The sequence below is a fragment of the Oreochromis aureus genome, linkage group 20, assembly GCF_013358895.1.
Source record: "Oreochromis aureus strain Israel breed Guangdong linkage group 20, ZZ_aureus, whole genome shotgun sequence".
NCBI lineage: Eukaryota > Metazoa > Chordata > Actinopteri > Cichliformes > Cichlidae > Oreochromis > Oreochromis aureus.
In genome coordinates, this window is record NC_052961.1 from 24,760,533 (window position 1) to 24,901,721 (window position 141,189).

Sequence of the window (141,189 nt, forward strand, 5' to 3'; positions counted from 1 at the left end):
TTCAGAGGGTGGGATTCCGTTTTCATGGAGGTTGACCTGGGGCACAGGGCGTAGCAATTTCCTGCAGAGCCTCAGTATGAACAACGTGGAGACCAAGAGGCCCACGTCTGGGAGCAGGAGACGCACAATATTCCCAGGATCAACTGAGCTAAATCTGAAAATACACACACATTAACGTTTGATCTTCACTGATCTCCAATAGATGATACATCAAAATACATATATATATATTTCCAAAAAAGTTGGGACACTAAACAAATTGTGAATAAAAACTGAATGCAATGATGTGGAGATGGCAAATGTCAACATTTTATTCAGAATACAACATAAATCACAGAACAAAAGTTGAAACTGAGAAAATTTATCATCTGAAGAGAAAAATATGGTGATTCAAAATGTCATGGTGTCAACAAATTCCCAAAAATTGGGACAAGGCCATTTTCACCACTGTGTGGCATCTCCCCTTCTTCTTACAACACTCAACAGACGTCTGGGGACCGAGGAGACCAGTTTCTCAAGTTTAGCAATAGGAATGCTCTCCCATTCGTGTATAATACAGGCCTCTAACTGTTCAATTGTCTTGGGCCTTCTTTGTCGCACCTTCCTCTTTATGATGCGCCAAATGTTCTCTATAGGTGAAAGATCTGGACTGCAGACTGGCCATTTCAGTACCTGGATCCTTCTTCTACGCAGCCATGATGTTGTGATTGATGCAGAATGTGGTCTGGCATTATCTTGTTGAAAAATGCAGGGTCTTCCCTGAAAGAGATGACGTCTGGATGGGAGCATATGTTGTTCTAGAACCTGAATATATTTTTCTGCATTGATGGTGACTTTCCAGACATGCAAGCTGCCCATGCCACACGCACTCATGCAAACCCATACCATCAGAGACGCTTCTGAACTGAGCATTGATAACAACTTGGGTTGTCCTTGTCCTCTTTAGTCCGGATGACATGGCGTCCCACATTTCCAAAATGAACTTCGAATCGTGACTCGTCTGACCACAGAACAGTCTTCCATTTTGCCACACTCCATTTTACATGATCCCTGGCCCAGTGAAAACGCCTGAGCTTGTGGATCTTGCTTAGAAATGGCTTCTTCTTTGCACTGTAGAGTTTCAGCTGGCAATGGCGGATGGCACGGTGGATTGTGTTCACTGACAATGGTTTCTGGAAGTATTCCTGAGCCCATTCTGTGATTTCCTTTACAGTAGCATTCCTGTTTGTGGTGCAGTGTCGTTTAAGGGCCCGGAGATCACGGGCGTCCAATACGCACAGAGATTGTTCCAGATTCTCTGAATCTTCGGATGATGTTATGCAGAGTTGATGATGATAACTGCAAAGTCTTTGCAATTTTTCGCTGGGTAACACCTTTCTGATATTGCTCCACTATCTTTCTGCGCAACATTGTGGGAATTGGTGATCCTCTACCAATCTTGGCTTCTGAGAGACACTGCCACTCTGAGAAGCTCTTTTTATACCCAATCATGTTGCCAATTAACCTAATTAGTGTTAATTGGTTTTCCAGCTCTTCGTTATGCTCAAATTTACTTTTTCCAGCCTCTTATTGCTACTTGTGCCAACTTTTTTGGGATTTGTTGACACCGTGAAATTTTGAATCAACATATTTTTCCTTTAAATAATATTGACATTTGCCATCTCCACATCATTGCATTCAGTTTTTATTCACAATTTGCTTAGTGTCCCAACTTTTTGGGATCCGGTTTTGTATGTATGTATATATATATATATATATATATATATATATATATATATATATATATATATATATATATATATATATATATATATATATATATATATATATATATATATATATATATATATATATATATATATATATATATATATATACATATATATATATATATATATATATAAAATCAATCAGTATTTTTATAAGAACGTTTAAAAAAAAAACACAACACAGGCTGCCTACCTTACAATTCCCAAATGGTAGAGAAATCCATCCCAGAAGCCACTAACTGTTAGAAAAAGGGAAAACCAAACAGCCATCAAGTTAAAAAGTATTATTCCTGCTTTACTTGGGTATTTCTTTGCACTGTTTTATAGTCAAACTATTTTTGGGCTGTCTTTGAGGTCTGCTCGGAGGATTGGTTACATTTTATTATAAAAATCGCTCATTTATTGTGACAAAAGTTTTGTTTTCACCTTGTGGAGGAATGTATGCGAAGGGGATCTGCATGAAGCACTGCAGGGTCAGGAACATCAAACTCGTGTAGATAATCAGCCGCAGGAACTGCCCAGTTTGACCTAAGACCAGCAGCAAGCAGGAAGCAAAAGTGAGCGCAGTTACAGAATTCAGAACAAAGTCTTTTGTTCTGTGTAATGAGCTAGAATTGGTTTATGGTACCCATAATTTATTGGACCATCACATAGTTTGTAGTTTAACACCTGTGTACACCACCACAGTGGATTTTAAATTGAACAATCACAATGTGATTAAAGTGCAGATTATCAGCTTTCCTTGATAGCTTCTGTAACAAATTTTGTAAAAACTGTTTAGGAATTACAGCATTTTTATACATAGTCCGACATTTTCAAAGACTCAAAATTAATTGGACAAACCAACATTACTTTGAATGTAAGGATTGTTTTCAATACTTGGATTAAAACCCTTTTCAGTCAATTACTGCCTGAAGTCTGGAACCCATCGACCCCACCCAGTGCTGCATTTCTTCCCATCAGATGCTCTGCTAGGCCTTCACTGCAGCCAGTTTCAGTTGCTTCTTGCTTGTGGGTTTTTCTGCCCTCAGTTTTGTCTCTTAGTAACTATAAAACTGATCTGTTGTGTTGAGATAAGGGTCTGTCTTGGTCATTGAAGAATATTCAATGGTTATGACCCACTTCCACTGGCAACCATACACGGCCACACCATAACACTACCACCACCATGTTTGACAGATAATGTGGTAAGCTTCGGATCATGGAGCAGTTTCTCCTCTGCTCCACATTTTACTCTCCCCATCATTCTGGTGCAAGTTAATCTTGGCTTCATCTGTCCAAGAAGTTTTTTTTTTTCCCCAGGGCTGTTCAGGCTGTTTCCCTCTTGATTTTCATGGTAACCTGTGGTTTGCATCTTGTTGTAAATTCTTTGTATTCCCATTTATGAAGTTCTTCAATCTTCAATCGCATCGTGATTGTTTGATTTAAAATCCATTGTGGTGAATTACAGAGGAGAAAATACAAAATTTGTCTCTCAGGGGAAACAAATGCTGTATTTCACTATATATGTTGATAGAAAAGGTCCCGAGGTGTGACTTTGATGTTTTAATATTTAATATTTAGCAATTTCTCTCCCTCTAAATGTTACCAAGAAAACTTTCTGAAATTAGGACAAAATCTATTATTTTTATCGATTATGAAATCACAAATAATTAACACAATTACTCATAGACTGAAAATACTGAGTCAATTCAACTTTCTTTAAACTTTAACCTTAATTCATATATAAAAGATAAATATGTAAATGAAATGTGAGCAGGACTAAATCTGTGACACCCTGGTAAAAAATTTATAGAGAAACAAAAGTCAAAGAAAGAGATGTCCTGAAAGGCAAAGCAAGCAAACTGTTGCAAAACAAAATGTTATGCAATAGTCTTTTTTTTATCTCAGTTATATTCTTTTATAATTGTAGGAAGTCAGAATTATGTCTGAAATTAAGTAGGATTAATTCCACAGCTGTAGTTGCAGAGAAAAGTTGGTTTGAATAAAAATAGAAGTTGCTTTTATCTTTGCTGTACACCACGTGTTTTGTTGTCTCCTGTTCAGCTCAATAATCATTTTTATTCCCCTTAAATAAAGCCGGCATGTTACTCTCTGAGTTCTGGGACACAGATACACAAAAACACACAGTAATGGATGCATCCTGTGGTTCTCTTCAGACATTGTTCAGCAGAATATTGTCTCCCAGACACTTGGCAGTAAATTGGACTGGTTCTGTCCATACTCCAGTTTCTTATCAAAGAAAGACAGGCGTTTCTTTGAGACGCTCAAGTCTCAAAGAAACGCCTGTCTCTGTCACGACTGGTCTAGTACAACTATTTATCCAATGAAATCTCTTCGTGGCACTAGTTCCCAATTTATTATCTTTAAGACTGTCATTAAAGATATTAATGACAGTTTTAAAGTGAGTTGCTTTGTTGCGATTTTGGCTGTATATTCAAATAAATAAAACAGTTCATAGTCTCAGGGCTAGAGTTCTTGTAATCAAAAGGTTGGAGATACAAAGCACTAATAGCTGACGTGGCTTAGCATTAGCTGAGCCAGCAAATGTGTTGTCGATGTTCACGCTTTTTACTAAAAGCATTGTTTCATAAAACACACACGTACACACTCTCTCCAGCATAGGTGGGTGGACAGAAACGCATGAGCCGCACACACACAATGTACACAGGCTTCACCACTTAGTCCAAGCGCAGTAAGATTATAGCAGGGGGATTTATGAAGCTGAAGGGCAAACAGTTTTTATATGGAGGCATAGAAAAAGAGCGAAAGAAGAAATGCTGTCAAAATGCTGACATCACATCTTTTAATTCCTTGCTGTAATTACCAGGCTATGTATAATTGATTTGACCATTCAAACCACTTCCCCTTTACAAAGTACTTTGAGGGAGGGATACATATACTTTAATTCATCAGAATGGAGTGATCAATACAGAGAAGGCACACACACACATGCTGTAGACATATACACATCGCACACATTTTGATTTACCTGTGCTTGTCTTTAAATTTGTTTTACTTTACATCAGATTAACTGATTTCTCCTATTTTTGCACGTACCTCATGTGAAACTGTTTCCGCTCTTTAAACTAAGTTTAAAAAAAAGGAAAGGCAACCAGCAAAAACACAAAATACAAGTTTGAAATGATAAGTAGGTAAGTAACATGATCACAAAACTGTACACAAATTAGTGTAAAATAAATAAAAAAAATTAAATGGCATAAAAAAAATACAAAAACCAGTTAAGACAGAGACTAAATTAAAATAAGCAAATATATAAATTCATAGTTATATGAACTTATATATAATGATCAAGTAATACCAACCTGACCTTGCGAAAACGAAAATGTATTTGCCCAAAACACTACCTCAAAGCATTGATAATTGTTTGGAGTATGATTTGTCACACAGAGACTTTATAACTCAGAAGCATGAATTGGCTAAACGGTCTCAATATTAGCGCAACATGCCAAAATCAAAAGAAGACATAAGAAAGAGGGTGAGTGAATGACGTCAGGGTCATGAAGCTAATTCTACATTTCTAAAAATTATCTTAACTTTTATCAGTTTTAACCATAGATTTTAATTGTTAAACTAAGATGCCAGATCAATATTAGGTTTGCATGCCACAGAGCATTTGGTGTACAAATATGTGGAACCGCAAATTTTATACAAAACATCACAAGAAATGTTTCACAGAGTGAAAGCATTTTCTCTAACCCACAAGGTAGGAAATTAACATTGTTTCTCTGCAATTACCTGCTACATGCTGGAATAATCTTATAAGCTTAAAGTTCAGGCAAAAAAGACTGAATCACTGACGTTGTTTAGATTTGAATCAAGTTTGCACCGAGACCTTTACATTTTGAATCAGAGCAACAACATGCCAGATGATGTCATTAGCTTCTGGAGCCCCTCTCACCTCTCATGGTGACCAGACTCGGGTTCGGCAGCAGCGGTAAGATGAGCAAAAACAGGAAATATACCAGTGACAGACCATTATAGCGGAAAGATGAAGCTGAGAAGCAGAGGGGAAAAAACACAATGGGTCTGAGAGAAATTCAAAGAAAAGGAGTATTTTTATAAGGTACAGCATGCTTCTTTTTAATGTTTATTATCTTATAACCTCTAAAATACTCGTAATGTTTCATCTAAAGTAGCAAGTATACATCACAATCACAATAATAAAACATACATAATAATAAAATAAAGGGCAAAAGAATAAACTGTGTCTACTATACCTTTGATTTTTTTTTTATAGTATAATAATTTATAACACCTGGCTCAAAGAGGGTTTTTCTGGGTTGCCTAACCACATCAGTATGATTACTCTGCTTGTAGTAACAGCAGTGAGTGTATACTACTTAACAGAAGCCCTATCGTTTTCCTGTTATTCCTGCCCATTTGATAAGCAAAGGTGCACTTTATGCATAATTGAATTAACCCCAACCTAAAGTTGTTTTTTTTTAAAAAAAGGTTACACACTTCCGGGGGGATTTCTTATGTGTAGGAAAAATCCCTGATAAGCTGTTACTGCCATTAATATAAGCCATTATATTAGTTTTAGCAAGAAAACCTTAGTTAACAAAGCTGGTTACAGATGCTGATGGTTTTTGATGGTTTCCTCTATGCTGGAAAACACCTGAGTTCAACAAGTAGACCTAAAATATTTTGGAACAGGAATAAATATTAATTTAGTTAACTAATTTAAAAAAGCCCTACAATTCAGCTAATATTTTGGTACTTCTGAAATCTAAGGATGATTTGTTAGAATCTTAAAGAAAATTGTTTAATACTGAAAATATGTCTGACTACCTCATACCTAACCTCAAATATGATACATTCATTTTAAACAACATTATAACAGCAAAATGAGAACTTTTATGGCAGCACAAATACCAACAAATGATCATCAAAATGCTCCTAAGCAGCAAGCAGAGGTTAAGTGTTAACCTTACCCTGCAGCACATAGGGACGTTATGTGCAGGTTTCACTTAAACAGTTTACTTAATGGTGGGTACAGAAATGCCGCTCAGATAGGTGTAACTGTTTTACATCAGCACGGTCTACCTCCAGTTTAATCTGGCAGTACATTGCTTCTCACAAAATGAGTGTGAATTATTGTTTTTGTGTCTCGATAATATGCTGCAACAGGGGTTCACCAGTAGCCTTTACCCAGCTTATGTTGTGTTAACGATATGCAACCTTTAGTAATCACCTGAAGATTCTTGTCATGTAAACTTTTACACCCAAAAATCTGAAACCGTGTCTATAACATGTCCCTACAAACCCCACTATCTCTGGACAAAACCACCAACAACAGCAGTACAAATAAATAAAAATGAAATAATTATACAGGCATCAACTCACCAGTGAGCAGGAGCAGGGGTAGTAACAAGTTATAGAGCATCCCAACCACGAGGTCCCCCGCCATGTCCTCCTCTGTGTGTCAGAGACACCCAAACAGCTCCTTCAGATGCTCTCACCCGCTGGATGTCCGCATAAATAAGTAAGTGACTTAGTTATGTGGAGGGAAATTTCAGCCCGCTCACATATTTGTCAGAAGAGAATTCATGTTGCCTCAATCAAAGCATCTTATAGTACAGCAAAGAAAAAAATAACACGAGGACGAGAAGCAGTGCGATTAAAAAACACAGCAGATGCAAATATTGTGTGCGGATAATGACTCCCTTTGCTCTTCGCTTGTGTTTCTGTCACACCCTCCTTTCCTCCTCCTCCTCACCTCTCTCTTCTTTCCCTTTCTCTCTCTCTGTCTATCTCTCTCCCAGACATAATGGGTTGTAACCCAGCATCTCTGTTACTATCCTCATATTGTAGCTAATCTCACTCAGGAGAATATCCACTATCGTTGCTTCACTGTAAAACACGCTTGCAGAATTACACAAAAGCAGACAAACAGCAAAGTGCAGCAGTGATTTTTTTGTGACTCTGCTGAAAGGTGTCATTGGGGAGTATTATAAGTTTCTGCATGTGCAAGTTGCATCCATGCCTTCATTCTTGCATTATGTTCGAACTAGTGTATCCCAGAACCTTCTCTATCTGATATATGTGAAAGCCATACAGATACTCTCGTATCTCGTTGTTTGTTTCCTTAAAGCCGCGTCAGGCTGGCTCATCATATTTGCACTGAGGGGTGAAGGGAAGTGTATCTAATATTCATGGCTGTAAGGCCATTAAAGAGCTGGTGTGACTACAGTGGGATGATCAATGCAAGGACTTACAATGCAATAACATTAACTTTGTTCTAAATATAAGAGGAAGGTTGGGGGGAGAAAAATCCAGTATGATCTTTTTGTGTTTCAAATGACAGTTTTGGCAACATAAATAATGTAAATGTGCTTAAATAGCGTCTTCCAGGACTATTAGTAGAGTCAGACTGGAAAAGCACTTTATTAGTATTTAATTAACTTTGGCACAGATTTGAGGAAGCAACAGAGTTTATGCATTAGGTAGTGTAAAATTTTCTTCAGTTAATTTAAATTGCAGTATTGTAAAGTTTAAGGATTGGCAGGAATGCAGGAATTTGCTGTGTATAAGAACAGGAAAAAAATAAATACCAGCTTCTTAAATAAAAAAAGATAACTTAAAACATTAAAAGTAGTAGTGGTTGTCCTAAAATGTCACAGTTTTCTTCTTGTTTATATATTGCAAGGAATCAGCACTTTGTATAGCAGATTAATCTATGTGTGATCTTTTAATCAAATTCATACCGTATCCTATGAGTTTTAGCGGGGTACTGAGTGTGAATCTTATTTTCCCCGTCTAAACCACAGCAGCAGAAATGACACTTGTGAATAGAAGTCACATTTTGGTCTTTAATTAATTTAAAGACTTTAAACTTTCCTTTTCTTTATTTTACATGGTAAAGATTCAAATAAGGACACTTGAGTGTTCAGACAAAAGAGATGCCACCAATTGTATTGGACCTTTTTTTTAAATGTTTTTTATGGACTAAGCAATAACCAATAATGAAAATATCAGCTGCATAAAATAAAGTGTTTTGTTAACAATGTGGCAGTGGAATCTCTTGCAGCCAGACAAGAGAATGGAGGAGGGATTTTAGACCATGCTTACCGTTAATGCTTAACATCTAACTTTTAAATTGTTGTTACATTACAACGCCACAAAAAGTCAAGCTGTAGTTTCCCAAGCTATACTAATAAATCCCTTTTGTGTATGTTTATAGATATTTAGATGACGTTTCTCTGCGTGCAGATAAGCACCCCGAGTGTAAAAAAAAGAAAGAAAAAAAGGCTGAATTACTCCTCAGCAGTAAATCTAAATTGATCATGATGACAATGAGTGCTGAGTGTGCAGCTAACATTTCATGACAGTGCAGTTAGAAAGAGATGCCATCGGACATGCCCTAGAAGGTTCCTGGGTGGGGATGTGAGCGCATGTGAGTGTGCATGTGTCTTTAGCTATTTAAGAGATAGGAAAATATATTTGAGATGTTGTCACCTTTCTTAGGTTTTAGTTTTAAGATCAGAATAATAATTCATGCTCAGCATGTGCGCAAGAGGACGTGCACAGAAATCGGTAGAAATGGCACTCTGACTCAATGTGAGTTTTACTCTCTGAGTTTAGCACCCTGGTTTCGATGGGTGTTGAGCCAATATTGATCTGTTGCCGGGAACAGTCTCACTTCAGTTCCTCTAACATTTACAGATCATTTGCCAGCATACATCACTGATGCACTTCACTCTACCGCCTTAAAAATACAAATAAACCCACACCTGCCTTGATATTAAGGCTGCATTATGCAGAGACAGTTAGGTTTTTGGACAGTGAAGCAGTGTTTGTACTTTTGCTTCTGTACAGTATGACTGTAGATTTTAAATAAAAAAATCAGGATCTGATTGAAATGTGGACTTTCAGCTTTAATTCAAGGGGATTTAAAAAATATGATGTATTAACTGGTTAGCAGGTATTGTCATTTTTATACATAGTCTCATATTATCAGAGGGTCAAAATTAAGTAAACAAGCTACATTAATTTTAAATATAAGAATTTGGATGAAAATCTATTCCAGTCAATGACTGCCTGAAGTTTTGAAACTATGGACATCACCAAATGCTGATTTTGACAGACTAGGCCTTTGTTTGTAGGTCTGTCTGCTTCAGTTTTGTCTTTTTGCTTGAAATCAGGTGACTGACTTGGCCATTAAAGACCAGCCCATTTTTGTGTTATTTGTTTGTTTTGAGAGACTCTTGTGTTGCTTGTACAGTATGCTTTTGGATCATTATCCATTTCCATTGTGAAGCGCTCTCTGGCCAGTTTTGTGGCTGAATCTGAGTAGAAAGTGTAACCCTGTACACTAACCCATATGGAAAAGAAATAGTAAAAACTTATAAAAGACTTACATAAGATGCGGCCTACTTCATATAGTGAATCATATAAGGCTTATATGATTTACTCATGAAAGTGGCCACTTTCTCATTACTTTCATATATTGTTTTAGGAAGTATCCAAAACATACAAGTTTCATTTATATAATTTTTCAAGGGATCTTATATCTGTTTTCACTCTTGTATGCTTTTCATACAAGTTTCACACAAGACAGATTCAAACTTTATAAGATTTACATATATATCGTTTCCATATGGGAAATTACATAATTTATCTTGCTACCTCTATCTGCGGTCACACCATCAATAAATACTAGTGACCTGGTTCCATTCAACATTGCCTCCACCATGTTTAGTCAGATGCTTAGCATCATAGTCTATTTCTTTCCTTCTCTATACTTTTCTTGGTTTCATCTGGTTTCAGCCTTTCTTCTTTTAAATAATTTACTAGATTATGATTTGGTTATTCCTGAAGGTTTTTGCTGTCTCTCTGATAGGTTTACTTGTTTCAGCCCACACGAGGATGGGCACTTGAATTCCAGTGAACAGCTAACAAATACAAGTTTGACACTCTGAATCATCTCCAGATGTTATTGTGAATAGTATTGAGCCTCTGAAAATTGGTGACTATGTATAAAAATACTTTAGTTCCTTAACAGTTAACTCAATGCTTTTGTTCAACCTCTTGAATTAAAACTGAAACTCTGCAGTTTGATCACATCCTGATTGTTTGATCTAAAATCAAGGTGGTGGTGCAGGGAGAAAAAAATACAAGAAACTATGCATTTGTCCAAGGACTAATGGATCTATAGGAACATGCAGATCCTGCCTTTATTCTAGTTTATATTACCCACATGATATGGTGTGAAAAACTGGACAGAGAAAAGGTGGAGGAGTCTAGTTCTCTTTTGGACTATTTGTATTACAATATGACAAAAGTTACTGTGAGTTCCTTCTCCAGTGACATGCAAAGCAATATGCATACCCCAGTTTTAACACTAAACGCTAACAATATGCGGTATATATACTATTAGTTTGCAGTTAGTGAGTCAAATGAATGGGGACACAGTTAACAGGAGATTGTGATTGATTTCATGTTTGAAGTCACAACTTGATTTCACGTGTTTTATACTTTTAGCATATTCAAAGAGATGGTTGTCAAAACAAAAAGGTGTGGCACGGCTTTTTTATTTTTTTTATTTACTTGAACAGATGGTAGGCTTCTCCTCAGGGATTTTGTCAAATTATTTTTAAAGAGCTCCCAGTCTGCAACGGACTCACTACCAAAACCTACCACATAGGGTAGTCCTCAGTCCTGCTTTTTGCATTGGTCACGGAGTACATCTTGGTAAAATTTCATGGTTCTAGTTTTAAATCAGTAGAAAGAAGAAAGTCAGTGAAAACAGCTTAGATATTTTTCAGAATGTACCATATGATTCACTTACTCAAAAAATAGCATTTTTTTTAAATGTGTACAATAAAATGGTGATTTTTACGTTTAAACATAAATGTAGATCTAAAACTTAATATGTTTATTTAATTTTTGTCAAGAAAGTGCAGATTATGGACCCAAATGCAGACTTCTGAGACCAACAGGGAGACATCAGGGAGACTGGAAACACCAGGGTAACAAGGCGCAGCTGTAACTAATTAAGGGATTAACGAAAGGAATTAAAACTACTAGCAATGCAAAAGACACAGAGGATTAATAAAATAAAACAGGAAGTAGATGTAAGGGAACAGAATAATGACAAAGACTTAAAAAGGTTCAAGATGTATCTAGGGAGCCTAGACTGCACTAGAATAAAGTAACAAAAATAAATAATGCAAAGTAACAGAGCTAAACAAAACTCAAGGAACAAAAGCAAACAGAAAACAAAATCAACAGCAATTAACAATCCAAAACTCAAAAATGTTGTAAATACTGTTACTTGATTTGGCGTGGTGTGCTCTACAGTCAAATATGTATTAATGTCATGAGGATAACTCAGAAGCAAAGAACTTAAAATCAAACCTGCCTCGCTGATTTAGAAAAATGCTGCCACCCAGTGTCTAAAAGTCCAAACTGCAGTATGGATTCCTGATTCTTAGGCATTTGTTTTGAAGCATGTACATTAACTTTTCAAAGGTCAACAGGACATAAAAGTTCAAAGCCATGCTTTAACCAAGTCATTTAGCCTTTAGATTAGCTGGTTGTGACTTGTGATATTTTAGTATTGTGTTTAATATTGGTAAAGGAGAGCTGTGTTGCTCCAGTGGCAGTGAACTGATAGATTACATCCACTATCACAGGCTATAGCACATTTTATTTGATATCTCTAGATCTAGATGGAGAAGGGATAAAGACTCCACCCAGGACTCGATCGGGATATTATATGAAGTCAATACGTGTGTAGGTTTGGTTATAATAAATAATGGATAACTAGAGGAAGCTGAACACTTTGGTATGTATCAGTCAGAGCTTTTAGGAGTAGAGAGTGCTAATGTCAGCACAGCTGGCTCTACTCACTTGTGTTTGAAAATACAGCTTCTGCCACAGGTCACTTTTATCTGTGGCTTTAATATCTTTGATTTATAAATTTAAAAATGTGGATTTTATTTTTTGTCTGGAGGACACTATGGGACTCCTCAACCCTCACTAAAGATTTGCATGGTATGCCACTTGATAATTATATTTCACAGTATTTTATAGGAAAAAATATTGCACACTGCTGTTTTATTTTTTCTCATGAATTTATGGAGTCACACTAAGTAGTCAAAAACAGTTCCACCACCTGTGTTATTAAAGGAGACCCTTATTTTCTCTTATGTGTAGTACTATTACAACAATAAATACTCAGTTTCAAAAATTTAGGTCAGTGTGTGTGCAAAGTCAAAAGCTAAGGCTCAGTCTCAGTTTTCTTCTGCTTGTGGCTCTATATCAGGGGTCCCCAATCCCTGTCCATGACGGCCGGTGTCCCTGCAGGTTTTAGATCTCACCCTGAGTCAACACACCTGAATCGCATGATTAGTTCATCACCAGGCCTCTGGAGAACTTCAAGACATGTTGAGAAGGTAATTTATCCATTTAAATCAGCTGTGATGGATCAACGACACATCTAAAACCTGCAGGGACACCGGCCCTCGTGGACTGGGATTGGGGACCCCTGCTCTATATGATGTCAGAAAGAACATACTATATACTTTAATATAGTCACCTCAGGCAGACAGCTGGGGCTGTGAGCCCACCTGGCTCATTCAGGGGCAACGCCAATGGGGAGCCAGGGGGCGGCACTGGCCACCCCCCAAAATTTGTTGCCCCCCCCGGGTCCTATGTTGGTAATAATTTTAATAAATGTGAGCGCAAGAGAGAGGAAGACACCCTACAATGAGCTGAAGCATTATTTTTGTCATTTGTGTCACTATGTATGTCCCTCACGATTTCACCCCTTCCCCTCCACTACGCCCGGCACTCTTCTGTTTTTGTTGTGCCACCCCAATATTTTTAGTGGCCCCCATATGGCCACTACTATGAAAAAAATGCTGGATGCGCCTGTTGCACTCACCTGCTTTACAAGAGAAAGCCTGTCAGAATTAGCTTAAAGTGAGGGCAGCTTATTTCACAAGATAAAGAATGATTATTTTAATTGTGAGTTATGGAAAAATATTTTAGCAGATTTAAAGAAATGGGCATAATAGTGTTAAGTCCATTTCTTGAAAGTAACTTAATGCACCAGTCTTCCTAATAATATAACTCAGTATAATCCGCTGCTGATGTGATTGTACTTTTCCCTGAATAAATGTCTGTAACAGAACATATCTAGTGGTCTTCTAAGATTTGAAGAGCCCTGCTCAGAGGGGTCTTGTGCTGCTATTCCTGCATACAAACCACCTCAGGTCTTTTTTCCTTGAAGAGGGCGCCTTTTTTTCCCCTCCGCACAGCCACGCTGCTGACGTAGCTCCGCACCCGGGTCACGTGACCAGGCGAAGCGGCCTCTCCTCCTCCTCCTCCTCTCTCGGTCCTTCCTTCCCAGGGTTCAATGAGCGTTGTGTGGCCCCACCCCGTCTCTCTAAAAGCGCTGTCTATCTGTTCAATGTAGGCTACTATTCTCGGAGAGAGAAAGCAAGAGAGAACGGGAGAAAATAATAACCTCCAAGAATCGGGTATTCCCGTCTTTCACCTTCCTCGACCAGCGACCAGGAGGGGAGCGGCCTTCACGGTGGGAATGTGCTGCTACAACAGCCCCGCGTCCTACTTTTTGTGAATGTAAATGCACATGTAGTGTCAAGTCTGTAGCCTGTTTACCCACCTAGGATTCAGGAGGAATCTACATATGTGTATATAAATGTATGTTCGTATGACAGCGTGTGTGCGTGTGCACATGTATAGGCCGTGTGTAGGTTATAAAAGCCGAGCCTGACAGCGGGGGTTGCTTTTTCACCTGCAAGAAACGTGGATACATTTCGAGGGATTTTCACGTCTTTGGTCACGTTTTCTTTTTCTGTTATTTTGTCCCCCTCCTATTTTTGTAATGATTTCCCCCCCTCTCTCTCTTGAAGGGATTCACCGGAGTCGAGCCAGAAATTAAGAAAAAAAAAAGTCTATCGGTGCGCAGTTTTGGAGGCTTGGTGGTGATGTGAGGGGCTGATAACACATTTCAGCAACAAAAGCGAGGGGCAGAGAGAGAGAAGGCCCTTTGGAGGAGAAAACAGCAAGGAACAGCCATCACATATAAGGAGGACAAATCGGAGGGGGGATACTAGATCGTTTCGGATTTGGAGGTGGCGAGGGATCAAGACGAAAAGACAACCGCAGTGAGTTTGGGGCTGATTTGATGCAGAGAATGAAAAAGAGCCGGATGACGACGGAAGAAGCGAGAATGCCACACATGTAGCTCGTTTGGGTGTAAATATTATTTTCCTTACAGCTGTCCTGCTGGGTCCCCGATGAAGACAGCCGTCGGGGAGACAGAAAAATAGATATAGAGTCTAAGTATAAACCCATGGAAATGTTTGTCATGAAAAGCGACGTGGAAACGAGCGGCGCTACAGCACTGGCGAGCTTTGCGGACACGCCGAGTTCGGCTCCTTGTCACGGGCAGCTGTGAGACGCAAGACCCGGGCTTTTGGAGATGCAAATTAGGCTGTTTTTTCTGCCTCCGTTTGAGGTGAACCGCCGTTTTTGTGTCTTATAGCGGACATTGTGGATTACAAGTCTTTATCTTACACGGCTGAAGGGGGGGAAGAGTTTGGAAAAACGAAACACAAACTGCTGCATATAAAAGGGAAAAGCCCGAGCCGGATTCAGCAAACTGAGAAGGCGGCCTCCGTGTCGTCAGCAACAGTATCCTGCCCTTTCTCTGACAGCAAAATACGCGTTACGGACTCTTAAATCTCTACAGAGGGGCGCCACGGACCTTAAACGGTGTAAATGTGGGTAACGTTGCTGCCAAATCCGCGGGTCAAACGAGGCATCTAGTTTATCTGATTTATTTTTCTTTCTACATTACCCCCCCACCTTCCCTTCCCCTCCACCACCACCTCCTCCTCCTCTGCTTCTTCTACCACCACCTCTTCCTCCTCCCCGGACCCCCTTTTTTCTTTTTTCTTGCGGGAAGATGGGTTGTTTGGGCAACAGTAAGACCGAAGACCAGAGAAATGAGGAGAAGGCTCAAAGAGAAGCAAACAAAAAGATAGAGAAGCAGCTCCAAAAGGACAAACAGATCTACAGAGCAACACACAGACTACTACTTCTAGGTGAGTTTGACACATTTTTAGATATCTTCTGTGCTTGCTGCTTTACAGACAAGGCCTCTCAGTTTGGACAGTTGAGACCCTGCTTCCTCCCTGCATAACTTTCTGGGATGTTGTTTTGGGAAACATTGTCAACAGTGTGACTTTGCTCTTGCATAAGGCCAAAAAGGCAATACTGTGCCGGGTTTTCGGCATGTTGCTGTCAGACTGTCATTCTGCAATGCTAACTCCCCAAACCTGCTGTAGCACAACCCATTGGCTGGTTTTAGAGTATGCAGTGAGGCAAACCTGTAAGGTGGGGTAAACTGCTGGCAGTGGTTAAAGGATTAACGAGCGCCAACATCAATCAGAACCAGCCTGTCCTAATTGATTGTTAAGTTATGTATGTTTGTTCTTTAACACCTTTTCTTTTTCAGTTGTATTAAACTGGGACTTTGCAGCATGCTGAACAGTGCTCATGTTAGCGCTATCATGCATGCAGGCCTCAAATTTGCCAAACTAACAGAAGCTTTACATCACATGCCAGTTTGTGGGTGTGTAGCCCAAACATAAGATAATGTGACTCAAAGAAAAGCACACCAAAACTTGGTTAATGAAGAAATGAATATATGTAAGACTCAACATGTGGTTGTGTGAGTGAAATTTAGTTGGGCTGGGTCTCTTTCATTATATAAGAGTGTTTTTTGTTTTCCTGCAGAGCTCTCATCTGTACCCTCCTCGTATATCCATTCACAGGGTTTTGACTTCTAAGAATTTGCAGCGGACCCTTGGGGGAGGGGATCAATTTGTTTTGAACATATCACTATTGAGGGTGGATATTGTATGACATGTCACTACTTGCATTAGGGAGGAAGTTGTGATGACTTTTGGAAAGGAGAAGGACAAGACTCACATGAAAGACAAAACAAGTATACCTTCTGTAATTTTTAGCTCTCTTTCAGATCTAAAATATCAGCTTGATTTAAATGCGACCGTTGTTAAAAAAAAAAATAGTTTCCTTTTTTTTTTCTTTTTTTTTTTTTTTTAAGGGTGAGCAAAGGTAAGTAAGCATAAAAAAGGGACACTCAGTTCACACCTGCTACTAGACCTTGTTAGCTTTGTTGGTAATAAGATGATCTCTGCAGCTTGACAGGCAGTAAATTGACCAAGAGTCTAAGAGTTCAAGCTGGACACAAAACCTAACAGATTCTTCAGCATTCGTGGTGTCAGTTTGTGTTGTAGCCTAGCCTAGCTAAAACACAAATGTTGACAATCTATTGGCAGAGCAAAATTTTGAGCATGCATGCCCACAAAGTTTAAATTTGCAGATCATTGATGTGTTTTGCTCAGTATGCTTTTGATTAACCATCCAGTCTAATTAAAGCCTTAATAGGTCCATGTTAACGAGACCTGTTAAATATGACACAATGGGTGAAGAGTAGCAGTACCATCTCTACAGACTATAGCATCTTTAGCAAAGGGAATTCCTTCAGGGACGGTTCGCATCACCATGAAGCTGCATTAGTCTTAGTGCATAAATATAAGGTTTTTGTTGGTGGGTTGTTTATTTAAAAAAAAAAAATAAAACTTAAACCTACATAAGCTCCACAGATAAGTGCTGTGAGTGATAAGTTGTGAATTGCGTGACCTTCTTATGCCAGGTTCAGACCACATGGTACTTTTGTCTATTATGATGGGAACTGTCATGATAAAATGGTGCCTTTTCATGACTGTGTGTATGCTGGTGGATATTTTGTTTCAAATTGCAGATCCAGCTACAGTATTACAGCATTCCTTTTCAGCTTTTCTGTCTGTCTGTGCAAAGTTGAGCAGTAGGTGAGGGGAGGGGGGGACGGGGGGACAAAAAGACTGCTGGATTGCTGTGCTTGTACTGGTCAACCCCACAAAAGTAGCCATTATGGAATAGCCGCCCCCCCCAAAAAAAAACAACAACAAATAAACAAAAAAAAAAAAATTAAGCAGAACACTGCAGGGTGCCCAAGATCCAAGATGCAGTTCAGCTCTTGTCCATCATGATACTACACCAGATGAACAGTCATGCTTCCTTATGCGGAACCCACCACATTTTGTTGCCCACCATTAATTCTTGGTTGTTTTTTTTTTTTTTTTTAAATGCTATGTTAGCGTACCACTATATTAGGAGCTAATCTGATGTTTTAGTTTAAGCAATGGTGCAGGAGTTTGTCAGTGCTGATGACTTCTCTGTGGCTGTGAAGGGCCTAATGGCAGATTGAATGTTTCTGCAGGTTCTCTGTCATCCAGATCATGGTTGTCTTGGGTTGTCTCTTTGGAGGTGGTCCTTGACCCAACATTGATCATGTGGCGTCTCGCATGATCAGTAGTGTAAAAAAAGGGCATGGGTCATTCTGTCACTGGGGCCATGGTATGAAATTTCTTATATCATATCTCCCACCCTACCATCATGTGAGCTATTGAGGTCACCTGAGGGAAAGTGAGTGGGGGTTGAAATGCCTGGGAAGGACTGTTGAGACTGCGTTGTAGCTGGTGTTCAACAATGAACACGTCAAAGTGGACCTAGATGGCCTCTTTCACTCCCCTTTCAAACCATCTGTCTTGGATGAAAATGTGAACACAGGTGTCCTTCTCCTTAAGGTACAAGTGTACAGCTGAGTCCTGAGGTGGCTCTCCTATGTTGTGTTATACATTTGTAAAGTGGTTGTTTGGTTTGTCCTGTTTAAAGGTCCAGGTACTTCTGACTGCACTGCATACACTATGCTGTTTAGCTTGTGTTTGTGTGTGTTGTCCTTGGGATGAACCAGTTTTTGTCTGAGGGTGTTGCTCAGCCTGAAGTGCACTGGGATGTTATGTTTGGAGAAAAATCTTGATTTTCTTCAACAATCCTGCCACATAAGGGACCAAAGTATTGTTGTATCATTCTGTGTCTGGCTGGTTGATGTCTGACATTCTGGTGTATCTTCTCTGATTTTAATTTGATAGAACTGCCACAGTAAATCTGCCAGTAATGTTAAAGGGTCTACTAGCAGCTATGCTGATAGTGGACATGCCAAATGAGTTTTTAATTATTAATAATAATATTATTATTATTAATAATATTATTATTATTATTATTATTATTATTATTATTATTATTATTATTTTAGTTTTCAGTTATTCAGAAGTCCTATTGAGGAACCTGGTAGATTATATTATCACGTCCAACAATCCTTTCCTTTCTGACAAGTTCCATATTGGAGGCCATTGTTAAGGTGTTAAAGTCAGTCGGTATTTTAATTTTGGATAATACTCATTTGGAGATATGACCTACTTTTTAAAATCATTTGTGTGGTTAACATTCTCCAAACTAAAGTTTACTTTAGTATTTAATGTCCTTATTTTATTGCTTAACAATGTAGTCTGGTAAAAGATGGGTAATGGGCACAGAAAGAGGGGAGCACTGTGACATAAGGTTATCATGGAGTTCATGATGTTACGAGTTCATGACATGCATTGTAGCAAGCTGAACTATCAAAATGCACAAGTCCCAGATTTGTGTGGCTTCTCTGATGTGCCTGACTAACAGTTGCACCTCAGTGCTGGGAATCGCTGCCTAAACTGGCGCAAACTGTCAGATGATGCTAATGTAAAGCTGACTAAGTTTTTACTTTAGCCTTTGTCTTTTTACTTTGGAAAGGTATTTAGTTTTTTCTTTTCTTTTTTCATTTGTCCAAAGCAGGACCGAAAGGGAGAAAAGAGCCCTAAGATAAACGACATCTGTACAAACATGCCACTAATTACGTCTTTAACTTTAAGTGAAATATTCAGTATTGCTGTAATACTGTAGAATGCCGAAATAAGTTTTACATGTAATTATGTATTTATACATTTACTTTAACAGTCGCTCATATCATGTCAAGCAATAGTAAAAAATCACCTAATAAATAGTTAATCTTATTCTTGATATTAAATAATCAAACAAATTGAAGTACTTGTGGCTTTGTGCTTAATTAAGTCTATGTTTAAGCTTTACCTTAAGTACACTAGTTTTTACTTCACATACATATTTATATCTTTATTTAATTCAGGGTAAATTAAATTTTACCTTAAAAATGTAAGTGAACACCAGAAATAACTAACATGACAAAGAAGACGGCTGTTTCAGGCCTTTTATTTTATTTTTATTATTTTTTTTAAATTTATATAAATAGGCCTGAAAACAGGAAAAGCATACATCTTGGTGTACATTGCATCTTGTAACATAATTTGCTCATTCCTCATGTAGCCTTGCATGCTGTAGGTTTGACATTACAGGGCAAAAACTGTGAGTTTCATTCTTACAGCAGTTCCAAGCAATTCATCTGGCAACCTGCAGCTTACCGCTAACAGCCTCGTAGTGCTGCATGCTATCAATTTCAGTCTGTTGAAATAGAAATAAGAAACGGAAATAAATAACACACAGACCATATACAATATTACACAGCAAGGTTCAGGCTCAGATAAAGTGAGGACAAGGGTATTGTGGACATCTAAAAACAAACACAAATCCCTAATTGGATTTAATTTATCTATTTATTTTTTGACAATTCAAAATTTTTCATGCAGTATCTTAGGAGAATTGTGACACGTTATACTTTTAGCTAGTCTTAGTCTAACTGAGAGCATGGGGTTGAGATCAGGGATCTGTGGGGGTTACAACATCTGTTGATGGACTCCTTGTTCCTGTCAGATGGTTCTTGGTGCTGGCTTTTTTTTTAGGGGGGCAGGGGGGAGTCATTGTGATGCTGCAGAATGAAGTCTCCCATCCCGGGTGATATTGAATGCTGAATGATCAGAATATTGCTCTTGTGTGCACACCTCAACATGTTTTCTCCCAGGACACACAAATATGTAATCAGCTTTCAAATTGTTTTGGGTGTTTTTTGTTGTTGTCGTAGTTGCTTAAAGATAAGAGATTGTAGGGGCAGACGCAACAAAATTAAACCATTATTTGAAGTAGTTTAAAAACGAATCTCAAGGTCTTCTCGTTCTCTGGCCCCTTGGATAATATTAATAGTGTTGTGCTTTATTGGTGGCCTTATTTGCACTTGTTCTCACACCTCTGTGACCTCATAGTAATGTCACCGGTGCGAACATGCCTGTAACAGCGGGCGCTGCACTAATTGTCAGTTTGCAGGCAACTGTACGCTAATTGTGGTCATCAAAACAAAGAGAATGAGCCTCTGTAACAAAAGCAAAAATGTAACATCATGGTAGAAAAGTTGCTGCCCATTTCTCTGTATTTGTTATATTTAAAACTTTAGCACCAGCTTTGTACTGATAGTTTGTTTTTCTTAATCAAAGTGTAAGTTTAGCGATTTACTCAAACTCTTATGATCGATCAGTCAATGTCATAGATTAATCCGCCTATACTCTAATCTTCTTCCAAAAAAAGTTGTGCATGATTTTTGTTTTTTTTCTTTAGAGCTTATTCAGTCAAACCCATAACAGTTTGGAACCTTTATAACCTTGTAGTGAGCTACAGTGCTTGTGTCCACATACAGGAAGTGGTACTTTACTTGCACTGTAAACTGGTATTTCAGATAAAGTGCATGTGAGTGTATCAGTAAGATACATAATCCATTTTCACTTTTTCTCTCTCAGGAGCTGGAGAGTCGGGAAAGAGCACCATAGTGAAACAGATGAGGATCCTACATGTCAACGGCTTCAATGCAGAGTGAGTACTAGAGTGAGGCTGAGAATGAGCAGCATCCTGCTGAGTGCTCTTTTAAGACTGAGGCTCGTGTTGGCTTACGGGTTTGAAAACTTTTATCCCAGGCTGAATCTACATCTCCTCCTCTCAGCACCACGGAGACCCCTGTAAGAGTTTCTGTCAGTGGTCATAAGTTTCTAAAGAAATTGATGTGGGCATCTGACTGAAGCTGTAAAGTCATTTCTGATTCTGGGGTGTAGTTTGATACTTGAGCTGATGGCTAGACTTGTGACATGTTACTTCAGCACTTAAAGGTATCTTGATAAAAGAGCTGGTCTAGTCTCGTTAATCATATCTGCAAGTCCTATTACATTAAAAAAAAAAAATCTAGGCTGCATGGTTAACACTTTCTGATCAGTGTCACTTCATGTTGACACGAATTCATTTTTGTGCAATCTTATGCTTCTGCTTTACAAGCTGTTTGCAGACAATTTGGCATCTGCTATGTGAACTACTGGTGACCCCATAAATACATGAGCAATCAAAGCAATTGCAACTGTGTTTTAATGAACCAAAGTATACCTCTTTGCAACTACTTTGGCCTAGCAACAGCCAGCAACCACTTGCCAACCAATTGTCAAATTTACGCTTTTCGCTAGCAACTGGAGGTTTCCAAGGGGTCGCTGACCAGCCTGTAGGCTTCTGACTGTGAAGAGAACTGACTATATAGTGGGATACTTTGTCAACATTTAGTAGACCTAACTTATATTGATTCAATAGAATCCTAAAGGTAGTTTCATCTTCTGCTATATAGCCCTGGAGCATTGAAGTAATTTATTTACTGATATGCTAGTATTAGCAGAAATTATGGGCATTTATTGATTTGGCTAAAAGTGACTATTTAGTGAGCTAATCCTCTGTAAAAACAATGATGCCACTTAGCTCACTCATTGTTGACCAGCTCTGGTCAAAGCTGAATTGACTGCAATGACTGGGCCTAGTTTTAGTTTAGAGATCTTCATAAGTGGACACATGCATGTTGGTGCATGCAAGGGTAAGGTGCTCCCAAGCCGCCTTAAAGAACTGACAGTCAATACCCTAAAAACTGCTCACCTACAAGTAAAGTTAAGCCAGCTTTGTGACAAATGATTCCAATAATTTGCTGTTCTCCAGTGCGTCAACGGCTAGCTCCACCATGTTGAAGAGTAGTTAGCAATGTTCCAAGTTTTAAGATCAGGATAGTGGCACTCTTGCAAGAGATCTCCAGGGCAGAAGTCCATCTGAACACCAGACAAAATAGAGAGAAGGCTGAATGATATGAAAGACCACTAGTCCAGTGTCCTGGTCAGCTTTCCGATAGGAGAACATGACATGAGAGTTGGAGCTAGCTAGCTAGCAGCTGAACTTTTGTAGTACTTGCACAAGTTTCTGTCAGGGTCTCCTAAGGTCACTCCAAAGGTGACCAACAATATAACTGATAGTTGTTCCCTCTGATGGATTGGAGTGGAGGAGGGATGCTAAACTGAATCACCAAGCATACTTGGTTGAGGGTTAATCTGGCTGAGTGGTCTAACAAATTAAAGCCTCTGTGTGGGGAAACACTAAAGATTACACTTGTGTTGCATTTCTTCCCCCCTCCTCAGTGGTTTTGGGAGCACATCTTTAACTTTTGCTTAACCAGTTTCAGTAGTAAAATGAGAGGTTTGTATGTGTCTGGGTGTGTATTGGTCTGGTGGTGGTCATGTATTGATAGGATGGAAGTATCTTTGCAAGGTTAGACTAGATTTTCAGCACTTAAGGCAAACTTGAGCATATGACCCAGTGTGTGACTCCACAACAGAACAGTGTGTGTCAATGTGTCTGTCTCTGCTTGCATGGGTGGGATGGCTGTCTTCATTAAGAAACAAACCCGTAGAGTGCCATTGGAGTCATAAATGTGACTCTTGTTTATTGAGACCTGTATGGCTCATTCCTGTCCTCAGATGCAGTAAACTGGAGGCTTTTCATGTTAAGTTTATTGTCCGTGTATGTCTGATCAGACATCACCTTTGGAATTAATCACCTTCATCAATGAAGATCTCTTTAAACCAAAACGGTGTTCCAGAACAGTTGCATGTGGGGCTTCACATGACAAGAATAATAATGTGCTTTAATTTGCCTGCATCCTCAGGCAGGACATAAATATACTGATTTGGGCCTTAAAGGGTTCAATAAGGCCTGTGATAAAAAATTGGGGGGCTGAATGGATTGAGTGTTGTGGCATCATGGTAATGTCAGAGTAATTGTCTCGTGACCGGAAGACTGGCAGTTCCAATTGCCGACGTGATTTGGGAAATGAATGAATGGATGACTCATCTCTCCATATTCTTTGAACAAACGTGACTTAGCTGCCCTTGGGCAAGGCATTTGGAACTGGAAAGTAGGCAAAAAATGAGGACTGGGGTATATGGGACATTTTTATAGGGGGGGAGGGGCAGATGACGGGCCATGAAACCAACACAGCAAGCTTAAAAATGGGCTTAAATGAGACTTCTATACAGTCTTCGTGTTAACTTAATATTGCTTCTCGCAACTTACTGAATTTCAGTTTCATACAAGTCGTTTGTTTGTTTGTGGAGGTTTTTTTTTTTTTTTTTTGTTTTTTTTTTTTTTTTTTTGGTTGTTGTTGGGTTTTTTTGGCGGGGGGGACTTAGCTGGGCCTGTTCAGGCCACCGCCCCTTATGTTTGACACCCCTGGTATAGATGGCCAGTTGATTATTAATTAATCCATATTATGCAACACACTAGAGTACAGAATGTTATTGTGATATTGATTTCAAACCCTCTTTAAAAGGGCTATCATCCACCTTAATGCTTTTCCTTTTTTTTGTTGAACACATGTTTTTTGGACACAATCACTGTAGCACATATGTTGCATCTTTAAGTCCATCTCTCTCCCTCTAACCAAACAGAGGGTAGTCTCTCTGGAGAGATCACACAACCATGTGACAGGCTTCATTGACTGTAGTTTAAAAATGTAAATGGTGCCTTCTCAGTTCCCCTCGTAACCTGACGACATTCCTCTTACCCCCATTTTTTTTTTTTTTTTTTTTTTTTTTTCTCTTTCCAGTTACCTCACACGTGGTTTATAAAATGTTTTTTCACCACAAAGACTGAGTGCCAGAAATGCCAAGTTACTAAAGCTAGTGAGAAGTTAGCTTGTGGTGTCATGGCTTTGGCTGTATACATTTGTGGCTGTTAAGTGTAGATGAGTTTGTAAATTGCATTGATTTTATATATATCTTCTACATTTTTGCTTGTTTGGCTTAGTGCAGCTGCATCTCTTGCATACAAGTAAAATCCATGGCCGAACAAAGGGGACCGTTTCACCCTTGTCACTGGCATGGAACTATTGTAAACACAATGCACTGTTGTCCTGGCAGGCTCAAGGTGAAAGATAGACTTACTGGCTCTCTGGTTGCCTTTTATTAGAAACATTTTTTGTCAGAGTCCAAATGTCTCAAACACACAGCTATCATTTACAGCAGACAGACATAATTTCGCTAGCATGCGTGTCAATGAAGGTCTGTTTACCCATACAGACCAAAAACAAACCTAATGCAGTGGACTGTAATACACCCTGTCAGGGTAAGAGGGACCTCTAAGACTTTTTTTTTTTTTCTAAGCGTCATTAAAACGATACTTTATAGCAAAACTAAACATGTTTTTGATGTAAATAAATATAGTGGTTGAAGAGAGGCAGAGTTGCAGTGCAAGCTGTGGGAATGGCTGTTTTCTTTCAGTGGCTGTGAAGTTGCTTTTGTATCATGCAGTTTTGTCCAGATTTTTACATTGTTTGACAAAATGTCACTGATTACATTTGGTTTTTGAACCATTCTGTCACCATAAGCCTTAAATTATTTTTTTTAATGCTAAATTATTTCTTTTTATTTACTGTATTTTGCTCCCTTTGAACACAGTTTCAGATTATTGCTGTTTTATGGTTAATTTGTGGTCTCAATCTATTGCAGGTTAAATGCTAAACATTAATATCCAAAATCTTTAGGATATTAACCTTTTCTGTATATAACAAATCACCTGCAGACAAGTTCATCTCAAACAGTTTTTGTATGCATGCACTTTTTTTCTTTTTTTTTTTTTTTTTTTTTTTTCCCTGTTCTGAAGACATTTGCAGTATCTCAGTAATTTACCGCTTCTCATTGAACCTTTTGTCTGTTTCAGAGAGAAGAAGCAGAAAATTCAGGACATTAAGAATAATATTAAAGAGGCTATCGAGGTAAGTGTGCTGTTGGTGGTTTAGTAGCAGCTCAGACAAATGCGGACGTAACCTGTCATGTTGTCTTAACGTTTTTCTTTGGGTTTGTCTTTTCTATAGACCATAGTAACAGCTATGAGTACCCTAACCCCACCTGTCCAGTTGGCATGTCCAGAAAACCAGTGCCGGATTGAATACATCCTCAACTTTGTCAATCAGAAGGACTTTGATTTTCCATCTGTGAGTAGCAATATATCGCCAAATGCATATCAACCCACACTTTGACATTTAGCAGATTTTCTAGTTTGCCTTGCTTTGATCTTCAGACCTGTTTTGTAATGACAGCAATTTTCCAGCTTTAGTCTTTCAAATGTATAATTGAACTCACGGCTGACGTTTTCGTAGTTCATTGCCCCAATTTAATTATGTTTTACTAAGAATTGTAGAGTTGACCTAATATACTTGGAGGTTGTTGGATTGCTTCAGAAATTGGGATAGATGTGTAAGGTACATTTTAGGATTTTTATATTTTGGTCTGTATAATGGATCTGTAGCAGGGCCATGCCCTTTTCAGCTGTGTTTGTGCTTCAGTAGATGATGGTAGGAATTACTCCCAGTGTCACAGGTGATAATCTCTTGACACAGGTAAAGACTGTATCCAGAGACCGTTATAGACACTGGTGTTTTCTAATGATTCCACGGGTAATGTCTGTGTGGGTTTGGTATTCTCAGTGGGATATTTCCATTAACTAATTGTCTATCCCAAGAGATTGAGGTTTGCACAATACCTACACTTATATGACTATAGCAGTTTAAGGTGAAACAGTGGTATTTGGGAATCTTTGCCCATCTTGAAAATGTGTATGTTAAGACAACTGACACTTGGCATGCCGCCATGCACTGGTGGTGTAGTGGTTAGCACTGTTACCTCAAAAACGTTGCGGTCTGGATTATGTTCTGGTTGACTGTGATGTTTCTTTGTGGCTTTGCTTCGTTAGTAAGACCAGAAATGCACTGTGTAAATGCCGTCAATCTGTGTCAACATGCATGTTGAATTAACCAACAGTTTTCCAAGGTGATGGCATTGTTTTCCGGTGAACTATCGTGTCATACTGTAATAAATCAGAAGGCACGTGGTGACTTACAAGGCCCAATCAGGATGTGTCTGCATCATTGTTTCTGCAGTGCTGGAGCTCAGCAGCATTTGCAAAAGTCTGTTTGTGGGCTAGTGCAATGCATGGGAAGTAAGTTATGCATTCAACACTAAAATGTTAGTGTGGACATTAGAGAGTCAGTGTTTATCCACAGCCACCTGTTGGGCTTGAGGTTTCAGGTCACTCAGTCTTGTATGACCTTTTCAAGAAGAAGCTTTTGTTACTTCTGTTTATTTTGTTTTATCAGCTGCTAATATGTCCATGTCACGCTGAGTCACAAAAATACAATTAAATAAAAATAAGATGAGGATTTGTCTTGCTAGTAAGGCATTGAATTATGGTTGGGGGGGGTATTAGGCAACTAAACTGCCTCTTATTTCTGTCCATATAGTAATGCATCATGGCCTATAATAAACTAGTGTAGTCTGAATGATCTGAGTCCCATATAGTTTTAATTTGAAAGTAAAGTTTGAAAGTTTTGTTCCGAACAGTGCTTGCAATGAAGTTTTGCTACCAAAACAATTCATTCAAAAAAAGTGCTTCTAAATTACAAATAGGCAATATGTAGACTGATATATCAATTAACCGTTTTATTAAACAAGAAACTTGTTTCACATTAGCTGGTCTCGGCTGCTCAAAGTTGAAAATGTGTTACTTTAATACGGGATCATAAACTTGAGGTTTTGAGTGTACCACAGCATAACCAGAAGTGCTTAATAAAAGAGGTAGAAGTAAGGTTTGTGGTGCCGTGGTTGGCAATGGGAACGCTTTTGCATTGGGAAGGTTATCTCTGTGTATGCCTGTTTGTGTGACATCATAGGAATAAAGAAGATGTAATGTGAAAAAAGTTCGTAAATGATAAGTGGGGGTGGGAAATATTGAAGCTAAAGGGGCAGCTGTGTTTCAGTCAAGTAACTCTCCTCACCAGACACCCATTTATTTACATGGTGGCACTGAGCTCACTCTTACCCTGAGTGATTTGTAGTTTGTAAGCAGACAGCAAATCTAACTCTGCAACAATTCATTAAGACAAATCAACTGTCGGAGGACTCAAATCTGAGGGATTTAACCTACGAGCCACTCTCGTCAACCACTAAAATCACCCCACTGCCCAATGAATTCCACACATACTGAGCTGTTGGGAAGCAATTATTTGTTTATGGTCGTTTTACTTGTTTGGTTGGATGACTTGTTTATGACAAGCATGGCATAGTTTCCAAGTTATAAAACATGATGGTGAAAAAAAGTGTGTGTGTGTGTGTAAAGAGAGGTGAGCGTCATGGGCACATCACTTCCAGTCAGGACTGTGACATTATTAATTTATCTGGAAATGAAGACTAATGGTAAATCAGGATGAAACTAGAATCGGTTAGCAGGAAGTTGGTTGCTTTTAAACTGGTTTTAACAGTGCCTTCGTGCGCCTGCCACTATAAATGTTTAGGTTGGATTTCATTTTTAATTTAAAGGAGGGAGTATTACAGTTAATTCAGCAAGCAGAGTGCTAGTAAAGTTGTAAAGAGCTACGATGACGTGCCCACACATGACACATGCAGGTTTGTGAACAGGTGAATTCCAACATTAATAGTTTAAAGCCGTTTACCGCGGTCAAACCGGTTTAGGACTTTAATGGAGATGAGGAATTGAATCCAGTCCAGATTGAAAATGATTGGAGGTCCTTATTTTGTCAGGTACATTATTGTAGACTGCCTGCTGGATGATTGGGATAAGACAAGTCCAGGCCCATTTACTTTTCCATTACATGATGACTTGAGGGCTGCACTAATTGTTACCAAGTCAGATTTCTTAACTTTAACTGAGTTTATGGAATGAGAGCGTTTCATTTGTAAAACATGAAGAGCAAATTTTGTTTGCAATTTGAATCACAAATTTGTTAATGTCTCATCTCTGCAGCCCATAGTGTAAATTAATAGCTACAGGAATGTGCCCTTGACTTACTGTCTTAGTAAATACTGGATTACTTCCTACATATGACTGCACACAGCAAATTCCAGTGTTTGTGCAACAGACAGCCATTTGTCTATTGCCCACTCTAGCACACTATGTAGATTTTGGTAAACACTGTAATTTTCAAATTCAGATGTGTAACTCAAGCACCTAGCCATGCAGTCTGACTTTATAAACACTGCTGAAAGAGCCAGTCTAAAGAGTTTGCTGTATTAGGGATAGTACTGTTGCAGCAAATCAGTTCATGAAATCTCTTCCCTCCTAGATATTCCACCATGAACTCCTAAGTAGTATTATTGCAAAGTCAAAGTGTTTAGGAACCACAACTACTCTGCTTCAAAGTGGCAGAGCAGGGTCGCCGAGTCCTGAGGCTCTAACACTCCGCTGACTCAGTAACAGCCAAACTTCCTCTGGCATTAACATCAGCACACAAACTGTGCACCAGGAGCTACATGGCATGGGTTTCCAAGGCTGAACAGCTCCTGTAGGTGTAAAGTGTAGGAACAATACCTTTGTTCCTGTAGTGTAGGAGAAACCAGATATATTTGACCTGCATTTGTTTAGTTTATAGAGGAGCTAAAAATGGCTCTGCACATACAAAATACCTTTTGAGTCACTGCAGTTGGTCTGCTCTTTATTTGCACACTTTTTTTCTTTTTTCTTTTTTTTAAATGAGCTTATCCAATTTGATTTTTTTTTCTTAGTTTAGCAACTAACTGCAGTTATTGATCAGTCACATATTTCATATCGCAACCTAGAAATCTGCAGTAAGAAAGGCAGCATCTCTCATATTAAAGGTCAATATCACAGCACAGATGCTGGTATTAAAAAATGTAAATGAGCAATATAATGAATTTGGCTGTAATGAAGGAGAATATACTGTATGTGTATAGAGTGGGCATCTAAATGGGCAAAAAAAATAGTTGTGCTGTTTGTGTTAAGAAATTATTTTTGGGTGATCTGTCAGCAATATCTTGATCTGGGTGATCTTACAGCCACAAGTAAATTTCAGTTGCTTCAGTGCGTATAGCTGCACACACGCGGGGAACACACTGTTGTACACGAGGTAAGCCTCCCTGATCAGGAATGTGGAGACGCAGGGTTTTGTCAAAATGCTCAACAGTGTGCTCATAGGGATTGGAAGACTCTAAGGAAATCAAACTTGTTCCTTTTTAAATCTAGGAGCAGAGTCACCTGACTAATGGCAATGTTTCTGTGACATTGATATGAGAGGTTCACAAAAAATTGTAGTTAATTCATTGCTCTGTAGTCCTCTCACAGGAGCAGCAGACCGAATGATCCATTTTTAAAAACTATGCGCTAAGTATGTATCGCGTAATTTTTTAAGGATGAAGGGTTTGGATGCTGCAGTTATAAAACGGTCCTTTTTATAGCAATGATTCTCATGGTGTTGCCACTTCATTTGGTAAAATCTACTGTAAGCCTGAGCAACAGTTCAAACATCAACTCCACCTTCACAAAGCTTGCACACTTTCAGTTTTTGATGGTCAGTGAGTGCATGTGACACACAGTGGTGGTGGTGTTGCTGTTTGCAACTTTTTACTTAAAATGAAATCGGCAAAGGTGTTGAGTGCAAAAAAGCTAAATGCTTCATTGATTTAATGTCTGCATGTCACAAAGTCTGTCTACTGTGAGGCATCTGCACCCTTATTTACCTTTTTAAAGATGTGCACACAGACATCGCCCAGGCACAACGTACACTGCATATGGTGTCAACAGAAACGCTGAGCAGGAGGTGCCCTCACATACACATCATGGACAACAGACAGCCCTGTAGTCTTTTTTTTTTTTTTTTTTTTTTTTTTTTTTTTTTCCCCCCTCTGTTTCATGTCATGTTCAGTGTAACATGCACAGGGAATACACACAATCTCCTACTTTGAAACATGTTTAAGCGCACGAGCTGTTGCTCAATCCTGTTTAATCATGCAGTGGTTTTCATGTTGTCTTGCATTTCCACTGCAGTGACACAGAACTTGATTTTTGTAATTTCATCATAAACATGATTACCAACAATGTTCAACTTTTGCTGATGCTTCAATTCTCCTGTTCTGCCTGTATGATTACATATTTTTTTTCCTTTATTTTTTATTTTTCCCCCCTGTCTTCTTGTTCTCAGGAGTTTTACGATCATGCAAAGACACTGTGGCAAGACGAAGGCGTCCGGGCTTGCTATGAGAGATCCAATGAGTACCAGCTAATCGACTGTGCACAGTAGTAAGTAACTTATAAGTTCAACTTCATGGTGACATGATTTATAAATGTAAGTATTCTGTGAGGGATAACTTTTAGTTTTTATTGATACTGTGCATGTGGTGGCATTTTGTGTGGTTATCTTGTAGTTGGTGTAGTTTGCATACAATGGGATTTTGCATTGAGGTTGTCATATTTTATTGTTTTTTTTGTTTTTTTTTTTTTTTTTTGCTTTGAGTTACAGAAGCTTATTACTAGTAATCTGAGGCAAATGTTGTGTACTTGGGGCATCCTAGAAGCTGCATGGCATTATAGTATTTCGATGCCAAGAAGCAGAGCAGCGCCTTTCAGTTTGAGATGGTGTCAGGTCCTGCTGGAAGCCGGTTACAAGCAGGATGAACAGTTGCATTATTGACAAAGAAGTAGAGACTGAAGTATGTTTTCATATTTGTTCTAATACTTCCAGTCTTATGACTAAAGCATCATAAGTAGGGTGAAATCTGGGGTAGACATGCTCATCCTGATCCCAGCGTGTGCGCTAGTAAGCGGTTTCATGTCAGGTAAGGCATACTAGTTGGGTTTTTTCAATTCATGACTCTTATGACAGTGAGACATTGTATTATAGAAAAGTGCATCTTACCTTAATTTCCCCAAATCTGGTTAAATTATCCCCTTAGATTAAATGACAACTAAGGACTCAAAACTAGATGATAGCGATGTAAGCCCTACCGTCTGATCGCAGCCATGGATGGTGGACGTTTGGTTAACTTGAGCCTCCTCAATCCGGTTAAGTGATGTATGAATCCTGCTTCCAGGTCCAAACTACTCTGCGTTTATTAAGGCTGTTTTTGTGTTTTGTTTTGTTTGTTTTAATGCTTTGTATCTTGTTCTATTTCATCTGAACAAGGCCGCCCAAAACAAAATTCAGTGATCACTGTTGACCTCTGTCGATTTTTATTACCACTATTCATTTTAAACCTCAGCTTTTAAAACCTTATGATGTAACTAAAGCCCCATGGAGCAGTATATTAATGACTAACCTCATATTTTGAATGGATTATCTCAGTTGTTTTCCTGACTAAAGATTAGTCCGTTTACAGCTTCCTGCCATGCAATTGCATTTGTCCCTAACCATCGGGAACCTTCACATGAACTTTGAGTGGAAAAAAGTTAGCGTATATCTTCCAACTTTAGTGTGCTAATGTGTTTATATTATGCTAACCATAGCTGTGTAGCTAGCAGCGACATAGCACAACATTATATGCCTGCTAGCCCAACTTTAGTAACCCTACAAACATCATTGTTTAGTTTTCTGTCTTCATTTATTGGAAGTGATAGCAGAGCTGTACGTTTTAATTTTTTCAGAAATCTCTCAGTCAGAACATGGTTTCCCGTGTTTAGATGGAAACTAGTGAGCTAACTCCCTGCTGACTACGAACTCTGTTAAACTTCATCAGTTCTGTTATGGTGAATTCCTGGATGTTAAACTTAATTGTTACACCTGATAGAGCAGCCACACTGATCATTTTATTAAAGAGGAAAGAATTTAGGCGGTTTGTAACTCTGTGATGCTATGTTCGTTAGACTGAAGTGTATCTTGGACCCAGAAACGGCTAATGACATCAGACTTAAAGACTGGATAGTCTGGATGTTCTAGCCCCCTGAGAGATTACCAATAAATCTACTCGTTAGGGAAGCACTATGCACCCTACATAATATTTACTGTGCTTTAAAAAAGATTCAAAAACAAAGACTCAATTCTGTTTGTTTTCTGAATCCTTCTCCATACCCTCACCACACACTGCATGTTTTCAACAACACACACTGACTCAAAGTTGAGGAAAAGAGATAAAGTAGCTCATCTATAAACAAAGTTGCATGAAGCTCTAGTTTAAAATCAACCCAGCAGATAGAAACGCCCTGCTTCTGTTTCCTCTCATTTTCCCAATGTGCGGGCAACAACGCACCCTTACACATGTAAATCACAAGTGTGGTCATATGTAAAAATACTGGCATGCAGTTGTGTTGTGGAGAAGATTAGATTTGATGATGCTGATTCAGTGCATTAATGAGGAAAAACAAGCTAGAAATCATCTCGATTGGCAGTAAATCCAACGGTTCTCAAAGCTCCTCAGCATAAAGGGAAATGAGTCTCTTGCTAAATTAAGACTGATACCAGTGCATCACTATTATTAAAACAGCTTAGTCTTCGAGTGGTGTTTCTAAACATGCGGTTTTCATGTCCTGGTAAACACTGAAATAAAACTTAATCTTTCCCAAAAAGTATGACCCTTTAAATACCTGCAGACTTCTAAAAATCACTGATGAGACTTGAAGCACTCTATTTTTATTTGTAGCAGATGCAAAGTTATCATGAGCTGTCAGGAGTATGGAGTCATCCTAACAAAGGTGGATGACTTTTAAAAGAGAGCTGAGACAGGACTCACTGGTTGAAATCTTAAAATCTGGATGTGCATGCGTTAAGTGATTAAGTGGGTCCTAAATGTATTTTTCATGGGTAAGAGTTGTGTCCAGTTTATATTTTTCCAAACAAAAGCAGGTAAAACCACAAAGAATGTATAGTGAAGGAGTCGTGTAACAGCTGCAGTTTGCAGGGTTTGGGAGCAAACATGGCGGAGGCTGAGTCATCTACAGATCAGAGGATGTTTAAAGGAGGAGGGGGGGGGATGATGTTTGAGGAGGATACCTTCGCTGCTCAGCTCTGGACTATGAGCCTGTAGTCTCGACTGTGTTTTTTTGCTAATAAATCCATCCTGGTGAATAATGCATTCGGTCATTGAGAACTTAAGATCGGTTTGATCTTTAAAAAGTTGATTTCCTCACTCAAGTGGTACAGTCCAGTCTGTGATCCCTCCTCCTCCCTCCTTGCACACAACACAAACTCATCCTGCTTTCTTTCCTTCTCTCCTCCTTTTTTCCCCTTTCTCCATCCGTCTGTCTGTCTTCTTTCTGGAGCTACTCCAGCTGCACGAGATTGGGTGCTGATAGACTATTAATAGTGCCTGTGGTTGGGTCTCCATGGTAACCGTGCTGCAGGCCAGGGCGCTGGGGAGCTATTTTTGAAATCTGCTCTGTAATGTCAGACAGACGCCACTATGCTTTCATTCTGTCTCTCTCCTTCTGTTTCTTTACCTCTTCCATTCTCGTGTGTGCTCTCATCTTTCCTTCTGGAGACTTTGTTTTCCTTTTTTTCTTTCTTCCCTCTCCGGATGGGGCTGGTGATTGCTCGGACGGGCAAAGAATCCCAAAGATTCTCCCACTGTCCACTTCCTCTTCCTGTTTCCTAGTTCATCCATGTCTTCCATGATATATTGATGACCCCTTGTCATTGGCAAGATGTTAGAATGCTGCGTGCAGCTTATTCTGATCTTTAACATAGCAATTTTTGGTCCTCTTTTTACTCAAATGTGAAATAATTGCAGATGTTGCAGGAAGCCCTCCTTCTCTTGCAAGTGAGGAAAAAGCTGCATTAAATACTATACATATTAAAACTACCGAATGCACTGCACTCTCTTCCCCATAAGATCTTAGTTTCCTCAAGCTGAGTGTAACCTGAATCTATCATCTTCTGCCCTTTGAGTTCTCATGATCACTTGTAGCTACGCTCACTCCCTGCTTTCACATTGATTGACGCATTTTGGCATACTGGACAAGAGCTTTAGTGTTTTCCCTGCATATTGAGTGAGCAGTGAGGATGCCTCTGCCTTCAAGGTCACCTGCTGTGGAAAAATACAATTAAATTCAAAAGTTGGTTTTATTGGAGACTTTAAGTCTCAGTCAGTATGTCGGGCTCAAAGAAACCACACGGACAGCCTCTCGGGGAAACTGGTTTTGTATTTCATATAATACCACAGCTGTGGCGATGTACATGAGAGATGATACTTAAGTGTTGCTGGAGAAAAAGTGCACAGTCATGCCTGGTGTTATACCCCTTTTGTATTTTATTTTCTCTCATTTGACTCCTTGAGCACGCCTGTACAGGTCTTCACCAATATGAAACCACTGTGTGGTCTATAGTATTACCTCGGTAACTGTTCTCTTGGCTTTGTCTCTCCCGTCTTTCAGCTTTCTAGACAAGATCGACATTGTGAAACAGAGTGACTACACTCCAACAGATCAGGTGGGTGAACTTCTTCCACTACAAAGTTAATAATATCCTACATTTCACTATACAACTATTTCCCCTGGGTAGTATTTCATGAGGAAGGGACTTTGACATTTTGGTCCCTGTCACATATTAAAATTAAGCTTTTGCTGCTTTGGTCCTAAACTAAAATGTGTTATATCCTGTTATTTTTCACTTTGAAATTCAGTATATTGTCCACATATTCCATATGTTGGAATTGTATCTTGTGAGTGTTTCTTCAGGTTTGTCACTCTAATCTGGCACATAAAAGCCTTGTTGTTACATTTGTCACTCCTGTTCACCAGGATTTGCTGAGGTGCAGAGTACTGACTTCAGGGATCTTTGAGACGAGATTCCAAGTGGACAAAGTTAATTTCCAGTAAGTAAAAAGGGTGGAGGGTAACAGTTTCTTACAAAGATAATCTACAGCCGAGGATATAAACACAAATCAGCTGTACATATACATTTTCTCCACATGATGGCAGCATTTTCCATGTTTACATTTATATCTGTACAGTATGTTTGATGTCGGCGGTCAAAGGGACGAGCGCAGGAAATGGATTCAGTGCTTTAATGGTAAGTGATGTTTATTTCCTCTCACTTCCCTTGACTCGTGTCCTTTTCTCTCACGGTGTCTGATTTATCTCCGTTCCTCCCTCATCCTCAGACGTAACAGCCATCATCTTTGTGGTGGCCAGTAGCAGTTACAACATGGTGATCCGAGAGGACAATCAGACCAACCGTTTACAGGAGGCCCTCAACCTCTTCAAGAATATCTGGAACAACAGGTGAGGAAAGACGCCAAACCTGTCATCCTGTGGACTTGTGGTTTGTTTTGTATTGAATCCTGAGATTAAGTTGACAGCATAGGAAATCAGAAAGCCTTCACAGAACTTCAGCTTCTCAAGGGTAGACAAGTTATTTATCAAACATGGTTTTGAAGCTAGAATGCTTTGAGCAAGTCCTAAGGAAACTGTTATCTGCTGACCCCTGTTATGGCTTATTTTGGCTGACTGAACTTTGCCTTTTCACACTTGGAAACAATTTTATATTTCAGTGTGATCTTATTTCAGTCTCTTGTCTTCCTCCTCAGGTGGCTGCGGACCATTTCTGTCATCTTGTTCCTAAATAAACAGGACCTGCTTGCAGAGAAGGTGTTGGCAGGGAAGTCCAAAATCGAAGAATACTTCCCAGAATTTGCTCGCTACACCACACCTGATGATGGTGAGCTGCCTTATTACAGCATCTGCTTTTGAGCACTGGAACACAGGAACATTTTCCCCCCCTTTGTTTTGTTTGTTTGTTTTGGGGGGGGGTTGTTAAGATTAAGTAAAACAAATTTATACCGACGTGAAAACGCATTTTTATTTTCATCAATGAAATTTATCATTTAAAAAAAAATCTGTGAAAAATTCGATGCAACAACTCATCCAGAAATTTGAAAGGGTGCCTTTAATATCATTCACCACAAGGGGTCATCCTCGATACACCTGGAAGATTTTTGTAGTGAAGCACACTTGCTCTGTGAGGTGGAAAGCTTCTTTTTACATCTTACACATTCTGCTATAGAGATGTAGTGTCTCCTTAATGGTTGTTGCATTGTCGTGTTTAAATTATCTACCTGTGAAATTGCATGTTGTGATAAGTTAGTCACTGGCCTCGGTCTCCTCTTACAGCGACGCCAGAACCTGGAGAAGATCCGCGTGTTACAAGGGCAAAGTACTTCATCAGAGATGAGTTCCTGGTAAGTTGTTATGCCCTAATAAAATTTGGAGAGTTTTCTGCTGCACAAAAGTTGTTTAGCAGCTTTGTAACTTTTCCTTTCTTCTACAGAGGATCAGCACAGCAAGTGGAGATGGAAGGCACTACTGTTACCCCCATTTCACCTGCGCCGTTGACACGGAGAACATCCGCCGCGTATTTAACGACTGTCGAGACATCATCCAGCGGATGCACCTGCGGCAGTACGAGCTGTTGTGATGGGAGAGGAAAGGTGTTAGGCCAAAAAGATCGGACTATGGAAAACGAAAAGCAAATCCCTGAACCTGCGTCTCTGAACTCTTCTGCAAAAGTATGAGAGCTCTTGTGACACAACAGGGGCCACAACACACACGCACTTATAGTAAACACGCCGTGAACCCAGAACTTCCCCTGATGCAAACTCTCTACCTGATGCAGAATTTTTTGATGGATGGGTTTGAGGGGCTTACATGTAAAACAGACTTCAATCTTGACTTTCAGCCATACTCCCAGCCCTTTCGACATTATGTTATCGTCACGTTACCTTCACCTTCCTAAAAACAAAAAAACAAAAAAAGAGTGGCCCAGTCCGGACTGAGTTTCCTGCAGCGAGGGTTGGAGCTGCAGTTCGAGTTTTGTTCCTTTTTTTTTTTTTTTCCCTGATTGGGCTGAAAACTAAGAGCTACTACTTCAGTGCAATTGGGAAAGAGATGAATTACTGCAAATGGAGAATAAATATATCACAGCAGATCAACTGAACACTGTATTTAAGAGAGACGGGGGGGGGGGGGGAAACAAGCACTGTGCTCAGGACTTTGACTCAAACCATGTACACCAAACCTTCCTTTCACTTAGAGACATCTTTAAATCCAGCGGCTCTGCTTGCACACACACAACATATCTCACCTGCTTTTTACTGGACTGCACAACGGGGTCAATCTGGCGACGCACGTACCTTCCGACGTTTCGTTGAGATGCCGGCTAATTTATCTGGGTCGGTGCTTTTTGAGATTAAATGGGCGGAGCTCGGCTCAGTCGAGCCCAGAGGAGCAGCGTTACCACAGACTTAACCGGACCACGGGTGTGTTGGTGAGACTTCACTTGAGCAGGTGTTCACTAAAACGAGACGGGAGCCGACTGCGATTTGAATTTCTCTGATGGGAGGTGTCGGCCGTGATTGACCGGGGCGCCAGCGGCTTCTCTACAGAACTGTTTTGCCACCTGACTTTGCCTTGTTGGTATCGGAGCATCACGTGAGGAGGATATATTGAGTTTAAAACAATAAGAACCAGAAATGCCAACTTCTATGGAACTTTCAATGGAGGGCGACGGGCATCCTTCAACAGTACAGTACCATATAAGTTAAAGAGAACTCTCATCCTGTTGTACTGTCTCCACAGCTGTTTTTGTCTGTGTAGACTTTTGTGCCATTGTGCCCTGTGCGCTCTTTCTTTATCTCAACTCTTTCTGTCATTCTTTTGTCACCCATTCTCTACACGTTCTCCATCTTTCGCCCACCCTCTTCACCGCCACCTTTTCCATTTGCACTTTTACCTTCCTGGGAGTGCTCTTTTGTTTTAAAGAGAAAATATATTAATCTTGGAATATTAAAAACACAACAAATGGGACTCTATTTTTTTCCGCCCCCACCTGTGTGCTCGCACCTCCCTGCCATTCCTCCCTCCACCATTCCTCCTCTCCTCTCTTGCTCCTTTGTATGTCTGTCTTTACTTTACTGCTGAACTATTATTCTTGTACAGACTGTAAAATGTATTATTTTGTACAACTTTATTGAGGAAAAAATAACTTTTAGAAGATCCCTGTGCCTTGATCACGACTGTACGTGTGTAATGAGCTAAAGTGGGTGTCATACTGCGCTGTATAGCTTGGCCAATCCTCTCCCAACTCCCCGCCTCCCTCGCTCTTACCTTCTCTCCCCTTCTTTATCCCCACCCCTCTCTTTCTTAGTTTCTTAGTCTAATTCTTTCTCCTCTGTTCTCCTCTCCTTTCCTTGGAGATGGTGGATGACCATTTGTAGCTTTAGTAGTGTTTTGGGTTGTTGGGGGGTTTTTGTTTTGGGGGTTTTTTTTCGGGGTTTTTTTTTTTTTTTTTCCTTCCCTTTCCTTCCAGCCTATCTTTATGATTTAAATGTCTATTATTATTAATTTTTTTTTTTTTTGGGGGGATCCATATACCCCAAAAAGATAAATATGAAATGTATATGGGTTCTAAAGTATTTTATTAGAATCAAATGAACCTTGACAAATTGTACACTTGATAGTGTGCATATTGCTATAACTTAATCCTTTCAACTGAAGTTGTTTTGGGGTTTTGTTTTTTTTTTTTTTTTTTTTTTTTTCTTCACACACTGAAGGGTTATAAGTGGGAGGTGACAGATGCAAAACATTGCTTGTTTCTACACAAATTGTTATTGTTTTTGCAAAAAAAGAAAAAATGGCAAAAAAAAAAGACCAATTTGTTTTTCTTTTCTGCTGAGGGGGGAGGGGGTCCTCCTGCCTAGCCTTGCACAGCAGAGGCAGCCTGTACAGTATTAGCATCTCTCATTTCAGTGCCCTAGTCTCATTTAATGTGTACATCAAATATGGGTCTACTTTCTGAAAAGGAGCTCTATGAAATAAAGATTTTTTTTTTTTTTTTTTTTTTTTTTTTTTTTTTTTTTTTTTTTTTTTTTGGTGCAAACAGCAACAGCTTTGTCATGTTTCTATCATTACACTCTATGCACCTCAGGGGATGGGAATCGACAACTCTGTTAGACAAAAGTGCATCCAAGCTTATCGATTATTTTTGATTGTTGTGCTCTGCAAAATAACAATCCTCATGGCAGTGAACATTTTGCACATCTACCTGTGTCTCTAGCTCCCAACCAAAAAACTGATCTCTCCACTCGTTGTGAAAATCAATAACGTATCGGACCTAATTGCTCAATATTTAATGGTGCTGGTATTTTTAAAAAAAGGCAAAAAAAAAAAAAACCCTTAGTGTTCCCTAGGGATGACACGGATATCCTCTCCCTCCCCCCAACCGCAAAAAAAAACAGACCTGCCTTGTCTTGCAGCTTTTACAATCAGAAGTATGATCTGAATACTGTATCAAACATATTTGCTATTTCAGGTCTAGCTCTATAAATTCTTTAGGCTCCTCTTGTTTATGTTTTTTCTCTTTATTCATTTATTTCTACTGCTACTCAAAGTACATGTGTAATATAACGATCTCAAAGAGTGACTGGCAGGAAGAACAGAATATGAAAGGATGTAGCACAAGTAGAAAAGCACAATGGGTTGCCAACTGTTCGCCCACTTTGATCTTAAAAGGGCTGTACTGGAGAAAATCTTTCAGCCCGTATAAAATCATTTAAATGCATATTTACTGCTTGAGATATCTTAATACGCACGTGCTATATACGATAAAGAAATGTGTTAGCATGACTCTTCGGGCTCAAATGTGTAAAATTACAAAGTTCTGGTAGCTGTTTGCCTAGACGGTCCTGTAATTATGAAATGGAAAGTTTTTAACTGAATTTCCTATTTTTATTACTTGACTGTGGACACATTGTTTTTTAAAAAAAAAAAAAAAATCAGACAACCTCTTAACTTTGGCACTTATCTATTACTTAGCGTTTGGCTGAGGGGGAGGTCTTCGGTAGGAAAAAAAACTTCTGAAAATACATTTAAGTGCAGGATTTATGCCCTCCTGCACAATTTCCAAAGACTTCCAGCAGGCCAGCTTGGAGTCTTTGCCGAGCAGATTCTGGTCCCCGGGCCTTATGTTTGACACTGCTGGTGTAAATGATTTTCCTGCATGTAACACCGAAGTGAGTATCTAATGGTAAAATTACTTTATCCAGAATAAAACTAGGTAACTTCCAAGCCTACTCAGCTGAGTTTCCATGGTCTCAGTCAAAAAGGAAATATTGCAGCCTCGGAAGTGCCCTGATACTTAATAAAAAAAATATATTTTTATCATTAAGCACCTAAACTTAAAAACTTGACATGTTGATTCCATATTTTCAAAACTTACCAGATGTGTTTTGAAGCAGTGTGTATGAAAGCGATGCACAAGACTTTTCTAGTACATGTTCATGTTGTTTTTTTGTTTGTACTCTTTAAACAAAAAAAACAAAGTTTATTTTCCAGCTCTCCGTATCTAAAAACTCAACATTTTCCTTGGATAAAAAGAAATTTTCACTATTTTAAGCTTTGACGTTAGCAGAGTTTACTTTTGTTTTCTATTATTATTTTTCTGCTGGTCTCACCAACCTAAGCAAAGTTTAAGCTGATGCCAAAGTCACCGTTGGGACAAGGATGGAGTGAAAGCAGCATCCAAAACCATACGCCGGTCATTTTCTTCAAGGAAGGTGTTGATGAGCATGTAATGAGGATGGATTGTGATATGGTGGTAGAAAATCACAGCAAGCAAGAACTCATATCTGATGGATCTGAATTTGAGCTAAATTAAACTAAAGCCCCCCATTCCATTCAGATACAGATATAAAATAGGAGGCGAGGGAATAAGTCTAACTGGAGCACTCAGCAAGAACTTGATTTAGAAAAACACAAGACACAAATGTGAAAAAAAAAAAAAACACAGCCAAGAAAAACACAGACCAGCCTCTCCGTATTTTTTTCTGTGGGGTGTCAAATCTGGCTGAGTTAATTGGTGTTACCTAATTCAAAGTCTACCTATGGTGAGGGGTTATGCAGACCTATTAGAGGAATTTTGGTTGGCATATTTTCAAAGGTAAGGTTTGCAAGGTGGCTGTGAGGCTTGTTATACTGCATGGTTTGGAGATATGACACTAACAAGACAGGCAAGTTGAGATGGTTTAGACATGTGCAGAGGTATAATAAATATGTATTAATGCAAAGGATGCTGAATATGGAGCTGCCAGACAGGAGGAAAAGAGGAAGACCTCAGAGAAGATTCATGGATGTAGTGATGGAGGAAATGCAGACGGCTGGTGTGAGAAAGAATTCAAGGGAGACGGCGAGATGAAGACCGATGATCTGCTGTGGTGACCCCTACTGGGAGCAACCAGAAGACTTTAAAAGTCTATGGCCAAAAGGATCTGAAATTTCTTCCATATACCTGTATGGTTTGTATTTTTCATTATTAAAACTATATAAGATTAAAACATAATATTTTAGGGAATGTTTAGCATGTGTAGCAGTGCTTTAGACCTTAATGTAAAATCTTTATTGTGGCTCAAGTGTTCATAGTGCTATCTTATCTCAGTCCTGAGCTGTTCAATGTTGGACTTTTCTTTGACAGCACTTACAAAAAGCACTTACAAAAACCAGCCTACGTCACCTGCTAGTCCCGCCCACAGCGTGACGTAGCCTTTTCCTTCCTCGTCTCCGCTGCTAGTAAAGTTAGCAGTAGCACCTTTTAGCCTCCAGCAGCTGTCGGTGGCAGTCAGTCAGCCAGCCTGTCAGTTCGAGTGGCGGTGTTTGTTTGTGCGTGTAGAAATCCCCCCTCTTTATTTACCCTCCCGTAGAAAAACCGAGGGCGGCCGGGTTGTTTCTTCGGGAGCCAACTTGCCTCACCTCTGCGGGCCACCTGCGACAAAAAAATATTGTCCTCGCCGTCACGACAGGAAGAAGCCCTGGGACATGGCCAGACCAGAACAAGTCCTGTTGCTGGAGCCACAACACGAACTGAAATTCAGAGGTAACCGAAGAAGCGGAGGGCAGGGCCGAGCTTAGGTAGCTAACACAGGAGGCGTTGTAAATGAGAGCCAGTATTTCGATTTCTGCATTACCGAGTAGTTGAATGTGCCATTAGCTGTATATGTTGTGGTAAAACGAGAGGGATATAGCTGTTAGCTGTAGTCTACATTGCGTGTACGACAGTTGTGCGGTGACAGGTGAAACGACACTGTGCGAAGGTGCTAACTAGCTCGCTGGAGTAGCATCCAGCTAATCTCACTAGCAACAAGGCAAACTGCTAGCTGTCATTGCAGCGTCAGGGCAGGCCGCCCGTACCGTTTCTCTATTTCTCTCATTTGCTTGTCATACTTTCTCTTTTATACTCTGACAGCATTGGAAACACCTCGATGTGATCTAACGGTTCAGTTAAGCTTCCCCTTCGGTGTCGTTTCTACCGCCCGACTGCAAAGAATTCCCTATTCCAGCATTTTCTACGATCAGGGTGTCATTGCTTATCCTTATTACCATGCTATTTCACAATATTTTAAGCTAGCCGGTAGGAGATTTGGCGTTTTCTCCCACTGTGCAGCCCGAATTCCTTTACAGCTTTTCTGTATCCAAGCACAATGATTATGAAATTACGGACTGAGCTGCAGTGCCAGTGGTAATGATTATTTTCTTGAATAATTACCTTGGTGTGTCATTTTTGCTGCAGAAATGGGTCAAGTGAGGGCCTAGGGTGGTGGTATCAGTTTGAAGTGGGCTGTTCACTGATTGATTATTGCAGGGCTTTGGAGAAGATCCATACACCCACTCTGTTACTGATTTTACTTGCATCAGCATCAGTTTCCAAAACCACGATTAAGCTGTCAAGAAAAGTGTGAGAGACCTAATTGCTACAGAGACAAAAGGAAAACATTAGCACTTAAGACAACAATCTAGTAATTTTTCTATAGCATCCAACGTTTGGCTGAGGGCGTGGCATGAATTATAAACACGTGCACACTTTGCTGCTCTCACCACTGTTTTAATGTTTAATTTGCTCTTTGTGGCAGGCTCTGTAAAAACCCTCAAAAAAATCTGCTCTCATATTCATATTTGCAGACATGGCTTTTTACATTGTGTATATTTGCACTTTTACCAACATGTCCTGGGACAATCTTTGTGCACCCACTCTGTTTTCTTAACGAGGAGTCTAAGTGACAAACAAATGCTGCATCTGTGCCCAAACTAGGAGGCATGTGTAAATTCACCCACATGCTCGCACGCACAGTCAAGTCACTGCATTTCTTTCTTTCTCATCCTCAGGCCCATTTACAGATGTTGTCACCGCCACCCTGAAGCTGACCAACCCCACAGATAGAAATGTGTGTTTCAAAGTCAAGACGACCGCACCTCGCAGATACTGTGTGCGCCCAAACAGTGGCATAATTGATGCTGGAACCTCCATAAATGTTTCTGGTAAGGGTTTTTGCATCTTCTTGCCATCCAGAAAAGTTGGTAAAGCCAACTAATGTAGAAGTTCAAAGGCTTATACTGATCCATTTTTGCCTAACTCTGTAATTAACATTAGCTTATTGGACTTAATGGAAGTCAAACTATATTGAGTTGTCATAATTTAAGTGCTAGATAAAGTGTAATATACTTACATTTAACAGCGTCAGATATGGAACCGTAGTGTTGAACTAGCAGCCACCATGTATTGTGTTGCAGCTAGGGCTGCCACAAATGATTATTTTGATAGTGGACTAGTCATCGATTATTTCTGCGATTAGTTGACTAATCAGATCATGCATCCATTGGACGTAAAACGTACAGTTTATTGCACCAGCATGCATCTGCTCTTATATAACTATCATTAGCTTAGTGCTTGAAGTGTTTAAGGTATGAGCTAACTAAAAATAAAGACAAGATGATAGTTTATTAAATTTTAATGACATTTGCAGATTGTTTCGGTGGAGTTTAATAAACTCAGCCGTCTGCTCCTTGCTATCTAAAATTTAACAGGACACCGGAGTATATTCTCGAGCATCTCACACTTCTGATAATCAGTTGTCTGCTTGACGTTTATTCAGCTGTGTAAAAACTATAACTTTTCTCAGCCAAACCGATTTACTCAGGAACAAATAAAATACGAAAAAAAGCCAAACAATAACATTTTTAAGTTATCTAAGTGACTTATATTACATGTTTAACCTGAGTAGCGAAAGACAGCGGTGGGTTTGAAAACGATTTGCTGGGAGTCCGGTGTTCTCACAGGCTCTAGTGAGCCTTGAACCCTGGCTAACTATCGAGCTGATGGGTAACAGACGTCTCCGAAAACGTCGGCGTGCTTTTGAAAATATGTGGTGTCTTGATAAACTGAGCAGATATTTGAGGTTAAACAGCTACATTCTGGCCTGAAAATATGTTAAACTTTATTTTGTGACCCCCCAAAAATAATAAGAGTAATATTAAAACTAACTAGCTGTCGCCATTGTTGACAACTGCGCTGGGCCGCGCTATGAATTCTGGGACACTGCTTCTTCTTCTTCGGGGTTTAACGGCAGCTGGCATCCTTGTACATGCAGTGCTGCCATCTTCTGTTTCAGTCCGTTATTACACTCTTAAATCCTACTACTTATTCCTGCGTCTTTGGGATCTTACAAAGCTTCAAACGACGCATCGACTATTAAATTAGTCGTCGACGATTTTAATAGTCGACCTAATCGTGGCAGCCCTAGATGCAGCACGCAAATAAAGCGTCTCGCCTGCACTACATGTAATGGATACTGCAGTCACTACCTGAGTTTATAATTACATCATGCTTGGAGACATTTTACACACATGCCTCCTCATGACTTTCCCAATAATCTGTCTAATCTGCACAGAACTATTATATTTAAGTTAAAATTTTAAAAAAAAGACTGACAACTAAAGTGGTTTCTGTCTCCTGCAGTTATCATTTTCTTTTTTATTCTTCTATTTTTATTCCTTATTTTTTTGGAGGGCGGTATAATTTACTCAAAGTTTACATTTTTGAAAACATTTTGTTCACAGCATAAGATGGAAAAGTGTCAAATGTTTAGACGTGAGACATTTTACTACCTCATGAATAAGATGAGTTCAGTTCGAATTTCATGGCAGCAACACATAAAAGATTTTTTAAAAGACATCACGTCCTCTGAACTAAAGCAAAAAGTGCTTATGTATGGCTCTAATGGTATTCGGGGTGCATTTGTCCCTATGAAATTGGAAGCTTGTACTACTTGAAAGACACAATAAGTGCTGAAAGGTACATACAAGCTTTAGAGCAATATATTCATCTAGAAGTCGTCTTTTTCAAGGAAGGCCTTGCATATTTCAGCGAGACAATAAAACACAGCATACTGCAGCTATCATAACAGTATAACTTTCTAGGTAAAGAGTCCAAGTGCTGAACTAGCCTGTCTGCAGTCCAGACCTTTTACCAGCCAAAAACAGCAAGAAGCTTATAACAGACAAGAGTGGGACACTATTCCTCCCCTGAAAGTCCAGCAACTGGTCCCATTTCCTCTGTTTTTATGGGCTGTTGTTAAAACAAGAGGGAATGGTAAACCACAGTAAACATGGCTCTGTCCCAACTTTTTTGAGACATGTTGCTACAAATTCTTCAAATTCAAAATGGCTAGTATTTTTCTTGACATTTTTTAAAAAAAAAATTCATTTTAAACCTGTGATGTGTTCTGTGTTCTGTTGGTTTATGAGACATGCAAATGCTGGTTTCTTCATTCTGCCTTTGTTTTTGTCCACAGTTATGCTACAGCCTTTTGACTATGACCCCAATGAAAAGAGTAAACACAAATTCATGGTGCAGTCCATGCTGGCTCCATATGACATGACTGACATGGAAGGAGTTGTGAGTACCTGAGCATAATATTTATTTATTTTTATTTTTTTGGGGGGGGGGATATTTTATTACTGGAGAATCTGAAGGGTTTAAATTTCTTACATTACCTCTCGCCCCTGAGTTTTGTTTTGTTTATTTGCGTTAGCGGCATCTGTGTCTTCCAGAAGTCAATCTTCAGCTGAACTGTTGAATAATGTAGCTTGCTCAATGTATCTGTCTCATTGCGCAAAAGCTATTTCAAAACAGTTTGACAAATGTATACATTTTTATGCACCTCCCATTTCTGCTGAGAATTTCCTTTGAAGTATGAACATTTGTGAAAAATGAACGTATGTGATATGAAAAAAGAGAAATCTAAAGATTCCCTTTTTCATTTTCTTGTCAACAGTGGAAGGAGGCAAAGCCTGAAGAGCTGATGGATTCAAAGTTGAGATGTGCATTTGAGATGCCTCTAGAAAATGACAAAACTGTAAGTGTTTCTCTTCACTTCAGCATTTGCCACATCACTTTAAACATTCACAATCACAGTCACATTTTATCACACCCCCAATGAGCTCCACAAACGGTTGTTCCACTGTGTACTTCATTGATTTAAGTACATGATAATAGCTGTCTGTAGTAACAGATTATATGCTGACTGAGTATTTAGTGGGACCTGTTGTGACAGAAAAGCAGGAAAAGTTGTAAGCAGTAATCTGGCTGAAATCACGGGCACCCCACCAAGCTGCTGCCCAAACCTTCTGTTTGAGAGGAGAGGCAGCCAATCAAAAGAAGGTTGGCTAAAACAGAAGGCAGAATTAAAAGGTGAGGAAAAGTTCTCGTTTCAGACAATGGATCAACTGTTTGGCTGTGCCAAGGCCAAGTATAAGATGAATAAGGAATATTTTGATTTGTAAGTCATGTCGAGCTCTAGCAGCGACATTGAATAAAAGTGTGGAACTGAAAACGAGCACAATAGGTCCCCTTCAAAGAATAAAACCAGATGAAACCATCTAATTTATGTTTCAATGAAAGAGTAGTGGAGTAGTAGTAGTAGTTTTTAGTTGTGTTTTTTTTTTAGTTTTTCCTTCTTTCAGCATTTTTTTTTAGTCTTGTGTCCATCAGCTACACATCACTGTATCACCCATCTCGTGATTTATTTTGTTTCGTGATTTGTTTCCACTTTAATCTCCATGCTTTGTCTTTGCATGTCCCCTCGGTTTTTTTTTTTCTTCCACTCTCATCCCACCGACCACTCCCCATCTTCACTCTCTCCACAGCATGACAGTGAAATCATCAAAACTGTGTCTTCCTCTGCCTCTGTTAAGACTGAGCACTCTGTCCTGCCCAAGTCAGCCAGCGCCTCGCTGGATGATGGAGAGGTGAAGAAGATCATGGAGGAGTGCAAGCGACTGCAGATGGAAGTGCAGAGGCTACGGGAAGAAAACAAACAGATCAGGGTGAGACGCGCTAAAACAAATAAGAGCCTGTGTGTCTGTCTCATATTCCAGTCAGACTTGTATTTTCTGCTCTAGCTCGTCTTCTCTTGTGCTAACAGACGAAGCGTTGCTGTGGAGTTTACTCTTAAATATAAGAGGAACAAGACCAAGTCTGAAATTTAAAAGAAAGATTCATTAGGACTGTGAAACAGAATGAAAAGAAAAGGCCGAATAGCAGTGACCCCATCCTGTATGTGGTGTGGCTCATATCATTGTCAGCTCTTTACGCTGATTCTTATGAACGTCTTTTCTGTTATGTGTAAATGTTGATCAGCCTATAAATCATAAACCTGAATAGGTTAATTACTACATAATTATGAGTAAATGTGATTTTGAGTAATGTTTAAAACTACACTTCTACACGATCACTGTAGCAAAATTTTGCTAGCAGTTACACTTTAACCCTCTCTTTAATATAAATAATAGGGGCTTTTAATTGGAAACATAGAAATTAAGATGGAAATGACTGAGGAGGCAAGTCAGTACTTTACCTTAAAGGAATGAACAACCACACCTGCCATTCCCAGCGATGCAAATATCCAGGAAGATTTCCCTCTCTCTCAAATAATGCTGTCCAATCGTATAGACACACCAGATAGCAAGTAAAGTCCTGCCAGTTCTTACAACTTAGACCCTCTGGTGACCATTAAAGTGTACTTGTAACATGGATATAAACCTAAACATTGTTTTATTTAGATGCATAAAAACGACATACATTTCCAAACTGGCCTCGATCACGCAGTTTCTAAATACAAATACACTGAAAAAGAAAAAAGTATTTTTTATTTGATGTTGTAGTTTTAATCACTTGACATACTACAAACCATAGGTAGTTTCAGGAAAATTAAACCAGTCATCTAGGAGTGTGGGAACAAACATACAATCATACATGATATACAATCATCATACTGGGTGTATCATAGCAACAGCAGTGGCTGCAGTGACTCGAGACACGCTTGCAAAAGTATGGGACAAGTTTGGATATGGTGTGGACAAATGCCATGCATGGAGAGGGGGGGACACTGAGCATTTGTGAAAATTGTATGTTTTGTATATAAAGCTTTATAGTCAGGCATAAAATTTCCCGTAAGCTTCCTTGTCCTTTTGATATCCGTATTGTTATTATCTGTGATTTTTTTTTTTCATTTGTTTGTTTGTTTTCTGTAGTTTGATAATAATTTAAAAATTCTGACAGCACTTGAAGGCAGCACTGTTATAGCTACTTGCAACAGAAAAGCAAAACTGTTCACAATGCTGGCTCTTTGTTAAATGATGGGAAAAGATCCTGGTGTAAACATTATTTAAAAATCCAGTAATGAGATATATTTATTTTTATATCAGATTTTTGATAAGTTAGATGCGGAGTGACAAATTCTACCAAATTAAAAGTCAACTTAGGGCGCGTATTTGTATTTCTGACTCCTCGTCTTCATCACAGGAGGATGACGGTCTGCGGAAGAGAAAGGTGACACCAGTGGCCACCGCTCACTCCTCCTCCACCATGGCCACCACAGCCGTGAGGGACGAAGGCCTAAGCACCCGCGTGCTGGCGTTCTGCGTGCTCTTCTTTGTGATTGGAGTCATCATTGGCAAGCTGGCCCTGTAGGGACACAGACGGACAGAGCACAGTGACAGACGGACGGATAGACAGCGTGCTTGGGAGGACGCGTGTCAGCAACGGCGACGGGGATGTCTTCTGGGTTTATGTTGATCTGTTATTTTCTTTTTTTTAACATTTAAGGCAATATCATGATGGTTTGGTGTAAAAAGAAAACGAAAGAAGGCTATCCCAAGTTAAACCATGAGTGCAAGCATTTTTGTCACAGGTCCTTTTTTCTTTTTTTGATCTGTTCTTTCCGTCCATCTCTCTTCCTTAAATGATCTTCCCTAACTTGCACAGGTAACAGTTAGTCGTGTGTTTAAGTGGCTTCACGCTGGCTGAATGTCTAAAGTCTTTCATTGATTCGCAAGTTTTCATAAGTTGCTTACACACGTTGTCCGTAAAAAAAGCTCTAACCCTCTTCTGATAATCTCTTCCATTTATTAATCTCCAAGGAGAGGTGAACACAGTTTGTCAGTGAAAGACTGTTTTATTTTTTTTTTTTTTCCTTGCTCTCTAGACTCAAGCTTCATGTATTGTCCTCTAAAGAGTTTGGGGTTTTAAAAAGAAAAGAAAAAGCCAGTGTTGTGTGTGTGTGTTTTGCCTCCTGCAGGAGCAGTGATGTGTCGGACTGTGTGAATGTTTTTATGCGAGGAGACCACAGACGGTGAGGCTCACAAGCTGTTTTAGGACAAAGGAATAGGGCTGGTTTAAAAATGAATAAATAATCCAAACAGATTTCTTCTATTCAGCAAAAATGGGGTTGTTGAAAATCTAATTGAATATTTGGATGATTTAGTGTAATCCAGAAATCTGTAGAAATTAAGTAAAATCATCACTCGGTAAATTCACAATTACGACTTCAAAAAGAACGTGTTCTGTATGGTGATTTTTTTTTTTTTTTTTTTTTTTTTTTTTTTTTTGGTTTCATTGTTTCAAAAACAAAGCTGTAATTTACATCTTCATGCTTGTTTTTTGGTTTTTGGTTTGTTTTGTTAATTACTTCCTCAGGTTCGCACACAGAGTGACGCTGAACAGAAAAAAATAAAAGGCCTAATTTCCGACTACAAAGCTGTGGACAGATCATGCAAAACCGACTCTTATTTATTCATACACATCAGAGTATGTAACACGAGTTCTGACCACTCTATTGAATTTTGCCCATGGTGCATTGACTTTGCGCCCTCTGGTGTATTACAGCAGTTGTTTGCCTTTTTTTTTTTTTCTTTTTTTTTTTTCTCTTCTTCCTCTCTTGTGTTGTCATGTAGACACTTTGCTTCTGTTGTTGAAAATATTCAAATGCACTATTCTCACGTGTGCACTCTGTAGTCTGCATGGAATGACCTTTATTATGATTATTTTATTTTATTTTTTGAGTGTTGAAAAATCCATGTTAGCAAAACCAACAAACAAAACAAAAAAAAAAATACTGTCTTTTCCAAAAGGGACCATCTTGAGTCTGGTTATCAGTTTGTGTGTGTTTTTGTTTTCTTTGCCGTCACCTTTTCCGTTTGTGTCCTGTTGAGTTCTGGTGGTTGTGAGATAACACAGCTGTATTATCTTGGCCATCACATGACCATCTCGGCTGATTCATTTCTTCAAAATTTAAAAAAAAAAAAAATGAATATCTGCTTATTTGCATGGGGCTAGGCAGGGAGGGGGTCAGATATGTCTGGATGCGGGCAGCTGTGAGAGGACTGACCTGTGAATACACACTACGTTAAAGGATTTAAAAACGACAAAGGCATCAGCGCTTCAGACCACACCTGCAGATACAGTCACAACAATGTAATCACGCAGTAATTGGATACTCTTTTTGTATGTAAATAAAAATAAAAAGACTCAAAAGATAACTGGCAAAGTTATTAACATACTGTACTAAAGGAAGAAAATAAACAGCCACCATGGATGATGTAGCATCATAATGAATTAAAATACATAAACCCCCAACTGTCTGGTTCTGTGAAAGGTTTCTTTTATCCCCCTTTCAGTTATGAATGCAATCAGGGAAGCAGGGTGTGAATATCCCTGTAACTGCTAATACTTTGGTACTTGAATAGCAGGACAAAAAATCTATACAGTGGCAAAAATACTGCCTTTACTTGCTGTTTGGGGACGGTTCATTAAGCACGAAAGCACAACAGCTGCTAAACTCAAAAGAGGAGAAACTATTGTCATTATTATTAATATATTCCTTGTTAAAGAAGAGTGATTGAAGAATTAAAGAGGATTAAAAGCAGTTGTCAGGCAGATGGCGACAGAGAACTTACAGACGACGCCCCTCATTCGCCGGGCAGAATGACGTCAGTGGGCCTAATCCAGGAAGTGGAAAAACATCAACAACCCTTCCAGGGTCCAGGTTAAGGCGAAGTGTCCGAGTAGCTTAGCAGAGACGTAGCTTTAGCTTTATTTTCTAAGGTATCTCGCATTTGTTTTTTGTCTTTATAGTAAGCGCTGTGTAATATCCCAGACATGTCGGTGTTTGGCAAGATATTTGGAGGAGGAGGAAAATCGGGAAAGGGACCGAGTCCACAGGAGGCGATCCAGAAACTCCGGGAGACGGAGGAGATGCTAACCAAGAAACAGGAATTTTTAGAGAAGAAGATCGAACAGGAGCTGCAGACCGCAAAGAAAAACGGCACGAAGAACAAAAGAGGTGAGAGACCGCGGTTTTTTTTTTCGTAGTTTCTTCTCTTGCTTTTGTTAGATTTTCTTGTCAGCAACCTCAAGCTAACCGTTAGCTAGCCCGTTAGCTGAGTTGGCTAACTTTCCCGAGGTGTCATCCAGCGTCTTTACCACGGCCATGGCTGCCAGCCTGGATGGGCGGCTATCTAGCTCCCTGTGTGACTGACTTCATCATGTGATCACCGTTAACTTATGGCCCCGCGGGGACGCTAGCCTTGGCCTTTGCCGATATTCGAGTTTTCTTTTGACTCATAGGTGGCCGTTTAAAAATCAGGAGACCTGGTTGAAGGTGTGGTGTATATAGACTGTTAGGTATCATGTTGCAAATATAGCGACAATAAAGATATCGACCCAGTTAGCCAGGACAAGGGTTGAGCACGTGTTATAAGTGTCAGAGAGGTGGGCGTGTTTGCACCTTGATCAGATGTCCGTATAGAAACCCGTAGACCTCCAGCAGGTCCCACAGTCTCCTTACAGATGATTACGTGAGCCGATCATAGCTTGGGGCTCATAACTTAACTGTAATACAAGTTGACCATGTTCTACCACAACGTGGAACCAACCATATAGATTAGTACCTGTATATTATTCTTGTTGACATCAAGCACATTTCTGGGGATCAGAGTAAATTTAATTTAGATCAGAATAGTTAGCGGTGTCGCCTCCCAAGAGAAGATCGCAGGTTCAAATCCAGCCAGTGTGGAGTTTCCATGTTCTCTCCGGGTTCTCCAGCTCTTCCCACAGTCCAAAGACATGCATGATATTAGGTCAATTGATGATTTATGGTTGTCTGTGTTAGCTTGGTAATAGACTGGCGACCTGTCCACCAGATGTATTAAGTTAAAATAAAAAAGACTTAGTGCCAATTTTTAGTCAGAATACTGCAGTGTATGGTACATTAGCTAATCACTTCCTTCTTGTGATTCACAAAGTTCACACAGAATGACTCAGCGTAGCACAACCTTCTCTGACAGGATCAGTATAGCCTATCAGGTTTCAGGGGTTGTTGTCATCTGACCTCTTTGGCTGATTAATTACTCTCCAGGTTTTCCATTAGTCTTCACGTAGGCTGTATTTGACTGTCTTTCGTATTGCTAAAACTGTCACTAACGTGGTCGAATAATCAGCAGTAAATCAGCTATGTTCACAGAGTAGAGCTGACGAACAGGAATGACAGCCTGATTGGGTAGTAACACAAATATTTGCTGTGTTAAAGTACCATTATTCACTGTTTCTCTCCATTGTCACTAAATGGTGTTTCAAGGCCAATCTGTTCATTCTGACTCCCCCCACCCCACTCCCTGTCTTTGGATCCTCAGCGGCACTTCAGGCCTTGAAAAGAAAGAAGCGGTACGAGAAGCAGCTCGAGCAGATCGATGGGACGCTGTCCACCATCGAATTCCAGCGGGAGGCTCTGGAGAACGCTAACACCAACACTGAAGTGCTCAAAAACATGGGCTTCGCTGCCAAGGCCATGAAGTCTGCTCATGAAAACATGTAAGAGCGAGCACCAAGGCCTGATCGATTGGACTGGGACAAAACCTCTCTGCACAGATTATATTTGCAACTTCCTTTTTGTTACTGAGACTAAAGCAAGCGTAAAGAAGATTCAGTCAGTTCTTAAATGATCAAAAATATTACAAGGAAGCTTTGCTGATAATGAAATGCATATAATTTCACCAACATGCAGTAATCCTTTCTTTTATGCATTTATTTCAGTCAGTATCTGTAAAATGTAACCATAAAAAAGTGTATGTGGGTTTCACTGCCATGTATATTAAAAGCCTGACATCCTCCTTAGTTTTTACCGTAGAACTACTCACACATCTAATCGTCATATTTAGATTAAATAGCCTCTTTTATAAAACTTATATGAGTGAATTCTCTTTGCTCACACTCTTTCCTTCTTATTTCAGGGACATTGACAAAGTGGATGAACTGATGCAGGACATTACAGAGCAGCAGGAACTGGCCCAGGAAATCTCTGACGCCATCTCCAAACCTGTGGGCTTTGGAGAGGAGTTTGATGAGGTAGGTGAAGCTCTTCAGGTGTTTTCTGTTTACATTTATGTGGTATATCTGTCATCTGTTAGTATTAAATATTTGTGATTCTAAACGTGCAAGTGCCTCATTTTATTCACAGATTTTATTACCAAAAATAAATTGAGAGCATAGCAAAATAAAACAGGTAATGATGATTAAAGAAAAAAGACTCCATTCTGAGCTTAAATCAAAAAAACCAAATGGTACAGGAGGGTTCATTTGTACTTGCATCCACAGCAACGTATTGATAACTGCAGATACACACTGTTACGACCCTGGCTTGTAGGCACGTTAAAGTGTGCTTTAACCAAGATGGAGAAGGTGGAGTTGCACCTAAAAGGTTTTAATAGATTCTTTTAAAATGTTTTTTGATGTCTTTTTTCACAAAAGGAGACAAAAAACAACTACACCCACATTTAAAAGAAAAAAACCTCAACCTTTGGTACCACCTCGAGATCTGTTGTCTGTACACAGAGTAGTCTATGCATGGTGCATATATATAAAGATGAAACTGGCAGCCCCTTTTAAGCCAGCTTCTGTAATAATCTGGAGCTTGTTTGGAGCACAGGACTGGGGCAGCAGTCCATCAGCAAATGTAGAAGGTAGAGTAATGAAGAACCAGGGACCAATCAGGAGAAGGGCTCTGCACACTAATGTGTGCAAAGCAGTTGAACCACACAACGGAGAGAGTGTAGAGAGACACTGGGCTTTAACACACAGCCTCACACAACCACATACACGTACAGTTATTTAAATGTGCATTTATGCATATGCTCCATACTTAGTTTATGCTATGTCTATGCCCTACATCTGTCTAGTTGTTACTGGTTTCCAGTGTCTATTCTAATCCTTTCTCATTCACATTAAACACATTTCTAAATTCTGCTGTGTTCCACCGTGAATCCTCTTGGCCACAGTGAAATCGTTCTGTCTTTTGTATCTTTGCTTATCTAAGCAAAGATGCAAAAGACGATGATGATGGGATTTTACTGCACATGACATAAGCATCTTTTTATACGCCTGACTCAGAAATATCATTAGTCATCTCTTAGAGAGTTGCTTTTATCCCGTGTTTGGAGTGTGAATGTTGCACTGATAATGATATTGGGTTAACCCAGTATAGCTGAGTCTGGTTATTAGTTTTTATATCTTTTTGCTTTTGCTGGTATGAATACATTGGTGCTGGTCTTCATCCTTGGGGTCAATTTCTTTGCTTCTCAGGATGAGCTGCTTGCCGAGCTGGACGAGCTGGAACAGGAAGAGCTGGACAAAAATCTGCTGGAGATCGGTGGACCCGAGACCGCTCCTCTCCCCAATGTGCCTTCGACCTCATTACCTTCCAGACCTGGTAAGAACTCTTCAAGAAAAGCCATGAAACACTTTAGCAACCCCGACTGCAGGTTTGTGTGTTTGTTTTGTCCTGCTTTAGAGAAGATTTAGGTGTTGCTGCTGGCTCTCAGGAGTTGCTAGGTGACCTGGTGTGTAACCATTCGCATCGCATTTTTTACGTTGTTCGCTGGAGATACAAACTGTTAATTACTAACTTTTAGTGATGCTGCTGCAATGGTTTTATTTTTAGTTATATAGCACCAAATCACAACAGCGGTTTCCTCAAGGAGCTTTATTTCATAGGATCTTTACCTTTATCCTGAGCTAAAGATGCTGTTATAATAAAGAAAAAAAACAAGCAGACGATCCCTTATGAGCAGGCACTTGCCCCAAAGGTCACATGGTCAGCTTATCCAGCCCTAACTATATGCTTTATCAAAAAGAAAGTTTTAAGCCTAATATTAAAAGTATAAAGTATATAAGTAGTGTCTGAGAGCAAAGTGCTCGAATGGAATTATTATACGAGACCTTGAACCTGAGGAGAGGATTTTAAATTCAATCCTGGATTTATCAGGAAGCCAATGAAGAGAAGCCAGTATGGGAGAAATGTGTTGTCTCTTTCTAGTCCCTGTCAGTGCTCTTGCAGCAGTATTTTGTAATAATGAATTACAAAATACAATAGTACTGCCTAGAAGTGATTAATGCTGAATGAGGATTTGATGAGATCCTCAGATCACATCTTTTATTTCTGTCCTCCTCCTCCCTCCCACAGCCAGGAAAGAGGAGGACGAGGACGACATGGAGGACCTGCAGCGCTGGGCGATGGAAGCCATGTAAATGCAGCATCCGCCACATCACACCTGCATCGGAGAGGAAAGGAAAAAGGGGGGAACGAATGGACTGATGGGATGTTGTGTCTAAGTGTTTCTGTGTGTCTGAGGAGAGTGGACTGTCTACTTTATGTGTAACACTACAAAACAAAAAAAGCAACAATGCTGTAGTCTTTCTTTTCCTTTTCCCCTTTAGAGACCCCCAAGGTGCTCAGTACAAATGAGCCCGTGAGGGTCTGCTATACTGGACAAAGTCACCTAATATTTTTACCCTCAATTTTAATGCAGCACTTTGTGGTCCTTGTTGTGTGCCATGCTGGTGGCCACAGATTTCATGTCGCGGGGTGGTGTTATGAGCTGGATGGTGCAGTAGATGGAGTTATTTACCAAGCTGTTGGCATTGTTAACATCGCTGGATGATAAGGGGGGTAAGGGGGGGGGTTTAAGGATGATTAATGCTTAAAAAATCTTTCCGATTTCTCCCGTTTACCTATTTGTGGCATTTTTTTTTTTGTGTTGTTGTTTTTTGTTTTTTTATTTTCTTGACAAAATAACCCGTTGCTCCCTCGTCTTGTTAACTGCTCTGGAAATGAAGGTGCAGCTGAGCGTGTGCTGGCTGAAGAAGCTTTGAGCTGTGTGTGTTTGCCAGGATCCAAACCTCTTCTTTCATTTCAGGTTGGGTTCTTCGACCTCCTCCCCCTCGCTCCTTCTTTGCCTCTCCCCTTACACTCCCAACCCCATCAGTGGTTCTCGTTCTTTGGTGTAAATATTCCAGCTGAGTGTGTGTGGTGGGGGGGGGTTTGTTTGTTTGTTTGTTTGTTTTGTTTAAGTACACTGCATTATTGCTGCCATTGAGCGCTTCGGTTGATGCTGCGTGAAGCATGCAACGGTGGGGAAATCACGACACAGGTGACACCGCACGGCTAGTAAGAGAGATGTTTAACCTACCACTTTCATCCTCCTCTGTCTGTCCCACTCATAAAGGTTTTCATTTCAAAATGTATGTTTAAAAGAAAAAGGAAAAAAAGAAACTAGTAATATTAAACAATTGTCACACCTTATTAACTGCATCCAGAGGGAGATGGTGGTTTATAAAAGATTAGATTATAGCCAATCTACACCACATGCATTTCAGAGTTTAAAAGAGTTGAATTCCTTTAGTTTTTCAGCAACATGATGTACATTTTTTACATAGAAAACATAACACGAGGACAAATGGATAAGCATGTTTGCATTTCTATGTTTTATTTATCCAGATGAGAATATTATTTGCGAATCATTAAATGGTTTTCAATTCTTTCATTGTGGTGGAAGCATTGTCTGTTCATGCGTTTTGTTTTGGTTTTGTTTTTTGGTCAAATGACTAAGTTAAGCAGATCACCAGAGAAAGAAACAAAGTGTGAGTGAAGAAAAACCTCAGCGAGTACATTTTTAGCTTGAATATTAAATTGGTAACTAAAGCTTTGTTACAGAGTATTTCTAAAATCACTCCAGTCTTGTACTTTAAACAAGACAATGATGACAGAATCTTTTTTTTTAGCAGTCAAAATCAACAATAATAATTTATTATTTTCTGGCAGATACCTTACTACCATTCAGATATCTTGTGATGGGATGTGGCATGAAATATTTCCTGTATCTGTCTCTTGAGGGAGCGGCAGTTGGGTAAGTATAGGAGAGGATGGCCAGTCACTGAGCCAGCCTTCCTGGTCAGTTTACTCATTCTGTTGGTGTCGCCAGCTCCCCCAGCAGAACAAAGTCCACTGTGCTCGTCACATCTACGTGATGAACATCTCCATGATGTCTCTTCACATATTGGAGCATCTCAGCTTCCTTTAGAAACTGAGATCTGTGTTGATCTTCTCTTCAGCGGTTCAAGTGGACTCACAGGTACCTGTAGTCCTCCACCACATCAGCATCTTGTTCCAGGATAAGCACGGGTTGTGTAGCTGGAGCTTTTTTTCTTTTCTTTTCGCATCACAAAAACACCAAAAAACAAATATTAACAAAATCTTTTTAAAGGAGATTTAAAGACGAGAACAGTAACTGGTCTGTTCCAAAGACACTAAAACCTAAAATATCCAGGTTTTGTATTCATTCAACAAAGTTTAACTAAAGAGAAAATCAATTTGCCGTGTCACTGGTCTTTTGTAGTTTTGAAAAATGGTGCCTGTTTATCAGACCTCAATGATTTTCCTTTAAAGTACAACTATTATTCTGGATATAGCACATTAGCTACATAGTGGCAAATATTTACATAATAATCAGTGGCTGTATACAGTCATTGTGACATTATGACAATCATTATGAGATCAGAAGGTCATGAGATCAGAAGGGGAAATACATAATAAAAGATATGCTCCAGGTTGTAAAGAAAGAATGGGCTATACAGCATTGATAGCAGGTGTTATAGCCAAGTTTACCTATGCTTTATATCAACTGTCTAAATTTGACAGGCAGAAAATGTTCAAACAAGCTCCCACTGCCACTCAAAAGGAAAATGTGATGAAAGATTACCTGAGACTAGCAGGGCTAGAAAATCTGATGAAACATTGTCTAACCCTGCCAGTCTCAGGTAATCTGATGAAAGATTACCTGAGACTAGCAGGGCTAGAAAATGTGATGAAAGATTACCTGAGACTAGCAGGGCTAAAAAAAATCTGATGAAATATTGTCTAACCCTGCCAGTCTCAGGTAATCTGATGAAACATTACCTGAGACTAGCAGGGCTAGAAACAGATACTTATCCCTGCCAACCTTCCTAAAAGGCAAAAGAAACACACTTCAACATGATAAAAAAATTTTTTTGATTGCAATGATTTTCTAAGACGCCAATTTAACATGAAATATTTCCTGTATCTGTCTCTTGAGGGAGCGGCAGTTGGGTAAGTATAGGAGAGGATGGCCAGTCACTGAGCCAGCCTTCTTGGTCAGTTTACTCATTCTGTTGGTGTCACCAGCTCCCCCAGCAGAACAAAGTCCACTGTGCTCGTCACATCTACGTGATGAACATCTCCATGATGTCGCATCACATATTGGAGCATCTCAGCTTCCTTTGGAAACTGAGATCTGTGTTGATCTTCTCTTCAGCGGTTCAAGTGGACTCACAGGTACCTGTAGTCCTCCACCACATCAGCATCTTGTTCCAGGATAAGCACGGGTTGTGTAGCTGGAGCTTTTTTCTTTTCTTTTCGCATCACAAAAACACCAAAAAACAAATATTAACAAAATCTTTTTAAAGGAGATTTAAAGACAAAGACGAGATAAGCAACTGGTCATTTTTGGGGGGTTTTAACTCCAAAGACACTAAAACCTAAAATATCCAGGTTTTGTATTCATTCAACAAAGTTTAACTAAAGAGAAAATCAATTTGTCGTGTCACTGGTCTTTTCTAGTCTTGAAAAATGGTGCCTGTTTATCAGACCTCAATGATTTTCCTTTAAAGTACAACTATTATTCTGGATATAGCACATTAGCTACATAGCGGCAAATATTTACAAAATAGTCAGTGGCTGTATACAGTCATTGTGACATTATGACAATCATTATGAGATCAGAAGGTCATGTGATCATGAGATCAGAAGGGGAAATACATAATAAAAGATATGCTTTTAAAAGATATGCTCCAGGTTGTAAAGAAAGAATGGGCTATACAGCATTGATAGCAGGTGTTATAGCCAAGTTTACCTATCCTTTATATCAATTGTCTAAATTTGACAAGAAGAAAATGTTCAAACAAACTCCCACTGCCACTCAAAAGGAAAATGTGATGAAAGATTACCTGAGACTAGCAGGGCTAGAAAATCTGATGAAAGATTACCTGAGACTAGCAGGGTTAGAAACAGATACCTATCCCTGCCAACCTTCCTAAGAGGCAAAAGAAACACACTTCAGAATGATAAATTATATTTTTGATTGCAATGATTTTCTAAGACAGCAATTTAACATTAAATATTTCCTGTTTATTCTGTCAAACAGATAGTGAAACATTGGACCACATTCTTTATGGGTGTGTTCATTTTGGTATTTGTTTACTTTCAAAGGTTCACGTCAGAAAATGAAAATTCCTTAGTCAGGATTGCAACAAAGTGAAATATGGCCTGATAATGTAGAGCATGCTGTTTATAATTTTTTAATTTGTTTTGTAAGTTTATTTTTACTGTATTATTTAATTGTATTCAAGTTGATTTTCTTTCCTTTTTTCTGGTACTATTCTCGCTGATATTCTCAGTCCTTTTTTTACTTAAATATTATTTTCTATCGTAATGTTATAATGACTAGTTTGTTGTTGATAAATGAAGGTTTAATTTTTTACTATTATAATTGTAAAAAATGAACTATATAAAAACGACAACGTGCATATTTAGCACCAATTTATTATTTCTGAGTCACGATCTTGAACGTTCCCTAAAAAATGCCAATGCGCAAGCGCAGAAAGGGGTGTCACCACGAGCACGTCAGGATTTGGCGACTTCACGCTTGCGCACTGTAGTCATACGCTGATGCAAGAAATTTTGGGCGAAGCGGTGTGGGACTGATCGAGGAAGAAAGAAGAGGCATTTTTATTTCACTGTTCAGCACGCAAACATGTCAGGAGACGAGGTAAGGCACTCCGAGTCAGACGCTGTTTAATCTGTGTAGGTGTGAAGAACTGTTGGACGGAATTCGTTGAGTTTCAGGCGCACATCGGTGCTGAGGATGACTTTGGGCCTCGACTCTGCTGCTCCCTCCCTTTCTGTCCGCAGTAGCGCTCACATGGCTGCTGCAGTCGGGCTAGCACGGCCCGAGCCAGCCGGAATATCAAGAAAATCATCAATTATATTGATATACAGCTATTTATCGGAGCATATACGTTATTTATTCTGAGCGTGGCTCATCAATCCAAGCTGTCGCAGCTTCCGCCGGACTCTCAGAGAAGAGTGGAAGCTAGCAATGTAGCCTTAGCTTCCCATTACCAGAGCTGCGGAGCTAACTGTTAACGTTTTCTGCTGGAGACAAAAAGCTTTCTGTACCTCGGTTTGTCCTTAAGGACGGCTCCTCTGGCTGTAAAATAAAACCAAAATACCAGAATCACCGCTGCTGAATGTTAATAGTACGACATTTTTATTTTTATTATTATTTTTCTAACTGAATGTGGGCAGTCTGTGCAATATGTTAGTTAAAAATTCTGGAGGGTTACTTTACCTCAAGCCGTTTTATTAAGAAACCTACAGCAGTAGGTAGTTTTCTTAATAGTGTACTGACACGCTCAGTGTGTCACTCAGTGTACACTGAATCAACTCAAGAGTCCAGCCTCTGTCTGTAAAGATGATATGCAGCATTTTGTTATCTGTTGTTTTCTTTGTTCAGTCCTTGATATGACTTCGTGTTACTTTTTTTGGCCTATAATGGAAAAAATAGCGTCTTTCCACAGTCCAGTTTTCATAACTGAAAACAAAACTAAATTTCACAAGCAAAAAATTTTCACACTAACTCCCACTGCCACTCAAAAGGAAAATCTGATGAAACAGTCAACGTTATGTATATTTAAAGCAACCATAAAGTGTCTGTACTAAATGAAGCTTGACAGCATTTCAATATTTATTTTAATGTTATTTTTTTATTCACTCTTTTTCAGATGATTTTCGATCCCAACATGACTAAGAAGAAAAAGAAGAAGAAGAAGCCCTTCATGCTGGAGGAGGACGGAGGAGAAGGGACAGGAGGAGAAGAAGCTAAGGAGGTGGAGACAAAGGAGGCAGAACCAGAGGCTGGAGATGACAAAGAGGTGGATCTAGATGAAGATGAAGGCAGGAAGAAAGGTTAGACTTTAGATCTATTTAAGGTGCGGTATCAGTTCACAACTATGTTGTGTAGAGTTAAGAGCTCAAAGGGTTTTTTGTTTTTTTTTCCAGAGACGTCGGATGACTTAAATGACCTAAACTTCTTCAACCAGAAGAAAAAGAAGAAGAAACCCAAGAAAGTGTTTGAAAATGATATCGAGGAGGGATTGAAGGTCAGCCATTGATAAACATTTTCTGATTTTGCATTACTTTTAACTTTTTGCTTCTGCTGATTTGGATTGGCTTACCAATAACTTTCACATGCTGAGTTTCACTTTTCACTTGTCCAAACCAGGAGCTGAAAATTGAAGGCGAGCAGACGGAAGCTATGGAGGAGGACAACCTGGATGTGAATTTCCTTACCAAAAAGAAGAAGCCAAAAAAAGTAGATTTCGATGATAGTGAGACCGCTGAGAAAGATGACGGTACGATGAAATCGCATGGTTTTGAAACTTAGGAACCGAAACAAGGGACAGGGATCATAATGTTTGACCCATAATGTAATTTTTCTTTTTTTTCTCCCAGCACCGGATGATGATGATGGCAAGAACGGTGATGGGATCTCCTTCAGCTCTTCCACAGGACCAGCCTGGGCTGGTTCGGAAAGAGACTACACCTACGACGAGGTAGGATGATACGTGAAATGAGAGAGTTAGAAACAATTCTGGAAAGGCAGAAAAAGAGCTGTCACAGTTGTTTGTGAAATTATTTCCTGTAAAGTGGGATAAATATTAGACTGTTTTTGGTTGTTTTGTACTGTGTGAGGCTGTGTACGCATAGACATAATAGACTGTTGTATTTTTCTCTCTCTCATTAATAAATGTCCTGATGTTAAGACCTTAGCCCATTTGGTTTTGTGAGCCCCATCCCCACAGATTTTTTAAACTGGAATTACTTTGCAAACAGTTTCTGCCTGAATAGAGTCAGTGTCCACTAACTTAGTGCTTTTATCTACATTTATGTTGAAGTTGTATTGAGTTTTGCACTGAATATTTAACGGCATTAAATGTACTTTTTGAATAGAGTTGTTAAAATCCCCCACTTATTGTTCTATGAGGAAATGAGTGAAACGGTTTGTAAAATTATAAAGGTGGATTTACCAGTCTGAGAACAGGGTTTATAAACAGCACAGATTTACACACTGCTTTCCTTTTTTATTTATTTTTTTTATTCTCAGCTGATCCCAGAGGGCTCTGAACTTCTGTCCTTTTATATTCTGTATTGAAAACTTTATGAACATAGACAAAAAAAACAAAGTCACAGTATCGTCTCTGTTCCAGCTCCTGAACAGAGTCTTCAACATAATGAGGGAGAAGAACCCCGACATGGTGGCTGGGGAGAAGAGGAAGTTTGTGATGAAGCCTCCCCAGGTGGTCCGAGTGGGAACCAAGAAAACCTCCTTTGTCAATTTCACAGACATCTGCAAACTGTGAGCCTCGTGTAGCTTTTTATATTTACTGACAGATGCATTTCAGTGACACTTGTAGTATGTGTGATTCACAAACTGATATTTTTATTTTTTTTTCATGCGATTAATCACAGGTTGCATCGTCAGCCTAAACATCTCCTCGCTTTTCTATTGGCTGAGCTGGGAACGAGGTACGCTTTTTGTATTTTAAGTGGTGTCAGTTCTCAAGCTAAGTTTGTGGCACGTTTTGTTTTTGTGTGTTCACTTTAAGTAAAAGTTTAATTTGCGTTTTTCTCTGTTAACAGCGGCTCCATTGACGGAAATAACCAGCTTGTGATCAAAGGCAGATTTCAACAGAAACAGATAGAAAATGTGTTGAGAAGATATATCAGTAAGTAGGAATGACATGTTCTTTACAGTGAAGTTACATTGATGGGGTAAAATTAAACCGTCCCTGCTTGTGAACAGTAATGTTGAGTGGACTGTTCTCACCCCTGCAGAGGAATATGTGACGTGTCACACCTGCCGCTCACCAGAGACCATCCTGCAGAAGGACACTCGTCTCTATTTCCTGCAGTGTGAGACGTGCCACTCCCGCTGCTCCGTTGCCAGCATCAAGACCGGTTTCCAGGCTGTGACGGGCAAGAGGGCGCAGCTCCGCGCCAAAGCTAACTAAAGGCCATTAAAACTGGGCTCCCCCCACCTCTTCTCACGGTCCGATCTTTCCCCATCAGAAGGGCCGAAGCTGGGGTCGGGCGCCCGCTTGATCTGCTAAAAGGACTCTCTGAATCGAACTGCGGGAGGGTTTGGCTGTCATTTTGGTTGTGTCACGGCCTGACCTGACAGGGAGTGAGAGTGTCTAAAGATGACAGATAGGGTTCAGGCACCTGTTAAACAACAGATGTTTGACACATACACTGCTGAAAGCATTTGATTTGTTTGGTTGGTGGACCCTCCAGCTCTTAGGGTTTTTTTGTTGTTTTTTTTGTTTTTTTCTGTTTCCTATTTGCTGTGATTCTTGATTCCTCCAAAAAAAAACCTTGATTTAACACAGCTTGAAGTTTACTTTTTGTTTATTTTCTCCCACTTTACATGCACCAGACATTAATATTTCTTCAGATTAGCCAAATTGTAGATAAGGTAAGTTCATCTACAGTAACAGAGCCTAGGAATAGTTTTTTTTCTTGAACTCAACTAAAGGGTGTGTTCATGTTTCTGCTCTTGTCCTAAATGATAATACAAAAAACTGTCAGTCTAGGATTTTCTACTCAAGCTTATAGAGACAAATCAGTCACCAGGCTGGAGTACATACAGGAACATGTCACTGAAACTAGTGTGTGAGGCTCCTAACACAGGACCTGCTTTTGATCACTTTGTAGCAGGAGACACAAAACCAGAAGACTTGGGGGCTGATGAAGGGGAGAGCAACATTAAGAGTACTCTAATAAAGGAGGCTGTTTATGAGACGAGTAGAAATTATTATACAGTATGTTTGTGAGTGCTTTTGTGGCACTGATGAGCAGTTTGTGTACTTATTTGATTAGAAAATTTTGTCAGCCACTTGAGGTTTGATGAAGTCAATTTGAAAATAAAGATTCAATTTTTCTCTTTTTTTTTTTTCTCTCTCCGATGAGCAGGATTCATGAGCTAACGCCAGTCACTAAAATAATAAAGTAATAATAAACTACAACTTCTGAGCAGGCACCTCAGATCGTCTCCTCCTTCAGGTTCCTATTTTGCAGTGTGGTTAAAGAAATTTACACCAGAGTCTATCAATAAGTATCAATCTAATTGTTTTGAGAGGAATGTGAATATAAAGGTCTCGCTGGAATCATTTTAAAACCTGGTTTTTACAAAAATAAAATATTCTACTCTCTCTCTCCACTACTTTCTCTGCTTGCATTAATGACAGTGCCTGTTTAGTAATTGTCAGTCATGGTAATGACGTGATGTTTTCACTCTGTCGCAATGGAAAAAGGTTGTAATGATCAGTGAACGGCTTTGGCTCTCGTCATTATGCCCCCCTCGCTTCACCCGTTTATAGATATGGCCATTTTTTTCGAGTCCCATTAAAATATTTAAGTCTTATTTGTGTGACTTGCTCAGATGTGATTGACGGTCCTTGTGAGGCCCACGGTTTGCTGTAATGATACAAACACAGACCCACAAGGTTAAAACATTATGAGCAGCTGATAACCATGGTAACTGGAGACAATGTCCTTGAGATCGGTAATAACATGTCGAGTTGCAGATTTATTTGGAACCTGACTGCAGGATAATATGGAAACTGGGTGCCATTGTTAGGTTTCCTCTGCAGGCCCAAATGTCACTATATCATTATATAATAGTTGGGGTTTTTTTTAGCTGTGCTTAAACTACCAGTATGCAGGCGAACACATCAATCACTGATTTATAAGTCACATAAATCTGTCATAACCAGCCAGACTTAAGCACATAGCCTATCAGATAAGTACTCATTAATCTCCACCACTTGCCATATTCTAAATGTGTTTCAACAATTTTATACAGCCAAACCATGGATGTTTAAGTTAAATTCACAAACTTTGCACTTATACTATTTGGAGTCAGAATATGGATACTATAGATATAGTTCGCCAATTTATCCAATAGTTATCAAACCATTGAGGCTATGCTGTCTCAGTTCTGCTTCACTTTGTACAACTCAGACTTTCAATCAGTGCAACTCCAGGTGATGTCGCCTAAAGAAATACTCTGATTCTGCAGCAGCTGGATGTTTAAGTGATGAGGAGGAAATAGGCATTCAGAGCAAAAGTTAATGAATTTGTGGAGTGGTCATTGAGGAAGTATCCACTTCTGAATGTGAATAAGACCAAAGAAGTTGGTGACTGACTTTCAGAAGGACACGAACCGTGTGTATTCTGGGACAGACTGCTGATGTGGTGGAGGACTATGACTACCTGGGTAACCACATGAATGGCCAGCACAGAGGCTTTAAACAGAAATTATAAATGATAGAGATAATCCGTCACGCAGCTGTGGGCAATATGCATCAGAAATGGTAATACCAACGGAGTGAATAAACTGAAGGCTGGTTCTGTGATTGGCTGCTAACGGGAATTTTTAAAGTCAACTTTATTGCAATAGAGACTTTACTATTCCAACAATTTACTGTTTAGATGTATGTTTTTTTAACTACCTAGTTTTTGTGACTGGAGGTGTTTTCTTTTTCTTTGTTTTTTTTCCTTTTTTGAATTAGTTAAGATGATCTCTGTATGTACCCACTGCAAACTACAGTTACAAAATGCCTCTAGTTGGAAATGACTGGGGTAGATTTTACATAGGATTTAACTAGTATTTTCCTCTCGTGTGCGTACAGTCTGCGGTTTTGTGTGATAAACGGTAGCTTTTAATTTGAAGTTCTGTTCCGGAAATTGATCATCGTTAGCTTCACGCTTATTGGCTGGATTTGGCGAAACAGCCGACCGGTTGCTGGCGCAGAGCTAACGGTAGTAGCATTCAGCAATTTCGGAGCAGTGGAAAGGAACAGTCGAGAACCACTGTAGGCGAACCACAATGCCTCGAGTTTATATCGGACGACTAAGCTATCATGTCCGCGAAAAAGATATTCAGCGTTTTTTCAGCGGCTATGGGAAGCTAATGGAGATTGATTTAAAAAACGGGTAAGTTTTCGGCGGAATTTTGTAAGCGAGAGTCCAACTAGCATGTCGTAGCTAGCATTAAAGCTAGCCATTCATGCGAACGACGCACGGACTCGCGGGGCATTTCACTCTTACGCAGATATATATATGTTTATATTTTTTACAAGTTAAGTTTGATTCTAAAGGACAATATGTCGATGTCTGACGTTTAGCATTGTCCTTGTAAATCTAAAAGGTTTTGTTTCTTTAACTTCATTCATGCACGTTTAGCAAATGTCGCGTGGCCAACATGGCGTCCTTATACTGTGCACGTCGCTGTGCTAACGTATGCTAACGCTAATTAGCTAGTTGATTCGTGGAAGTAAACGGGAACGCATTGCTTAAACTAATTTCATGTGGTTTTTAGCATTTCATACTCATGCATTTAAACCCTTTCTTTTTGCAGGTATGGATTCGTGGAGTTCGAAGATAATAGGGACGCCGACGACGCCGTTTACGAGCTAAACGGGAAGGAGCTGTGTGGGGAGCGGGTGATCGTCGAGCATGCCCGGGGCCCGCGACGAGACCGAGATGGCTACGGTGGGGGTTACTGGGGTGGTGGGCGCAGTAAGTGCAGTCTATTACAAGATACCCTCTCTTCCCCTTCCCCTTGGGGTGAGGTGTCGACGTGGACTGCACAGACAGCTGTTTGAATGATTCATGGTGACGCTAATTTTAACAGACTTGCCGCATAGGTTTACAGATACTCAGCTGGCCCTCGATCAGGTTTTTCCAGCTACCCCTCATGGGTTATAGCCAGCCGCGTGGGTAGCTCTTTAAGGCGCAGGTTGCATGCAGAGTTGTAGGACTGTCAGTAGAGCTATTGTTCATGTTGTCCATTATATCATGCAGTAACTTCATCACATGCAACCATGATTTATCTTCATTCTTATAAATCAGGGAGTCCAGTTTGGTTTGATATCACCCTGCTGAACAGTTCTCAGTCTGTCACCCAAGGGGTAGTGACCTGCAGGTTTTTGCTCCTCCATAGTGATTATCATCACGAGCTACATGCTATTTGATACTGCTTTATTTGATTGCAAGGGGCAACAATCTGCGAGATTTAAAGAGCAGTTTTGAGTCTAGAGTTTAGTGTTGTTAAATAACATAGTTTTCTTATCATACATTGTAAAATTCACTTGAACCATAACTGTCATTTGGGTGAGCCATGTGAAGGTGTCCTTTCTTTTTTGCACCAGAGGGGGAAAAAACAAGCTGAACACAAATCACGACATACATAGCTACCTAGTTAGTGTAGTCATTAGGAGTAGACTAACATTTTCATGTGAAATGTGTTTTAACTTTGGTCTATATATAAATATTTTTTTTTTATATTCAACATTAACAAAAGTCCTTGATGTTTCAATTTGAAAGAGTCCAGTTGCGGGCTGAGGCTGAGAGTCCATTGAGGCTAAAGATGACTGGCTAAGATGACTGCCTGTCCCGTTTGGCCTTGGCTTTCACCTTACAATGTGTGTGTGACCTTTGCCCCCCCTTGATCCTTGGCTGACCTAACCGGAAGCCATGATGACAGCAGCCTTTTGCCAATAGACCAGGGGTGATGGTGAGGATTGCCATTGGTTTTTATGTTGACAGCAAACATAAGTGGATCGGCACCTTTACAGACCTTACAATCTAAAGAAATGTTGTAAGTTCAAAACTGGAAAAAAAGAATTTCAGACTGACATCCGGTTAAATAAAAAGATACCAATTTTCAAAAGATTGGTGTGTTTTTTAACACCGTAATCAATTTGAACAGTGTCCCTGACTGCAGCCTTTGTGGATGCCTCCTTTCTGTTTGTGTTACAGGATACAGAGGTCTTGAAAGAACATCACTGTCCATTTGTTTTATGCAGCTATAGCATCACAGAGTGATGTACTGGAGTAAGACAGATGCTGATTTGTGTTTTTTGTATTGCCGGAAACAGATGCAGTGGTGTTCTTTGCAGCAGAAAACAGCTTCCAAATGCTGAAAAATACAAACTTTAAAGAGCCCATGCAGTTGCTTGTAGAGCACTTAACTGAAGCTGTTTGAAAATGAGATCAAAGAAACCCCTTTGACTGTTAGTACAAATTTAAAACCCCCCAAGGACAATAATCTGGAAACTCACTGCCTTGAGTGCATTTGATAGCCCAGAGCAGTAGTACTTTGAATCTTGTTTGGTTTAGTGGTTTCTAACTATTTGTGTGTGCTGTTGTTTTTTTTAAAGGTAGCGGTTACAGCAGCCGCAGCCGCTCTGGCAGGGACAAATATGGGCCGCCAGTCCGCACAGAGTACCGCCTCATTGTCGAGAACTTATCCAGCCGCTGTAGTTGGCAGGACCTCAAGGTAAATATTTGAAAATAAGAGAGGGGAATCTTCAGATAAAGGGAAAATGTATTGTATAAGTGCTTGGTTTGAAATCAATACTCGGCACCTCATCCTCTTCCCGTCCACCAGGACTTCATGCGTCAGGCAGGAGAGGTGACCTATGCAGATGCCCACAAGGAACGCACTAATGAGGGAGTGATTGAGTTCCGGACGTATTCCGACATGAAGAGGGCTCTGGACAAGCTGGATGGTACTGACATCAACGGGCGGAAAATTCGCCTGGTGGAGGATCGTCCTCGCAGACGTCGGTCTTACTCTGGCAGCCGCTCCAGGTGAGCAAATTTCTTACTGCTGACTGCTTTTTAAGATGAGCCTTCCTTTTGTACATTTTGTTGCTCAAAGATTTTGTTTATTTAACAAGAAACTGATGTAATTTTTTCTGAATCATGCTCTGTCATCTTCAGATCTCGCAGTCGTCGGCGCTCCCGCAGCAGGAGAAGCAGGAGCAGGAGCTCAAAGAGTCGCTCCAGATCCCACTCGAGGTTAGGATCAATGTAATCTTGGAACAGTAACATAGAGATATGAATTAAATTATTGGTATTGATAAGTTCTTTGTTCAGTATGACATTTTGTCCAGGACATTGCTGTCATGTAAGGTGGGGCTGTACTGAGCTTTGCTTCTGTTCCTACAGGTCTCGTTCCCGCAGCAATAAGAGACGGCATCATTCCCGCTCCAGGTCTGAGAGAAAGTCTCGCTCCAAGTCAGGAGAACGCAAATCACGTTCTCGCACTCGCAGGTCTCGTTCTAGATCCAACAGATCCAACAAATCCAAATCTCGTTCACGCTCTCGCAAATCTCGGTCTCGCTCAGCTGAGCACAAGTCCAAGTCTCGTTCAAAGAGCCGCTCTAAGGTAAAGTCGGAGAGGGATTCTCGTAGCCGATCAAAGGAACGATCTGCTGAGAAGAAGTCCCGCAGTCGCTCACCCTCTCCAGTAGAGAATGGAAAAGAAGAGCATGTGGCCAAATCTGCCTCTCGCTCCCCGTCTCCACAGGAGGAAGAGTGCCGATCCCAGTCCAGAGAAAAGCGCTCAGCCTCTCGCTCCAAGTCCCGCTCAAAGTCTCGCTCAAGTCTCGCTCAAGTCCCGCTCCAAGTCCCGATCCAAGTCTCCCTCCAAGTCCCGTTCAAAGTCCCGCTCCAGGTCTCGCTCACGGTCTAGATCAGCTTCTCAGGATTAGTGGGTGTAGAGAGGGGAGAGGTTTTCTTATTGTTTAGCTTGATCATTATGCTGTACATACTGAGCAATGTTTAATAACTGGTTTATGCTTCTGAGGCCCCCCCTTCAAATGTACATTTGTCTTTTAACTTGTTAAAGCAGGAGTTTATTAGACCATCAACCACAATACAGCCAATGCTTTTTGGACTTGTTTCAGATTATCTGCTCCCTAAAAAAAAAAAAAAAAAAATTTAGAATTTTGGATTAATGAAAATAATGGGTGCTGGGCTATACAACTATAGCCTGAGGAAGTTAATGTCTCTGTAACTGGTGCCTGATTTGGTAAAGTTTAGGTTTCTTACTGTTCTGCTTTCATTTAAAGTTGTTTGTTTGGTCAGTGAATATTAAGTTGTCTAAATGTTCTTTTATTCAGTTTGCAGCGGTTTGTTTTGGTTGTTAGTCTGACAGTTTGCTGTCCTTGTCTCCAGGCCTCTTATGTCTGAAGCATCCATCTTTGCTTGGTAATTATTTTGTGTTGTACTCTTTCAGCTCGCATGATTGTTGAAGAGTAGGCTCCAGGACTGGAGCATTTGAGTTGTTGACCTGCGCATTCAGTCGCGTTCTTCGACAAATCAGTTTGTCTTCATGTTAAACAATGAGTATTCAGGATGTAAGAGCTTGTAGTGCAGAGCTGCTTAATTTAAAGCTAAGGAGGGTTTGGACTTACGTTTGAATAACTTGCATTGTAGATGGATTATTTTAACTACTTGTACATAGAGTAATCAGCACAAAGCAATTGGTCCCTTTTCATCTTTTTGTAGCTTTTTGGGGGGGAGGAGGTTTGTAACATTAAGCAGGTAATCTATTAAGGGCCTTTATTTTAGTTTTTGATTTTCAGTTTGACTAGAGACTCCTTGGCATTGTCCTGTTTTTCCTCAGATTCTTCCATTGCGCCGATTGCTTCCCTGGTAATGTTGTTTTCCCTCTCCAGCTTCAGAACAGACTGAAGGGTTTTGGACAGCCTTATTTAAAGTGTGCAGCTAGCACTGTTTTTGTACTGGAAAGGTCCATGTGTTCAGATCTCCTGTGAGTCTGTAAACATCAGACTCGCTGAATGCAGCCACACTCTCCATCTTGTGGAACTGACTTTTTTTCACCCCCCTAACATCTGAGATCCAATGGGGGGGGGAAAAGTCCTTTTTTATGCTATGTTCAATAAAAGATCTTCATTAAAAAAATAAACTTGCTGCCTGACGTTGTTTTGTCTGGATTATGAAAACCTTGACTGCAGTATTGACATGACCTATATCCTGCTAATTATATAATAAACGCTCGCTCATTATAGGCTGCAGTTGTGGAGGAAATGAGCAGAGCGCGTTTTTATGGTTGTAAGCGCGAACATTTCACTTGCATGCCAAATAAAAATCGTTACAGCAGCAATTTTACAGTTTTGCAGCTAATCGAGGGAGCACTGTTATTTTTTTTTTTCACCTATCGACCATTACTGAAAGTGGAGCGACGCACTGGAAGTCTTTCTTTTGGCGTTATATTATAGCCAACGAGCGGTGACTGTACTGTGGACCCGCGCATGCGCAATCGGAGCCCCGGAGCCGCAGGAGATCAGAGCTGGTAAGCCAAATTTCAGTTCCTGAAAACCGAAAACACGAATTAAAATCAATTTTTAGAACTTTCCTCTAATTATAGAAGACAGAAGCATCTTTTAGTCACACTGGGTTTAAAAAGAAACCCGCCAGTCTGTTGTTTATTTTTTTTTTTCTCCCCTCACCGAGGTAAACCGTTTTTGGCGTCAGAGATGTAATCAAGCACAAAGCTTATCATCTTTAATATATAAATTTGATAATGGCTAGCGGATCTTTGACGTAGCCTGTTTAAATACACATTTTAAATTTAAAGCAGTTGCGCCAAGGTTTCAAAAATACCCGGCACACTTAACGCTGTTATGAGGAGAAAATGTTGCTCATTCATTAAAGATATTGCCGGAATGGGCGATAAGGTTGCTTTTTTCATTAAATGGGATTTTCACAGGAATTGAGCCTCTGCTTTAGCACATTTTTTGCCTCAAGGATTTCAGATCCTCCGCCATTTTAACTGAAATGCTGTATTTTAGTCTCTGTCGGTGTGTGTGTGTGTGTAGACTTGGGAGCTTGCGCGTAAATATTGGTGTGTCACCATTATTCTTTTATTATTGGAAGGAATGCATGGTTTTTAAAAGTTCATTGCTGTTTTGCCTTATTGGAAATACTTTTAGAGGAAGATTTATTTTTTGTAGGTTAAATTGTGTTACATTTTTAAAGTAAAATTTAAACTCTCTGTGCTGTACTTTGGATACATAGTATTTTATTGAATGATAAAAGCGGTGCTAATGTGGTAAATTAAAAAGAGATGTTTCAAGATAGCAGAAAATAACATCATAATAATTTAAGATTTGAATTTTGTATATGCCTCTAAATCGGACATATTCCAATAAAGAAATATATTTATTTAAAAACAACAAACAACATAAAAATGAAAGCTTAAATTGGCGGGATTCCTCTGGCGTCCATACTGTGGCACTCCCTCCTCAGGTTTTGGGTACAGTCTCCTCCATAAATCTTTAACACACAATGTTAAAGCTGTTACCCTATAACCAGACAGCATTACTTTGTGTTATTTCTCATGCTGTGTCTCCCAGTGCTCCAGCACAACACACTGGGACGCCGTCATGAGTGCCAAAGTGAACATGGAGGCTCCAGCCAAAGAACCAGACTGCACCCCTATGGATCCGTCATCTTCGTCTCCCACAGAGACAATCCTCATCTGTGGGGGCGATGGTGTGGCCAAGAAGGCTCGGCCTCAGCCCCACACCACCACTGCTCTCCTGCTACCAGGTGAACTCATATGTAAGGATGTTCACAGATACATACTCTACTAAAGCACTGTTGGGGAAAACACTGATAGTGTCTTCTGACCTCATTAGACTGAAAAACGAATTGAGAAGTGAGCCTTTAAGTAACCAGCAGTGTAATCATTTACCAGGCAAAGTGTAAGGTCATAGTTCAGAATTTACACCTGCAATGTTTAACCTCATTCACAGGCATCACATTACAAAACAAGGGTCGTTTTAATGGTTGACTTAATAACATCACATAGAAATATATACACAAAAGATGCAACTCATCTTATTAGGTCCCTGTTCACAAAGCTGTGAGTTTAAAAATCAACTCTGAGTCTTCATTTCCAGAAAACCTTCATAGACTTACTAAACGGCTTCAGATCATTCTTTCAGTAATTCAGGTCAGGCTTATCGATGAAAAATCTGCATTTGTGATTAAAAAACATCCAATGAAAATTAAATTGTTAATTAAAAAGTCATCTTTTCTTTTCATTGAACAAGTCATCCGCTTTAAATCTCAGTCTAATAAAATCATTAGCTGGATACATTTAAATTAAAATGTAAAAATTTACCTCTTTTACTTTAGGAGAGCAGATTCACCATGGCAACAGGTAAACAAGGAGCAGAGCCTCGTTTTAGTCCGTTTAGAAGTGCGGAAAAGAGTCATTTTATTGAGCCACGGGCCGTTCGATCATCATCATACACAATATAAATGTTCGATATGAAATATCTAACTTCTCTGTATTGACTGTGGTGATTATTTAGCCAACTTTTTATTAGATGAAGCTGGAGTTCTGATTTTTTAACCCTAATGATTGAGCTGTAACCTGACAGGGACAAAATCTAGGAGACGTCCGGGAAGATAAAAATCTGGAGAAACAGACGAGCCACACTTTACTGATGGACCTGTGAGATTAGTAACCGATACGGCAACAGACAGTCTGCCCTCAAGTCAGTTTTGGTTCAGTAAAAAAACAGTTATTGCAGCAGTTTATAACCATTACATTATTTTTCCAATAATTATTCAGTAAAAATTTAATGTACTGATGGGCTGTAAGAATTTCATTTTTCACAGAGGATTTCATTATGTCTGCCATTACTGGATAAAAGTTTTTAATTAGATTTAGAGGAAAAACTGTGCTTTAATGTTCCCCAGTGTAAGCGTTCATAATTTTATGGAATATCAGCCTTCAGTGATAGATGATGGCTCTCTTACGGCAACAGTAGAGATGTTTTACTCAGTTACTGGTTGCCTGATAGTAAGACTTTGCATGTTACCATAGACAAACATGTTTTTAGAAATGTCTCAGCTTTTCTAGAGCTGTTTACAGATATTTTAGTGTAATTCTGGGAGGGTGAGGCACTTTCAATAAGGAGTACAGATTGTATCGGGACAAATTAAGCCGCTATGAGTGGATCTGGTGGAGATGAGCCGGATCCAGACCTGATCCAGTCTGATTCCATGATGCTTATCTGAGCGCATCCTTAAACGTCACTGTAAAACAACATTGAACTCAGTTTTAGTCTTTTTAGCCTCATCCTTAATCAGATATTCTCAACATCCCCAAAACCCAGCCGTGACAGTCATTTTTCCATCAGTGTGACTGATTACAGCACAACACATGATTGATAACTTAAACAGTGATTGCTGCAGCAAATGTTTAAAGTGTGGGCAAACTGACTGACAGTGTGACAGCTGCATTACTGTCCATAGAGATTCAGCTTTAGAAAGACCGAGACTATAGATTTAAATCTGAACTGACAATAAGTCTAAGATGTAATCGCTGTCTCCATCTTCATGTTGATTACTGATCGATTATAAAAGTGGTCATGTTAGGTACAGAAAACAGTGAACTAAGCATGCCCACTTCTGTGAATGAATTTGCCCCGTTGTGCAGTTTGACAGCGACTTTATGAATGAGAAATTAAACTGCATGTCAGTTCGGGCATAACGAGAGGGGAGGAGTCAGAGAGAGAAACTTGGTAACCATGGTAACTACTCAGAGTTGAAGTTACCTCTTGTTCAGGGGAAGAAAACCAGTGTTTCCTTCAATTTAGGTTTAACAAATTCAGAGTTGTTTACTAAGCCTGCTTCCTGGAATCAGGCCGGCTTATGGTTTAAGGACTGTTGAAGATGCTACATCCACTACCAGTCAAAAGTTTGGACACACCTTCTCATTACTTTAAGAACTGAAGGTCAGACAGTCCGGAAAATAGCTAAACCTTGAATGCAGTGCAGCTGCAAAAACCATCAAGCGCTACGATGAAACTGGCTTACATGAGGACCGTTCCAGGAAAGGAAGACCAAGAGTTACCTCTGCTGCTGAGGATAAATTCATCCGACCAGCCTCAGAAGTCGCAAGTTAACAGCAACCCAGATTAGAGCCCAGATAAATGCCGCACAGAGTTCCAGTAGGAGACATATCTGTACATCAACTGTTCAGAGGAGACTTTGCGAATCAGGCCTTTATGGTCAAATAGCTGCTAAGAAACCAATACAAGCAAAAACAACAACAAGCAGAAGAGATTTGTTTGGGCCAAGAAACACAATTATCAAAATTAGCACAAACACATTAGACCAGTGGAAATCTGTGCTTTGGTGTCATTGTCCAAATTTAAGATCTTTGGTTCCACCCGCCGTGTCTTTGTGCGACGTAGAAAAGGTGAACAGTTGGTCTCTACATGCATGGTTCCCACCGTGAAGCATGGAGGAGGAGGTGTGATGGTGTGGGGGTGCTTTGCTGGTGACACTGTTGGGGATTTATTTAAAATTGAAGGCACACTGAACCAGCATGGCTACCACAGCATCTTGCACCAACATGCCATCCCATACGGTTTGCATTTAGTTGGACCATCATTTATTTTTAACAGGACAATGACCCCAAACACACCTCCAGGCTGTGTAAGCGCTATTTGACCAAGAAGGAGAGTGATGAGTGCTGCGCCAGATGGCCTGGCCTCCACAGTCACATGACCTAAACCCAGTCGAGATGGTTTGGGATGAGATGGACCACAGAGTGAAGGCAAAATGACCAACAAGATGCTGAGCATATCTGGGAACTTCTTCAAAACTATTGGAAAACCATTTCATGAAAATCATTGAGAGAAGGCCAAGAGTGTGCAAAGCAGTAATAGAAGCAAAAGGTAGCTATTACGAAGAATCTAAAATATAAAACACGAGTTATTTCACATGTTTTTGTTTACTACATAACTCCATATGTGTTCATTCTCAGTTTTGATCCCTTCAGTGAGAATCTACAATTTAAATAGTCATGAAAATAAAGAAAAAACATTAAATGAGAAGGTGTGTCCAAACTTTTGACCGGTCGTGCATAGAGTTCACTCAGCCACTCCTCACTGCATGTGCAAATCCTGACAAATCTTCCAATGCCTGTTCATAATTATACAATAATTTTGAATGCATAATTTTTAATTCAGAGTTTCCATGTTCAATATTATCATGTTTGTTTGTGAAAACCTTTAAGTTTTGATGTGTTGGCCGGACAAAGCAACACTTTCTGAGGCGTTAGCTCTAGCTCACCAAAGCCGTGGAAGTTTTTTACTTTTTTAATTTTATTAACAAAAGAGTAAATCAGGTAATTAAAACTGTGTTTGTCCAAAATAACAACAACATCAAGAAAACAGTTTGATTGCTTCCAAAATCTCTGCTCTGTATTAGAGAAACCAAGACTGTTGTTGTCACTTAAAACTGAAATAAAAACCATAACAAAGTTTTGGGAGGAAAAAGACTTTAATGAACTGAAGTAAAAATCAAAATCAGACAGAATTTATTTCCCGACATAATCCTCCCATTTATCCGACTTGGCATTAGAAGCACATTAGCTTGTGACCCTCTCTGAGGCCGGGTCTGTGCCCCTGGGATCTTTTACAAACGTGTTAATCACTAATAACAATAATATAACACTAATAAGCAGCAGATACTGATTTCTGTTGCAGTTTCTCATGTCAGAGAAATGTGCAGTAAAACTGAGTGTGAAAACTGAGTGATGATATTAGCAGCTGTTTAACAGTTTTGTCAAGCGTGCTGATAACCAAGCCTGTCTGCAAATCTATAGAAACAAACAAATACTATTTGCTTGGTTGTCACGGCGACAGAGCGCTGTTTTTTCCTTTACCATTTATAGTGAGTAAAGCAGAGGACAATGAACTACATCACTTTCTGCTTTATTATTCCGAGTGCATCTTTTTCCTCAGCTCCTGCCCATCAGAAGGTGGAGGTGACTCCAGCTGTTGCAGTGGGTAACCCAGGTAAAGGAAGCAGAGCCAATGAGATGGCCACGCCTGCACTGACAGCACAGGTGGGCGGAGCTTGTAGCATTGTCCATGTCCTAGAGTTGAAGGAGGGGATGGCCATCCTGCCCAGTAGCAACCTCAAGGTAAAGTGATATTAAGCTTCGCTGTGGTTTTAAAAAAGTCATTGAAAGTTGTTTTTATTTCTTTTTCGACAAAGTCCTGAATAACTTCTCACATGTATAAAAATCAGCTTAGAATTTTATTATTATTATTTTACATATCTTCATTCAAGCATTTTTTATACGCCAGCAGTGAGCAAACTGAGCGCCTAACTGCTGATGTGAACAAAGTTGTAATTTAACAGTCTGCTGAGAAAGAACTCGATTTGAGTAGTTTTAAGGAGAGCACAGCGACAAAGCTGAACCACCTAAAGAAAATGTGATCCTCGTTATTGCAGATTTAAAAAAGAAAAAAGGATATGCTAATCAAAATAAGAATACAAATCTTTAAAATCATCATATTTAGTTTTCTTTACTCTTTAAAGGCTGTGAGACAGAACAGACAAGAAAGCAGCAATATATATATATATATATATATATATATATATATATATATATATATATATATATATACATATTTTAAAGCAGCATACAGTTTGTAAAGACACGGACACATTTTGACAGATGGTGCACTGATGCGTGTGTGTGTGTGTGTATTTGTCTTGTAGTTCTGTGTGAGTGACTTAGGAGCTCTGAGCACACTGATCACCCCGGGCACCGCCAGCAGCACCGCTGAACCTGCAGCAGGGACTTCTGGGAGATCCACTGACGCAGAAAGAGTTCCAGACAAGCCAGGTAGACTCGTGGTTACATAAGGTCATAGTAATATCGGGCACAGACACACAAATGCTGCACTCTGGTGAATCATTTACATTTTGCACACACAGAGCAGAAAACAGTTTGGAACCGGTCACCTCCAGGATAACAGATTTTTATACTACTTAGCCACATGTGTTTGTTATATTTTAACACATATTTCATAACCAAAGCAGCTTTTATACCATGTGTGATATTTCCAATCTAACAGTGAGTAAAACTAGTTGTAGTGTTACACGTGTCATGCTGCTTTAAACAGCCTGCACTTTTATTTGAAGTACTAAACAGCATGGGCTCAGTCATCTGTGTGTGTGTGTGTGTGTGTGTATTAAGCATAAATGAGTGGTAATTACATCAGCTGTAGCAGAGCTTCTCTTTACAAGTGAAGAGGCTGCAGCTGCAGATTTCTTTGTAAACATTTAAAATCCAGCTGAGAAACTTTGAAAAGTCAAAGAATATTCAATAAAGATGCAGACGGGCGTGTTTTCACCTGCAGCCCTGTCTGTGACAGATGCGTCGGCTCCTGCCGGCTCTGGGAGGGGCGTGGCCCTGGAGCCAGAGAGGTTGGTGCCGGTCAAAGCTGAAGTCCAGGTTGATCCAGGACAACAGAACCATAATCCCAGAGCTCAGAGGACCTACACAGAGGAGCTCCGCAGAGACCCCATCACTGACAAGTATGTGCCCCGCTGCTCAGCCTTTATGTTTACGCGCCTCGCTCCATGCGCATAAGCTCATCTTTCGTTCCCCGCGCCTCAGGAGGAGCGTTGGCGTGGAGAAGGTGCCGGCAGGCGGGAGAGTCTCCCTCAACCCCGATCACTTGAAACCCATGAGGAAGAGGAAAAGGAAGGAGTACCTGAGTCCATCTGAGGAAGACTCTGACATCGAGGGCACGGTGGAACCGCGTTGCTATTTCAGTTTTAAAGGCGCTTTTATGCGTGATTACCATCTCACCGTTTCCTGTTGTGTGCTTTCTTGTGTTTTCTTTTTAAGGATGAGAAAATGGATGATTCTAAAGCAGAGGGCCGACACATCAGAGGAGGTTGGAGCATTTATTTCTTGCATCAGTGATTTTGTTGGACGCATATCATCTTTCACTGGATACTAATACTACTAAGCTGCAACACTACATCACATAAAATCACATCATCTCTATACTTCATCCAGAAGCTGTATGTCCTTCTTTATCCTTTCATTACATACCCTTTCTTGTTTCAATTTATTTGGAAAAAAAAAACAAACAAATAAGAAGTACTCAGAGTGTATAGAAGACATAGAAGACATAATGTTGGAGTTTCACAGCAGGCATTGATTTTTTAAATTCCGCTACATCTGAAATGCCATTAAATTCTCTTCTTCTGACTGTTTCCATTAGTTGTAAATTGTAATAAATTATTTTATAAATGTAATAAATGATGGTGTCTGTTTGGTGAAGGTGGAGACAGTAAGACAGAGCAGTGGACGTGGGCTCAGTACCTGGAGGAGACCAAAGCTGTTGCTGCTCCTAACAAGCTTTTCCAAGAGGTATGTACACACACACACACACACACACACACACACACACACACACACACACACACACACACACACAGGATTTTAAAACTTGTTTTAAACGTAGTAGGCAATCAAATCTATTGCTCGGAGCAAAATTGAGTGTAGCACTCTCAAGAGAGGGACAAAGTAATGTATGTCACCAAAGCCATATGTTCATAGTAAATCAAGGATGTAAAACTTATTTCACATTGTGCCCACTTTGAAGTGAAGTGGGCCAAATCAGTGAAACTCTCCTTTCTGTAAGTGTAAAGAACTTTAGTTACACATTTAATCTCTGAAGTATCTCAGTGTAAGAAAAAGAAGTGCAATTTCAGCAGTACGTCTCCGTTTTTCTACATGATGAAGAAAAGCTGCCGTATCAAATGAAAGAAATCTGTCAGCGCAGCTCGTTGGGCTTAAATTGTAAGAAATAAGTGCTGAGAATTACACAAAAGAAAGCTCATTGCTCAGATTGTTCCAAAACAGAAAGTGTCTGTTAATTCACAGAAACTGCTTCTTTTTTTTTAAGCTGTGAGTGTACCCAGCAGAAAAAAGCATCTGTCATTAAATAGTTTACCTATTATGTAGTTATGTTGGTGTGGTATGAATGGCCATGGTCTTCATCAGTAGGATAAGTTATAAAATGTTTAAGAATACAGTTAAAAGTCCAAAATTTATGCCATTTTCCAAACCTGTCCAAGCGGCCTGGATTGGAGTCTTAGAGTCTTTGTCAGACCGATTCTGACCCCCGAGCCTTATGTTTGACACCTCTGTACTAAATGTTGGAGTTTGATTTCAAAATAATCTAAAGGTTTGTATAACAGTCATGAAAAACCGGATCTTGGAATAAAAGAGTAAAAAACATTAAGATGAAGACATAATCACTCTTATTTTATTATTTTTTCTTGCGGTGTTCGGATGGATTCTCTGTTCTTTGCTGTCACTCAGTTTCCCCAGAAAAATCTTTTATGCAGACTTTACTTCCATCTCCTTGTTGTACGGAAACTTTTGCTGTTGTCTCATGTTCCAGTCCCAGAGAGTGCCGACAGTGAAGAACGGCTTCAAACAGGGGATGAAGCTGGAAGGCATCGACCCGCAGCATCCGTCCATGTACTTTGTCCTCACTGTAGCCGAGGTGAGCCAGAGGACCGTCGCCGCCAGCTTCTTATTTAGGATCATTTTCATGTACTCACAGAATGCTTTGGATGCAGAATGAGTTCACTGAGGTGTCTCCTCTTCTGATATGTCATGTCAGGTCTGCGGTTACCGGCTGCGGCTCCATTTTGATGGCTACTCTGACTGTCATGACTTCTGGGTGAATGCCAACTCTCCCGACATCCACGCTGCAGGCTGGTGTGAGAGCACAGGGCACAAACTGCACACCCCCAAAGGTCAGAGGTCATACTTATTCTTACATTAAATAAATTCTTAAAAAATATTTGCCATCCCAGTGTGTGTTTTATCGACACAAGAAGTTTAGAGCAAATGGTTTATTTTGGTGCAGATTAAGTAATGAGATCTAGTGTTTTCACTGAGCTCAGCTGAGTCTCTCCTGGCATTTTTACATTTAGAGCACACAGATGTGAAAACGATTCCTCTAAATGCTGCACTCTCTTCCAACATGTGACTCCTCTCTGTATTTCTGTGCTTCCTGCAGGCTGTAAAGAGGAGGAGTTTACTTGGACCAACTATCTGAGAATGACTAAAGCACAAGTGGCTCCCAAAGAACTTTTTGCCAGTCCCGGAAGGGTAACTGTCTCTGTGCAGTATAATATATGCTGGCTGTTTTAACCACACACACATATTGGATGAGGTGATTGATTTAGGGCAAAATTCCCAACTTCAGCCATTATAATGAAAACCTTGTTTCAAGAAATGTGCATCTGTTTTATTTGATAAGATCCTGGATAATTTGAATGTAAAAACCTAATGCATGGAGATCATAATCCCCAAATCTTGACAAGTGGCTCAACAGCACACCAAAGAAGGTAACGCTTCCCCTGGTTTTCCAGATCGATGTGAAGTGTGGTTTCGAGATAGGAATGAAGCTGGAGGCCGTCGATCGTATGAACCCCTCCCTGATCTGTGTAGCAACCATCACCGATGTGGTGGACGACCGCTTCCTGGTTCATTTTGACAATTGGGATGACACGTATGACTACTGGTGAGTCATAGCATCTCTCTGAATGCTTTTGGGAAATGATTTAAAGGATTCCTAAAATTATACTATGATTGGGCTTTTGATATGTTCAAATAAATCTGAAGCAGTATCGGTGAGAATACAGCTAATCAGATATTTCGTGCTGTCATAGAAAAGGGTAATTATAATAAAGTTGTTCTCTATTCTGCTGGTGTAGCTGGAGGTTTGAGTTTAATCAAGAGGAGAGCAATCGGCGTTGTTAGGGCGGATTAATGATGGCTGCTGGAGTTTGCAAAAAGTTCTGAATCCTGTGGAACGAAATTCATACCTTTATTAGGACTGAACAGCTGTTTGATGCTGTGTCATAGGTGATATGTGACCATTTCAGATTATAAAATTACATTTGTGAAATGTTCATTTCAGAACATTTTAGAGAGGCAGCCTTGCTCAGAAGTAAAGATTGGCAGAGGTTCGTCTGTCTGCAAAGAAACTGGATCTACAATTGTGCAATTATCTCATCATCTACAGTCCATAATACCATCAAAAGATTCAGAGAATCTGCAGAAGTCTCTGTGCCCAAAGGACAAGGCCAAAAATCAATATTGGTTTCCCGTGATCGTCACACGTCAAGCGGCGCTGCATTAAGAACAGGCATGATTCAGCCAAAATCCCTGCACTTTTCTCAGTGTGAACGTCTAATATGTTTTCCATGTATCCGATTTCTTTTTCAGTACATATCACAGCAATTCAGACTACAGCAGCCGAGCTGCATAAGCACGGTATATTGATTAGCGTAAAGATAATGCCTCCATTAAACAAAACGTAACAGGCTGGACTTTTATCTGGCTCACTGGTTTCGGTGCATGTGCCAGTTTTCTCCCAGTACACAGCAGATGCATGCTGCTTACTTTTGTTTTCACTTCTCTCTTTTCTCGCTGCTGTGTTTTAATAAAAGTAACTGTCGTTCAATATTCAACACAGTCAGCTCAGATTGTTCACAGAGCGATGCAGAAAAAAAGTGCCGTGCAAACAATGACATGACAGCGATTCAGAGCAGTACAACAAATCCACCTTTACATCAGTTGTTATGGATACAATACTACTAAACAAGTGCCTTTAGATCACTTCACCAGAGAGAAACACAAATCTTTCAGGGTTTGAAGTTTCACTTTCTTCAACAGCTAGAGGCTGATTTATTTCCTGCAGCATCGTCTCTCATCAGTTAAGTCTTAATTTTCCTGTAAGCCTGCAGAAATTTCTATTGAACCTCAATTCTGCATATTGTTGTGTGTCACAACATGCAGGTGTGATGCCAGCAGTCCGTACATTCATCCTATTGGTTGGTGCCAAGAAAGGAACCTCCCACTAACACCACCCCAAGGTGAGGAATGTGATCCCTGTTAATCAGTAGTTTATCCGTGCTCATTGTCGTATCATGGGTCATAAACCTCATCATGAGTTCTGCTCAGTTATTTTTTTTGTACACTTGCCCTCTTTTTTTTTTCTTTCATTACCGTTAAACTGAGGATGAACATGTGAGAGTTAAAAGTTAGTACCTGACATATGTATCTATGCTTAAAACTTACAAAATCTGTTTTTTAATAAGTGATATATAAAGTCAGGCAAAACCGTGTAAGGTTTTATGGCTGTTTACGTGTGTATTAAGAGTGTTGGTGAAAGTTTTTTCCTGCACCAGATTATCCAGACCAGGGCCGGTTCTCCTGGTCTCGATACTTGGAGGAGACAGGATCCAAAGCAGTGGCTGCTGATGCCTTTAAAGTGGTGAGAACGCAGATAAAAAGTAAAGAAGCGCTAGCATTACGAACAGTAAAGTCACAGATTAATGGAAACTATGTCTAGTTTGTTTTCTTGTCAACTTGAATGTGAAATCCCATCATCCTCTGCTCCATCTCCAGCGGTCACCTCACAGCTTTCAGCCTCAGATGAAACTGGAGGCTGTGGACAAGAGAAGTCCCGGTCTCATAAGAGTGGCTACAGTTGAGGAGGTGGACACGCATCGCATTAAGGTACAACTTTGTGTGGTTCTTTTATGTTGTGAAATGATTACTTAAACCCATTTTCTTGAACAAAAATTAATTGATTGATCGTTTCCTGAAGATAAAAAGATTCCAAGAATCAGTCAAAGAGCTGGGAGCAACACAATTAAACATAATCCCAGTATCAGCTAAAACAAGGAGTCAAGACTGGTTTGATGACAATAAAAGAAATCAAGTTTCATCAATCATCAGAGTAAATTAGATATACATTCCTGCTCCAGTACTTTTTCCTTATGCTCAGCAGCCATGCTTCAGTAAATAAAACAATAAACAAGTCTGGAGATCAAATATCATCTCGGTGGACCACTTTTCAACCTCTCTGAGCTCCGCTTTCAAAGACCGACCATCCTGACAATCAAGCATATGATCCCTTCAATCTGGCCATCAGCATCCAGATAAACCAAGGTGCTCGCACAACCTGTCTGCATTCTAACTGATGCAATGAATCAAACCTGGAAAACAAGCAAAAGATGCCAGTCTCATGGGTTAAACCATCTTGCCTCGTCAGGAACTGTTTGAAAAAGAATTTTGCAGAAGTGAAGAAGACAAACAGAGATAAAAGACTAGATCAATAAAGTGGATTGTGTGTGTGTGGATGATCGGATCAGTCATCAGAAATAGGAACACAACAACTAAGAGAAGTAAACAGAAGAAACAATAAAGTTTGTTTAATGTGTGCTTGTCAGTTTGAATAGGTCTGCAGGAATAAGACTTTCCATGTCCCGATACTGTATCATACGTCTGTGCAGTTGACTGTGGATTTCTGTACATTTTGAGCTCGAGTGCATGTGCAGTATTTATATCTATTACAGCCCACTCTCTTCTTGTTCAGATCCATTATGATGGCTGGAGTCACGTCTATGATGAGTGGGTAGACTCAGATCACCCAGACATCCATCCAGCAGGCTGGTGCGAGGTGACCGGTCACCCGCTTAAAATCCCTCCACGGGACACCAAAACGCAGCAACCGCATGGTAGCAACCAGCCTCATGTGACTCCTTTTTCTTCACTTAAAACTGGAGGTCAAAAATTCTAAGCCTATTGGTACCTTCTATAGACTGTATATAAAAGATAGAAGTGGCCACAGTGACATCAGTATTGTGTTACAGACTGTTCTGAAACTTTATTTGATATTTTTGAAGCCAGATTTGACCGTCTTTGAACTGGAAGGCAGTGCTGCTAAGATACTGGCTAATGCTAGCACTGACAAGCTAGCTTACATAGCAAGTGTAATTCACTGTGATATTAAATGGCATGCTAACTTTACCTAACAATAAGAAAACTGGATTAACAGAAACTGTTCTTAGGTCTTTGAGTAAATCTACGTTGTCAGACATATCCATAACTTTAAGATTTAATACAAGTTAAATGGGACAAAACACAAAACGAAGGAGAAGATTATATTTATAGACAGTGTCATGTGGACATTAGTGGATCTTTTTAAGCCTCAAGGTTTGCCACTTGTTACTTACATGATTTCTTAAAGGCATAATCAATGCCGTGATTGTGAACGTCAGCCTATGAGTGTATGTGAATGTTCTCCTCTGTGTTTGCATCTATGTAGGTGTGAGGGAGCCTCCTGCTACAGGCCAGTCCACCTACACCTCCTCTGTTCCCTGTAAACCCATCAGTCAGCCCAGAACCAACAAATACAGCTTCCACAACAGGTAAATCCTCAACTCAGCTCTGTCATCATGTCATTAAATGCATGATTTTTCCAAAAACTTGGGATGATGTGTAAAACTAAATGAAAACAGAATAAAAAAGTCAAATATTTGAACTGAGAAAGTGGATCAACATTTTGAATTTGACATTATCAGTCAATGATCTGAAAAAAAGTTGGGACGGGGCCATGTTTTTGTTGACATTTTACACAGTGTCCCAACTTTTTAAAAAAAGAAATGGAATTTTTTTTAGATATGCTAAAATGCACGGAAAGCAAATCTCCATCTGATGATAAAGTTGACGTTTGTCTTTCAAACAGGAAGTGTCCAACTCCAGGGTGTGACGGCTCAGGCCATGTCACCGGTCGTTTCACCGCCCATCACTGCATATCCGGCTGCCCATTGGCTGAGCGTAACCAGGGTAGGCTGAAGGCTGACCTATCAGACTCAGAGTGCAAGAGAAACCTCTTCTTTGGCCAGAGGACTAAGAAGACTCATTACCGTGGCAGGTAAAGTGGTGTCCATGTATTTGTGTGCACGTTTGTTTTTTCTCGCATTCATTTTCTGTATTTTCAGGATTGGTCGTCCTCCCAAATACAGAAAGAATCAACAGAGGGACTACCAGAGTAAGTTGCACTGTTTTGTTTTTTGTTTTCACACCACATCACCTCAAAACAACAAATACTAATAATCTAATCAGCAGATTTGCATGTTAATTCTTTGATATGCTGTATTTGTTACTGTGAAAAGGCCGGCAGACCTTTTTTAATTCACCGGTGGACTTTTTAGATCTTCCACTGAGCCTAGCAATCTAATAGAAATGAATTAACCTTTGCTTTTTCTGCTATGATACCAAAAATTAAATGGTTTGAAAAAGATTTATTGGCAGTTCCAGTTGTCAACGTATTTATCTTATCTAGTTACTTAATACTTTTAGGATAATTTTACAATCATGTTGTCTTTATAAGATTCTAGATACAGTATGAAGACAGGCAACGGTTGCAACAAACATGCAGTCAGCTCATGGATCTCGTATTCACCTCAAATTTGCATGTTTGTACAATCGTGTGTTTCATCATGTGTTTGTATGTTTCTCTGCACAGACATGTCCTCACAGGGAGTGTATCCGTCACTGTTCATGTCAGCTTTGAGCAACCAATCAGACCGCACTCTGTCTTTGTGCTGGGAACAGCACTGCAAGCTGCTGCCCGGCGTTCAGGGCATTCACGCCAGCCAGGTGGCCGCATGGAGTGTCGAGGAGGTGGGAAAATGTCGTTCGCCTCCATAATTATTTACATTCTTTCTCTGACTTATACGATTACCTGAAATCCGCTGCATCTGTGCCGCAGGTCTTCAGATTTGTCCAGAATTTAATTGGCTGTGAAGAACAGGCTCGTCTCTTCAAAGAAGAGGTGAGAACATCAACTGTTTGTGGATTAATAACTGAAGGATGAATAAAGAGATGAATCATTTGCAGTCTTTACTGGTGAAGTGCAAACATGTCATTCATTACTGATGCTGTTTAGACTGTCTTGCACTCTTACATGTTTGCAGCTGTATAATATTTCTGAATGGATTTCACTGCTAGGGTTTACTATAATTTGATATTTGACCAGATGAAACAAACGTTTCTCCACTTACTACCTCCAAATTTGTGTCTCTCTAGATGATCGACGGAGAGGCTTTCCTGCTGCTGACCCAGACCGACATTGTGAAGATCATGAGCATTAAGCTAGGCCCCGCCCTCAAGATTTCCAACGCCATCCTCATGTTCAAGAGCACAGACGAGGGACTCAAGTGAATCCCGCCCTCACTCAGTGGCAGCGCTGTGCCGCCAATCATCATGTGCCAAATTCATTCTGTTGCAGGGAAAAAGACCCTGACCCCTTTTTCATGTGTTCGGTGTCCTGTACCCATCAGAGAGAGGGAGGAGGGAGGGGAGGGGGGTGGGGGGGTGAGGTCCGATCAGGGTAAAGAGAGAAACAGAGCTGAGATTAGAAGATTCAGGTTGATTAGAAAATATGAATACTTTTGGAGAGTAATGGAGGACTGTCATCAAAATCTTTGGAGGGTGGATATGAGGATGGAGCAGATGTAGGAAAACAGAAACTGATGGGTTTGGTTCAGTGTCAGGGTTCAACCTCATCCCCAATACCCTTAAAAAAATCGCTTGGCCACAGTACGTCTGTGTGTGCTGTGCTAAATCTCAACATTTCAACCCACGTACTTTATACTGAATTTGAATCATAAGCCAGCAGGAACGGCTGGAAACCCCGCAGATGTATTTCTCTGCCTACCAAAGCGCACTTTACATCCATGTCTCTCTGCGGGTAACTTTTTTACTATTTGAACATAAAATGTTATAATTTTATAAATAACATATCCTTTTAGGCTGTTGTGAGAAATGTTGTCACGGTGTGAATTATTAAGCCAAAAATGTGTTTGTTCAGTTTCGTTTTAGGTCTCGGTGACTTTTAAACACCAACTACCAAATTCGAATCAGTTCGTGCTTGAACTTCCAAATTTAAAGACAATCCCGGAAAACCTTCAAAAGGTATCACTTCCTTGATTAAGATGGACAAAGGTGTCCATCTTAAGGTGTACAAACTTATGGACACATGGATGGGCAGAGAGCTGCAGACACCCGCTGCTGTCAGTGGTGTGAAGGGGGGAAAAATAGGTGATGTCATGTAACAGATGTTTGTTAAACAGACATACTGTTTTATTTGTTTTCCCGTACAAGGTAGATTAACATCCACTTCCTGCCTACACCAGTGCAGCTGATATAAGTACTGGTACTGTACTTTTACTTCCTAAGTTAGAATAGTTCCTATTGATGTACCAGGATAGTTAAAACCTCCAAGGAGGTCAACTTACCTTAAGAAGAAGTTCACACGTGGCCAGATGTGATGAGAACTTTACCTGCATTGTGACAAAACCCATCAGTTTGCAATGTCTGACGAGTAAAAGTGAAAGAACGTATATCAAGGTTGAAAAGAAAACATCCTGAAATACTGTATGAACTAATGGAAATGAAGGAAAATAAAAAAAAGTTGGGTAAAAGACGAGAAAGCGTTCCACATAAAAAAGTAAGTAAAAGGATTTTGATGCAGTAAGTGAGGCTGGTCTGTGAGGCTCTTATAGGCTTCACGTTTTGTGCAATAAAGAAGCTGATACAGAAGTGCTGTATTCAGCAACAGTTAATATTACAGTTCCTTATATATTAGACAAATTGTTGCACTGTAATGTTTAAAAAAGGAAATCAAATGAGCTGCTTTGTTCAGACTGTTTAGATTTGTGATTGAGTCGCAGAGGAAGCCTTTGCTCATTTCACTGATTATTCCTGAGTATTAGTTCTTTACGTTCACTGCCTCAAAATTCCGCGCGCTGCACCGATAATGTGAGCGCTCGAGTGAAGGACGAGATGCAACTTTTAAAACGTCGACGCTCAGCTCTCGAATCCGAGGCAGAGAAAACAAACGACAGTGTTTGAATTTTTATCTCTATATGCAAAACGTCTGAAATTATTTTTTAGCTGTTATAAATAGATGAAACGGACTCTTTGCATTGGGATTTTAGCACAACTGTGAAATTCAAATGGATTTTACACATGGATATTCCCACACTCGGTCACTAGAGAGTGCAAAACATCCACCTTTTGCACTATAAACACATATTTGGTATCTAGCCAATGGAGCGCTCTTGCAGTTTACATGTGAAGGAAGCTCCGGGCGAACTGTGTTCTCAGAAATGTTTACATTTGATGTCAGGGTTTGTTTAAAACACTGTATGGAGTTGATATTGTGAGACGAAAGCTGAATGTTTTAAGGGCTCCTGGAATCTTAAATATTACTTCTTTGTGTGTCTCTCTGGTGGGATTTGTGTGCGTGTGTGTGCGTGTCAAGATAATCTTGGGTCACAAACGTCATTTAAACCATATGAATTAATAAACATCCACAGCTGTCTTGTCTGATTAATGTCTCCGCCTCTTGCCTCCTGCTACGGATGATAAATACTGCATTTCCTGTGTGTGTGCAGGTATTCTGTGTGCACAGTACTGACTATAAACTGACTATGCTTACAGGCGCATCCCCCTGTTCATCATATTGTCATCAACACTTGGCCGTGGTGGCGATAACTCCCTCCACGCCCTTTCTGCTTTCACTACTTATCTTCTTGTTCCACTGCAGAGGCCAGAAAGCAGGCGCAGCAGCAAGACTACAAACAAAGCCCTCAGTTGACTGCTGGGTGACAAATGTTTCATACAGGAAGGAGCAGCAGGTGACCAGGTGCTATTTTTTTCTTAATAATATCAGAAGATAGCGGTAAGCAAAGTCAGGATTTTTAGTTTTAACATTAACCCATGTTTCTGTACGAGGAGCTCTGGAAAAAGTAAAATGATATTATAAATCAGGGGTATCAAACATAAGGCCCGGGTGTTCAAATGCCCGGCAAACACTCCAATCTGGCCCACTGGACAGCTTTAGAACATTTGAAGGATATATTTTGAGTCTATTTCAGTATATTTTAAACTTTTAACTGTATTTTAAGTCAGCTTTTCCGATTAAGACAGACTTCACCCACCATCCATACCACACAAAAGTACAAGTAAATTTTCTGGGAATTAATGAAAACTTTATAATCTAAATGTTTAATTACAGGGCAGTCAGAGCGATGAACTTTACACATGTATCATGTAATCTCTCTGGTCCGGCCCACAATGTAGAATGAGTTTGACATCAATGTCATAAAACCTTAAAAGAAAATGACGTGGATATTTATAAAGCCCAGGGAGTTCAATGAATGCTTCATAAATTCTTTTTAAGTTTAGCTTGTTATGTAACATCTTTATATAACATAGTGTTTAAGGGGGGAGATGACACATTTTTATTCAAATGTTCTTTCATGTGTGTTAAAACACATTTAAACCGACAAACCTTGCTGGGAGTAGAGTCTGCTGACTTATGCTGCAGCCTGTCGAAGTTTTATTGTTTTTAGTTGTTCTCAAACTGTGGGACGGTCCCCACTAGCCAAGCATAGAGCCACTCGACAACCAAGATGAAAAATGAGGTAACGGCCAAAGTGTTACCAGTCTATGAACTATGTGGGACTGTTTCAGAAGCTAGATTATCTTAATGGGTCACAGGTCACATATGAGTGCAGTAAATTTAAATGGGGCCATGATTATCAGTGTGCAGCATCCCCGCTTCTTTTAACAACAGTTTTCCTCTTTGCCTCAGATCTTTGGCCCAGTGTTTCCATATCATGTATGCCTTCTTTGCATCACAGAGCTATTACCTGCATTTGTGGGTGTCTGAGGAACTAAAGATCTTTTCTCATCATCTACAGTATATAATATCATCAAAACATTCAGAGAACCTGGAGAAATCTCTGTGTGCAAGGGACAAGCCTGAAAATCAATATTGGATGTTGATGATGAGATATTCAAAGTCTTTGCAATTTTATGCTGAGGACCATTACTCTGAAATTGTTCCACTATTTCAAATTTAGTCACCCCTGCCCTGTCCCAACCTGTGTGGAACTGGTGTTGTTTTAGTACATTCTGAAAAAGTTCAAAAGAGATGATGAACATAAAAGTTTCAACAACAAAGCTACATATAAATAAAAACGTTTACAACAAAGCTTTAAAAGCCATTGTAAGGACAAAACTATAGCATTTGCATTGTTAGATATCAAGAGACTTGACTGTCTGTATATTTAACTTTTTAATATATTTAACTTGTTGGATTTAACTGATTAACTGATGACTTTTTCTAACTGATTCCCATGGACTGAATTGGAGCTTCTGTTGGCTGACTGACAAGAAGTGATGTTTGAAGAAGTATTTTTTTAAAATAAGGAAGATATTTACTCGTACAGTAAACAGACTGTACTCAACAGCATTTATGAAGGGGTTATAAAATACACAACTGACATATCTGGCAAGTGTCTTTATGACTCTGCCTCATTGCACCTTCATTATAATCAATACAGCAATTTTTGCCCACTTAAGATATCTTTATGGAACCGTGGTTTTGTATTTGTTGCACTTTCTGCTGCCCTGTTGGCCACGCCTCTCTTGAAAAAGACATTTTTTAATGTCAGTAAGGATACACTAAGGATATATAAAAGTCACATGTACCTTGTGACAACAATGTTCTTTCTGGCTCAAAATGACTTGATATCATTCGTGACAGATATGTTTGACAGATTATAGCCCAGCAAGCCTTGTACAAGAGTTTAGTTGTGTTGTGCTAAAAATAACTGCCCCTAATTAAACTGTAGTAAATGCTTTTATTGGCCTACAATCTGTGACAGATGCTTACAAAACATGTGAGTTTTAAAACACTTTTTATATACAACCCGTTAATAAATCCTTTTGAATACAGTTTATTTAACAGTGTGTGCGCAGAAATTAAACATGAGAAAACAAACAAACAAACAAAAACCCACAGAGAAAAATCGGAAATCCCTTTTTGGCACCCCTAGTACGCATGGTTTACATGATGCTAAAGTTAGGGTTCATGTACTCATGTAACCACATACATGATACATCTATAACAATGTGACCACTGTTTCACCTTTTTCTTGACAAATAACTTTGGAAGTTTTAAAAAAACATATCAGGCTTACATGACTTTATATCTTACTTAACTTATTTTGAAACCACATAGCAATTTCCGGAAATTTAGCTCTTTGCACACACGCACACGCACGCAGGGTCGCTGAAAGTTTGAGCCCTTGCACCGCCTTGTTATTTTAAGCTCGCTAACATTTCATTAATGATTCACTCGGTGGAGTCCTGCCCACGTCCCCTCATGACGTGTGAAAAGCAGACACGCTGACCTGAGATCAGCCTCGACCTGCCACTGTGGCTGCGCTCTGTTTGGAGTCCTGTCAGTGTGAAGAGCGCAGAGCACGGATCACCTCATCCTTCACACAGGTGAGCTGATCATTTCTGACCTATTCTGCTTGATTTATTCATTTCCGTGTTCCTCGGGTCATTTTCTATATCGGGGGTAATAATAACAGATGCACAGAAGCGTCACTGTGGTGGTCATGATTGTTGCACAGGTCTGCTTGTAAAACTTGTCAACAACCTCAGCCTGCTGGATATTTAGACACGTCCATATGTGATCTGTGTGATCGATCAGGGTTACTGATGATACTGTACTGAGAGCCCCGTTAGGAAGTCTCTACATGTTGTCTTTAGTCCCAACTCTCACTCAGATCACTGACTTGTAGCTGAGCTTTTTCCTTCTTTAAAGGAAAGTCACAGTTTTCTAAGAAGGCTCTGTGATAGGTTTTTATACTTTTATGATTCAGTTTTCTATCCAGCTTTTAGTTTTGCGAACATGAGTCTTTCTGTGAGTTAGTTTCTGGTTTGCTCTGAGGAATAATCTCTGAACAGAGTTGTAATTTTGCTGAGTGTAGCTTTAGTGGCAGATTAAGAGGTTATCATAACTGTCAGTGTGCGTCATTTTAACCTCCTGTCACGTCCTTACCAAATGTGTCATTATTAAATAATGCATTAAGTTCGCTGTTATAGCCAAACTGCAGTCTATTTTATTCACTTTTCTTTGGTTACATTTAAATGAACAATATAGTGCTTTCTCATATCAATCTTAATGTGGAAACACACTCTTACAGTTAAAATTTGGCAAACTGGACACTTTTTAACAGCTGAAATTTTGAGCTGGATGTGGATCAGGTGGTACAGCGGGTTATCCGCCTATTGGAAAGCTTTTGGGTCGAACTCCGGCTCGTCCAGTCTGCATGTCGAAGTGTTTGAGTGCGTGAATGTTAGTAAAAGCACCGTGTGAATGTGTGATCAAGTTTGAAGACTTGTGGTAAGAAGCTTTTTTAGTGCTCAACTTGACTAGAAAGGCATTATGTAAGTGACAGTCTGTGTCTATGAGAGTTCTTCATTATTTGTAGATTATTTAATTTAGCATAAAATCTTTATTTTTTAGGTGTGAAACTGCACGGATTCGATTACTAACTGGCCTCAAAATATTATTATTTACAAACTACAATAAATGCATCGGCACAAATGTAATGTGACATTCAGCACCTCATTTGCCTATAAATAGATAAACAGGCCTAGGGTTCCTAGGAAAAGCATGACCTCAGATCAATGGGACTTTTGTGTTATATGTGTGTGTGTTACTGTGTGCGCGTGTGTGTGGGTGTGTGTGTGTGTGTGAGATGTTGGTCATCCCGCATGTTTTGACAGATATGAAAAAAGACACAACAATATTTAGCATAGAAACATGTTCACCGACACACTACACACACACGCACACACACACACGCACACACACACACACAAATGCACACAGGGTCATGTTTCCTTCACTTTAGAGGACATCGCACTGACATTCAATAACTTTCTGAAAACTCGCCATAACCTCTGCTTTACCAAACATTCAGTAAAATTCACAGATTTTATTTTGCCGTCTCCTAACACTGTAAAAATGTGAGCCTTCACAACTTTAGTAATGCAAGTACACACACAGACGCACACTACACAAACACGAGGCCCCTCATGGTCTCTCTGTTGTTACAGCATCCTCTTCAGTACAAACCAGAACTACCAGCTCCTCTTGATCCTCAGGCTGTCGTCACATGAGGTGAGTTAACACCTGCGCAGACGGAAGTTAGATGACCACGTTCCTCTGAGTTAGAGCTGATGAGGAGATTTTTTTTACCTATAAATGTTGAATATGTTTTATCCTTATAAAAGCTGCTGAGCCCACTGAATGTGAATATTTCTCCTCTCCTAGCAGGTCTGTCAAACACTGATGGGAGTGGAGTATAGTAACCATGGCACACTGTAATGTGAGTGTAATTTTATTATGATGCTTTTATTTTACTCTGTTGGGTGAAGGGGAAACACACTTGCGGTCCAGTCCTGCTTTGTTTAGCAGATGTCTTGTGAGTGAACTGACATCGACATCTGGAGTGTCTTTGGCTTTCATGCCGCGTCGTCTTTGATCAGGTCACACTGAATCAATATATTAGAGATTCAGCATATGATCTCTAGCAGTGCCATTCGTTTGATGTGACCACTTAGGACGAGACAAATCTATGTATTTGTTGTGTTGCTCTTAAAATTTGATGGGTTTCCCTGTTTAAATGAGGCAAACCTCACGTGTATCTTTTCCTGTGGTTCTGGATTTTTAATTTCCAGAGTAGATTTTCACAAAATCCTAATCTACATAATTTAAATCTGAGTAGATCAGACTCGAATAGACTGCTATTTACTAAAGAAAGTTATTTACTATAACTTTCGGCTGCTCCCTTTAACGCAGTTTCACCCCATCCCTAGCATCCTCCCTGTCTCACCAACCCTCTGCATGTCCTTCCTCAATGCACCCATGAACCTCCTTTTCCTCTTTTCCTCCTGCTCATCAGCTCCATTTGCAGCATCCTTAATCTGACATATCCACTATCCCTCCTCTGCACATGTCCAAAGTCAGCCTTGCCTCTCTAACTTTGTTTTCACACCACTGAACCTGAGCTGTCCTTCCAATCTACTTATTGTTAATTCTGTCCAGGGGTCCACAAGCCACAGTACTCCCAGTGCTGGTCCCAAGCCTGGGTAACTGGGGAGGGTTGCATCAGGAAGGGCATGAAATCTTGACCAAATCAAACATAGGGCTCACAGAGAATGATATTTCCACTGCTTTACTAAATGGCGGTGCATAATGTTGAACATATTTTGATCCTTTTACATTATTCTGGTATTTCAGTGTGCATATACAAAGTCATCAAAAAGACCTGAAAATTGTAGCGTCTGGGCTTAAGATCAGCTCCATTACGAGTCTGATCGTAATGTTTTGGACGTAGTCCTGTCTGACCATTTTTGTGTTTTCTTTGATGGTCACCCCAGTCTGTCAAGCCACATTTAAAACTATTACAAAGAGGAATTTCAATGAAAACACTAGTACTTTATTTATGCAAACCATTGGTATGATGTAATAGTAGTGCAATAGCAGAGTCTGTGGACGAAAAGCTCGAGCAGTTTAACTCTAACACTCTCAGGGTTCTTGACAGTATTGCATCTGTCAAGGTTAACACTGTTTCTGGTAAACAGAAAGCACGGTGGAAAAATGTTATAATGGTAGCAAATCAAAAGAGAAACTACAAGAAAGCTGAACAGAAGCAGTCTTCAGACTGATGATGACGTTTTTAATCAGAGTGTCTGTATCTACATCTTTGAGTTAGTCCTACTTTTCTAACATTATTAATCAAAACACCACAAAAACTCACTCTGTGTGCTGCTGTAGACAAACTAACAAGCCCTGCAGCACTGCCACTTCAAGAGTTTGTCTCAACCAAAAAGTGTAAGAAGTTTTTGTAAGAAAGAAATTAATATAGTTAGTACTGTTGCCTCACTGCAAGGACTATGGGTTTGAATCCAGCATCTCTGTGGAGTTTTGCACGTTCTCCTTGTGTCTGCGTGGGTTCTCTTCAGGTACTCCAGCTTCCTCCCACAGTCCAAAGACATGCAGTGAGTGGGGGTTAGGTTAAGTGGTGAAAAGTCTGCCCTTAGGTGTGAATATGAGTGTGAGCGGTCGTCTATCTCTCTATATTAACCCTGCGACAGACTAGCAACCAGGGTGTACCCCGCCTCTCAACCTGAGTTGAATAAGCGGAAGAAAATGGATGGACTACAAAACCTTTTTGTAATAACTGCTCTCCCACAAGTTTTCATAAAAAAGGTTTGGGCAGCTTTGCTCCTGAGCTTCCTGAAAATTGTAAATTGTACACACCTATTTTCAGCTCCTTGCACTGGCTTCCAGTAACATACAGAACTGAATTACAAGTATTACTGGTTGTTTATAAATCATTAAAAGGCTTGGGGCCCTAACGACATATCTGAGATGTTTAATGGATACATAATCAGTAGATCTGGTCAGCTAGTGCAGTGCACAGATCTGAAACTAAGCAGGATGATCATGTGTTAACCTGCTATGGTGCTCATTGCTACAACTATCTAGCCCTGCTTTTAACCAAGCAGGTAGCTGTGCCGTCATTGTGTTTGCCGTTGTTATTTTTAGTATTACTCCTGGGATCATTTCTGCCTTTTCTTCTCTTCTTTTCTTTTTGGTTTTAATTTGATCTTCTAAAGCTCTTTGAATGGCTCTGGTGTTTGAAAGGTGCAAGACATAAACTTACCTTGTCGAGATTTTACTGTGAACTCCTCAGTTTCTGTATTTTCATTCGATAATTGAATACATCATGACATGTAGTCTTTTTCCTGCTGCTGAAGCCTATTTAGAAATCAATTGAATGGATCTTTTTTTTTCAGCTGCGGTCACCACCTTCCTCTCCTCAAGATGATGTTAACCTGGGACCTTCAGCAAACCCAAAGTCAGTAACTCACTAACCAGCATGTTGCTCCGCCTCCCCATTAACTTTCTTAATGTCAGATTGAAGCACCTCAAACAGAAACTGTATTTTATTAAGGAGGTGTTGCTCTATGAGGAGAAACTCTTACCAGCATTATATCCACTATTTATATCCTGTTAGAAATAAAGTATCTCAGAAGTTATTATGTAATTTTAATACATTACTTTCCTGTTTCAGTGCCAGGCCCACTGACTTTGACTTCTTGGCTGTAATTGGCAAAGGGACCTTTGGAAAGGTAACACTGAAACAATTACTTATTTATAGATCCATCTTTCTGCTCTTTTATGCATCTCCTGGCTTTTTTTCCTCTCGGTCATTTCCTTGTTGTAACTCCTTCAGTTCACTTGTTCCACAACAGCGGCTCTTTGAGGAAATTTTTTCCTTTTTTATTAATAAATAACAAAGCCAGTTGAAGGTATTAGTGGTATTAATGCAAATGAATAAGGATTTTACTGTGCTGACCTTGTGAGACAAGTGAGAAGGAGTTAGAAAGAAGGAGCGAGAGCGCATAGCGTGCGGTTGCTGACATTGCAGCGGGGGTCAGTGAGAGTCTACCTGCTGACTACTGTCTAATCCAAATGTGCTCCTTTCTTCATGAATCATTAACTGTACAATCCACTGAGGCCTCTTACGGTCTCCTGAGCGTCGTCCAGTGGAACGTAACAAATAAGGACATTCAACTCCTAAAGATCTTAAAAAACAGGCGTTTTTGTGGTTTCGTGTCCACCTCAGGTCTTTTTTGCTCTTTGTATCAACAAACTTATCAGATTTCTCGGTATCATCTGGTTCCACAGATGACATATCTGTGCTGCGTGCGCTCCTTCCATGTAATATCCTGAAAGCAGAATGCTGAGATGGTGGTGCAGACTGTTTGCTAAACAAGGCACTAACAAGTGAACCTCCATACAGGTCCTGCTTGCCAAGCATAAAGCCGACAGCAAATTCTACGCTGTCAAAGTCCTGCAGAAGAAGATCATCCTGAAGAAAAAAGAGGTGGGCTCTGCTGTCACTGTGTTAATGTGTTTTAAAGGTAATCTGCATTTAGTTGAAATGCATTTTGGAATTCTGTCAGGTTAAGGAGGTGACAATGGAAAATAACTGTCCAAGAGTTCCCTGGGTGATAGTGAGGATCTTTGATAGTTGTTAGAGTTTTTACCTAGCAACACGATCTCAGGCTTATCTAATCTACAGCTCTGTACAAAGGACAGATTTTATTGCCTCCAGAAAAAAAAAGCCAGGCCAGGTGTTTGTTTGACAGCATAATTGCTGATTAGACAAACTGATTGTTATATATTATGCAGGCGACCTTCTTCCTCGGCCACCCCTTTCACCCATCAAGTGTGAAGATTTTGTCATAAAATGACATTAAATGAAATAATGTAATAAAATAAGCTTTTTTATAGTGTGAAAGATAACTTGCACATCACTATTTTTAATTACTTTAACAGGGAGTTAAAATAATGTTTATTGAGTAATTTTGGGGGGAAAAGTACACATATTCAACTGATTTCACTCATGTGAAAATCAAACTAAACTTCAGAGGTATGAAATTAGCAGCATGAAAAGAAGTCATTGATGTGCTTCTTTTGGTCCAGAATCATGTGAGCGCAGAAACAATCACGTTATTCATCGGGCACTTTTTTTCACTTTCTACATCATCACATTGGATTTTAATTTGGACTATCAAAATGTGATTAAAGTGCAAACTCTCAGGTTTTCAAAACCTTTGCATGCAGGATGTGTTAAAAACGTTTCCTTTTTTTCTTTTTTCTTTGTATTATTTATGCATCATCACTGCAAATGTATTCTGTGAATTGTAAACAATATTTATTTATGTTCATGCGTGCATCTCAAATTTTATAGTGAAATAAAATGATTTAAGGCCTTTTTGTCAAAAACAGGGAGCAGAAAAGCAAAAAAACTAAACAAAAAAACTGAACTTCCCAGAACTTATTTTTCTCCTTTTCCCACTTCAGCAAAAGAACATCATGGCAGAGAGAAACGTGCTGCTGAAGAGCCTCAAACACCCGTTTCTGGTTCGGCTTCACTACTCGTTTCAGACTGTAGAGAAGCTCTACTTTGTCCTGGACTACGTAAACGGCGGAGAGGTACATGCGCTAACATACATACATAAATCCACTTACATAGTTCATTAGACTTTCTCAGAAAGTGGCTTAGAGACTAGTAAATATCAGAGTTTTCAGAGATTTAAAAAATAATGTACCTGGATCTTTTTTTTTTTATAAAAAATGTTTTGAGTTGCCTCTTAAATAAGCTGAATTTAGACTGTAGCTTCATGGTTTGTTGGACTGTCTCAATTAAAGGTGCTACGTTAAACAGCAATGACATTAGATGCTCTCTGTAATAAATAAGGTCACTGTCAACAAGACTCATGCCTTGCAGCCCGTATAGTGGTCAGATTCCAAAATCTGTTCTGTACACTCATGACTGACTGTTTCCACTTGTACAGGATATATTAGTAACTTCCTGGGTGACAGGAAGCAATTAGATTTATGTGTTTACTGTAACGAGCATCATCAGTGTACGAAGTACTGATGACATCACAAACAATCTACCTCTAGCTTATTTTTGTTCTCTTTTGTACAACTGCTACAAACTTGCTTTTTTCTTCCTAAAACAGTAAAAATTAGACAAAGTGCGGTACAACAGATGTTTTCCACAAGCTTTAAATTCTTATGGTTTATGGTGTTATCATATTCAGCCTACAGGTAGAAGAGTGAACCTTCCCGTCTAACTCAACAAGAAACACTGAAAGAAAAGCCCACAGATTAGAAAATGTCTTATCTAAAATCTTAGCATATTTCCATCTACTGATCAGATGGTTTTTATTTTACCTATTGTGCAAATTTGTCCACATTTGTAATGATGGAGCCTAAACTGAAACCGGTATGAGACATAGTTGATGTCATATTGTTGTATTCCTCTTGTTTGCTGTTGCAGCGCTCAAAAAGCAAAGCAAGTCAAAACCTTTTTTATACCGAGCTTTTTCCTGAGACTTTGGTATGAAGTGTCTCATCCCTCAATACATTGAAATTTTTAATATAATTTTATTTTCTTCTTTCCGCCCGTCTTTCTCTTCGTGTAGTTGTTCTTCCACTTGCAGAGAGAGCGGTGTTTCTCAGAGCCCAGGGCGAGATTCTACACGGCTGAGGTAGCAAGCGCCATCGGCTACCTTCACTCTCTCAACATTGTTTACAGGTTAAAGAGACGCTCGAACGTTTATTGAAACCTATCGTTTATCACAAATTGAATTTGCAAAGTAATAATATATTTTTGCACTGACGGTCTGATTTGTTCTTGTTCATTGTAGAGATCTGAAGCCAGAAAATATACTTTTAGACTCTCAGGTGAGTCAGGATCAGCCCATTTGCTTTAACGCTTTAAAGGGAAAAAGGCTTTATTTGTGTTTGTCATTCGCTGTTTTGTGTCACAGGGCCATGTGGTGCTGACAGATTTTGGGCTGTGCAAGGAGGGCGTAGAGCCGGAGGCAACCACCTCGACTTTCTGTGGCACTCCAGAAGTGAGTAAAAAACATTTTCAGTAAAGTTTATGAAGCATATTTTTAAATTTACATTCACTGGCCACTTTATTAGTTACACATTGCTATTGTTGGGCTAGACACCATTTTCTGCCCTCAGAACTGGCTTAAATCTCCATGTCATGCATTCAACATGGTGCTGGAAACATTACTTAGTCTTTTTTTATTTATATTTAATCTTTTGGCCGTATGACTGTGATGTGGTCGCCTGCTCAACGCACTGAGCTAAACCGGCGCCCTGACTTTGGTCCTTATTGACATGACTTGATCACATAGCTGCTGCTGATCTGTTGGCTGCAGATCCATGATCCATGAATCTTCCTGTTCCACCACATCCCAAAAGCGCTCTACTGGTCTGAGATCTGGTGTCTGTGGAGGCCATTTGAGTACAGTGAACTCATTGTCATGTTCAAGAAACCAGTTTGAGATTATTTGAACTTTGACCCATGGCTCACTATCTTGTTGGAAGCAGCCATCAGAAGATGACTACACACATGGTCATAAAGGGATGGACATGGTGGGCAGCAATCCTCAGGCAGGCTGTGCCATTTAAACGATGCTCAGTTGCTACTAAGGTGTGCCAGTAAAATATCCCCCACACCAACAGCCTGAACCACTGATACAAGACAGGATGGATTCATGTTTTCATGTTGTTTACTATCCAAATCAATTTGTCGCAAAAAAAATGAAGAGCCGTTTTTCTGTGTAGGCTCAGTTTTACTAACAGGAGCAGGATCTGGTGGGTGTGGTCTTCTGCTACTGTAACCCATCAGCTTGAATGTGTTGTGTGTTCAGAGATGCTCTTTTGCATAATTTGCTCATAACAAGCGGTTATTGGACTCACCGTAGCCATCCTATGACCTCCAGCATCAACACAGCATTTTCACCCAGAGAGCTGCTGCTCACTGGATGTTTTGCATGAAAATCCCAGCAGATCAGCAGTTTCTGAAAGATCAGCCTGTCTGGCACCAACAACCATGTCAAGCCATTTAAATCACCTTTCTTCCCCATTCTGGTGCTTTGTTTGAATGTGAGCAGGTCATGTGGACCATATCTACATGCCTAAAGGCAAAGAGTTACTGGTGGGCTGATTAGACCTTTGCATTAGTGAACAGTTGAACAGGTGGACCAGATAAAGAAGACTGCATAATATAAACAGAAGCATGCAGACTATGGGTAAACAGTAGTTTGTGGGAGGCAAATGTTCCCTGATAACCCAAAGTTTGCGTCGTTTCACTTTTTGCTCTCCTTCATGTGTCTAAAGTATTTGGCGCCAGAGATTCTTCGCAAGGAGCCGTATGACAGGACGGTGGACTGGTGGTGTCTGGGAGCTGTGCTCTATGAGATGCTCTTCAGCCTGGTATGTGTATTTGTTTAGGGTTTATGGATTATGAGTTTTGGCAGTACCGTGCTGTTGTTAATTTTTTACCAAGAAGTAGTCTTCTGCAAAAGTGAGACACATTATTTTTGTGGTACTCACAGAAAAACTAGAGCATAGTTAAAACCATCCTCCAATATGTGGATCCAAATTTGACCTCAGTTTTTAGTAGACCTTGTCGTAAATGGTCAAAGAAAGGTTTTGCCTCTCCTAGAAGTTCGTATGGACAAGGTGTGCTTTTGTTAAACCTCTTAAAGACAAGATAAGATAAGATAACCTATATTAGTCCCACACGTGGGAAATTTGTTACACAGACTGATTGAATTTTGAGTTACGTTTTATGAGGAATTCTCTTCCCTTTGTCATTTACTGGGCACGCAGGCATGATGACTTCCTGGTAGAAACTGCTAACATTTTTTTTTTTCGTTTCCCTTAAAAAGAAACTGAGGATAACTTGATATGTTACATATGAATGATATTTATTGCATCCCTTCTGTTCAGCCTCCTTTCTACAGCCGTGATATCGGTGAAATGTACGATGGGATCCTTCACAAGCCGCTGATGCTGCCTGCGGGAAAGTCTGAGGCCGCCTGCTCTCTGCTGATGGGTCTTCTCCAGAAAGACCAGCACAGACGCCTGGGAGCCATCGCAGACTTTGTAAGTCTTTCGGTCTTTGCTCTGTATTAAAACAGATGCTTTCCCAGACAGGATATAAGCCTAGTCTTAGAATAGGGATAACTGCAATAAATGTTGGCGCAAATAAAAGCTGGGTGTTGTCTTTATTTAAGCGTTTTGGATTTCTTTTAAAGAGAGCTCCACACCCAAGCCCTCTGATAACATTTACCTCACATGTAGCAGCTATTGGCGTTGTACTTGCACAGTGTTCAACATGAATCACTGTATGTGTGGTTTTGTTTTTATGAAAGGCATGAAAAAGCTAAGCATGTGCAGTTTTTTCTTTCTTTTATTTATAGTTAGAAATAAAGAACCACACCTTTTTCACTCCGATCAACTGGGACGACCTTTACCACAAGAGAATCACTCCTCCTTACAACCCTAACGTGGTGAGTTGCTGCTCCGCCTGCTGGTGTCTTTTCTGTGTGCCTGCCTCGTCATATGTGACTTTATTAACCACTTATCTCCATTTACCTTAGCTGGTGTTCTGTTTTCTTTCCACTCACCACAAATGTTTCAGAGTGATCAGACAGTAAAACCCTCTCAGATCAGTCCCGCTGCATTTTTTTGTGAATCTCTTTATCCCATCTTATGTTATTATCTAGCTAAAGATTAATGCAAGGAAATCCCTCTGACCTTTTGCACTCTTAGTCATTATGTAGCTGGAACTCTTTTACTTGTTGCAAAGACTGGTGTGGCTTTGCTTGCATTTCTATGAAATAGAAATGTTTTATACTTTATATCTTTAATGAAAATAAGGATCATTTATCGTGTTTCTAGGCTTTTTCAGTATATTGATGTCAACGAATAAGCTGATCTGAATTTCCTCATATGCATCATTTAATCTTTTATAAAGTGACTATTTAAACTTGGTTTTAGCACCAGCTTTAAGAAGTTTCACTAGATCAGTGTTCACTAGTTAGACTTAAGTTAGACAAATGGGCATGTGCATCGCTGTCTATTAGTTTTACATTTAGGACTCCTTGTCATGCGTTGTATATAATGCATATAATAGCAGTCATCCTTATTTACACGTAAAATTGTTTCATCTTTCAGAGGGGCCCAGCTGACACTCAACATATTGATCCTGAGTTCACCAGAGAAATGGTTCCTAACTCAGTGAGTCAGACCCCAGAGTTCAATCCCAGCACCAGCTCCAGCAACGCCTTTAACGGATTCTCCTTTGTCGGCACCGAGGACAGCTTTCTGTGACATCCGGACAGATGAATCGCAGCTAATCGCAGAAATCCTGTTCAATATTTTTAAAATTTTTCTCACAAAGATAAGTAACGCAGCAGGAATCCCACATGACATCGGTCATGTTTGACTGCTGCAGTGAAGCGAGTATGTAGCAGAAAGGGCAAGTCTGCAATGGAGACACTGTTCGAAATAAGTTCGAGTTCGAAATATGTAAAACTTCTTGCCTGGGGGGTCCCGTGCTTAGGATATACACAAACAAGTTATGCAGTTGGAGTGTCCTTAAAATGTAGCGTGAAGAGCCTTTATTTCATTTGTTTGTAGAGAAATGAAGAACACATGAGGCTGGATAAACACAAAACTTCTTTTTCTTTGTATTTTTTTAAGGCTTTAGCATGTTGTACCTGCACAAAACACCATCTTTGTGTGGCTATATCAAGACTTAGCGTTGTTGCTCACTGATCCTATTTTTATAGAAAGTAGATCCTGATGAACATGTTTTTTTTAATATAACAACAGATAATAATCATGGAGTCCAGCACTGAGTTAAAACAGGGAATAATACAAAAAGAAAGAAAAAAGACTACAAGAAGAAATTCATATATTTTTAAAAAAACATTTCTTACTCTTAACAGGGTAGATAGTAACAATTCTAGTGGAGTGTTTTGCTTTTTAACATCAGTTATCAGTGCACACTTGGCATGTTTTCTTCATTTGTTTTTATCTTTTTGTCATACGGTGCTGCTGATGATTCTATGCAGCATGTTTCTCCTTAAAGACCAAAAAAAGGATAAAAAAATCTTTGACCAAAGGTGAAAAAAATGCTGAAAAGTAATACCAGCCGTGCTTCTCGCAGTGATAAAACGGTGAAGGTGGCATGGCTGGGTGCGAAACACTGGCTACTAGTTATTGCAGCAGTGATCATAGCTGTAAATGTACTAAATGTTCACACTGATTTGCTAATGATGCACTGATGCAGTACCTTTGATTAACTTCAGTCAGTCAGCTATGGCTCAGTGTGCACATTATAGCTCTTTATTATGAGGAATATACAGTAGTTATGATCAAAGTATTCATTTATTTTTTTTGTCTGTAGATAGTAGTTTAGCTTCACTGGTTTATATAACAGGTTAAAAAAGTTGCCATGTCGTTGTGGAAATACGGTATCGAGTACTGTAAATATACGGTAGCAGCTTTGCAGCAGGATTATTACAGTACTACTGTGATTATATCAGTGTAAACTGTGAAGTGCCTCTCTGACTTGGCTGTGAAGTTGGTGATGGCAGTTGTAGGTGATACAGTTAAAAATGTACAGTCAATAAAATGTCCTTCTGTTTTTATAATTCTATCCATATACGCCTGAAGTCTTGTTTGTGTATGTATTCTGGTTTCTGAACGTAGCACGCTGATATTTACCTCCTTAAAAACTTGTTAATCTTGTTCAACATTTCATCTTAACAAATGGTGTATCAGATGCTTTACTGTGAAACCAAATACACTCATGTACCCGCATGATTTCTGGAGTGACAACTGTCATTTTTTCCTCCAAATCTACAAATGGTCTATTGCTCTTAGGAGTCAAATTCTGCTCAGACCTTTAAAGCTGTAAAACTGTGTGCCGAGCTGCCGCTCGCCATCAGATCTCGTAAACGCAGGGACTGCTGGGTCACGCTGCCAGCAGCGGCGTCATACATGACTGAAACCAACATTAGCAAAAAATCCACGTATGTGTGTGTAAATAGAAAATGTGTTAATAACTCAAATATTTGCCAAAATATTCACATGTTCTTTTGCTTGCATCGTTTAACGTGACCGAACTATGTTTTTGATCATTCGCTTCAGTCGTCGACCAGCTTGTAAAAACGTCAAGCTCTCAAAAATCAGTGGTGACCTGTGACACGGTTTATCTACTAAAGATTGAATCAGAGGGTAATGTGGGATTGAAGACTGTAGTAGAACAGACCTGTATAACAAATGAGGGATTCAGTGGACCAGAGTCTGTGATGCAATCAATCAGCAGTCATGGTCATCCCAATGCAATTAAATTTAAAAGCCCACATCTCTTACGTTTGGGATAGGTAAATACAATATTACTTCTACTTGAATAAAGACAAAGCACAGGTGAAAGTCATACAGACTGGAAGTTATTGTGCAACGCGTTTGAAATGACATGCACCACCACACAATCGCTTCAAAGTCCTTTTGGCACCACATTTTATTTTATTACATAAACATAACTCTGCTCAACTCGTCATCGATCCAATGATTCTCATTAGTTAATCGTTTTTGCCTGCTTTCTTTTTCAGTTGTGAGAGAGCAGTTCTGACAGTGGAAAAACAAAAAACAAACAAACAAAGAAACAAACTTGCAGTTGTTGAATTGAGGAGACGCAGCAGGAGATTGGAGACATTCCTCACTTTGCAAAGCAGGAGAAGAAGCTGGCTTTTACAGGCCCGAAGCTTCTACCTAAGGGGACATGTCAAAATGTCTTCTTTGGGAAAAGAAAAAAAAATCAGGAAACAAAATTAAATATAGAGTAGGATTGTCTCCAGTTCCATCCCTGGGCTTTATAGGTAAAGTAAAGACTGTGCTGTGCTTTCCGATTTCTGGTTATTGCTACTGAGCCACAACGGCACTCAGCTTCCACATGTATTCAAAGTGGGAATTTCCATAACTGTAAAGAGGGAAATACCATAGTATTGTAAATTCAGTGCAAGCGATGATATGTTGGAAAACTGGTTATGTAATAGATATGTAATATATGACATTACTGTTATCCAGATAATCCAGATATTACACTTTTATAGCAAGTTAACAAAGTGCTTTCCAAGAAAAACTAAAAACACAGTTAGAAGATGCACAATAAACAATTGGCATCAACAAAGCAGTGTAACATAATAAAACAATAACTGCATTTATCAAACTGATATAACAGTGAATAATTAAAAGAGCTAAGGAAGTCTTTCATTGATTCCGGATAGTCATTTATTCTCCAAAAGATTTCATATACAACAGGCTTTAACTGACAGCCTTGGGTGAGTCATCTGTATATGATGGAGGCTTTGTCTCTTTTTCATCACCGATCGTATCTTCTCAGATTTCACCACTTTATGCTTCTTATTATATCACCACAAACCTATCCAAGCGAAGCGCTGCAAGCTGTGGTCACATTAACCACCAGAGACCCATTATTTTTGAATTTTTCAGGTGAGATTAACAGATAAATTATTAATCCAACAGTGAAACATGTTCACCTCAGTGAGGAAAGTTGAGAGTTATTAACAGCTCGCCATCACCTTGGTAGAAGTGCCCCACTTAGTGGTCAAAAATCACCAACACTGCACGTGAACACTGCTCACTCAAGCAGAAGTCAAGTCAGTGTACACACAGAAACATGTTTGCAACTTGCATGGTTCTCAGTGTCGTTATGTGGACAACAGAACCTGTCGTGTCCCAGAGTCTTCTTTGGATTTCAGTGAGACATTAAGCTGCAAATACAGGATCCAACATAAACACCGAAACTGTTTTTTTAATTCAACACTGCAAACATATAAACTTTATAAATTATAGGAAACACACAGTGTGAAACTGCACCAACGATGAGGAGCCAGTGGTTCCTGAGCAACACTGCTGCAAAGGGTGGATGTTGGACTACACCTTATCATCCACCGGCATCCTTATAAAGGTGTAGACATCAAACCTCCTTTAGGTAAATTGATAACCAATAAATAAATATTAGGGAGGATAAAACAACATAAACATGTCGTAAATAATGATATTTATGATCAAGCCTTTTTTTAAATTAAAGACACTTTAAATAAAAACACTAATTTCAGCCTCCATCTTTACTTCGTTCCAGTCTTATAGAGCGGTTTACCTGGTTCACAATTCAAAATAATCTTTATTCATCTGATTCTGGGCTTTGGTGTAGGTCCTGGGTTCATCTGGTGTATGAAATAAATCATTTTAGCTCTCTTCCCTCTCCCTTTAAGCCAACTTTCTTCGGATAGGCTACCTCTAGAAAGCAAAATATTTGAACTGTTGGTGGATAGGGCTTCTGTGCTTCTCCCAGATCTGCCTGGCTGTCTGGGGTAAACATATTGTAGGTAGCCAAAGCCAAAGGTTTAGAATTTGGTCATGTTTATTTTGAGCATCTACCTTTGTAAAAGCACATACTTGATAAAAATAAGGAAAAGGCTTAACATGAATTTGTGGAGCACTTGTATGCTTCCTGTGGAAACTGGTGTATAAACAAATAAGAACCGGTCATACAGTAAAACATGGTTGCATGATATGTATTCATAGGACAGGCTGATTCTGGTTCTGCTTGTGGTTTGAAAGGGAGTTCTTCCTTCCCTCTGTCACCAGGTGGTTGCTTGTAGAGGGTCATGTGATTGTTGAGGGTTTTTAAAAAAAATATTGTAGAGTCTTTACCTTACAAAATAAAACTGAATTGAATTGAAATTGAATAAGAGATTTTAAGATTTTTGACAATCATATAATACAACGCCATGACATAAACAAAACAATTATTCCCATAAATAGGGGACTTAAACTCTTGCCATAGACAGGGTATTTACATGGATCTTAAAATGAAATTAATTTAATAATGGATGAAGTTAATCTCTTATTATTTTGACACTATCTTTTGATAACAATGTGCGTTATATACATTTACATAAATGGCAATGGTAATCATCAAAACGTTATTATAACTTTAAAAGGAGGCTTCCTTATCTTAAAATGTCAATTTTTAGCAAGCACAAGTAGTATTTGCCATTTTAAAGACATTACAGGCAGAACTTTATTGAAACAGCTGCATAACAATTAGCCTACCAAGTGTTAGTGCCCCACTAATGCTTTTATGGGGAAGTTAATACGTTAGAATATATTCAGTGGTACATTAATGTTTTGACGTGGGCTTTTTATTTTCTTAAAGTCTCTTTACAAATGCTAAAGGTGAAGTCATGCATGCAGAGTAACCTGCCTGTTTTTGTAGCAGCCGTTAGCAGCAGCTCACATGGGTCGTTTCCGGGAAACGTGTGTAGCAGCTCTGCAGCAGTGGTGCTCTTGAACAGACCTCTAGTATTTCGTCCCGGCTAAATTTCAACTGATAAAACGCCAGCAGCTCCCTGTTATTGTCTCTAGATAACCAATACAAACCGCATTAAGCATATATTAGATGGAAACAATGATTTATTGTGGTTGCTAATTTCGGGTCTTCATCGGGACCGGGGGACTGAAGGGACAGAGGAGTTATGTCGCGCGGGTAAGTGTGAGAAATGTGCATGTGTGTGTATATTCTTGGTGTCTTTAAAAAATAAACAAACAAGTAATATATGGGTATATGATTGCTTTGCGTTAGCTGGAAATGTTTTACAAAAGAATATTTTGTTTGTCGTTATATTTATCACGCAGTTGCAGAGCTTGTTTGTGTTTATGGCAGTGAGTGAAACTGTGATTTCCTCCCCTGCCGTCAAGTTGTGAGCTGGAAGGGCTGAACGCGACTGTTTTCCAGAAGCACTTACACAATGTTAGATTTATTTAAACGTGTCCGCGTTATCTCTGCTTTCGTGTCGGCTAAATGTGCCTGTTACGTCTTCCACTCCTGATGAAAGCGTTGCAGTTGGCAGGCTTGTTTTTATCCCGCACAAGCGCCGCTAGAGGCGCTCTACTTGCTAAATTAACAGCTAACGTTTTCTCAAGTGTGCTCACTGGATCTGCTATCAGAGAGTTAGCTTGAAGTTGCAACCAAGTTTAAATGTAAGTTCTGCAGCTTTGCGTTATATTTTTGTTCGATCAATTGCAATAACTTTGTTTCGAGAGTCGCACAATGTACTGTTGTAGATATATAAGGTAACAATTTGTTTTCACGGCGATTTCATTGTTGGGTTGGCAGAAGCTAATGTTAGCTACTTAGCTGTGGGAAGTTGTTAGCTCTTAGCTGAATAGCATGCATGCTTGTTTAACTGGTTGCTGGAGAGCATGTGATATACAGCTGTTAGATCTGTGATAATGTGCTCATATTTTGATATTGTATAATTGAGCAATTGTACATATTAGTGCTATTTCTTCAATTTGTAAACTCTGTAACATATTGTATTATTTAAATAGTGTAGTCTGTTACTGTCTTGGAGCAGCTGTAATCCAGATAATTTCCTTAGAGAGAGGGTAGAATTAAGACTCAAAAATCAACCTTGAGTAATTATTTATTGACTGGTAATGTGTGTTATATTTGAAATGTACTCAGTAAATGAATGAAATTCATTCAAACCCATTTACACTGTAGTTATTATTAGATATCCCAATGGTGACTGCTTAGCTTAAGAGCATTACAGACGACTATATTGTGTTACTTACTTTTTTCTTTAATTTTGACATCAAGTTTACTTCTATATCAAACAGTTGCTCTCTTTAAATTGCAAAATATCACTGATGGGTTGCTTACTTTAGAGACACATAATGAAATTTCTAGGGCACTTTTTTGGGTACACCTTGCTAGTCCTGGTGTAGACCCCCTTTTTTCCTCAGCTGCCTTAATTCCTTCTAGCACAAATTCAACATGATGCTGGAAACATTCCTAAGAGATTTTGGTTTATATTGAATTGGCAGCACAAAGTACCACACAGTTGGTGCAGATTTGTCTGCTGCACATCGATGAGGTTCCCATTCCACCACATTGTTGTGGTTGTCTGTTGGATTGATGTCTGGAAATTGTGGAGGCCATTTGATTTCAATGCACTTCAGTTTAATTTATATAGCCCTAAATCACAACAACAGTTGCCTCAAGGAACTTTATATTGTTAGGTCAAGACCATACAATGATACAGAAGAAACGAAGAAAACAGCAACAATCATGTGACCCTACATGAGCTAGCACTTTGGTGACATTGGGAAAGAAAAAGTCCCTTTTTTTAAGAGGAAAAAGAAAACAAGAAAACAGTTTGAGATTGTTTGAGCTTTTTGGTCATCTTTATGAAAGCAGCCATCAGAAGATGGGTAGACTGTGTTCATAAAGGGATGGCCATGGTCAGCAGAAATACAGAGGTAGGCTGTGGCATTTAAATAGTTCTCAGTTGGTACTAATGCCTCTTTTCCACTAGTACCTACTCAGCTTGACTTGACCTGGTTTTTAGGGTTTTCCATTAGGTGGTAGTATCTGGTACCAGGTACTTTATTAGTACTTGCTTGGCTGGGGTTCCAATTGAGCTGAGTCGATCTGAAAATGTAACAGCAACTGACTGCATGCCAATGATTGGTCAGTAAGTGGCGTCGCGACTTTTTCACAAAAATCAGAGTCGCCATTTTTACAAGCCATACACCAAGCAGCAGATATACCATTGTCTCGACGTCCTCCATTATTGCATTGTGTTTGTGTTGCATACAAACAACGTCATGGGACTTTCGGTGACATTACTGCAACGACCCGTAGCACATTGAGGTGGTACTCAATTGTAATTGAAATCAACCTTAACCGAGTGAAGTCAAGTAGGTACTAAGAGAAAAAGGCTTAGGTAATACAAAGCAGGAAGCATCATTTCATGTGAACACTTTATTCTGACCATAATTTTTGAATGCTGCAACATTGTTCCAATTTTCTGTCCAGTTTTGGCCTCAGTTTTCTGTTCTTAGCTCTCAGGAGTGGCACCTCATGTTGTGTTCTGCTGCCTTAGCCCATCTGCTTCAAGGTTTGATATGCTTGCATTCCCAGTTGTAGCGGGTGCTTGAGTTAATGTTGCCTTCCTATCAGCTTGAAACCGTTTGGCTATTCTACTTGGACCTCTAGTATCAACAAGGCAATTTTGCCCTAAGAACAATTGCTCACTGGATATTTTTTCTCCTTTTTTTTTTTTTTTAACCATAGTTATTAGACAGCTCTTTAGCTGACGTGACTTAGATATGTATGTTGAAAAAGATTTTGCTGTTAATTTGCTCTGTAGTTTATTTTCTTTAATGACTTTGACACATCATATGTGATTTTTAAAGTTCAAACAACAAATATGCCAACACTTGCATACTTCATTCTTAGTGCCTTCATTTTTAATATCTGTTACCTTTACAATAGATTTTGGTATTGACTTGCAAAAATGTAGATCTCAGTTGATACTGGATCTTTAGGGATTAACATAAATTCAGATATCTATATATGAATTCATATTCTCTATTTACATACATATTTACATGGAGTATTTCAGAGATATATTGAAAATAGCAATGAAGTCATTGTTTGTTAACTTGCCCTTAAGATCACAGTCTGCTCAACTGTGATATGTACTCTGCTGCATGTGCTGCAGACAGTACTGAGTGTATTGTAAACGATGGCTCTGGAGTTATTTGTTTGGGTTTAATGTCAACCATGTCATAGTCAGTGTTCATTGCTGAGACATCTGAGCTCTCTCTTGTGTGTCTTTGCACCTGGGAAATTTAAATAAAGTAAAATATTTGTATTTGAGTTATTGGTTATCTTTGTGTTTGCAGCATGGACGATGAGGGAGATGATAATCTATGCTTTGACACTGACTCAGATTTAGTAGAAAATAAGGACGGTACCAGGTGTCAAGTCAAATGGACTCAGGAAGAGGTAAGTTGAAAGAAGTCTCAGGACGACTTTTTCTCTTCCTACAGCATCTTGATTTTCACATAATTTATTCAGTTACTGTTACTAATGTCATATTGTTGGTTGTTTTTTGGCTCATATTAATTAACTATAAATTTATTGAAACTACCTGGCTAACTCAGTATCTGTAAATGTCTTTGTAATGTGTTGATGATAACCCATGTACTGTGTTTGGACTTATTTTCTCTGACATTTAGGATGAAAATCTCAAAATTCTGGTCTGCAACATTGGAAAAAAAGATTGGAAAACTATTGCTAGTGTTTTACCAGTAAGTTTTGACACATGCAGACATCGTTCAAGAATAAGATGAATAACAGCAGTGAATTCTGAGTTAATACAGCGTGACATGTCTTGTTCCTTGTACAGGGGCGAACAGAATACCAGTGTATGCACCGCTGGCGAAAACATCTGGATCCTGACTTAATTAAAGGCTTCTGGTCCAAAGAGGAAGATGAAAAGGTGGGAAAATGAAAACCATGGAACATCAGATGTACACTTTTTGGTTTTAGTTTGGATATTTTCCTATTTTTGTTATTTAAATTCTGTTTTTACTTTTGTATTTTTCTCTGGATAGATAGTAGAGCTTGTGGCCAAGTATGGCACCAAGCACTGGACTCTAATTTCAAAGCATCTAAAGGGTCGATTGGGGAAGCAGTGCCGTGATCGCTGGCACAATCACCTCGACCCAATGATCAATAAGAGCTGCTGGACTGATGAAGAGGATCTCGTCATCTATAAAGCCCACTCCATTTTGGGAAACCGGTGGGCTGAGATTTCCAGGCTGCTCCCAGGAAGGTGGGCCAGTTAGCTAGCAATGACTGAATTTTTAAAATATGATTAGCAATCAAAATGCAATTTATTTATTTATTTTTCCTTGCAGGTCTGACAATTCTGTGAAGAATCATTGGAATTCGACCATCAAACGTAAAGCAGAGCTGGGCTTCTTTAGAGATGCTGCTCAAAGCATTTCCATTGATATTCAGCAATTTGTGGATGGAGAGGTACAGTGCTTATTGGATGTAGTTGATACTTTTTAAGGCTTCATTTTCAGTTACAACTGATCAGATATACCAGTATGTTAGATAGATTTTATACTGGGAGCTCAAACAAGCCAGCATAGCCAGCTCAAGCAATTCAAAGCTGCTTGTTTTAAATGTCACTAAACTACCATTTTTTTCCTGCAGTTTTGAGTTACAGTAAACCTTTGATATTGTTAATTGTGAATTAATATTACATGATGTGTTACAGGTGGATTTCAAATATGACGTTGTTTTAGATGCCGAACCAGTAACTCCTGAAGTGGTGAGCTTGCTACAGCTGTATTTCTGAAGAAAAGATTTAGGAATTCATAAATTCCTAAATCTTTCAGGATTTCACACAAGCTGTCCTCATCCGACAAGTTTGGTTTACCTATTGTGCACTTTGCTCTACTGCAGCTTAGGCCTGAGAAGTCACTGCAGGACAAGGAGCACCATAAAGCCAAGCAGAAGACTGCTGCTCCACCTCCACAGATGTCTACATCAAAGAGAGAGTCTTCCTCCCCCAGTAATTCTTTGCTCCCCAGCTCAAAATCCAGTCCCAGCTCTGGCACCGCACCACCAGCCGTGCAGGTGGACCAGAAAAAGTTTGCTGATGCAGCACTAAGGATGATTGCTGAGGACATGCTGCCCCTCAGGTGAGTTCTTCTGCTGATAGTTGAGATAGTGTTGGTTTGTGATCCACTGAAGGAGGTTTGGTAATCCTTAAGTCAATGCAATTTTCTTGTCACTCTGTGGTTATGTTGACAACTTTGTAAAAGCTTTTATATATTGAATTAATATTTACTGTATATCATTAAATGTATGATTCACTTTATTTCTCACAGCTTTGTTGAAGGGGCTGGCTTCAGGTCTTTCATGAGTACGATCAGCCCTGAGTACAACAAGCTATCCCAGCGCACAGTGGCCCTGCAGCTTTATGATGAGGTGGAACGAGCCATCAAGCCTCAGCTCATCCGTGATCTTAAATCCTGCCTTGCCACAATGAAAGATGGGGAAAGTGCCATTCATGTCACCGTTGATCTCTGGGCAGGGGCTCAAACCCTGCCAGTAGAGGATCCCATTGTTGTTGTGCAGCTTCACTTTATCAGTGATTCCTGGCAGCTCCGCCGTCCTATTGTGGCCTTCCGTCATGTCAGCCACAAAAACCTCAGCATTTGTGTGTCCAGGGAGCTCGAAGGTGTGCTGCTGAGCTATGGGATCTTTCCTCGCAGCATTGGCTACGTCCTTGCCAACCAGGCCAAAGAAGCCCTAGCTACAAACAACTTGTTCTGCGACTACAAGATTATGTGCACGTCCAATAGAGGAGAACCGGATGGAGATGAAGTGCTGGCATTTCTGTCAGACCAAATGTCTGAAGCTGAGTCCCCTTTTTCCAAGCTGCAGATAGGGACAAGGACTACATGTGCTGCCAGGACACTGCAGATAGTGATTAGGGATGCCTTAAAAAATTCAAGGGTAGTAGAGAACCTGCTCTCACAGGTCCACAATGTGGTGGCTTTCTTCAAGAGCAGCCCCTACTGGAGCGAGGTATGAGACTAAAGGATTTAAATGTTATTTCCAAGGTATTTAAAGCTGGATTTCAATATATTGATTTTCATTGCGAGGGAGAAAAACAGAATTTAAGAGACGTTTCCTCTTGCTTACATTATTTAGTGTAATATGGTAAATGTTCTACAGAAAAGATGCAGACCTGAGCTCTTTTAACAAGATTATTTTTGCCTTTTTTCTCTTTTTTTCTTTTAAATTAGGTTTTGCTGAAGGAGTACAATGTGTCTTTGTGCCCTTCCTCTAGCAACTGTCGGTGGAACTCCATGATGCTATCATTACGGCGAATGGTCCAGGAGTCTGTCTGGAGCTCCATCATGACTCTCCTGGCCCAGGCACGCATAGAGGCTAGTGACACAGCCAGCGCTCCACCGCTGGTCATGGTTAAGAGGGAACAAGTGATTGACATTCTAGGTCTTCTTGAGCCCTTTGAGGAGGCTTTGCAGGTAACAGATCAAGTTAATAAAAACCTGATGTGTGCAATAATTACACCAGGCATCTTCAACATTTATAATGAAATTTCCAAATCTACATGTGTAACCTTTTGTTCAGTAATCCCATAATCAGGCTAAGAAGAAATGTGAACAGGGTCTTTAATAGAAGACATGTTTGTGTCTTTTCTATCGTAGGTCCTGCAGGGAAATGGTGTGACTATGTCTTTCATCATACCGTCCCTCATTGGACTTGATAAAACCTTGGAGAATTGTGTCACCAACTACACCCACTTCTGCAAGGCCCCCTGACAGGCCTCTACACACACTTCCAGCCAGTGATTCACCAGAAGGACATGATACTAGCTGCTGTGCTGGATCCTAGGATCAAACTGCAGGTACCAAATTAGGCCAGAAGCATAGCGGACTTCTGTAGATTTATATTTAATTGAAGATGCGTGTTGAGTAGATGAAGGAAAAAAATGTGTCTACATTTTTTTTGCAGCCATTTTCTGATGACAACCAGGATGAACAGAATGATTTCCTGACACCTCCGTCAAAATCTCAGGCTCGCAGCATTGTTGAGTCCACATTAGAAAACATGGAAGCCTCAGCTTTTCCTACTGTTGAGGCAGAGAAAGATCAGACAGGCAGTGGGCTGGAGCACGATGTGAAAGAAGAAAGCCAGACAGATGGCGTGATGGACACTTGTGCTGGCAGCTCAGACAACAACTGTCCTGAAATCAGTGAAAACGACCTCAAGAGGAAGTCCATCTTCAACTTCCTTCAGCCGCCTGCAAAGACTCTAAAGATGTCAGAGTTTGACGTGTACCTGTCTGAACCGCTGTGGGAAAGCAACTCTACTCTTCAGTACTGGAAATGTGCTTCTCGATTCCCAAGCTCCAAGGCCTCGCCAAGAAGCTGCTGGCGGTACCCGCCACATCTGGAGGTTTTGACCGTTTCAGTCCGATGGCTGCGTGCATTGTGAAAGCAAAAAGGAACCGCCTGCCACCTCACACCACAGAGAGACTGCTACTATACAAAAACTCTGTAAAAGTCAAGACTGTTAAAAAGCCCAGTCGGGCTGCTAAACACTGATGGATAACAGCTGAGTGTGGCAGAGCTTTCACAGCATTAAACAGAAACTCTGCCTCTACTTTAAAAAAACTGTGCCATACGCTAAGAAGGAGGGTGAACTGTTAATACCTCTTATATTGTAGCAAATGAATCAGCTGACTCTTTGTTCCTAGAACGCATTTGCTGGACTGCATTAAAAAACAAAGCAACAAGTCCTGTGTTACAGCTGGTTTCATCAGTTTGTTAAAGTGACGCATTCTGGTCAATGATCCTCACAGCTTCATACCTGCAGCAGCGATAGAGATGCACACTGTCCCTGCGTGCTGTACGGTGCTGCTCAGAGTTGTACTTTGTCCCTTCCACACATGATTCAAGTCAGAGCTCTCTACTGAATTGGGAAATGGCAAATTAGAAATGGAGTCAGTGAATGAATGGTATCTGATTCACTTCAAACCAAAATGAGTTCAGCTTGTATCGTTCTTTTGCAGAATCTCATGTTTTCTGACTGCAATTTTGTTAAGACAGTAATAAATTGTCAAATCAGAGGTTGAATGCTTATTTATTTCCACTATGGACTGATAAATGAGATATTTGCTGCCAAACGTGATGGAACAGTAGATCTTTATATTGAATTTGGCTATTCAGTCCCTCCAGCAAAAGTCATTTATATTTTATAGTCAAATGAGAAATCCACTTTTTTTCAGGCATTAGTTTCTTTCATTCATTCTAACATGAAATACAACAGTGTCAGCATCTTTTCAGCTTTTTATCAGACTTGTCTTTCACCATTTTCAAATAGCCTAATCAATCATTCATGTTCTTTCATAGATGCTGTTATTTTCCTCAAAACCTTAGATTTTTAAAGAGAAAACATTTTGCTTGGATAAACTATAATGTCTGATGGAAGTTGATGGAAAAGCTTAATTTAGTTTGGTTTTGTCAGGTAGGCTGATGTTGGCATTGAATGACAGCTACCTGATTTTACTGTGGTAAAGACCGATAATGTGTTGAAAATTAACACCAGTGTTATGAGTGCTTTGATCTCCTCTGAGAAGCATTCAAAAGTTTCTGCTTGCATTAAACATTGGAGTATGTATCAGCTGTGTTATCAAGAAACTGAGATATCTGCTAGAAACTGAACTGATATTAAAGACAGTTTGCAACTGAAGAAAACTGAGAACATTTTTTTAATCCTCTCATTGATTCATCTTCAGTTGAAACTGCGTCAAATCTGCTGCCAATAAGTAATTTAAATGCATTCTATTTTATTTTAGTGTTGTTATTTATTTACATTTTATTGCATCATTGTTGTGCATTTTACTTGTTTTAGTTGCATTCTAGTTTGTAAAGCAAGTTGTGCAGCATGGGCTGTTGGAAGTCAATAACTTGACCTTGACCATGTGTGGAGGGAGCCAGAAACATGCTGCTGTTTGCACATATTTAATAATCGTCTCTGCAGAGGAGCTAAAGAAGAGTCCAGCATGTTGCTCTGACCGTGTAATACCCATAAAGGTACAGTAACGGCAACATTGCCTAGTGACTGATCAGGCCAGTAACATTTCTGTTTCTCATATAAACCATCTCAGTGACTTCAGAGATATTTCTTTAGTCAGGGTAAATACACGGATTAGCTACCGAACATGTGCTTTTCCTCAACGGCCGATCATGAATTACTGAAAATGTGTTGACTTTAAAAAATGAAATATGTATTTGGCCACAGTAACTAAAGGTTCACTAACTAAAATGTAGCTTTAAAACTAGCTGAAAACAGCCTATTTTAATAACCTCACTCCACTTCCTGCCACTGTACAAAAATCAAGCCAAAATTCCCTTTTTATGGGGACTGCCATCACTTTGTATTTTTGAAGCCAGTGTGTGCGTAGTAGCAAATAAAAGCAGATCAAAAGTACTCAAATACAACCACTTATACACATAAAAAGAAAAACTCAGTTCACATCAATTTTATTTGTGCCAATTTTAAAAATTTATTATATTATAATATATAATATAATATTGCAAGGTAACATCCCTACAATAATGCAGAGAAAACCCAACGATCCGAAGATCCCCTATGAGCAAGCACTTGGCGACAGTGGGAAGGAAAAACTCCCTTTTAACGGGAAGACACCTTCAGTAGAACCAGGCTCAGTGAGGGGCGGCCATCTACCTCGACCGGTTGGGGGTGATGAAGCGACATAGATGAAATGCATGTCACTTCCTCACACATGCAGAGATGTCCTTATTGTCTTACATTTATGATGTTATAGCAAATACAGCCACTCCTGGGTTACGGATGTAATACACCCTCAGGATGGGCGGGTATTTAATTCTTTTTCTAATATTGTCTCTTTGTGATTTATTTTGACTTTGGAAACAAAACATTAATATTTTTTAACCAGCTTAAAAGCTGATTATTTCTTTGGAGTCAGTGTGAGAACTGGTAGGAGGGTTTTTTAGATGTGTTTGGGTTTGGCTGAAGGCCGGCGCTTGATTGTTTTTGCACCAGGATTGTATACTCTACGTAGAGTTGCCTGGGATTTACTTACAGGTGGATGGGGATGAATCCTTTCTTCTTCTGCCTTGAGAGTAACAGTAGACTTGAGGTTGAGTGAGCTCCTAGACTCAGACTGCTTGTTTGAGTTGTCTACAGTTTTAGACTGGGCCCTAGTGGAAATAATAGGTAGCTTACTGTCATATGTGGTAAGCTTGTTACCCATTTTGCCCTTAAGGTCTCTGATTTCTTTCTGTTGTTCTTTCAGCTCATTGTCATCTTTGGATGGAAAGTATTCCACATTTCTCAGGTCAAATCTCACCTTTTTCCGGGCTATTTTTTCATCCCCATCCTTTCTTTGCTGCTCTGGGGAGGCTTTTTTCTTGACTTGCACAGTGTGGCCGAGCGTGTCATAAAGTCCCTTCAGCTGTTGCAGCAGATCGTCATTTTCTTTTTTCTGTACTGCATTCTTTTCTCGTTGAATGCCAATGTCAGTTTCAGTTCTTCTATTACTTGCTCAAGCTTAAATACTGTGTGTCTGGACTTTGCCAGAGCTTTCTCAACCTCTTCTTTGTCCTTCACAGTTTGCGTCATCTTTGACTTCACTGCAAAGAGGTTGTCATTTCCAGAGCTAAGCTGTTTCTCGTGTTCTGTCTTTAGATCTGCCTGCTGCTGTTTGATAATATCCAGCTCAGTCTGTACAGCATTATAGCTGGTCTTAGCATTGGCAAGGTCTACTTTCGTCTCTTGGAGTTCTTGAGCCTTTTCTTTGATTTTATTCAGAAGTGTCTTTATAGTGTCTCTAGCTGTATAGAGTTCTTTCTCAATGCAGAACTTTGTCTCAGAAAGGAGCACTTTATCAGACCTAAGATTTTCAGTTCTCTTTATCTCCAGTTCCAGATCGTTTTCTGCTTTGCTAAGAGCAGTTTTCAGATGGGCTATCTTATTTTCTTGGGATGAAATTTTCTTCCCAGATTCCTGCATCTCCTTTTCAAATATAATTATTTGCTTAGTTTTAACCTTAAGACATTTTTCCAGGTGGTCGATAGTTAAACGTTGCCTTGGCAGCTCCTTTATCTGACTTTCAGATTCCAGGACTTTGGCTTTTAACTCTTTCCTCAACGTTATATTGTTACGTTCCTTCTCCCTAAGACGTGCTTTCAGTTCATCATTTTTCTTTGTCAGTTTGTTTTTCTCGTCTATTGCCCAGCGCTTTCCTGCTCTATACTCTTCATTTTGTCTTTGACACTTTTTAAGTTCAGCCTGTAGTTTCTCTTTTTCTTCTTCCACACTTTTAACTTTCTGTTGACGGCAGTACACCTCCCTAGGTAGTGTAAGAAGCTCGTCTATCCTTCTTTCAAGGAAGTCATTACGATGAATGTACTTCTCATGGTTCTGAATCTCAGTTTGAAGCATCTCATGTTGTTTCTGCAGTTCTTTAACTTTTTCATTTTTTTCATCAGTCGTCTTGCTTAGCTTCATCATGAGTTCTTGTTTTTCCTGCTCATTTTTGATTTTAAGGACAACCAGAGATTCCACCTCCTTTTCTTTCTTGTCCCGCATCATTTTTTCAGTGGCACACTTATTTTCAAGGTGTTTGATTGCCTTATGAAGAGCCCGAATTTTTGCCTCATATTTGTTTGTGAGATCTACATTCTGTGACTCTCATGGACCTTAGCTGGGATTTGGTTTCCAGCAAAACATTTTCCATTTTCTCCATCTTTTCATCTTTGGATTCCTCTGTCATCTTAGCAACTAGTTCTTGTTCTTCTTTCAAAGATGCCTCAAGAGTTGAAATCTTACAATTCTTTTCATTGATTTCCTCAAGCTGAAGTTTTTCAGCTTGTTTGTACTTTTCTATTTCATTTCTGAGCACCTGCATTTCTTTGGACTCCTCTGTCATCTTAACAACCAGTTCCTGTTCTTCTTTCAAAGATGCTTCAAGAGTTGAAATCTTACAATTCTTTTCATTGATTTCCTCAAGCTGAAGCTTTTCAGCTTGTTTGTACTTTTCTATTTCATTTCTGAGCACCTGCATTTCTTTGGACTCCTCTTTCATCTTTGCAACCAGTTCCTGCTCTTTTGTCAAAGATGCCTCAAGACTTGAAATCCTACAATTCTTTTCATGGATTTCCTCAAGCTGAAGTTTTTCAGCTTGTTTGTAATTTTCTATCTCATTTCTGAGCATCTGCATATCAAAGTAGCTTAGGGAACTCATTTTGAAACGAATGTATTTAGTTTAGTTTATATAACGTGTAAAGTGTTCGCAAGGGAAACTGAAACCGTTGCTAGTTCAGAACTATAGCAATATATGGGTTCAAGTTATGTATTCGGGGGGTATTTATGGGCTCTGACTCCGCCCCCCCAGACCTTTCTTCAAAGGAGTTCAAGTGACGTTATCGCCGAAAGTTATTTACGTCGTGACGTTCAAAGGACAGTCTATTAAGGCGTCATTTTGTAGTAGAATGGGTTAGGGATAAATCAGTAAAGTCATGGAGGCTAAATTTGATATTGTATCTTTACAAGTTTGATCAGCTTGGATTGCGATTTTTTTGCAGACTTTACCGATACTTGGCCTGTCTTCAAGTTTAAGGTATCTGTCGTTTCCCACCGTATCCCGCCCGGATCGATCCATTTATGTACGTGCCCATCCGCCCCGGATCTGTTCATCGGGGCTCATCGCTGTTGCTGTAGTCACCTGCCCGGAGCTAACAACAGCTGTTGAGCTGACTATTAAGCTAACATTATGCCCGCTAATGTTAGGTTCACGTGTCCTAAACGTCACACTTTTCCTGTGATAAACAGTTGCATTAAATTCTTAGACCGTATGAGAGGCTACCAGCGTCAAAACATTAGCAATAGGTGACAACAAGGAGTGCTGGAAGATTTATTTAATTATTTATTTAGACCCATTTCTTCAGTATAAGAAGCCATACTATCAGAACACCGCAATACAAATACAACTAATACTGGCGAACGTCACAAAAGGTACAAGTACTTATTCTGCAGAGAAACCTTCACCATTTGTGTTTAAGAGTATATGAATTTATATGACTACTGCTTATGTTGAAGATTAAGCTCAGTTTTAATATTTTATGTCATTCTATAATGATCATAGCGTATGTATAGATGAGGCATATTTGTCCATTTTAATGTTCAGCTGAGCATGAATGGAATGTCAGAGTGGTGTTTGACAGTACATATGTATCCTATTATAATGAACATAGTGTATATATGTATGAATGTTTGATTCAAAGATAAGATTAGACATTTGAAATAAATTAATAACAAACAAAAATCTAGCAGGTTGAGCACTGTGTGAGCCAGGAAACATTCAAGCAGATGAAATAGAATAGAATTCAACTTTATTGTCATTGCACATGCACAGGTACAGGGCAACGAAATGCAGTTTGCATCCATCCAGAAAGTGCTTTAGCCGTGATATAGATATATTACAATATATATTAGCAATAATATAGATGTGTAAGTATATTACAGAAATGGGTCTATTATGGTATGTTATAATGTACACGGTGTGAAGTATGTTATGAATATTCTATAACTATAAGTATGTACAGGCTGTAGTGAGTACAAGCTATGTACAGGCTATGAACAGGATATAAATATGAAATAAAAACTATACAGAAATCTGAGATATACAGTTATACAGAAATGTGAACTATGCAAGTTATAAACAGTTGTAGGATTAAAAATTATCGTATGTACAGAATGATATTTACACAGAACTATACAGTAGTGGTAAAGTGCTAGTGGTTGTGGGTGTGTGTATGTTCAGTCCATGAGTTTAACGTGAGTCAGATGTCAGGAGGCAGAGTTCAGGAGTCTGACAGCTGTGGGGAAGAAGCTGTTCCGGTACCTGGTGGTCTTAGTCCGGAGGCTCCTGTAGCGCCTCCCAGAGGGCAGGAGGGTGAAGAGTCCATGTGATGGGTGACTGGGGTCTCTGATGATTTTCCCAGCCCTTTTCAGACACCGCTTCCTGTAGATGTCCTTTATGGCAGGAAGTGGTGCTCGGCGATGCGCTGGGCAGTTTTCACGACCCTCTGCAACGCCTTCCGGTCCGAGGCAGAGCAGTTCCCGCACCAGACTGTTATACAGTTGGTCAGGATGCTCTCGATGGTGCAGCGATAGAAGTTCACAGGATGTCTGAGGACAGGTGGTTCTTCCTCAGAGTCCTCAAGAAGAAGAGGCGCTGGTGAGCCTTCTTGACCAGCTTGGAGCAGTTGGTTGTCCAGGTGAGATCCTCGGAGATGTGGACTCCCAGGAACTTGAAGCTGCTCACACGCCCACAGCTGTCCCCTTAATGTGGATGGGTGGATGTGGGTCAGCATTCCTCCTGTAGTCCACGATGAGCTCCTTAGTCTTCTCGGTGTTAAGCAGCAGGTTGTTTGTGTCGCACCACTCAGCCAGACGATCCACCTCCTCCCTGTAGGCGGTCTCATCGTTGTCGCTGATGAGGCCAATCACCGTGGTGTCATCTGCAAACTTAATGATGGTGTTGGAACCATCAGCAGGTCTGCAGTCGTGGGTGAAGAGGGAGTAGAGGAAAGGGCTCATCACACAGCCTTGTGGTACACCGGTGTTCATTGTGATTGTTGATGAGCAGCGGTTATCCAGTCGGACATGTTGAGGGCGGTTGGTCAGGAAGTCCAGTAACCATTTGCAGATGAGGGAACTGATGCCCAGGTCTGTCAGTTTCCTGATGAGTTGTGAGGGGTGGATTGTATTGAATGCTGAACTGAAGTCTATAAACAGCATTCTGGCGTAGGTGTTGTTGTTGTCCAGGTGTGAGAGGACAGAGTGCAGTGTGATGGAGACTGCATCCTCTGTGCTCCTGTTCTAGCAGTATGCAAATTGGTGGGGGTCCAGGGTGTGGGGGAGACAGGATTTGAAGTGTGCTAAGACCAGCTGCTCTAAGCACTTAGTGATGATGGGGGTGAGTGCTACTGGGCGGTAGTCATTGAGGCTAGATGGGTTGGAGATTTTGGGTATCGGGACGATGGAGGTGGATTTGAAGCAGGCCGGTACCACAGCGTGGGCCAAGGACAGATTGAATATGTCTGTGAGCACTCCTGCAAGCTCCCCAGAACACGCTCTGAGAACACGCCCGGGGATGCCATCAGGACCTGCAGCCTTGTGGACATTGATCCTGCTCAGCACCGCTCCTACATCGGTGGGGGAGAGAGTCAGAGGTTGGTGGTCTGTATTCACTGGCATCCAAAAATATATTAAATGAAAATACTGAGCTTATCGTTGATCAGCTTGCATTGTGTAGATCACAAATCTTTTGGTCTGAATCTTTTTTTATTTAAATTTTATAAAATCCACTGTGACTCTCTTTTTCATCAGTGGAACTCTGTCCCAGTCTGCTCCACCACCGGGAGATTCTCCGCTGTCCACGATGTCTTCACTATGGATGCCAGTGAATACAACACAAGAAAACTTGCAAATATCATTCAGCATTGATGGTGCCTCCACAGCTGTGTAAGTTATCCATGTCAAGAGCAGGAGTGCATCCCCTGTACAATTACAACTGCTTTGGTTTTGAAGTGTGCTTTGATAAACCCAGATTGTCCATCTACTTTATAGACTAGTTATCACACCATCTGTGAGTTCAGGCTCAGGTAAGTTGGGACTGTTGCCAGATACTTTTTTTTTTATAACATAATTCGGATTGGGGGGGGGCTTAATTTTACCATTGCAGAGCTTCTCCTGTCTTTTGTTGCACGTCGCAAACTTTTATGTTGCTCACATCAAATTTGTATTTTTCTAAAAGGAATACAATGCTTCAGTTTAAAGAGATGATATGTTGTCACATTTCTAACATTTCAGCTTAGATATATATTATCCTCTCAGGTTACTCTGGATGAATGATTCTGAATTAACTCATAGCACAAAACTACGGTGGCCCTGAGAGGCCAAACGGACTGCAACCTAAGAAAACACCAGCAATAAGAAAAATGCTGCAAAAGTACACAAAACCAGGGGCGATTTTAGCCCATTTTTGAATGAATCAAAGCACCCCCAAAGATTTCTTACTTTTTTTGGACAATATTTGCTGTCTGTGTGACACACTGCTAAAAAATATAAAAACCATACAGTACTTGGTTGAGACATAACATTTTAACAACAAAAGTATAGATAACACCCCCCCCCCCCCAAATGGTTTGTTCCAGCTCGGCTCTCCCCTACTCTGGCTCTAGCGCCGTTGCTGCCAGAGTGGCTGAGACGCAGCGGAGCGGAGGTGTAAGTGCCTGGCTTAAAACAGGACATATTAGCTGCATTTAACCTTCAGTTACTCTTTATATAGTTAGGTAGGAGTCATAACATGTTTCTTTTTAGCTGAAAAACATTACACCCAGGTAACCTCCAGTGTTGAAAACATGTTTTCCGACGATCCGTCCTGCTCTGTAGTAAAATCAGCGACATTTGACCGTCCTGTTGCTCCCATTGAAATGTATACAGCCTGTTGAAAATCTAAAACTTAAAATTGTCCGTAGCCTGCTGTTGTTACCACTGTCCTGTTTGAAATGGACACTAACTAGCTAACTGACTGAATGCTCATTAACCTTATAACACCTGTTGTGTGTGTGTGTGTGTGTTTGTGTACAGAGAGACAGCCAGGTTCATAATGGATATAAGGAAGTTTTTTCAAAAAAAGGAGCCACATTCAGGTAAAAGTGTAAAATCAAATGATCCGTCAATCAAAAATAATGTTGGATCAGTGTTTCAATATTCATATCTTTTATTAGATGTTCATGTGGTTTGGTTATTTGCCTTTTGGTTGAAAGTAGACTGAGAGAGGACTTTTTGTTAGTGATCTTAATGGTATTTTTTCATATTAATGTAATTTTTCATCTAATTGAATATAATCTATTTGTGTATGATTGTCAGTCCAAAGAGGGAGAGAGGAAAGAGGGGAACATGAGGAGAAAGTACAAGGTCAGGAAGAACCAGGTAAGAAAACAGACAGGGAACAGTGACAGGCAAAACAGAAACTGTTAAACTGACAAAGAGAAAAACCTGATTTTACTCATACAGTCTGGAAGTTGTGTCCTCCCTATATTAAAGCTGCTATACAGAATCTGCAAAACAAACTGGGTTGAAACATTTTTGACCCTCTTTAACAACATTCCAACATAACATTATAATTGATTGGGGAGATTAAAATTAATGATATATTTTTATGTGGTTCAGCCACAACTCTACTAAAACTTCCCTCGGGATGAATAAAGTATGATCAATCAATCAATCAACCTCAGCCAGTAATAGGTAGGCCAACTTTTGGACCGTCCAGTTGTCTGTATGACTGCCGCAGTACAGTATCAGAAAGTCCCAAACAGAGCCCTGGTGGAGTGAGGAGCTGTAAAGAGAAGCAGATGCTCTGTTTATATTCTAAAAGTGTTTTAAGCTAGCTTGTTTCAAAGATTCTGTACAGCAGCTTTAAATGTTTTCCAAAAGCACACATACACTTATCAGTGTTTCTCAAACTTTTTACAGTGTGTACCACCTGAGAAAAATGTCAAGCTCTCCCAAGTACCACTATGAAAGCATGAAACTCATAAATCTTACAACACAAAATTAGTATTATTAGTAAAATTAGTATCTGCAGTAAAGATTTTTATTTGTAATAATTTATTCTGTTTTGGGAGTGTTTTTTATGTATCTGTATTATATTATACATACACATTAAAAGTGAATCTCTGTCCAAATGCACTCAGTTTACTTCTTACTCACTATGAGCATCATTCATCATTTTCCCCCAGTAATTAAGGTTAGGATATGTTTTTTTTTTTTTTAATTCCAATCCATTCTTCTTTTGCAGCATTTAAATAACCTTTATCAGATTTGATGGTTTTGTTACAGACTTTTCAAAAAAAAGTGTTTTGTTTTTCTTTCACAAATGTGGGATTAAATTGTGTTAAAATGTACAAAACAGTGATGTCATGTTTTGAGACGAGGACCCAGGCACAGAGAGACTTGTTGAATTTAAGAATCATATGATTTAAGAAAGAAATTTGCAGACTTGCACAGAGATGGTAAAATTATGATGACTGATAACGGAGATGAAGACAACAGACGATGAGGACAGGGAGGAACAGGGGTTTAAATGCACCCAGGAGACAGTCAGAGAGAACTTGGGACAACTGGAGACATTTAAGGATGCAGGGACTGACAGAGACAGGGAAGAAGTCTTATTGTGACGTGTAAAGTTTATCTTGCCTGGCTGGGCAGCTCTCTGGGTGCTCAGCACCCCCAAAGCTCTAATCCTAGAATCGCCCCTGCACAAAACACAACGGAAATAGGATAAAACAAAACAGAAATAGGAAAAAACAGATTTCCAAAAGCACAAGGGAAGTGTTCTTCTTAGCATATTTTGGTTCCCGCAACTGGTCCGTCGGGTAATTGTCTCCCCAGAAACACTTCCCTTGTGCTTCTGGATATCTGTTTTTTCCTATTTCCGTTGTCGTTTTTCCTATTTCCGTTGTGTTTTGTGTGCTTTTGCAGCGTTTTTCTTATTGCTGGTGTTTTCTTAAGTTGCAGTCTGTTTGGCCTCTCAGGGCCACCGTACAAAACACACTATTAGAAAAACAGTGTGAGAGAATTCTAAAGATTTTAAAGAAAATCTGTGACTGCTCTGAGACACTGTGCTGGTCGAAGATCAGCAGCTTTATTAAACACCAAAGTCAGTTACTGTTTCTGTTCCTATATAATGATACCAGTTACATGGACTTTTTTGGCTTTTTGTCTTTAACTTTCTCAGTAAAACAGCTGCAGTTTTCAGTGACAGCACATAAAATAGTACTTTAGCCATTGTTTTTTCATCAATTAATTTTGGAGTTACTACAAACCTACTGCAATATTAAATGAGTGTATTCAGCATAGAGAGTGAACATATAGGGAGATTTGTCTGCTGACACTGGGTTACATGCTGAGGTCTGAATCTGAGGGCAGGTCATGTAATCACAAAGAGAAAAGAGTCTGATTCCTCACTGTCCATATGACATATATGAACAGAATAATATTGAACCTTGGTGGTTGGTGCTTTTTAAATGGAGATTTAGTCAAAGTTACACATGTGGAGCTATTATCACCACATGTGTTTGATCAGCTGTCTATGCACCGGACAACATACAATAATGTTTCATGTTATTTCTCTCTAAGGATGTAAGCTATACACAATACTAAACATGCAACTCTGTGAACAATACCTGATTAAAAATAATTCAGACTTCTTTTAACGTGAATATTTGAAACAAACTCATAAATATAAAGAGTCTGTGAAAATTCCTCAGTGGAAAAGTTCAACCAATTTTGACCCTTTTTTTTAATGAACTTTATTGAACACACAATGAGTATACAACATACAAACGGATGAAGTATACAAAAGAACAGAATATGAACATACAAAACCATGGGTAAAAAAAATTAATTATATAAAGACACGCAAAAATTCACATATATGTATTGTTTTGAGAGCCTTTTTGTTGGAGTCTGATATTGATTGTATGTACAATTCCACATCCTTAAGAAAATGACAGGAATATTGTGTTGTATTAATAAAGTTACATTTATGGATACAAAAATTTAGCTAAAAGTATTAAGAAATTTATTATAAAAAAGACCATTTATCATTCTTCCTGGGGAACTTAAAGAAACAGAATAAAACATTTTCCCGTCGTAAAGAGAACTCCCTTAAAATATGGACAAGAATAAACCTGCTAAATTCCTTCCAGAATCTCTGTGTAGAGGAACAGTACCAAAAAAGATGTGTCACAGTTTCTGGATGATCCCCACAGAAAGTGCAATTAGTATTTATGTCTCTTTTAAATTTTACCATGTTGTGACTGGCTGGGTAACATCTATGAAGAATTTTAAATGAAACTTCCTTCACCTTATTTACAATTAGATATTTATGGGGGATCATCCGAACTGTCTTCCAGTTGATATCTGGAACATATCGAGTCCAGTAAGATATTATATATGGGAGAGACATGATATCTTCTTGGAATAAACTATGTATTCTCTTATTGCTGTGACCAAGTTCCTGTGAAAAGCAGATTTTTCCCACTGTTGACTCAGCTGGATCAGGGAGAGTGACTGAGGTAGAAATTGAGCTGTCAGTGTTTTTATATAACATTAAAGTACCTGAGGGTATGGCACCAAGCACCATTGAGGATTCCCGAACACCGACTGGAAAATTATATAGTGCAAGAAATTTGTTGTAAGTAGTTGTCCCTCTGTATTAACCAGCTGAGCCACCAATAGGATCCCATTTTGGACCCAAGTTTACAGGAAAAGTGATTTATTTTTAAATAAAACATGTCTGTTGTTCCAGATGAGGTATTTGTGTGGTGGGAAGTTGTGTTTATAAATGAGGGTCCACGCTAAGAGGACCTGCTTATGGAAGGATGAAAGTTTTACAGGGAGTTTCTCAACATTGTAATTAAAATTTAAAATAAATTTAAAGCCACCAAAACTGGAGAAAATATGATATGGTATAAAATTCCAGATAGAGGTAGGATTTTTAGGAAAATGTTTAGCCCAATTAACTTTGAAAGTGTTATTTAAAGTCTAAAAAGTTAAGCCCACCTGATTTGTAGTTATTCATCATAACAGATTTTCTAATATAATGTGTACGGTTTTTCCATGTAAAATTAAAGCGCATGCGGTCAATGTCTTTACTAATTTTCTTATCCAGATGTAAGGAGAGAGCAGCATATGTCAATTGGGATATCCCTTCAGCTTTAGTAATTAACACTCTACATTTCATAGATATATCCCTTTGCAGCCACTGGTTGAACCTTTTTCGGGTTTTCTAATAGTATAATTGGAGTGAAGTTTGAAGAGCATCTTGACTTTTGGTCTTTGGATATTAACAGTCCTAGGTATGTGACTTCTTGTTTAACAGAAATATTACAGATAGCATTGGCAGTGCAGTCTTTAATTGCTAGCAACTCACATTTTTTTAGATTTAGACATAAACCAGAGGCCTCAGAGAAATCACTAATCATTCTTCAAGAAGAGTGTGGTGTCATCAGCTAGCTGGCTGATGATGAGCTCCTTATCAGCTATGCTGATTCCTTGTACAACACTGTTTGTACACAAATTCTTGTAACTAATATTTCAAAGTAAAAACAAATATGGTGAGATAGGACATCCTTGGCGAATACCACGTTTCAGGTCAAATCTCGGGGTGGAGCTGTTAATCATTTTAATTGAGCTATTGCCATTCGTGTATAAGGTTTTGATAGCTTTACAGAAAAATTATCCAAAGCCAAATTTTTCCAAAGAGTGGAAAATAAATTGATGTTCAATTGTATCAAAAGCCTTATAAAAATCCAGGAAGAGAATCAGAGTAATCAGAGTATCGAGCAGATCCAAAACCAGTCTAATGTTATTAAAAATGTGTCTATTTCTCACAAAGCCTGACTGTGTCTCATCAATAACTGTGTCCAAGACCTCTTTAATTATGTTGGCAAGTACTAAAGCCATAATCTTATAGTCATTATTGAGCAGACAGATGGGTCTGCAATTATCAATAAAAAGTAAGTCTTTGTTTGGTTTTGGAATAAGTGTTATGAGACCTTGAGTAAGAGTAGGAGGGAGGGTGTTATTCTCTATACTTTCTATGAAAACCTGCAGTAAGAACGGAGCCAGGAGATTAGAAAATGATTTATAAAACCCTGCAGTTATACCATCCGTGCCAGGAGATTTGTTGGGCTTAAGTGCAGAAATGGAACTACAAACTTCCTCCACCGTCAGAGAGCTGTCACAATAACTTCTATCTTTTACAACAATAGTTTTTAGGTTTTTAATATTATTGAGAAATAGTGTTGAGACGTCCTCATTATATTTTGAGTTGTACAGTTTAGTATAGAATTTGGCACAAAAATTGGACATTTCTCTGGGATTGTCAGAGACAATACCATTAATATTTAGTTGATGAATGGAGTTTGTTCTGGATCTGTATTTTTCAAGCCTGAAAAAGTAAGCAGAATTTTGTTCTCCCTCCTCCAGCCACCTCTTCCTGGATCTTACAAAAGTACCCTCAGCCTTGCGTCGATATAAACTGTCCAATTTATTTTGAAGGTCTAGTAAAGTTAATTTATCTTCCTCTGAGATTTCTTCTGTGGATTTTTGGTAATAAGAGGCAATTTTGCTTATCACTTCTTTCTCTTCAGCTTTCCTCAATTTAGTAATTTGACTCCCATATCTTCTCAAGAAGTGCTGACATTATCTGGTTTACATCAGCTGGGTCAGAGCTGCTGTACATCACCTTCTTCGGAGCTGGTGATTTAAGAGGTGTAACAGGGAGAGGTGGGAACTCATCAATTTCCTCTTCGGCTAACATGAGTGTTACCGCAGTAGCTGCGTAGTTATGGCAGCTATCCATTAGCACGTTGCTGGGCGTAGCATTCTCCTCGATAGCGTTCTCAGGCGTTATCTTAGACTTGGAACTTTCCATTCCCCTTTTCGTTCCTTTCTGACTGGGCATTCTGCTGCTTCTTGCCCTATGACTGTTGTATCTTCTCTTTTTTAGTGAATTGTTAGTGTTAGCAGCAGGGCGATTCTAGGATTAGAGCTTTGGGGGTGCTGAGCACCCAGAGAGCTGCCCAGCCAGGCAAGATAAACTTTACACGTCACAATGAGACTTCTTCCCTGTCTCTGTCAGTCCCTGCATCCTTAAATGTCTCCAGTTGTCCCAAGTTCTCTCTGACTGTCTCCTGGGTGCATTTAAACCCCTGTTCCTCCCTGTCCTCATCGTCTGTTGTCTTCATCTCCGTTATCAGTCATCATAATTTTATCATCTCTGTGCAAGTCTGCAAATTTCTTTCTTAAATCATATGATTCTTAAATTCAACAAGTCTCTCTGTGCCTGGGTCCTCGTCTCAAAACATGACATCACTGTTTTGTACATTTTAACACAATTTAATCCCCACATTTGTGAAAGAAAAACAAAACACTTTTTTTGAAAAGTCTGTAACAAAACCATCAAATCTGATAAAGGTTGTTTAAATGCTGCAAAAGAAGAATGGATTGGAATTAAAAAAAAAAACATATCCTAACCTTAATTACTGGGGGAAAATGATGAATGATGCTCATAGTGAGTAAGAAGTAAACTGAGTGCATTTGGACAGAGATTCACTTTTAATGTGTATGTATAATATAATACAGATACATAAAAAACACTCCCAAAACAGAATAAATTATTACAAATAAAAATCTTTACTGCAGATACTAATTTTACTAATTTAATAATACTAATTTTGTGTTGTAAGATTTATGAGTTTCATGCTTTCATAGTGGTACTTGGGAGAGCCTGACATTTTTCTCAGGTGGTACACACTGTAAAAAGTTTGAGAAACACTGATAAGTGTATGTGTGCTTTTGGAAAACATTTAAAGCTGCTGTACAGAATCTTTGAAACAAGCTAGCTTAAAACACTTTTAGAATATAAACAGAGCATCTGCTTCTCTTTACAGCTCCTCACTCCACCAGGGCTCTGTTTGGCACTTTCTGATACTGTACTGCGGCAGTCATACAGACAACTGGACGGTCCAAAAGTTGGCCTACCTATTACTGGCTGAGGTTTTAGTAGAGTTGTGGCTGAACCACATAAAAATATATCATTAATTTTAATCTCCCCAATCAATGATAATGTTATGTTGGAATGTTGTTAAAGAGGGTCAAAAATGTTTCAACCCAGTTTGTTTTGCAGATTCTGTATAGCAGCTTTAATATAGGGAGGACACAACTTCCAGACTGTATGAGTAAAATCAGGTTTTTCTCTTTGTCAGTTTAACAGTTTCTGTTTTGCCTGTCACTGTTCCCTGTCTTTTTTCTTCAATTCAATTAGATGAAAAATTACATTAATATGAAAAAATACCATTAAGATCACTAACAAAAAGTCCTCTCTCAGTTTACTTTCAACCAAAAGGCAAATAACCAAATCACATGAACATCTAATAAAAGATATGAATATTGAAACACTGATCCAACATTATTTTTGATTGACGGATCATTTGATTTTACACTTTTACCTGAATGTGGCTTCTTTTTTTGAAAAAACTTCCTTATATCCCTTATGAACCTGGCTGTCTCTCTGTGTACACACACACACACACACACAACAGGAGTTCCTGTAGTCCGCCATCTTACGTGGTGTTTGCTCATACTGACGTACAAGTTTTAGGCAGTCCTTGCCAAAGTGGGTTAAAACGTCTTGATGCATTCTCAATCATCCAGGAAAGTAAATCTCCAAAAGTTGAATCTGTTCATCTGGACGTAGTGTTTTGTGGGAGAAACGAGATTTACTTTCCTGGATGATTGAGAATGCATCAAGACAAAAAATCTTTGGGGGAGCACCCCCAAAAATGGGCTAAAATCGCCCCTGGTTAGCAGCATAAAGTTAAGGTTTTACCGTTGTTCATGAACTTTCTGTGCAGAACTTGGTAGAGAGCCCCTACTCACTCTGCCATGTTGGCACGCCCCCCTTAATTTTGACTTAACACGCCAAATGCCATCATTTGGTCTCAGGATGAAAATACTAACAATCAGCGGAACTACTTTCAAATGTAGTCAGCTCTTTTCACATTTGCAAAGCTCATTTAAAAAAACTTAAATAGTTGGATGATCATTTTGTAGTATCTGAGAATGATTCATAATGAATAATCACAGATTTCAATATAATACACCAGTTAGAGTTAGTTAGTTATCAATCCTGAAGAAAGGGCTGAATCATGTTGATCCAAAGTTTTTAGTTAAAGAACAAGTTGATAGCAGAAAGAGAAACATGCTCAGCATTTTTTCAGTCACTTCATCTCATGGAGGCAGTTGTCCAAATCATTCAGCACTTAACCCAATAATGCCCTTCATATCATATTTGATACATGAGTTTCTGAGACCTCTATTTTATCAACATGCTCAATACTTGCCATAATATCAAAATGTTATGGACAAAACTCTTTTTCTTTGTCTAAAATTAACATTATTTTTAACAAAAAGTTGCCAAAAATGGCCAATGTATCAAATGTGATGCAAAAAATATATAATAGATATATCATAAAAATATATCATACACATCATGATATAGCAAAAAAAATGTGTGGATTTTGTTATAAGAGTTAATAAACAGGGCAAGTCATGTAATCATTGTCCATATGATATGTGTGAACAGAATAATATTGAACCTTGGTGGTTGGTGCTTTTACCTATTTTCATGCATCTGAAGCAGTGTCTATCTCGAGCTTGCTCTGATTCATTCTCACATTCCTGTATACGACCTTCCAATAAGTCTTCACAAACAACTCTCAAATCATGTGATCTATAAATTTTCTACTTATATTATTTTGAATGCTCAGTAGTGTAATTAATCATTAAGGTGAAATATTAATTACAGTCCCCATACCATTTGCCAGCACAGGTTTTGTAAACCAAACTTTTCTAGTCCTCACATTGCTCATCTTAGCTAGCTAGCTAGCTAGCTATCTTCAGCTGCAGCTCTTAACCTCATTTCAGTTAAGTACAGTAAGAGCAGCAGAACTAATATTTCAACTATAGCACTCTTTAATCAACATTCAAGCACAGCATAGTGATTTCTTTAGTCAAGGTAAATACACGAATTAGCTACCGAGCACGTGCTTTCCCTCAACGTCCGACTGCGAATTACTGAAAATGTGTTTACTTTAAAAAATGAAATATGTATTTGGCCACAGTAACTAAAGGTTCGCTAACTAAAAACTAACTAAAATGTAGCTTTAAAAATAGCTGAGAACAACCTATTTTAATAATCTCACTCCACTTCCTGCCACTGTAGTAAAATGAAGCCAAAATTCCCTTTTTATGGGGACTGCCATCACTTTGTATTTTTGAAGCCAGTGTGTGCGTAGTAGCGAATAAAAGCAGATCAAAACTACTCAAATACAACCACTTGTACTCATAAAAAGAAAAATTCAGTTCACATCAATTTTATTTGTGCCAATTTTAAAAATTTATTATATTATAATATATAATATAATATTGCAAGGTAACATCCCTACAATAATGCAGAGAAAACCCAACAATCCGAAGATCAACTATGAGCAAGCACTTGGCGACAGTGGGAAGGAAAAACTCCCTTTTAACGGGAAGAAACCTTCAGTAGAACCAGGCTCAGTGAGGGGCGGCCATCTACCGGGACCGGTTGGGGGTGATGAAGCGACATAGATGAATTGCATGTCACTTCCTCACACATACAGAGATGTCCTTATTGTCTTAAATTTATGATATTACAGCAAATACAGCTTCTACTGGGTTACGGATGTGATATACCCTCAGGATGGCTGATATTTAATTTTTTTTCTAATATTGTCTCTTTGTGATTTATTTTGACTGTCACGGCTGGGAAAAGCCGTGTGAAGAAAATAAAGGAGGATCAAAGTGCAGGCACTCGTGGAGGTGTGAAGGAAGTTTATTGTAAAAATAAAGCACGAGGTGAACAATGGCAAAACGGAACAAAAGCTAAACTATACTGGGAAAAACTAAACTACTAAACACGAACACGAACATGACGGGGGGTAAACACACAGTAGATTCACGGGAGATTAACAGACGGACCAGCGACTAGTACATGAGAAGACACGACTTAAATACACACAGAAGAATACCGGGAGATTACACACAGTTGGGGAACACAGCTGGAAGTAATTGACGAGACGAGACAAGGGAAGCAAAACTGAATACACTCACATAAGACACGGAGCTTCACAATAAAACAGGAAACAAGAAACAACTACACAAAGACGAAGACTAGACATTGAACTAAACCTACTGGAAACACGAGGGCACCAGAACAAAACCTAAGAACTAAACCCTTAACCAGAATAAACTAAAACATAGAATTCTAATAATAATCAAGAAAGCACAAGAATCAGAATACGATACAAAATACAAAATTAAACCAAAACATAAGAACTCAAAATGCTGGGTCAAAATGACCCAGAACCGTGACATTGACTTTGGAAAAAGAAAAAAAATTTTTTTTAACCAGCTTAAAAGCTGATTATTTCTTTGTAGATTCGATGTAGAGTTGACTGGGAATTAAGTACAGGTGGATGGGGATGAAACCTTTCTTCTTCTGCCTTAGGAGTAATAGTGGACTTGACTTTGAGTGACCTCCTTGCACAGTGTGGCCAGGGTATCATAAATTACCTTCAGCTGTTGCAGCAGATCGTCATTTTCTTTTTTTCTGTACTGCATTCTTTTCTCGTTGAATGCCAATGTCAGTTTCCAGTTCTTCTATTACTTGCTCAAGCTTAAATACTGTGTGTTTGGACTTTGTCAGAGCTTTTTCAACCTCTTCTTTGTCCTCCACAGTTTGCGTCAACTTTGACTTCATTACGAAGAGGTTTTCATTTGCAGAGCTAAGCTGTTTCTCATGTTCTGTCTTGAGATCTGCCTGCTGCTGTTTGATAATATCCAGCTCAGTATTTACAGCATCATAGCTGGTCTTAGCATTGACAAGGTCAACGTTTGTCTCTTTGAGTTCTTGAGCCTTTTCTTTGATTTTATTCAGAAGTGTCTTTATAGTGTCTCTAGCTGTATAGAGTTTGTTCTCAATGCATAACTGATAAAGTGCTCAGAAAGGAGCACGTTATCAGACCCAAGATTTTCAGTTCTCTTTATCTCCAGTTCCAGATCGTTTTCTGCTTTGCTAAGAGCAGTTTTCAGATGGGCTTATCTCATTTTCTTGGGATTAAATTTTCTTCCCAGATTCCTGCGATGAATGTACTTCTCATGGTTCTGAATCTCAGTTTGAAGCATCTCATGTTGTTTCTGCAGTCCTTTAACTTTTTCATTTTTTTCATCAGTCGTCTTGCTTAGCTTCATCTTGAGGTCTTGCTTTTCCTGCTCATTTTTGATTTTAAGGACAACCAGAGATTCCACCTCCTTTTCTTTCTTGTCCCGCATCATTTTTTCAGTGGCGCATTTATTTTCAAGGTGTTTGTCTTTTTAAGCGCCCAAATTTTTGCCTCATATTTGTTTGTGAGATCTACATTCTGTGACTCTGCAGACCTTAGCTAGGATTTGGTTTCCAGCAAAACTTTTTCTATTTTTTCCATCTTTTCATCTTTGGATTCCTCTGTCATCTTAGCAACTAGTTCCTGTTCTTTTTTTCAGGAACTGGTTGTGAATGCACTTTAGCATTTCTGCTCTCAGCGATGCAGGAACGATAAGCTGCTCTCCTTTGAACAGAACTCCATCCACTACTGAAATTTGTTCCCTGTAATTCCAATACGCTTGGATTTCTTTTGCAGCTTGGTTTCTTGTTTCTGGCCATCCATCCAGAACTGTGTCTGTAAGTTTAGTCAGTGTCATATAATTCCTTGTTTCCTTTTTGAATTCTTCTAGTTTTGCACTTGTCACAGGTAAGTTGGAAATTACCGTGTGCACCTGGTCTTCTATGTCATTTTCAGATGAGCTGGTCACTGGCAAATACACTGGATAATGTGTCCGCAATGTACATTTCAGTTCCTGGCTTGTACTGTACCTGATATTTTTGCAGTTTCATTAGGAGTCTACTGCTCAACGGCCTTTTCATTATCACTTCCAGTGGTTTGTGATCTGATTCGTTCACTTCTCTTCCATATATGTACTGATTAGTGATGGGACTTCCGGCTCTTTTTAGGGAACCGGTTCTTTCGGCTCGGCTCACTAAAAAGAGCCGGCTCTTTCGGCTCCCAACCGGCTCTTCAGGTTGTTTTGTTGCTTTGATTAATTTATCATCAACAACAAAATAAAATTTTACACAAAAGGAATTACTAATGTAAAAAAACGTGGCTTTATTTATATATGTTTATATATAAATATATACATATACGTGCTTCGGAGTTTGTACGTGTTTTGGAGTTTGTACGTGCTTCGGAGTTTGTACGTGTTTTGGAGTTTGTATGTTTGGAGTTTGTGTTTCGTGTTTTGGAGTTTGTACGTGTTTTGAGTTTGTCATCGTGTTTCAAAAGGAGTTTGTACGTGTTTCGGAGTTTGTATACGTGTTTTGGAGTTTGTACGTGTTTTGGAGTTTTACGTGCTTGAGTTTGTCGTGCTTGAGTTTTACGTACTTCAAGTTTGTACATGTTTTGGAATTTGTACGTGCTTCAGAGTTTGTACGTGTTTTGAAGTTTGTACGTGCATTGTCTCTAGGGGCCACCGTAAATATAGTTTTATTTATTCACTCCACATAAAATGTAATAAATTATAAAATATACAAACCAACTATTTACATTTCAACTTTTTAACTATTTAAATTTTCAGCTTGTCCTTGTTTTTTGTTTTTCGTTCTGTTTTTTTGTTTTGTTTTGTTTTTTTGTTCTGTTTTCCTTTGGGAGGGGGGTGTCTACTTACTTCTGCTATAAATGACTCATCAAATGTCCCGTGATATCCAAGCCTCATCAAGTTCTTCCTCAGTTAGATTTTTAAGTTGGAACGTCAAAGGCCCTAACAACCCAGTGAGGTGTTCTGAAATATTTTTACACTTGAAGCGTCTAAATCCAGATATAGTATTTTTACAAGAAACATATTTGCAGAATACACATCATTGCAAGCTTAGGTATTCATGGGTTGGGGAGTCATTTCATTCAACCTTTAACACTAAAGCCAGGGAAGTAGCTATTTTAATTAGTAAGAAGGTTCATTTTACAGTTTCTAAAACAATTGAGGATAAAAATGGTAGATTTCTTATAATTGCTGGTAGACTATTTCATACTCTTGTTTTGTTGGTCAATATTCATGCTCCAAATTTTGATAACCCTTATTTTACAAACAATCTATTGAGCACTCTTCCTATTCTTGACACCCATTGTTTAATTCTCGCTGGGGACTTAAACTGTGTAATGAACCCGACACCAGACGGCTCTTTACTCAGTCCTCTATGTCCAAATCAATCTCTGACTTCATGTCTCAGAATGGGTTTGTAGATCCTTGGAGGACGTATAATCCACAAGCAAAAAAGTTTTCCTTTTTCTCTCAGGTACACCAATCTTATTCCTGTATAGATTATTTTTTTGTTGATGGTTCTCTGATGCATAAAGTCAAATCCACCCAATCGTTATATCAGACCATGCTCTGCTAAGCCTTGATATAAACTTCATTGGTAGACCTCGCTCCTGCCCTCCTTGGAGGTTCAATACTCCCCTACTATCATTCAACCAGTTCATTCTATCAGCAATCGATGACTTTCTTGCCTTTATTAAAAGCGTATCAGTCTCCTCATTATTATGGGAAACACTGAAAGCATATCTGCGTGGCCAGGTTATCTCTTATTCAGCTAATCTTAACAAAAATTCCAGGGCCAAGGTAGCAGAAATTTCAGCAAAAATTCAGGATGTTGACAACCAAAATGCCATTAATCCATCACAGATGTTATTGAAGCAACGACAGGATTTACTATGGGCTCAAATTGTGGTCATAAATATTTTGTACTTGTAAATCAGTTTTGTACTTGTAAATCAGGATTTGTATGTGTAAAAAGAATTTGTGTGTGTGTAAAAAAGATTTGTATGTTTAAAAAGAATTTTTGTGTGTGTAAAAAAGATTTGTATGTGTAAAAAGAATTCGTGTGTGCGTAAAAAATATTTGTGTGTGGACTTAGCCAAAAAATAAGTGTGAAACTCTGCACTCAAGTTTCAAGTTACAAGTACGAATTTTGACCCTATTTTTCTTCCTTTCATCTGATTGGTCAATGTCATGTCAATCACAAATTTAACTATCCAATCAGAGAACAGATGGGTTTGGCTATTGGAAGGGTGCGCAGCATAAAGGTCCTTTCACATCAGACGCAGCACGTGCTGCTAATGCTAACTTAAGCTACGTTCACACTGCAGGTCTTAAAGCTCAACTGACTATGTGCACGATAGCATATGCTAGTTCCGGTGCGGAAAATCCTGTGTGGAGCTTTGTTTCCGGTGTCCTATTCGCGCCCTGTTTAATGTCCAAAAGAAGTTAACCAAATGAATGAATTAAGCGTCGATTTACATTTCTATAGATGTCTTGGTCATTTACCCAATATATCTGTAAATGATGTTCACGGACTTGTCGATATTTTGCCCCCACGCCTCAGAGCAAAGGAGAAAAGGGATTCAAATGTTATATTTCTCAGCTGTCCCTCGTTTATTGCGGTGTTATGTTCTAAAAATAACCAGCGATGGGTGAAATCAAGTAGCCAATTTATTTTTTTTGATGCGTGGACATCGTGGACATCCAGTACTGCACTTAATTAATTTAGAAGGTAAGTCACAACATACCCTTCATACATACTAATGTATAGAAACCCTCACCAGCAATCGTTCATTTTTTGTGTGGCTTTTTTCACGGTTTGTTAACATGCTGTGTAGGTGTGGACACAACGGGAAACATCTGTGACTGTT

The 141,189-nt window shown here is 39.4% G+C and overlaps 8 protein-coding genes across 20 annotated transcripts; all 8 read left to right on the forward strand.

Annotated features, from left to right (window-relative positions):
- The first annotated feature begins 14,133 nt into the window (after positions 1–14,133).
- gnas (GNAS complex locus) lies at positions 14,134–37,782 on the forward strand. 4 transcript variants are annotated; one of them, XM_039604781.1, is made up of 15 exons: positions 14,134–14,337; positions 14,678–14,932; positions 15,046–15,550; positions 15,736–15,874; positions 21,470–21,542; positions 25,740–25,794; positions 25,894–26,013; positions 31,030–31,127; positions 35,190–35,244; positions 35,556–35,629; positions 35,768–35,826; positions 35,918–36,038; positions 36,344–36,474; positions 36,927–36,994; positions 37,084–37,782. In XM_039604781.1, the coding sequence occupies exons 4-15, from the start codon at positions 15,736–15,738 to the stop codon at positions 37,228–37,230; spliced, it is 1,140 nt and encodes a 379-aa protein (XP_039460715.1). In that variant the 5' UTR covers positions 14,134–14,337; positions 14,678–14,932; positions 15,046–15,550; the 3' UTR covers positions 37,231–37,782. The 4 variants fall into 4 exon arrangements, with proteins under 4 accessions (XP_039460715.1, XP_039460714.1, XP_031594027.1 ...); XM_039604780.1 differs by having other exon boundaries at positions 14,134–14,384; positions 14,678–15,550; XM_031738167.2 differs by having other exon boundaries at positions 14,678–15,550.
- A 4,546-nt stretch (positions 37,783–42,328) lies between these two features.
- On the forward strand, positions 42,329–51,552 carry LOC116318965 (vesicle-associated membrane protein-associated protein B/C-like). 2 transcript variants are annotated; one of them, XM_031738161.2, is made up of 6 exons: positions 42,329–42,678; positions 43,965–44,117; positions 46,430–46,533; positions 46,913–46,993; positions 47,832–47,963; positions 49,441–51,552. In XM_031738161.2, the coding sequence occupies exons 1-6, from the start codon at positions 42,621–42,623 to the stop codon at positions 49,606–49,608; spliced, it is 696 nt and encodes a 231-aa protein (XP_031594021.1). In that variant the 5' UTR covers positions 42,329–42,620; the 3' UTR covers positions 49,609–51,552. The 2 variants fall into 2 exon arrangements, with proteins under 2 accessions (XP_031594021.1, XP_031594019.1); XM_031738159.2 differs by having other exon boundaries at positions 42,330–42,678; positions 47,784–47,963.
- A 352-nt stretch (positions 51,553–51,904) lies between these two features.
- Positions 51,905–57,791, forward strand: LOC116318995 (charged multivesicular body protein 4b). Its single transcript, XM_031738198.2, has 5 exons — positions 51,905–52,258; positions 53,607–53,784; positions 54,204–54,318; positions 55,552–55,678; positions 56,432–57,791. Exons 1-5 carry the CDS (start codon positions 52,075–52,077, stop codon positions 56,494–56,496), a joined length of 669 nt encoding a protein of 222 aa, XP_031594058.1. The 5' UTR covers positions 51,905–52,074; the 3' UTR covers positions 56,497–57,791.
- Positions 57,792–60,941: 3,150 nt separating this feature from the next.
- Positions 60,942–65,603, forward strand: eif2s2 (eukaryotic translation initiation factor 2, subunit 2 beta). The gene is made up of 9 exons (XM_031738162.2): positions 60,942–61,091; positions 62,107–62,290; positions 62,384–62,484; positions 62,607–62,736; positions 62,837–62,937; positions 63,592–63,740; positions 63,854–63,910; positions 64,025–64,110; positions 64,220–65,603. The coding sequence occupies exons 1-9, from the start codon at positions 61,077–61,079 to the stop codon at positions 64,393–64,395; spliced, it is 999 nt and encodes a 332-aa protein (XP_031594022.1). The 5' UTR covers positions 60,942–61,076; the 3' UTR covers positions 64,396–65,603.
- A 1,567-nt stretch (positions 65,604–67,170) lies between these two features.
- On the forward strand, positions 67,171–72,172 carry LOC116318961 (serine/arginine-rich splicing factor 6-like). 2 transcript variants are annotated; one of them, XM_031738152.2, is made up of 6 exons: positions 67,171–67,381; positions 67,806–67,966; positions 69,610–69,728; positions 69,840–70,042; positions 70,175–70,252; positions 70,403–72,172. In XM_031738152.2, the coding sequence occupies exons 1-6, from the start codon at positions 67,275–67,277 to the stop codon at positions 70,926–70,928; spliced, it is 1,194 nt and encodes a 397-aa protein (XP_031594012.2). In that variant the 5' UTR covers positions 67,171–67,274; the 3' UTR covers positions 70,929–72,172. The 2 variants fall into 2 exon arrangements, with proteins under 2 accessions (XP_031594012.2, XP_031594013.2); XM_031738153.2 differs by having other exon boundaries at positions 67,172–67,381; positions 67,806–67,939.
- A 271-nt stretch (positions 72,173–72,443) lies between these two features.
- On the forward strand, positions 72,444–88,259 carry l3mbtl1 (L3MBTL histone methyl-lysine binding protein 1). Of its 4 annotated transcripts, none has more exons than XM_039604488.1 (22): positions 72,444–72,554; positions 73,618–73,825; positions 78,034–78,215; positions 78,800–78,926; positions 79,444–79,621; positions 79,704–79,839; positions 79,938–79,986; positions 80,380–80,468; positions 81,508–81,612; positions 81,733–81,868; positions 82,135–82,226; positions 82,490–82,641; positions 83,922–83,998; positions 84,314–84,399; positions 84,534–84,644; positions 85,507–85,696; positions 86,239–86,341; positions 86,659–86,847; positions 86,915–86,964; positions 87,442–87,599; positions 87,688–87,750; positions 88,005–88,259. In XM_039604488.1, the coding sequence occupies exons 2-22, from the start codon at positions 73,648–73,650 to the stop codon at positions 88,137–88,139; spliced, it is 2,586 nt and encodes an 861-aa protein (XP_039460422.1). In that variant the 5' UTR covers positions 72,444–72,554; positions 73,618–73,647; the 3' UTR covers positions 88,140–88,259. The 4 variants fall into 4 exon arrangements, with proteins under 4 accessions (XP_039460422.1, XP_031594060.2, XP_031594059.2 ...); XM_031738200.2 differs by having other exon boundaries at positions 85,507–85,648; XM_031738199.2 differs by having other exon boundaries at positions 79,459–79,621.
- A 2,349-nt stretch (positions 88,260–90,608) lies between these two features.
- Positions 90,609–106,080, forward strand: sgk2a (serum/glucocorticoid regulated kinase 2a). 4 transcript variants are annotated; one of them, XM_039604149.1, is made up of 15 exons: positions 90,609–90,627; positions 93,175–93,281; positions 94,908–94,971; positions 95,125–95,179; positions 97,656–97,717; positions 97,934–97,991; positions 98,666–98,749; positions 99,733–99,864; positions 100,863–100,975; positions 101,088–101,124; positions 101,211–101,297; positions 102,580–102,675; positions 103,195–103,350; positions 103,668–103,757; positions 104,425–106,080. In XM_039604149.1, exons 4-15 carry the CDS (start codon positions 95,165–95,167, stop codon positions 104,578–104,580), a joined length of 1,086 nt encoding a protein of 361 aa, XP_039460083.1. In that variant the 5' UTR covers positions 90,609–90,627; positions 93,175–93,281; positions 94,908–94,971; positions 95,125–95,164; the 3' UTR covers positions 104,581–106,080. The 4 variants fall into 4 exon arrangements, with proteins under 4 accessions (XP_039460083.1, XP_039460081.1, XP_031594046.1 ...); XM_039604147.1 differs by having other exon boundaries at positions 90,613–90,627; positions 93,139–93,281; XM_031738186.2 differs by lacking the exon at positions 90,609–90,627 and having other exon boundaries at positions 91,972–93,281.
- Positions 106,081–109,083: 3,003 nt separating this feature from the next.
- Positions 109,084–116,528, forward strand: mybl2a (v-myb avian myeloblastosis viral oncogene homolog-like 2a). 2 transcript variants are annotated; one of them, XM_031738164.2, is made up of 11 exons: positions 109,084–109,834; positions 113,044–113,146; positions 113,380–113,451; positions 113,550–113,642; positions 113,758–113,978; positions 114,064–114,184; positions 114,432–114,485; positions 114,620–114,858; positions 115,048–115,750; positions 115,972–116,214; positions 116,398–116,528. In XM_031738164.2, the coding sequence occupies exons 1-11, from the start codon at positions 109,824–109,826 to the stop codon at positions 116,509–116,511; spliced, it is 1,974 nt and encodes a 657-aa protein (XP_031594024.2). In that variant the 5' UTR covers positions 109,084–109,823; the 3' UTR covers positions 116,512–116,528. The 2 variants fall into 2 exon arrangements, with proteins under 2 accessions (XP_031594024.2, XP_031594025.2); XM_031738165.2 differs by lacking the exon at positions 109,084–109,834 and adding an exon at positions 109,883–110,328.
- The last annotated feature ends 24,661 nt before the right edge of the window (positions 116,529–141,189 follow it).

What these genes read in the sequence shown, in the direction of transcription:
- gnas (XM_039604780.1), top strand. Translation starts at nt 15,736, where the DNA reads ATGGGTTGTTTGGGCAACAGTAAGACCGAAGACCAGAGAAATGAGGAG. An exon ending in CTAATCGACTGTGCACAGTA is followed by an intron (nt 31,128 to 35,189) that starts GTAAGTAACTTA and finishes CCCGTCTTTCAG; the next exon opens with CTTTCTAGACAAGATCGACA. An exon ending in TCATCAGAGATGAGTTCCTG is followed by an intron (nt 36,995 to 37,083) that starts GTAAGTTGTTAT and finishes TTTCTTCTACAG; the next exon opens with AGGATCAGCACAGCAAGTGG.
- LOC116318965 (XM_031738159.2), top strand. Translation starts at nt 42,621, where the DNA reads ATGGCCAGACCAGAACAAGTCCTGTTGCTGGAGCCACAACACGAACTG. An exon ending in TGACTGACATGGAAGGAGTT is followed by an intron (nt 46,534 to 46,912) that starts GTGAGTACCTGA and finishes TCTTGTCAACAG; the next exon opens with TGGAAGGAGGCAAAGCCTGA. An exon ending in CTCTAGAAAATGACAAAACT is followed by an intron (nt 46,994 to 47,783) that starts GTAAGTGTTTCT and finishes CTCTCTCCACAG; the next exon opens with CATGACAGTGAAATCATCAA.
- LOC116318995 (XM_031738198.2), top strand. Translation starts at nt 52,075, where the DNA reads ATGTCGGTGTTTGGCAAGATATTTGGAGGAGGAGGAAAATCGGGAAAG. An exon ending in AAGTCTGCTCATGAAAACAT is followed by an intron (nt 53,785 to 54,203) that starts GTAAGAGCGAGC and finishes TTCTTATTTCAG; the next exon opens with GGACATTGACAAAGTGGATG. An exon ending in CTCATTACCTTCCAGACCTG is followed by an intron (nt 55,679 to 56,431) that starts GTAAGAACTCTT and finishes TCCCTCCCACAG; the next exon opens with CCAGGAAAGAGGAGGACGAG.
- eif2s2 (XM_031738162.2), top strand. An exon ending in GAGACTACACCTACGACGAG is followed by an intron (nt 62,938 to 63,591) that starts GTAGGATGATAC and finishes TCTCTGTTCCAG; the next exon opens with CTCCTGAACAGAGTCTTCAA. An exon ending in TTGGCTGAGCTGGGAACGAG is followed by an intron (nt 63,911 to 64,024) that starts GTACGCTTTTTG and finishes CTCTGTTAACAG; the next exon opens with CGGCTCCATTGACGGAAATA.
- LOC116318961 (XM_031738152.2), top strand. Translation starts at nt 67,275, where the DNA reads ATGCCTCGAGTTTATATCGGACGACTAAGCTATCATGTCCGCGAAAAA. An exon ending in TTACTGGGGTGGTGGGCGCA is followed by an intron (nt 67,967 to 69,609) that starts GTAAGTGCAGTC and finishes TTTTTTTTAAAG; the next exon opens with GTAGCGGTTACAGCAGCCGC. An exon ending in GTAGTTGGCAGGACCTCAAG is followed by an intron (nt 69,729 to 69,839) that starts GTAAATATTTGA and finishes CCCGTCCACCAG; the next exon opens with GACTTCATGCGTCAGGCAGG.
- l3mbtl1 (XM_039604488.1), top strand. Translation starts at nt 73,648, where the DNA reads ATGAGTGCCAAAGTGAACATGGAGGCTCCAGCCAAAGAACCAGACTGC. An exon ending in CTGCTGATGCCTTTAAAGTG is followed by an intron (nt 84,400 to 84,533) that starts GTGAGAACGCAG and finishes CTCCATCTCCAG; the next exon opens with CGGTCACCTCACAGCTTTCA. An exon ending in CCGCATGGAGTGTCGAGGAG is followed by an intron (nt 87,600 to 87,687) that starts GTGGGAAAATGT and finishes TCTGTGCCGCAG; the next exon opens with GTCTTCAGATTTGTCCAGAA.
- sgk2a (XM_039604149.1), top strand. An exon ending in CTTTCTGTGGCACTCCAGAA is followed by an intron (nt 101,298 to 102,579) that starts GTGAGTAAAAAA and finishes ATGTGTCTAAAG; the next exon opens with TATTTGGCGCCAGAGATTCT. An exon ending in CTCCTTACAACCCTAACGTG is followed by an intron (nt 103,758 to 104,424) that starts GTGAGTTGCTGC and finishes TTCATCTTTCAG; the next exon opens with AGGGGCCCAGCTGACACTCA.
- mybl2a (XM_031738164.2), top strand. An exon ending in CCAAAGAGGAAGATGAAAAG is followed by an intron (nt 113,643 to 113,757) that starts GTGGGAAAATGA and finishes TTCTCTGGATAG; the next exon opens with ATAGTAGAGCTTGTGGCCAA. An exon ending in GAGGACATGCTGCCCCTCAG is followed by an intron (nt 114,859 to 115,047) that starts GTGAGTTCTTCT and finishes TATTTCTCACAG; the next exon opens with CTTTGTTGAAGGGGCTGGCT.